Here is a 118,059-nt window from a genome sequence, read left to right as displayed (position 1 = left end):
AATGGAATGGTATCGAACACATCAAACTAATGGTTTCCATGTGGTAGATGCCATTCCATTCCAGCCATTATTTTGAGCCGTCCTCCCCTCAGTAGCCTCCTGTGCTACACAGGGAGATCAGTAGTGGGAGGTGCTCAATGCTACAGACACCTGCGATTGAGACTCGATTGCCCTACTTCCATCTTCAGACTTTCTCTCATTCACCCCACCAATTTTTAGGGGGGGGGGGGGGGCATTTCATTTGAATGCGTTTTCTTTTTCATTGAAACAAATATCTAACAAGTGGATGTTTTTAATGGCGAAAATAATTCTCACTTTGAAATAGCTTTGACAATTTCCAGTGCTCTCTGTATTTATTTGACTTTGTGCAACAAACAACCCAAATATAAAGCCTTAGATTCACAAAAGAAAGCTTATTTTATCTTCAGTCAACGTTCATGATGTAAGTTCAGTTAGACCATGAAAAACAAGGTGAATTTTCTACTCCGAAAAACAAACACGTAACATTAGCTGAAAGACACCGAGGGCTGGATCCAAGCCACCCTGCCGTAGCAATGTTTATACAATATCTTCGTTTACCCACTATGTTTAGGCCTACATACTACTGCATAAATATTGCCCTGTGCATTTGATTGAATCAAGCCCAAAGTCTCTAAGCGATTATTGAACTTAAATTAAAATGAAACATAATTGAGATATCTAATAAATGATCATAATGGTTATGAAGTGCTCTACGTGTCCCCAAACGGAATGCTTTTCTATGTAATGATTACCCATCTGTGGTCAAGGGCCTGTGACTGGCACTGGGAGATCTCTTTGGCAACAAAAACATCATGAATCACATTTACTTTGGAACCACTTGAGGACTACCAAACTCAAATGAAAAATCAAAGACATTAAGTGGCTTTCAGTTCACTCCATTATACCCAAGCATTTGTAACCTCAATGTCTGGCTCATCAGACCTGCATTCAAATACTATTCGAAATCAAATAGTTTGCTTTCAACAGTCTGGGTTTGCACTTTTGGGACATTTAAAATTATTTCAAATAGTATGTGAACCCAGGTCTGTTGCTTATACACACCCTTAGTAGAGGAAGGTGACACACCCCAAACTTCAGCTGTAACAAAGTGTTATGGAATGGCCAACACTTCCCATGGTGATCCAGCATTCATTGTCTGTGTTTCTGGGTAAAGAGAGATGTTTTCATCAAACCTTGAATGGGAGATTACTGACTACAGCAAATACTAACAGAACAAATTGTCTCTACTTGAAACAGCAGTGTTGCCTCTCTCAGTGCTGGTTTCTGTGCAGAGCAGTTTGTTGGCTCCAATGCTCTGTGGTGTGGTGGGGGGGGTCCACTTGTCTCATTCACCCCTGGTGTTCAAGTCCCCCATAGGCATAGAAAGAATGGGTTGTTACAAATCAGTCACCAAGGAAACAACGCCATGTCGCCAGTCCAGTCCCCATGGAAATTATCCATCGCTGGTACCGTACCAATATTTGGAAGCATCTTGTTTGAGAGCACAAGAGTTTAAGTGACATCAGGCGTGAGACTATCAGTTTATCAGTCTCAGAAACCCTTTATCAGTTTCAGGTGCATTTCACCTTAGAAGTTGGAGCAGAGATTGCTTCTCTACGGTCTCTGGTTGAAAATATGCATGTTGAGATGAATCCACTCAAAGAGATGCATGTTGGGAGTAAGTGCCCAACCCTTCCTATCTGCTAGCGATCTTTGAGTGGATGACTCAGAGAAACATGAGGAACCAAGCAAAAATTGTCCTTTTGGTGTTCAGATCCATGCCAGGGCAATACAGAAAGAGTAGGTTTTTTGTTTATTTATTTAACTGAAGGGTCTTCATCTTGTTGACTATGTGTGAGAGAGTAAGAGATGGGTATGTTAGTTGAGTGCATCTTACCACCCTGTTCCACAGCTTAAGAACAAATTAGAGTTCATTTAAATTGTGGTTTTACGTTTGAATACAATTTGGTTTAACACAACGGAATTAGAATTAGTTTGAGAGTGTATTTTAACCCTGGGAGGGGTAGAAACCAGTGTTGCCAACTTAAAGTCGCTATATTCAGTCAGTTTTCAGACCCCCACAGCAACTTTTATTTGTCAAAGTGCCTAGCGACAAATTAAGCTACTTTTCAGGCTGCCTTGGAGATGAGTTTTGATACCCTTTAGTGACTTTTCCCACTAAATAATTCCACAAACAAAAGTGAGAAAAGCTGCCTATGCAAAAGAAGTCACAGCAACACCGCACACACAGGTACAGAAGCATAAGGGGAGGGGGTGTGCAGCGGGAGAAGGGGAGAAAATGCCATGGTTACAGCAAAACATAATCTGCCGACAAATCAAGCAGCCAATAGGAATTCTCGCAAAAAAATTGTTGGCAACACTGGTAGACAGCATACAAGCCAGATTGGTGTCATTATAAAGCATGTGATTATGTTGAACTGTTTAAAACTGACCCCTCAAATGGCTGAATAAGAAAAATGCCATAATAAAACCATTAAATCTGACCCCCATAAAGCTGTTAAAAATCCCTGCTTCAGGTGTAGAGCGCCTTAATAGAATATGGGCATGTTAAGTGCTATGGGAAGCCGTCAAGAATGGGATGGATCGAGCAAGAGTGTGTGTGTGCGCACGTGGTAAGGAATCAGAAAGTAAGGATAGGAGGAGGCTGCAGCAGAGTCACTGGTAGGAAGGGTGTGGGGAGGAGCGGGATAAAAAGCGAGAGGAGGAAGGTCATGACTCTTCGTTGCCCGAGTCTTCCTCGTCAATTAAGCAGTTCCCCTCCTCTCCGGCCATCTGGCACCCAGCTTCTGCATCATCTTCGTCTTCCTCGTCATCCTCCTCAATGTCATCATCGTAGAGGTCGTCGTAAAGCAAGTCCGAGCTGCTGTCGTGGGAAGGCACTTTGGTCTGGATGCAGTACTCCGCCAGCGTGGTAGGGACCTTCACCCCATCCCGCTCCGCCTCCACTTTAGTGGACACTACCTGCTTCCTGAGAGAAAGAGAGTAAGATTCCAGGTAGAAAATGAAGTGATTGGCTGCACTGAATTTCCATGTTTAGTCATGTGTGTGTGTGAAGGAGTATATTGCAGTTTTTCATTGCGTGTTAAAAGAGAGAATTTTAGGTACCTGATGATCTCAGCATACTCTTTGTCCTTGCCCTTGCTGTCTCTCCACTTGCGGAACATAACAGAGGCATCGACATTGGCCGGGGAGAAGGTGTTGGGCTCGTTCAGCAGAGAGATCACACTCAGTAGGATGGTCCTGAATAGACATATTCATATACAAAAAGTACACAGGTAAGGTCACAGGTGAGTACATCTGGGCTGTGTTCACTAGGCATGTCAGGGGTACGTTCAGTTGATTAAACATTTAGCAAAGTTTTACAACAGTACGTACTGAGAGACATTCTCCTGAAATGTTGCGCACCATTCTTCAACTTTTAGGTATACGGTGCATTTGGAAAGTATTCAGACCCATTGACTTTTCCCACTTTGTTACAACCTCATTCTAAAATTGATTAAATAGGATTTTGCTCTGACATACACTGTCAACCTTATATAGACAGGTGTGTGCCTTTCCAAATCATGTCCAATCAATTGAATTTACCACCGGAGGACTCAAAGTTATTGAAACATTTCAAGGATGATCAATGGAAACGGGATGCTCCTGAGCTCAATTTCGAGTCTCATAGCAAAAGGTCTGAAAACTTAAGTAAATAAGATATTTCTGTTTTGTATTTTTAATCAATTTGCAAAAGTCTAAAAACCTGTTTTCGCTTTGTCATTATGGGGTATTGTGTGTAGATTGATGAGGACAATTTTAGAATAAGGCTGTAACGTGAAAAAGTCAAGAGCTCTGAATACTTTCCGAATGCACTGTATAGAGAGCAATAGTAATGGGCTCCCGAGTGGCGCAGCGGTCTAAGGCACTGCATCTCATTGCAAGAGGCATTACTATAGTACCTGGTTCGAATCCAGGCTCTCTCAAATCCGGCCATATTTGGGAGTCCCATAGGGCGGCGCACAATTCCGTCATCCGGAATAGGCCGTCATTGTAAATAAGAAATTGTTCTAAACTGACTTGCCTAGTTAAATAAAAATCAAATGGTGTATTTTTAAGGCACTAACGGAGGCTTTGGCTTGTTGGCCAAAATTGGAAATTGGGTTTGTCAAGGGTTTTTGGATAAATTACATTTTGAAGCATTTACACTGCATTCGGAATGTATTCATACAGAGTATTTTACCTGACATTCTGGGTGGGGTTCCATCTCTCAGAGGGTAGCTCTCCGCTCTGTGGGTCGTCAACAGGGGGGTGAAGGATGGAGATACACACTTCCCCATTCTGTAGACAAACAGCAAGTTACTCTCCACAGCAAGACCAACAATTACCCATAAACTCATAAAATCAAGACAAACATACAATGTGGTATACATCACCTCATATATGTTGGGGTGCCACATCTTTGTGAGGAAACGGAAAGTAGGTGGAGAGTAGGGGTAGTCAACTGGAAACTTCATGTGTGCCTGGGAAATGAAAGTCAGTGATGTGTGCGGGAAGGAATACTTTGGCTTTTTACAAATAGTGTGTCGCATATTGACACCCACTGGAGGGTTGTGGCAAGTTCTTCCTGGGTGACAGCTTAAGACTCAGTTGTAACAAAATATTGCAATGTTAATTTATATGGTCAAATAAACTATGGAAAGGCTACAAGCAGTATGCCAAGTTTGGGAAACACTGCTCTCTAGGCAGGGGTACAGGGATTGCCTACATATAACAAAAAAGTGTGTTTGTATATACTATAAGTAACGCTATTGTTTGGATTCTTGTTATTTTATTAATACTTTCTATACTCTAGACTAGTTAGCAATAGGTCCCAGATCACGTGTATTGCAGAAGAAATTCTCCCTCACCTTGAAGTATCCTCCCTCATAAAGTGTGTTGGGGGGTCCAAATATGGCCACCTCCCAGTTGTACAAGTCAGACTCTTCTACTGGTGTGATGCGGAAACCCTCCACTGGTTCCTCTTGGAGAGACTTCAGTTCAAGCATTAGTGCCTTCTGAGAGCTTGGCATCTGCTGCTGTGCCATGGTGACCCCAGTGGCAATGAAGACTGGCTGAAAACCGGACGACCCCGTTGGCACTCGCTCTTTGGAAGCTTTCCTAACAGCCAGTCAAATAAATCAGGACCAATTCAAATTGCTCGTCCCAACAACCAACAGCTGGTTGTCATACAGAGGGGCTGCAAGCATTACCCACCAGTGGTGGCACCACGTTTAGTTGGTATCTAGGTTAGCTAACGTTATCCATCCAACTGTGCAGCCTGCTCTCAAAACGTTAGCTAGCTAGCTACAGTAGCGAGGTAAACAAAGCGACAAACTGCTGCTAGCTCTGTTGACAGTTCTGTAGATAATGAGGAAGCTGCTTTTGGTAGAGACTAAAATACTCCTATACGGTTTAATGACGTGTCAAATGTTTTTAACGCCGCACATTCCTCAATCTGATCATATATGTTATGGTTGTATCCTGGATGGGAGGGGGGTGCCGTTTACAAATGATCCATCGAAACGTTCAAAATATAGCTTGCTAGCGTCTTTGATCTCCAACCAGTTTAACTTGTGTAATAATAAATTAGACGACAAAGGGTGTTTCTAAAATGTTTTCCATGTCATTCGTCCGTTCTCCGTCGATAGGTGTGCACGTTCAGCGGGTTGTTCTCCGTCATTTGTTTGTGTGCGCGAGCATAGCAAGCTTCTCCACTAGAGTCAAACTCAACGAACGTTTATGATTTAGTTTTAAAGCCGCCCGACAAGCAGAATCTCTTTAAAATAACTACAGTGATATAAATTAATCCACGTGTGTAGGAACTTCATTTTCTCTCTCTCTCGTTTCTCACTTCGCAGTTTGCTTTCAACAGATTCCAGTGCACTTGCTGTCTCGCGCCATACCTGTGTGAAGCTAGCCACTTCTTCTTCTTCGATAGGTTTAAGGGCGGTTGGCGTCCAATAAAATGTTGCATTACCGTCACCTACTAGACTGGAGTATAACTTCCTTATTTTGCTTTAAAAAAATAAGAATACAAAAATAAACACCCTACAGTCACTAAAAATCCACCACCCTACTCCACTATTTAAATATATGTAGTCCTACCTCAGACCACTTATCACACCCTGTAGACAGTCAAGTCTTGCACACTCAAATACCTCTCTGCAGCTGCCACCACAACCTCAATTGTCTGTGACTTATGTCCCACCCCTGCAGTACAGTGATAACCATTGCTATAAATGCAAAAAATCTAATCTTACTGAAACATATACTGTATCACTTGTTACTCACACCACTCCACTCCACTCCACTCCACTCCTCTCCCCCTACTTTCTGAACTGCCTCAGCATAGGACAACTTGTGCTCTACTCTAACCCTGGAAACCTCAATCTGCCTCCCTCGCATGGGACATTTATGATCCCCAACCCCATGGGCACCCCTACAATTAGCGCATACCACTACTTTCCCCAATGCTACACATTCCTTTGTCTCATGCCCTTCTGCACACTTCCACACCTCCCTCCCACACACTGCTGCCACATGCCCATACGCTTGACACCTGTAACAACGTAATGCTTTTGGCACAACATCTCGTAAGGGATAGCGTATATCTAACATCACTTTGTCGGGTAAAGACTCAACATCAAAACTCAAAAGGACAGACGACAACTATTCTGTTTCGCCACCCTGTCTGCGTCGCACCAAACGACAAGTATCACAAACACTGTGAATCTTCCCTTTCAGTTGGTCAACTTTCACATTTACCCCTACCCCAGTAATCACTCCTCTCAATGGCACCTTTTCACAGGACCACTTCCTGGTCACCAATTCCACGAGACTGAACTCTGTTTTCAGCCACCCTGAAACCACAAATGGATCAGCCAAAAGGGTCCACTTTTTAAAAAAATGTCACGCCTACGGTCACAGAGTCATCTTTATCCTGACCCTTGGTGCAAGCATCGAGCTCCGACAACTTCACCACATCTACCACTTTCGATATTTCGCCCCCTTTCACTTCCATTTCTCCTCCAGTCTTCGATCCGGCGTACAGCTCACTCTGCTTACACTTTCTACCATTCTTATTTAACAAAACATCTCCTTACTGTGCTGAAAGTGTGTGGTCAATCACAGTTTACAACATTTCTAAATCCTCCTACCTAACTCAGTACTTCTGAGAAAATAAAAAAGAGCCTTACTAACTTCTAATAGACCCTCCCCCATCCCCCAAATCCCTTCCAAACCTTCCCAACCTCAATGTCCCTATACTTCAATATTTCCCTCTCTAACATACTTACAACAATATAACAACACATGCTCCACTGTTTCATCGACCATACACTCCAGACACAAACCATTCTCATGCTTGCCAACCAGATGTAATGACGAGTTCAATGTACAATGTTCTTAGCGCAATCGAGCAAATACCACCTCTTCCTTCCTAATCTGAACTTTGAATCTTGGTCCACCAACCTTTCTTTGGAGGGCATATAAAGGCTCTGATCTTACATTTGGCCTCACCACTACCCAGTGGAACATTAATATAAATTATATCTTGTTTCAAAGCTCTTTTGCCTAACTGGTCTACAATTTCATTCCTTTCCACACCCGAATGTGCTGGGACCCAGCAGAATATCCATACTACACCCATTCTCTCAATTCTCCATAATTACATGAATACCTCCAATAGTAGGTCACTCCTATTAGATTTACCAGATTATAAACTATTCCATACAGACAGAGAATCTGAGCATACTATAATTCTAACAGGTTGTATGTCCTTCACCCACTGGAGGGCAACTACTATTGCCAACAGTTCAACTGAGTATACTGACAGTTCATCTAGTCTTCTACATATTTGCACATCAAATTCAGGAACACAAACGCCTGCTCCTCTGCACCCACTATCTGGGTCCTTGGATCCATCTATGAAAAACGGTAAACAAGCATAAATACTTTTACCAATGTAATTGTCAACCAGTTTTCCAATATCACTGACTTCTGACCAATCTTTCATTTTCTCTACCAAGGTTAGATCAAGAACCGGATCTGGGAGTAACCATGGATGAAAATCCCCTATCACCACAGAAGGGCCAACCTCCAACTCCCTCAAACCACTCATCAGCAAGCTTTCCAACTGTCCAACCAAAATATAGTTCATCAACGATTGTCTATTAGCACCCATTCATAACCAGAGACCGAGCACATAAGATTCAACACCTTCTTACACTTGGTTTCAACATTTATGTCATGATCTGTCCATGTACAGTTGAAGTCGGAGGTTTACATACACCTTAGTCAAATACATTTAAACTCAGTTTTTCACAATTCCTGACATTTAATCCTAGTAAAAATCCAATGTCTTAGGTCAGGTAGGATCACTACTTTATTTTAAGAATGTGGAATGCCAGAATTACAGCAGAGAGAATGATTTAGTTCAGCTTTTATTTCCTTCATCACATTCCCAGTGGGTCAGAAGTTTACATACACTCAATTAGTATTTGGTAGCATTGCCTTTAAATTGTTTAACTTGGGTCAAACATTTCGGGTAGCCTTCCACAAGCTTCCCACAAAAAGATGGGTGAAATTTGGCCCGTTCCTCCTGACAGAGCTGGTGTAATTGAGTCAGGTTTGTAGGCCTCATTGCTCAGACACGCATTTTCAGTTTTGTGATGGCCACTCCAATACCTTGACTTTGTTGTCCTTAAGCCATTTTGCCACAACTTTGGAAGTGTGCTTTGGGTCATTGTCCATTTGGAAGACCCATTTGCGACAAAGCTTTAACTTGTCAATTGTCAACCAGTCTTGAAATGTTGCTTCAATATATCCACATAATTTCCCTCCTCATGACACCATCTATTTTGTGAAGTGCACCAGTCCCTCATGCAGCAAAGCACCCCCACAACATGATGCTGCCACCCCAGGGCTTCACTGTTGGGATGGTGTTCTTTGGCTTGCAAGCCTCCCCCTTTTTCCTCCTAACATAACAATGGTCATTATGGCCAAATAGTTATATTTTTGTTTCATCAGACCAGAGGACATTTCTCCAAAAAGTATGATCTTTGTCCCTATGTGCAGTTGCAAACCGTAGTCTGGCTTTTTTAAATGGCGGTTTTGGATCAGTGGCTTCTTCCTTGCTGAGCGGCCTTTCAGGTTATGTCGATATAGGACTTGTTTTACTCTGGATGTAGATACTTTTGTACCTGTTTCCTCCAGCATCTTCACAAGGTCCTTTGCTGTTGTTGTGGGATTGATTTGCACTTTTCGCACCAAAGTACGTTCATCTCTAGGAGACAGAACGCGTTTCCTTCCTGAGCGGTATGATAGCTGCGTGGTCCCATGGTGTTTATACTTGCGTACTATTGCTTGTACAGATGAACGTGGTACCTTCAGGCATTTGGAAATTGCTCCCAAGATTAACCAGACTTGTGGAGGTCTACAATTTTTTTTCTGAGTTCTTGGCTGATTTCTTTTGATTTTCCCATGATGTCAAGCAAAGAGGCACTGAGTTTGAAGGTAGGCCTTGAAATACATCCACAGGTACACCTCCAATTGACTCAAATTATGTCAATTAGCCTAACAGAAGCTTCCAAAGCCATTACATAATTTTCTGGAATTCTCCAAGCTGTTTAAAGGCACAGTCAACTTAGTGTATGTAAACTTCTGACCCACTGAAATTGTGATGCAGTGAATTAATCTGTCTGTAAACAATTGTTGGAAAAATTACTTGTGTCGTGCACAAAGTAGATATCCTAACCGACTTGTCAAAACTATTTTTTGCTAACAAGAAATTTGTGGAGTGTTTGAAAAACAAGTTTTAATGACTCCAACCTAACTGTATGTAAACTTCCGACTTCAACTGTATATCACTCATTGAACCATGGACCCAAATATTTATACTTAGAAACCCTCCCCATAGGCTGTCCATACAGAAACAACTGTATATTATCAGAAACGTTCTTCTTCAAGAACAACAAGACTTCACCACTGACAATTTAAACCCCAGTCAATCGACCATCTTTCAACATCCACTATAGCTTGTTGAATAGATTTGATCACAAGATATTCCTTCCCCTCTTCCAAATAGCTCCATTATCAGCATATGGAAGCCCCAATACCCCTACCTACATTTGAAAACCCACTGTTCATCGTAATGTTGAACAAAATAGGACTCCATAGGCATCAGATAAAATGGATCCTATTTTAACTTTGATAGAGGGATTAAATACGGCCAAAACCCAGTTATATAATCTCCCACCAATACCAAGTCTTTCCATGTTAATCAGTAGGCCTTCTCTCCACTTAGTGTCATAAGCCTTTTCAATGTCAAAAAAGACCGTAGCCATTCCTTCTTTCATGACCACAGTTTTTTCCAACTTCATTGCTCACCTGCTTACATCTGGTTTACTAATGCATCCTTTACGGAATCCACAATTGACATCGACTAACTAAACCTCTATGTTCCAGGGAATATGACAATCTGTTGACTATCCTCTTTTCCATCAGTTTACACAAATTAGAGGTCAGTGCTATTGGTCTACAACTCTCAGCACATGAAGGAAGGGTCCTTACCAGGCTTTACATAAGGTAATTTTACTGCACGTTTCCTACCAGAAGGTATAACCCCCTCACTCCAAATCGTATTACATAATCCCAGGAGAACATGTATGACCTCATCAGGTAGATGCTTAAACATTACATAGCACACCTGATCATGACCTGGGGCTGTATATCCACAGTGTCACGCTCGTCGAAATGATCGGACCAAGGTGCAGCGTGGTGATCGTACATTTTTTCTTTATATCTTTAAATGTCGCCAACAAAAACGACCGTGAAGCTCCGTAAGGCTATACCTGCATCAAACAAAGACAACTACCCACAAATAAAAAAAGGGGGGGGGAAATGCCTAAGTATGATTCCCAATCAGAGACAACGATAGACAGCTGTCCCTGACTGAGAACCCTACCCGGCCAAAACATGGAAACAAAGAACATAGAGTTTCCCAGCCGAGTCACACCCTGACCAACCAAACATCGAGAATAAAAAGATCTCTACGGTCAGGGCGTGACACACAGCTTATTAAGGTTGAACGCATCTCATCTATGGTGAAAAACAGCATCCAAAGAAGAGTCAAAAGTATCCCTTTTCTTATACACATTAACACGAGCATTTAAAATCTCAAAGTAACCCCTCTATGTACCCTAACAAATGTCTTCCCCAACAAGTCAGATTTTTCTTTATCAGTTTCAGCAATTTTTGGACCAAAACCTGGAATTGGAGTCAAAATATGAACTTGCTTCTTTCAGTTATCTTCTTCAACATAGACTATACATCCCCCAGCTCAGTACCCCTGCCTATTGTAGAGCAGAACTGTCTCCATGCATTTCTCTTGACAGACTTAACGACCCTACGTACTAAAGCCCTCTTCCTTTAGAAATCAAGTAGATTCTCAGGAGTCATATTGCTATGCAACACTCTGTAAGCCCTATTTCTTTCTCAAATAGCTACAGCGCACTCTTCAGTCCACCAAGGAACTACCTTCCTTTTTTTCCACCCACTTCACTCACTGGCACATATAAATTTGCAGCACACAAAATCAGAGCTGTCACATAGGCCGCACAAAGACAGCTCTCCAACAGACTTTGAGGCAATGATCAACAAACTTTTCCCAGTCTGCTTTATGAAAAGCACCATCTTCTGAATGATACTCTATCTGGAATAGTAACATCAAAGTTAATGAAATCAGGAAATGATCACGTCCAACAGTCGAATCATTCATTACATTACATTCACACAAAGATACAATAGAGTTAGAAGCCAGTGAGAGGTCCAGGCAGGATGTAACCCCTCTAACAACACCGACTCTTGTACCACATCCATCGTTAAGACATACTAATGCTGGTTTCCATCATATCTTCCACAATAGTACTATCAGCATCTGTATGTGTGCTTCCCCATGTGTATTAAAGTTGCCATACCATATCTCTCTAGAGCCCAATTCTCCAGATATTTCATCAAACATTGCTACAGATAGTTGATGACTAGGGTTGTGAAAATGTTGTAACTTAATATTACTACCTGCACTGTAGATTCCCACCGCCACACATTCATATGAGACAGTTATATTATGATATTCAAGACCTTCCCTTAGCACACTCACCACCCTGTCCAATCTATCAGATCTGATTGATCAATAACCAGGAATAATCAAATCAAGATGTGGTCTAAGCCATGTATCTTGAAAACATATCACATCAGGTTTGATCGCTAAATCAATGACATATTTCTTAAAACTCCTGACCGTTAGTAATAAGGCTTCTGGCATTCCACTGAAGGATAACAAAAACCATAACTATAATTATCATCATACTGAGACATTCCATCATTAGTATTATTATTAGGCGTCAACATGTGAGAACAAGATTTCTGAACAGGTTGAGTATCCGTGTCTGGACCAACATAAGCAACATTTCCTACAGTAGGTCCACTTATTCCAGGAGAAGCCCTATTGTCTCCATCATTCCGCCTAATAGTTCCATCAATCTGCCTTGCAGCCTCTGCATAAGAGTCATTATGAGTGATTTTATATCTTTGGGCCTCTCTAGCCTTTTTCTGTACCTGGCATCCATCAAATGTGGCACTCTGTTCCCACCCCAATTACAACAGTTAAACCTTGACATTGTTCCCACATTCACTATAATCATGTGCCCCTCCCCACTTGGCACATCCTTTCTTTCCTTTGCACAGAGCCATTACATGTCCCATTCATTGGCATTTAAAACACCTTAATGGAGGTGGGCCAAACTCTCTTAACAATGAAAACCAGGAAGCCCATCTGTACTTTCTTACATAAAACCTTCTCAAACATTAACAGTACTGACAGGCTTTCTTTCCTACTGAACAGACGTTTGGATTCAACCATTATGCCCCCCTCTACATTTTCTTTGAAATAAACCTATGGACATAGATAGTGGAACCCCAGAAATCCCCCCCCTCCTCCTCAGTTTAGCCGAAGATCATTGACATGACTTGTGGTTTTCTTCCCATTGGGAGTTTTCATTTTCAGAATCTTAGGGTTTAGATGAGACAGACCCCCGTGGTCGCATCAAACACGAGTACAACTTGACACATCACTACATTGTTTTTTACTTCACGTTCTCAACACTAGAAGTGCCACTGCTGTTAGCAGCGTTTATAGCAGGGCCAATATTTTTCCTTTTCACTTTCATCCCCACCCACACCATCAGGACTATCATTAATGTCGACCACAGTCCTGTACAGCTGTTGCTAAAACCGCCTACCACAATATAATACGTTGGATTCTATTTCACTTCCTCGTTTGAAGTCGAATCCCTCGAATGCCGATCGCTTTGTCGTGGAACACTCATGCTTTGTAAAGCAGCTGCTTCGTCTTGATGTTCATCTTTGTTAGTAGTTTACCGAGCTTTTCCTTTTCAAACAAGCGCGCTCTTCCAGCCACCATCCACAGACACTTCCTCACCTGACAGCCTCTCACCCCTCCGAAGCTAGCCAAAACAAGGATTAGCCACAATAGTAGAATTTGCCTTTCCTCTTCAAAATAAAATGAAAGTGATTCAAACGGATACAAAAATAGTGGAATCGTGACATATTTGGACTAGATAATGCTCAACAAGGTCGGAATGTTGTTATATAAATGCAACGAAAGACAATAATTTAAAATGTTGAAATCGCACTGATTATGTATGAGATTATGTATTAGAACTGCATTGGGGGTTATACTTCTATGCACTATACACCCCTATCTCCTGTATATGGATCTCGGATCCATAAATTGGGGTATGAGGCTACTCGATGACACCCACAGATTACGATTCTGAAGAGTTTACACAAATATTAGCATCGTAGTTCATCATATTAGTGAACTCTAACTGTCAGATATCACCCCATTGTGCGTAATGACATTCATTTTGCAATGTACAGCCTTACCTATGGCCCTTGGGTACTCGGTTACATACTTTAAGATGGCAGGAGCAGTGGTTCCCTGTATGTCCCTGAACACCTCCAAAATAAAAGTAATGTGGTTTGATAAGAATGACCCTCTGAGGGTTTAGAGCTTGAGGTAGTCACCTCATACAAGCACTTGGGAGTATGGCTAGACGGTACATTGTCCTTCTCAGCAAATATCAAATCTGTAGGCTAAGGTTAAATCTAGACTTGGTTTCCTCTATCGTAATCGCTCCTCTTTCATCCCAGCTGCCAAACTAACCCTGATTCAGATGACCATCATACCCATGCTAGATTACGGAGACATAATTTATAGATCAGTAGGTAAGGGTGCTCTCGAGCGGCTAGATGTTCTTTACCATTCGGCCATCAGATTTGCCACCAATGCTCCTTATAGGACACATCACTGCACTCTATACTCCTCTGTAAACTGGTCATCTCTGTATTCCTGTTGCAAGACCCACTGGTTTACGTGTATTTATAAAACCCTCTTAGGCCTCACTCGCCCGTCTCTGAGAGATCTACTGCAGCCCTCATCCTCCACATACAAACACCCGTTCTTCCAGTCACATTCTGTTAAAGGTCCCCAAAGCACACATCCCTGGGTTGCTCCTCTTTTCAGTTCGCTGCAGCTAGCGACTGGAACGAGCTGCAACAAACACTCAAACTGGAGTTTTATCTCAATCTCTTCATTCAAAGACTCAATCCTGGACACTCTTACTGACAGCTGTGGCTGCTTTGCGTGATGTTTTGTTGTCTCTACCTTCCTGCCCTTTGTGCTGTTGTCTGGGCCCAATAATGTACCATGTTTTGTCCTGCTACCATGTTGTTGTCATGTTGTGTTGCTACCATGCTGTGTTGTCATGTGTTGCTGCCTTGCTATGTTGTTTTCTTAGATCTCTCTTTATGTAGTGTTATGTTGTCTCTCTTGTCGTGATGTGTGTTTTGTCCTATATTTATATGTCATTTATTTAAAAAATGTTTATTATTTATTTATTTATTATCCCAGCCCCCGTCTCCGCAGGAGTTATTTTGCCTTTTGGTAGGCCATCATTGTAAACAAGAATTTGTTCTTAATTGACTTGCCTAGGTAAATAAAGGTAAACATAAAATTAAAAATACGCTACATAACTCAACAATTAGCAAGTTTATTATCAACGTCACTACAAATCGCAATTTCTCCCATCTAGGGGCAAGCCCTGATAGCTCGCCGTGATCGTATAGTGGTTAGTACTCTGCGTTGTGGCCGCAGCAACCCCGGTTCGAATCCGGGTCACGGCATTGCGATACACAATGTCACGGCAAAAGGGCTCTGTTTTTAGATGTTTTTGAAAGCAACATAGTCTTCCCTACAAAAAAAAGAATCAAGTTATCGCATAGCTTTTGGCCCACAGCTAATTATCAGCAGACAAAACGCGAGGAGCCAAGTGAGTGCAGCGCGCCGTGCGTAAATTGAATATTCCGATTCGCCAGCAGCCGGCGCACAAAGCAAACTAATTCTGCCTTTTCTGCCTTTCTCAACTCAATGCACATGCAGCAGCAGAATGCTCATTGGTCTAACTTTACAGCGGGAAGAAATGCGCTAACTCAAACCGTCGTTATGGAGATGCTTTTTGTGTATGGAAACAGTGGGAAGGAGATTTCCACTGTTTAAAAATGTAGTGCATACCTGTATGTTAGTTTCTTAGCGTTGATACACGAGACAGAGAGCTCGTTTGGTCAGTTAATCTTCCCGAAGAGGAGACTAACTTCGAAGTTCGAACATTGGTGAGTGATGTGGGCACTTTTGGACTAACCTACTTGCTTGGCACCTCACCTTGCTTTGTAAAAACTACAGCCAGCACACTTGCAAGAAGGTTAACTTATATAATGTAGCCAGGTGAGGTGAGAGACAAAATTATTATTTAAATGTTTACAGCATTTTCCTCCCCTGGGTCCTCAACAATATCCCAGTGAATTCCTATTCCAAATTCAAGAGTTTTCATGACATGGTCTTTCACAACTGCCAGAACACTGCAGCTGGCAACATAACTGTAAAGCTATGACAGCTGTTGTTCTGTTGGCTCATCTATATTTATCATATTTGCTACACTGCAATGTGTGACATAGTGCCACCATCAGCAGTGTCAAGTTTCAGCACCAAAGCATGCAGCACACCCAGCCACAAGAGTAGGCTATCGTTCATCAACAAAAAGCACAGAGGAAGGCAAGGTGTAAGCAAGGGAGTTGTCTTGTAATGTGCCACCGGTTTATACATTTGTAAACAAAGCTACTGAAGGTCTATTTGGTTGCGCTGCCTTGGGGACAGCGCGCTCCAACATTAACCAAATGGAATGACCACCGCTCATTCCCTCACAGGGATTGCGCACACATGCCAGAGGTGAGAAGGAACCAGTTTGAGGCGATGACATCATGCCTGTACGAGTGCCTGCGCGAGGTCGGGCTTCAGCGTCACTACCCTTGTTTTACCGCCATGGGACTGAGACGCGCTGGACACCTGTCTTTGCTCACCATGGGCGACTACTCGAGCGTGGGGGTCCACAGCATGGGGGACCGTGCCCGGCTGTTCCATCTGGTACAGCTGGTCAAGTCTCTGGAGGAAGAGGAGGACCATGGGGGCCACGATGACGATAGAGTTGTGATAACAAGAAAGACTTTCATTTCAGGCAGCAAAGTCCCTGCATGCAGGCAGCTAGATTTTGATGGTGATGGTAGGTCGAGCGAGCCCAAACGCGGATGGCTCAGTGACTATGACAGTCACAGGGGGGCTGGTGTCCACCCCTTCCCGAGCCCGAACACAGGGGTTAAACCCCAACCACGCTGCGACCTCAGCAGAGGGTCACCCATACACAAAACTCAGATCAGTGGGACGCCGATGCGTAGCTGTCCTCACAAGCAGACTGTCAGACGGACCACAGTGCACAGGAGCAACAGCAAAGTGACCCAGCGTCAGGGCATCTGCATTTACAAGGAGGGGACGACCATCGGCAGCGGGCCAAGACCTGAGGTGCGCCGGGAGGCGGATGGGACATCCAGGAGGACGGATGGGACATCCAGGAGGACGGATGGGACATCCAGGAGGACGGATGGGACATCCAGGAGGACAGATGAGCCCACATACATGTACACATCGAGGAGAACTATTGGCTGCAACTATGGTCTGCCCCTGAGTAGCCCGGTGTCAACCAGAAAGTAAGTTGTATTATGTTTCAATTGTGTATAATGCTGTTGTTGTTAGTGTATGGGTCACTAGGCTGGTCGTCTCTGGTCTGCTGCTGTCTCTCCTTTCATCTGTTTTCCTACTTCTTTTCATTCTACAAATAACTGCCCCTCACACTTGGTTAGTTGGAAAAGGTAACTCTCTCTTATTAATTATACTGTTGTTCAAAATACCTGTAATTTGTGCTTGTGTGTGTGTGTGTGTTGTAGGGAGGCAGGTGAGCAGAGGATCAGTGTGTGTGTGAGGAAGAGGCCCCTGACCAATGCTGAGAACAGGAGAGGGGAGGCAGACGTGGTCACAGCCCATGATGGAGATTATGTGGTGGTCCATGAGAGCAAAGAGGCAGTGGACCTGACCCAGTACATACTCCAAGTAGGTACCAGGTCCAGTAGAGCCCTGCACAGGCATGAATTTAAAGTCGAGCTTCTACCCATGCTGGTGACGCTCAGGCCCTACCCTACCCAGGCCCGATTGCTTCTGCTAAATTTAAGGCCCGGCCCTGCCCGAAACCAGAAATAACTTCCCCTGTTAGTAAATCCATTAGCTGCTCCTCTTTCTCACTCACTCCCTGCGTGCAGCACACTCTGCATGCGCTCTGCTCATGGTGCTCTGACTCTGTGAGTATCCATAGCAACGGCTCCGCTTGGGCTGCTCTGTTCAATGAAGAGACATGAGAGAGCTGTTAGATACTTTTCGTCACTCTAAACTCCGACAAAACTCAATGAGAATTATAATTTTGGCGAAATAATCTCTCCAGTCTTAAATTTGACAGGGTTGAAGCACTTCTGACGCCACGTTATGATCTTAGTCAGATATGACTGTACTGCGCAGCAGAGCACGCGCAAATGGCTCATCTTCAACATTTTATTGATAAATTTAGTAATACCGAGCCCTACCCATAACCTGGTTATTGATGAAGAAACAGGCCCTACGTGGCCGTAACCCGATGTATAATGTCGGGCTCGGGTTGGGTAGCAGAACTCTAATGTACAGTACACTCAGGCTACATCACACAGTCACAGAGGACAGAGTCTAGCAAGACTTGAATATAGCAATGTATACAGTACAGACCGTGAATATACAGTATATAGGTACAATAAAGGAGACATTATGTATGTTTGTATATTATACAGATGTAGGATCTTAAATTTGGGCCAGTTTGTTACAGAAGAAAAATGATCCTGCAACAACAGGAAATGTGAATTACTATGTGGATAATAGTTCATTTACATTGATACATTTTTTGTTAGGGTAAGTCAAGTCTCAATTTCAGAAATTATAAACTTTAGAAGCCTTTTTAAAACGCAAATACACTACAAGCTTGCATTTCCTGCTGTGCAGGAAAATTCTCAGCAACAAAAGAGTGATCAAATTAAGATCCTATATCTGTATGTTTGGATGTACTGTATACAAGGCTAGGGTTTCACATTTTGGGGAATATTCAGAGGTGGAAACTTTCTGTGGGAATATATGGAAATTAACTGGAATATATGGGAATTAACGGAAATATATGCAAATTAATATGAATACCATTTAAATGTAGATGTATTTTGCATTGGATATATTTACCATATCATATGGAAACAGAAACATAAACCTTACCTTATCATAAGTAGAATTGCAAATGATTAAATCCTTCCAGTAGAAATTTAAAAAACAATTTAGTTACGGATTGAACTTTAATTTAACGAGTTGACTTTTCACATGGGATGATTTCACTGAACAACAAAAGAAAGGGAATATTGAATGATCCCCAATGATCCATGGCATCTCCCAAAAACATTTGCAACATAAATCTGTAAAATGATATTCTAGAAACTAAAGCATTTGGTTGTCTTCGTCTCAGGCTTTCATGTCTTCTCTCTGGACCTCCTCAATGTCAAAAAAAAGCCTCAGATTTGCCCGGAATGCCACCAATTTTTCAACCCTTGTATTGGTCAGCCTGTTGTGTGCTTTGGTGTGTGTGTTCCCAAACAAGCACCAGTTGAGCTCGGAGGCGGCTGATGTTGGTGGGATTTGGAGGATGATGGAGGCAACAGGGGAAAGAGCTTCAGATCAACAAAGTCCCTTCCACCAGGTGGCTGATGAGATTTGTTGGCACGACTGCCATATTGCATCTCCATCCCAAAGCCCTTGCTTGGAAGTGTACTTCGCCAGACTGCCAAGAACCTTGCCCTCATCCAGGCCAAGTGATGACACCATAGGCCTTGTTGATCTCTGCACCAGACAGGATGCTCTTGTCAGCATGCTTGGGGTCCAACATGTACGCTGTGGCGTGTATGGGCTTCAGGCAGAAGTCTTCAGGCTTTTTGATGTATTTCAGTTTTAGTCTATCCTAAACTGTTATAAGCTAACTTTTTTGATGAATTTAAGCAAAAATCCCTAAATTCCAGGGCTTAACTTCAATGGGAAATTTCCGTAAAGTTCCTGTAAAGTTTCCTACCCTTTGCAACCCAAGTTAAGGTACATAAATATAATTCATATAGCTTCAGGCCCCCTGTTCCTTGTAACACAGTGTTGATCTGTGTGTGTGTCTGCACTCTTCTCTGGTCCCCTCCACAGCACAGGTTTAATTATGATGAGGTGTTTGGGGAAGAGAGCTCCAATGTGGACGTGTACCTGAAAACAGCCTTTCCGCTGATACAGCATGTCCTCAACGGGTAAGGAACCTTGTGTTGTGTTCATTGGGTTCTAAACAAAAGAAAACGGGGAGGGACTCCGATAAGAAAAGTCTGTCGGTGTTAGCCATATTCCCCTGCTTGGCATCTGAACGCAAGGCGCTACAAAGAGTAGTGCGTACGCCCAGGACACAGGGTTCTCACAAACTGCTTGATGTTCTTAAAGTACTTGAATTTGGCACTCTGAAATTCAAGTACTGGAATACCTTAAAAAGCAGACATTTTCTCAGGTTGGTACTTGAAAAGTACTTGAATTAAAATGAGAGGAGAACAGATAATGTATTGGTCTTGCAAATTAATTTCCATGCAGACTACTGAGTTTTATTGCCTCACGTGTTTCGTGCTGTGGTTGCCAGGCGAGCTCGCTCATTCCACCCTCACTGCCACTCGGCCAGGTAGGTACAGAACTGACTGATTAGGCGCCGCCAAACATCACATCGATAGCTAAACTGCCGGGAAAATGTAGATTCAAACTTGACTTTTGTGCATATGGAACACTTATGGGCTCTTTTATTTCAGCTCATGAAACATGGGACCAACACAATACATGTTGCGTTTTATATTTTTGCTAAGCATAGTTTACTCACCTTTTTTTACCACTACATCACTGGACCCATCCAACCCACACCATGTAAGGTGCAAATAAATGCGTCAGACTGAGTGAATCGGCCCTGAAGAGCCACACGAAGGGGGAAAGACACAACGCTGCATCCTGCACTGGCGCCAGTTCTACATTAGGTGACTTTTTCTCTGCAACAACATCCAGAGCTTTTCATTCACAGGGCGCCGGCTATATTCCGCCTTATCAAGCGGCAGCCGTGCTCATGCCCTTTCTGGTGGCCGTTCCGTTTCCCTCACACAACCCACCCTGTCATTAAGCTGGAGTTGTGGAGTAATGTGAATAGGAAATGTGTGTTCACCAGTAGCATGTCTCGAAACTCTGCTATTCAAATGACAAAATCATCAGTACTGACTTACCGCCTATGTATGTAGTAAATAAATATTTTTCTTTCATGAGATTGTGGCGATATACTGCCATCTGTTGGCGACTAGAAACAATTGCATAATATGAACTAATACAAAATGAATGGTCCTTGAATATGACTTGCCGCTGTCTGTAAGAACCCTGAGTACACCACTGGGGCCGAGCTCCCTGCCGTCCAGCAACTCTATACCAGGCGGTGTTAGAGGAAGGCCCTAAAAATTGTCAAAGACTTCAGCCATCCAAGTCACAGACTGTTTTCTCTGCTACCACACGGCAAGTAGTACCTATGACCAAGTCTGGAACCAACAGGACCCTGAACAGCTTCTACCCCCAGGCTATAAGACTGCTAATAGTTAGTTAAATAGTTAAGCAATATCTACCTGTAATATCTGCACTGACCTTTTTTGCAATAATCTCTTTTGACTCATCACATACGCTGAGGTTACTGTTTATTATCGATCCCGTTGCCTAGTCCCTTTATTCTGACCTAGGTTTACAGTTGAAGTCGGAAGTTTACATACACGTAGGTTGTTGTTCTTGTTAACAAACTATAGTTTTGTTATAGCAAAAGTAGATATCCTAACCGACTATAGCAAGTCAGCTTGCACAATTCCAGAGTATTATGTCATGGCTTAAGAAGCTTCTGATAGGCTAATTTACATAATTTGAGTCAATTGGAGGTGTACCTGTGGATGTATATCAAGGCCTACCTTCAAACTCAGTGCCTCTTTGCTTGACATCATGGGAAAATCAAAAGAAATCAGCCAAGACCTCACAAAATAAATTGTAGACCTCCTCAAGTCTGGTTCATCCTTGGGAGCAATTTCCAAATGCCTGAAGGTACCCTGTTCATCTGTACAAACAATAGTACGCAAGTACGCAGAAGTATGTAAACTTCTGACCCACTGGGAAAGTGATGAACATTTATTGGATATTTCAAACTTTTTTAACAAATCAAAAACTGAAAAATTGGGCGTGCAAAATTATTCAGCCCCCTTAAGTTAATACTTTGTAGCGCCACCTTTTGCTGCGATTACAGCTGTAAGTCACTTGGGGTATGTCTCTATCAGTTTTGCACATCGAGAGACTGAATTTTTTTCCCATTCCTCCTTGCAAAACAGCTCGAGCTCAGTAAGGTTGGATGGAGAGCATTTGTGAACAGCAGTTTTCAGTTCTTTCCACAGATTCTCGATTGGATTCAGGTCGATTCAAAAGGTCGCAAAGTTCAAGGGGGCCGAATACTTTCGCAAGGCACTGTAAAAGCTGAAATAAATCATTCTCTCTAATATTATTCTGGCATTTGACATTCTTAAAATAATGTGGTGATCCTAACTGACCTAAGACGGAATTTTTACTAGGACTAAATGTCTGGAATTGTGAAAAACTGAGTTTAAATGTATTTGGCTGAGGTGTATGTAAACTTCAGACTTCAACTGTACATATCTATCTAAATTACCTCGTACCCCTGCGCATCGACTCAGTACTGATTGTGTTATTATTTGTCTATTTTTCTGTTTCTTCGACTATTTCTCTATTTTTTTCTCTCTGCATTGTTGGGAAGGGCCCCGTAAGTAAGAATTTCACTGTTAGTCTACACCTGTTGTTTACGAAGCATGTGACACATAAAATTAGATTTGATTTGTAATGGGATATTGTGTGACCTAGTTCTGTCTGTATGTACGTTGGCAGAGGCAAGGCCACTTGTTTTGCATACGGCCAGACGGGAGCAGGGAAGACACACACCATGCTGGGTTGTCCTCCTCAGAGACAGGGGCTATACGCTCTGGCTGCCAGGGACATATTTACCCAGCTGCACTCCACCCAGGACTGTGGCAACTCTGCACTCACATCCCACGTCTATGTCAATGTCAGCTTCTTTGAGATCTACTGTGGCCAGCTCTACGACTTGTTGGACCGTAGAAAACGGTGCGTGTGTGATTGTGTATGTACTCAAGTTCAGGACTGACTTATCTCGACCAGTAGTTGTGACTTTGTTTTCAGAAAATATTTCATAATGTAACACTCTAACTTGGACTCTGACTCGAACACTAGAGGCTTGGGACTCGACTCGCACTCGAGGTTTAGTAAATTGACTACATCACTGAACATAACCCTGCTCTCTGATTGGTCTATTCTCGAGGTCGACCAATTATGATTTTTCAACCTTATCCCAATATATATATATATATATATATATATATATATATATATATATATATATATATATATATATATATATATATATATATATATATATATATGTGTAATAATGACAATTACAACAATACTGAATGAACAATGAACACTTATTTTAACTTCATATAATACATAAATAAAATCTATTAAGTCTCAAATAAATAATGAAACATGCTCAATTTGGTTTAAATAATGCAAAAACACAGGGTTGGAGAAGAAAGTAAAAGTAGAATATGTGCCATTTAAAAAAGCTGATGTTTAAGTTCCTTGCTCAGAACATGAGAACATATGAAAAGCTGGTGGTTCAATATTCCCAGTTCTTCAATATTCCCAGTTAAGAAGTTTTAGGTTGTAGTTATTATAGGAATTATGATGCATCACTGAACATAACCCTGCTCTCTGATTGGTCCATTCTCGAGGTCGACCGATTATGATTTTTCAACCTGATCCCAATTAGGTTGAAAAAAAACAGACAAAACAAATGGAACATGAAAAATAGATCGATGATGGCTAGAAGACCGGTGACGTCGACCGCAGAACATCGACCGAACAAGGAGAGGAGCCGACTTCGGTAGACATTGGCGAAGTAGGCAGTGATTCGATGATAAATTAACAGGCACTGCATTGATTATATGCAACGCAGGACAAGCTAGTTAACCATCAACCATGTGTAGTTAACTAGTGATTATGTTAAGATTGATTGTTTTTTACCTGCTAGCTAGCAACTTACCTTCGCTCCTTGCTGCACTCACGTAACAGGTGGTCAGCCTGCCACGCAGTCTCCTCATGGAGTGCAATGTAATCGGCCATAATCGGCGTCCAAAAATGCAGATTACCGATTGTTATGAAAAATTGAAATCGGACCTAATTAATCGGCCATGCCGATTAATCGATCGACCTCTAGTCCCTTCACAATGACATGGTCATAACCATGCTCTCTGATTGGTTCCTTCATAATAACATTGAGCCAGTGAACCAGTTGAACCACAACCACTCAGTGAACCACTCAGCGAACCACAGAACCAGTGAACTACTCAGTGAACCACTCAGGAAATAAGTGAACCAGTAAACCTCTGATTGGTCTCTTTATAATGACATCTGTGTCTTCTCTATGCAGCTTGTTTGCAAGGGAGGATGGGCACCAAGTGGTTCAGATAGCAGGGCTAAGAGAGGTCAAAGTGGAGTCTGTCAACTCATTGCTAGAGGTGAGACTTGTATTCCTCTCTTCTCATTCTTCCTATTCTCGTCTGTTATACCTCCCTGTCTTGCTGTTTTGATTTATTTCCCTTCTTCATTCCATCCTCCTTTCATCGCTTCTACTGCCTCCACCCCTCCTCATTCATCCTCCCCACCTTCTCCTGCCTCCACCCCTCCTCATTCATCCTCCCCACCTTCTCCTGCCTCCACCCCTCCTCATTCATCCTCCCCACCTTCTCCTGCCTCCACCCCTCCTCATTCATCCTCCCCACCTTCTCCTGCCTCCACCCTTCCTCATTCATCCTCCCCACCTTCTCCTGCCTCCACCCCTCCTCATTCATCCTCCCCACCTTCTCCTGCCTCCACACCTCCTCATTCATCGTCCCCACCTTCTCCTGCCTCCACCCCTCCTCATTCATCCTCCCCACCTTTTCCTCTCTCCGCCTTCCAGGTGATCTTGTGGGGTACAGGGGAGCGCACCCAGGGGGTAAGTGGAGTCAACCCAGTGTCATCCCGCTCCCACGCTCTGCTCCAGATACAGCTCAGAGACTCTGGCCATCAGGCCACTGGCAGGTCAGTGTCACGTTATAATAACTTATAGGACAAAGTCACCAAATTAGTTCCAGGTAGCAAAACTAATTCCCATATTTTTGTTTTGAGAGTGATATATAGAAAATGATCAACCAGGTATATGGAGTTTGCACATTGCAATTCAGACACAGTTTATAATCTCAAATATAACACATATTCAGCAATATACCTGAGATTGAATGTGTTATTTTATGTATGATTAGCTACAGTACACAGTGTGTATTTGTTTGTGTGTGTGTGTGCGTGTGTGTGTGTGTGTGTGTGTGTGTGCGTGCGTGCGTGCGCAATTCAGTAGCTTTGTAGCATAGTTTATGTGACATTAAATTAAAAGTAATCGGACCAGATGTGTCCCACACTGTGTTGTGTAGGATGTCATTTGTGGATCTGGCTGGGAGTGAGAGAGCAGCAGACTCCAGAGACCCAGACAGACTGAGTCGCATGGAGGGGGCAGAGATCAACCAGAGTCTACTGGCAGTGAGCGCAACACACACACAACAGGATACAATACAATACTTTATTGTTCATTTTCACACACACATAAAACGGGATTGCTGTTAACATGTAGCCTATTTGTTTCAGCTGAAAGAATGTATCCGTTCTCTGGACCAAGAGCAGTCACACACACCGTTCAGACAGAGCAAGCTCACGCAGGTAAAGAATCTCACACACACATTGCAAACGTTCACGGGTTCAACTCTCAACAACACATCTGAGCAACTCCACACCAGGTTTGTGCTTCGACTGTGTTGTCCACAGGGAATGATATAATTTGGGTCAGTACCACTTTGTTCAAACTCTGTTTACCTTGTTGTCTGTATAGGTTTTGAAGGACTCCTTTGTTGGTGATTCAAAGACATGTATGATTGCAAATGTTTCCCCCAGTCACCTAGCAACCAAACACACACTCAATACGCTGAGATACGCTGACCGGTGAGTGTTGCGTATTACGTAGGTCATGTGAGAGCACACACTCCGACTCAACAGTTTTGACGTCATTGATTAATTGGCCTGTGATATATCATGTCCTATTGGCTCTACAGGGTGAAGGAGCTGAGGGGGGGAGGGGGGAGAAGACGGCCCACAGTCACCCCGTCCCCATCCCCGGAACATGATCAGACTAGCAGCATTGGTACTAGTGCCAGCAGGGGGAAAAGTCCCCTAAAAGGGGTGAAGTTGGGGGGACACAGGGAGGCCCCAAATGTGACTGGCACCGCTGTTAGGAGGTTAGCCCCAGGGGGAGCTCTGCTCTGCTCCACACCAAAGGGCCAGGGGGCGGGGGAGGGCTTTGGGAGGGGGAGAGAAGACCTCTGTTTGGAGCACACCACACCTGTGAGGGGCTCACTGGGCCGGGGGCTTTGGAGGCGCAGGAGGAGTGAGGGAGTGGGAGAGAGGGAGAGGAATAGCGAGAGGGAGGTGGAAAAGAAAGGGCACAGAAAGGAACGTGAGAAGACAGATGATTCCAACATGGAACAGGACCATGGGGTGGCTTGGGTGACGAGACAGCGAATGGGAGAGGGGAGGACAACCCTTTGTGAAATACCCAGAGAAGGAAGAGCCACTACAAGCCAGATGGCCATAGGTAAGAGGGCAGCTGCTGCTTCCTGTCTCAGAGGAGAAGAGAGGCAGAGGACTACTACGAGTAAAGGAGAGGGAGAGGGCAGGAGATGGATAGAGCAGGACCGAATTGTGGGGGAGAGGGAGAGAGAGAAGACGGCTGAGGGACAGAGAGAGTTGGGAGAGGTCAGGGAGAGAGATAGGAGGACTAGTACAGAATGGGAAAGGGAGAGAGAAACTGAGATGCCAAGGGAGCGGGAGAGCGAGAAGGAAAGAGAGAGGCATTTGAGAAGATACCACCAGCAGCTGCAGCAGATGCAGTGGCTCCAGCAGCCTCTGCCTGCCTCTCCGTCTGTCTGCCGCGGTGTGGAGGAGCTGCTGGCTGGGTACAGGGCCACTGCTGGGGCCGGGGGAGACCACCTCCCGCTCCGGGGGGAAGGGACCGCAGGGGTCACAGTGGAGGCAAAGGGGAGGGGACAGAGTCACCTCTCTAACAACACGTCTCAGAGCCACTGCCACAATGGCGATAATGATGATGATAATGAAGGAGATAATGATGGTAGTGGAGAGCACATCCTCAAGTGTCTCGTCCCCGGGGCTGGATCAGTGCTGTCTACCATCAGCAGGCTGGATGACAGAGGGACAGGAGGAGGAGGAGTGGAGAGAGGGAGTGGGGACGAATGGGGGTCACCCAAGGAGGAGGAGAGGAGAGGGAAATGGGCATGGCCAGAGTGTAGAGTGGTCGAGTCAGAAGAGGGCGGCAGGTGGACAGGGGCTGTGTTGCGTCTTGGGGAGGAGGAACGGTTAACATCTAGCCTCCGTGGGGCATTTGAGAGGAGGGGGTGGGCAGGGGAACACAAGGAGAGAGGAGAAGAGGACATGCTGCTGGGGGCTGAATGGAGCACAGAGGAGGAAGGAGAGGTTGCCGTTAATGACTTCACCCGCGGCTCCACAGACAGCAACAGTGACAACGACAGCTTTTACCGACACTGCAGCCACCACGCTCTGGCCGAGAGGCCCCTCTCTCCACCCCCGCCCCCAGCCAAGCTCAACGACCTGTCCCTGGAGTCCAAGCACATCAACCAGAGCTCCAGTGGCCTGTGCCTACACTTCCAAAATGTCCCCATTTGCCCCTGCCAGCAGGGAGTAACACTGAGCCCCAGAAAGAGGACAGCGCTACCAGGTGCTGAGCTGCTACGTCTTATAGACCCTGCCACCCCCCTTCTGTCCTTTGTGCAGACAGGGAGGGGAGCAGCGGTTGGCACCACAAGGCTTCCCCCTGAGAGCCAAAATAATTCTGGAGTTGTGGCTCAAATGCCCCCTTCTTCACCACCACAGTGTGTGTCCTCGGGCGATTCATCTAGATGCACCATGGATCCCCTCTCACTTTCCTTGCTTCAGGTAGACAGGCTGGCAGCCACAGACTCCTTCCTCTGCCAGCAGGTACAACACAGCACCTACTCCCCCTCCGTCCTGCCTAGGGAAGGTGGAAAGGGAAAAGGGGTGGTGGACGGTGGCCAGTCTCTAGTACCCACTCTAGTGATAGATGGGAAGAGTGGTGAAGGCCACATGGATCAGAGGAGATCCAAGATGGACGCTGCTCCTCTCTGGAGAATGGGTGAGTCACATACACAAGCTTGTGCAATGCAATCCCCCCCCCCCCCCCCCCCCACCGCATTGTTTACTTAATATCTCGGTAAATAATTGCCACCTACTCATTGACATTGTTCATTTGTGAGAATTGCGGTTTTGTTAGGGGATTGCGTGTAAAATAAAAAAGTAAAATGTTGCTCTAATTCTCTTGTGTTGTCTGTTCTGTCCAGCTATGACCAAACCATCTGCCCCTGTGGTCTCCTTGGTGTCTGTCCAAGACCAAAGAGGAATCCTGAAAACCCCAGCCCAGTTAGGGAGGGAGGTCCTAGGCTCCTGACTCTACCTGTCCCCCTGGCCCTTCTCCACACTTCCACTCACCACACAACCTCACTGTATCCAATACACACACAACCAAGTGCTCCCAAGGCCCAGTCCAGCCCAACACACAAACATCACACCCTTTGCCTTCCACCCATGTACCACAACATACACATAAGCCTCCCATCGCGACTAAACACACATTTCAGGATACACCCAACTCCTCCATCCCTAGTGTACAAATTCTCCAACAAATGAACAACCCTGTGCAATTTAACATTTTGCAGGACCAATCTCAGTTGCCCAGTTCAAACACTCCTCCTAATCGCCACACCCCATGCCATCTCAGCGGTTCAAGCAGTCCAGTCGTTGCAAACGGTCTGTTAAAGCACGTTGGACCCCCAGCCACCCTCTCCTTCTCTACTCGGGAAGCCCTGGAGCATGTCCAGTAAGTTCAAGTCTTTCTGTTATGTATCATGAACAATGTGTAGGTTTATGGTCCCTTACTCATCCTGGCTCTATCCCTTGCCATCTCTTCCTCTTTCCTTCTCTCTCTATCTCTCTCTTTCTCCCTTCGGTGTTTGTCAGGTGGTGTGTTGTCCAGACCCATTGGGAGCAGTTGAAGCAGATAGTCTATGTGTCGTAGAGAGGGAACATTGCTGTGCCAACAGCCTGACGTGGTGAGAACTCAGCACCTTGTATATACAAGTATTAAATATACTAGCTCGTAAATCATGGATTGAATTCATTAGATTCATTGCAATTACTATTATTGTTGCTGAATAGGACACTTGGTTTGAGAGTAGTGCTCTCCATGACTGTCTACCATTTGTTGATCCAACTTCCTTCCCTGTCTGTCTCACCGGTCCCTCTCTATTATTCAGGACTTTAGGGAGTCACGTTCATAAACTGGAGGAGATCATGGAGCAGAAGGCTGTGTGCGTTCGGAGCCTGAGATCTCTGCTACAGCCCTACCTCACCCAACTGAAAAATCCTTGTTGAAAACTATTAGTCATTTTCAATTCATGGAGTGAATTTCAATTCAGTTCTGTTTCTGAATTGAAAGCTGAATTTACCCCAAACCAGGCAAATAATTTGTGTGGGTGTGGAGTGAACTTGTGTGGAGTAAGCTGTATTTTGTTAAACAGTAGCCTACAGGAACAAACACTTATAGTCAGTACCTTCGTGATTAAGGCACTGTACTACTTTAGCCTTTATCACAAATAATGAGATTCCCATAGAGAATGATAGAGTCCTCTAGTGGCCAAAAAGCCATATTAGCATGGACAGCACCATTGAGGGCTTCCACCATTATAATGTAGTCAATTGGGTGGGACTTCCAACTTCATTGTCTAATGCCTTCTGGTGACCCTGTTGGAGTCATGTCCAACCGGGTAATCAGGAGGGATCAGCCAATTGTGAAGAAGAAAATGTGCTACATCAAAATGGAGATTGCCTCAATGGTGCTGCCCATGCTGTCACAGACGCTATAATGGCACAGATACAAAGATGAGTCCTCTATCTCTATGGGGATTCCCAACCTCTGTCATTTCAAGAATTTTGCTACGAGTAACTAACCATAAAAAGTTATGGAATCATTATAATGTTGTACTTTGGTAGTTTAGGTAGTCTATCCACGAGAAATTAATTATACATGGAAGATAAATCACTTTTTTTATGTGGTAGGCCTGTCCTCTGTGGTTGGTCTTTGAAATGCAGGCGCAAAGAAGATGTCTGCCAGTTGTTCATCTGTCTTGCCAGCAGATGGAGGTACTGTGTGTGAAAATCCTAGTTTTCAGAGTAGAAAATGTATTGCACAATTCACTCAAAAAGAAAAGTCACATGCTTCGTAAAACAACCGGTGTAGTCTAAAAGTGAAATGTTTACTTACATGTCCTTTTCCAACAATGCAGAGTTAAGATAAATATATACAAATGATATGACACAAGGCATAAATACACAGTGAATAACAAAAATCTTGAGTAAAAATAGCACGGCTATATACAGGGAGTACCAGTACTGAGTTGATGTGCAGGGGTATGAGGTAATTGAGATAGCTATGTACTTATAGGTAGGGGTAAAGTGAACTAGTCAACAAGATAGATAATAGACCGTGAGTATATGTTGAGTGTGAAAGTGTGTTGTGGTGTCAGTGTAAGTATGTGTGAGTGTCCAGTGTTTGTGCATAGAGTTAGTGCATAAAAGGATCAATGCAGGTAGTCCGGGTGAGACATTTTATTAGCTATTTAGCAGTCTTGTTTAGCAATCTTATGGCTTCTGGGTAGAAGCTGTTCAGGGTTCTGTTGGTTCTAGACTTACCACCAATGTTCCCTCTAATTTTTTTCGGCACAGCGAATTTCAAGTCTACTGAGAGCAAACTTTAACATTGTGAAAATTCTGTGCAACTTCCAGCATGCGTTTACTGTGAACACTGAGGCTGTACCCGCTTTATGTTACAGTTTAAACAGTGGCCATGTAGGCTACTTGATCATAATGTAGGCATACCAGAGTGACCTACAATCAAAAGCAATGGCATACCATAACATTTGAACGCGGAAATAGCTGTTCTCATTCAGCCTACAGTAGCAGCCAATGTGTGGTGTTCAATGCAGGCCTAAATTCCATGAAACCTTTGAAGAAAATATGCAGGGCTTGACATTAACCTGTTATCCACCTGTCCTTCCGGCAAGGAGTTCATTGGAAATGTTGTTGTGTTGTTTGATGCAAGAAACCACTTTACAAAATAAAATGTATTATTATTTCTATGCCATTATTACAGAGAATCAGACAAATGATGCTATCCTCTGCCTATTGGCTACTTAGTTTGTTCAAGCATGTCTCAAAATACAACACTGCCTTCTAGGAGAAAAAAATTATCACTCCCCTATTGCTGACTAAAATGATCTATAACTGGGCTAATAACTCACTAACTAGCAAAGGACATGAACAGAATGTGCACACTTGGCTACATGAAGCTCTCGTTTTGATCTCAAAACAAGCGCATCTATAGTACCAGTCATAAGTTTGGACACACCTACTCATTCAAATGTTTTTCTTTATTTTGACTATTTTCTACATTGTAGAATAATAGTGAAGACATCAAAACTATGAAATAAAACATATGGACCAAACAAATCAAAAATATATGTTATATTTGAGGATTCTTCAAAGTAGCCACCCTTTGCCTTCATGACATCTTTGCACACGCTTGTCATTCTCTCAACCAGCTTCAGGAGGTAGTCACCTGGAATGCATTTCAATTAACAGGTGTGCCTTGTTAAAAATTAATTTGTGGAATTTCTTTCCTTCATAATGCGTTTGAGTCAATCAGTTGTGTTGTGACAAGGTAGGGGTGGTACACAGAATATTGCCCTATTTGGTAAAGACCAAGTCCATATTATGGCAAGAACAGCTCAAATAAGCAAAGAGAAACAACAGTCCATCATTCATTTCAGACATGAAGGTCAGTTAATCTGGAACATTTCAAGAACTTTGAAAGTTTCCCCAAGTGCAGTCGCAAAAACCATAAAGTGCAATGATAAAACTGGCTCTCATGAGGACTGCCACAGGAAAGGAAGACCCAGAGTTACCTCTGCTGCAGAGGATAAGTTCATTAAAGTTACCAGCCTCAGAAATTGCAGCCCAAATAAATGCTTCACAGAGTTCAAGTAACTGGACACATCTCAACATCAACCCTTCAGAGGAGACTGTGAATCAGGCCTTCGTGGTCGAATTGCTGCAAAGAAACCACTACTAAAGGACACCAATAATAAGAAGAGACTTGCTTGAGCCAAGAAACACGAACAATGGACATTAGACCGGTGGAAATCTGTCCTTTAGTCTGATGAGTCCAGATTTGAGACCCAGAGAAGGTGAACAGATTATTTCAGCATGTGTAGTTCCCACACTATTTTGGTTACTACATGATTCCATTTGTTATTTCATAGTTGTGATGTCTTCATTATTATTCTACAATGTAGAAATAGTAAAAATAAAGAAAAACCCTTCAATGACTAGGTGTGTCCAAACTTTTGACTGGTACTGTACTTGAGACCACTCATGCTGTAAACACAATCCAGTTCCTTGCATTTGACGTAACAAGAGGTGATGCAGCTAGTCAAGATTCTCTCAATGGGCCAGCTTTAGAACCTTTTGAGGATCTGAAGGCCCTTGACAAATCTTTTCAGCCTCCTGAGGGGGAAGAGGCGTTGCCATGCCCTCTTCATGACTGTGTTAATGTGTGTGGCCTATGATAGTTCTTTAGTGATATTGACACTGAGGAACTTGAAGCTCTCGACCTGTTCGACCTTCCATTTCCTGTAGTCCACAATCAGCTCTTTTATCTTACTGACGTTGAGTGAGACGTTGTTGTCCTGGCACCACAATGCCAGGTCTTTGACCTCCTCCCTAAAGACTGCCTCATTGTCGACGGTGATCAGACCTACCTCTGTCTTGCGGTCAACAAACTTGATGATGTTGGAGTTGTGCGTGGCCACACAGTCATGGGTGAACAGGGAGTACAGGAGAGGACTAAGCATACACCCCTGAGGGGCTTCATGGCTGCTGCCAACACACTGACACTGACTCAACTCCAGCCACTTTAATAATGGGAATTGATGGGAAATGATGTAAATATATCACTAGCCACCTTAAACAATGCTACCTTATATAATGTTACTTACCCTACATTATTCATCTCATATGCATACGTGTAATACATGTATGTAATACATGTATCACTAGCCACTTTAACTATGCCACTTTGTTTACATACTCATCTCATATGTATATACTGTACTCGATACCATCTACTGTATCTTGCCTATGCTGCTCTGTACCATCACTCATTCATATATCCTTATGTACATATTCTTTATCCCCTTACACTGTGTACAAGACAGTAGTTTTGGAATTGTTAGTTAGATTACTTGTTATTACTGCATTGTCGGAACTAGAAGCACAAGCATTTCGCTACACTCGCATTAACATCTGCTAACCATGTGTATGTGACAAATAAAATTTGATTTGATTTGATGTTGATGGTAAGTATGGCGGATGTGTTGTTGCCTACCCTCACCGCCAGGGAGTGTCCCGTCAGGAAGTCCAGGATCCAGTTGCAGTGGTAGATGTTCAGTACCAGGGTCCTGAGCTTGGTGATGAGCTTGGAAGGGACTATGGTGTTAAATGCTGAGCTATAGTTAATAAACAGCATTCTTACAAAGGTATTCCTTTTGTCCAGGTGGGTGAGGCCAGTGTGGAGGGTAATAGAGACTGCGTCATCTGTGGATCTGTTGGGGGCGGTATGCGAATTGGAGTGGGTCCAGGGTGTCTGGGATGATGGTGTTGTAAATATTTTCTTATTTTTGAACTGCACTGTTGGTTAAGGGCTTGTAAGTATGCATTTCACGTTAAAGTCTACACTTGTTGTATTCAGCGCATGTGGCAAATAAAGTTTGATTTGATTTGACCAACCTTTCAAAGCATTTCATGGCTATAAATGTGATTTAGGCAGGTAACCTTGGCGTTATTGGGAGACTATGGTGGTCGGCTTGAAAAAGTAGGGTTTGCAGACCGGGTCAGGGATAGGTTGAAAATATCCGTGAAGACACTTGCCAGCTGGTCAGTGTATGATCTAAGTACATGTCCTGGTATTCTGTCTGGCCCCGCGGCCTTGCGAATGTTATCCTGTTTAAAGGTCTTACTCACATCGGCTATGGAGAGCGAGATCACACATTCGTCTGGAACAGCTGGTGCTCTCATACATGATTCAGTGTTGCTTGCCTCAAAGCTAGCATAGAAGGTATTTAGCTCATCTGGTAGGCTTGTGTCACTGGGCAGCTCGCGGCTGGGTTTCCCTTTGTAATCCATGATAGTTTGCAAGTACTGCCACATCTGTAGAACGTCAGAGCCGGCGTAGTAGAATTAAATCTTAGTCCTGTATTGACGCCTTGCCTGTAATCCATGGCATCTGGGTGGGGTATGTACAGTGTCTTCATACCCCTTTGCTTTTTCCACATTCTGTTGTCTTACAGCCTGAATTTAAAATGGATCAAATTTAGATGTTGTTGTCCCTGGCGTAACTACAATACCCCATAATGTCAAATTGGAATTATGTTTTTTTTTTATGTTTACAAATGAATGCAAAAATTAAAACCTGAAATGTCTTGAGGCAATAAGTATTCAAGGCTAAATAAATGAAATGTCTTAAGGCAATTATGGCAAGGCTAAATAAGTTTAGGAGTGAACATGTGCTTAACAAGTCACATAATAACTTCAACAATAGGACAGAGGGCATTGGCGGTCTATTTCCTCGTCGACAAAGGCTCATCGGGATGCCCCCTCCCCTGCCTCTCTATTGCAGCCGCCGCTCAGTAAAGACCATCCGAGCCCCTGATTTTGCATATAGCGATTTAGATTTTTCTTTCAATTATTGTTATACACATGTGTGGTCTACCTTAGTTGAATGCACTGATTGTAAGTTGCTCTGGGTTAGAGCACCTGCTAAATGACTAAATGTTTTATCTAAAATGTACACACAAAATAGTTTAATCACATTCTGTTTTTTTTTTGCTCTATATCTACATTCTAGACTGTAATACCTTCCCTTTCTTTAGACATTTTGGTAGATAAGGATGAACAGAAGATGATTCCCTTGAGCCGTCATAAGTAGCTTGCAGGTGGCATAATACCAACAAGAGCCATCCACATCAAATGCCAATGAGGCCAACCAACCACTGATTTATCAACAGCGCGTTCCGAGGTGGTGGGAGCGAGCACGCACACCAGCAGAGTGCGTAAAACAACCTGATCTGCTAGACCTGTTATGAGTGGCTGGTTCGGTTATTCGGGGTTGAACGACGGCGCGGTGTGTCACGTGACGGCATCTGCTGCTGGCTGAGTGAAGCGTGTTAGCAGGTAAAGAAAGAAAAAGGTTTGTTATGATAATCATAAACAAAACAAAAAAATACGGTGGATCCACTTTACTGTAGTGATACTCCGAAAATAGATAGACCGAGCCATCATTTCACGTTGCCAGTTAGCTTAGCCACTTCAGTGCTAAGTTAGCTCTAGCGTCTCCACATTGTGCTATCGTTTTCAAATGCTAAAAATGTATGCTAACTAGCATGCTAGCCAGATAACTCACGGGTCAAATAGCTAGCTACCTAGCTATGTCCACACTTCCTTTTAGCGGGTTACACTGTAGTATTGTATACAATTTGTAGATATAACGTTGCTAGTTACATGTTATTCTTTAATGTAATGTTATTAGTCCACGTGCGTGGAGTACAGTGTATGGGCGACTGTTCCTCAAAGAGCGACCATTATCATAAATCATTAGCTAGGGGTACTAGCTAACTGGCTAATATTAGCCGTTTACACAAAGAGCTCCGTCCAACATTGTTTATTTTGGTCTCTGACAGTGACTGCAAACCAAGTTATCTGCGGTAGCATACTTAGCTAGCTATCAAACGGGCGTTATGGGCTTAATCATGAGGTTAGCTACTATAGTTAGTAATTTAGTAAACATTTTAGCTAGCTAATGTTATCTATTTAACGATTAGAGCGAGGCAGACAGTTTGGTCTTTGCTCAAGCTTAATTTAGACATGTGAACAAAATATATTGGCAATGTTAAAGTTATAACTAGCTACGTTAGCGCGTCGTTAGCAAGCAAGCCAGCCAACGTTAAGTCATCGTCTTTACTGTGAATCATCAAAATAATAAAGCGCTCAACAAATCTAATTTTGGGATGCTCTTATTTCTGGAAATAGCTAGCGAACCTAGCTAACAAATCAATTTTTTTCTCGATTACAAGGACGCTTAGCTATTTAGTTCATTTGTGTACCCACCCCGATTAGAGAACACAGCTGTCACAACAACAATGGCAGCTGCTTTGTTAGCTAGACGAGAGCTAGCAAACCAGCTACGCACTATCATTAGATTATCAGAATCACACTTCATTTGTAAATTAGTTGGCTAGCTAGGCCATATATCCGCTTGGCATTCCGTTAATAGCGATGCCTAATTTAGCTAGCTGGCAAACGTTAGTAGTTTTTAGTAACTTCACGGGCACATGTCATGAACCATTGGCACGTCTGAACTTTTTTGGGCAATCCCAAATGGCTGCCCATGATTTGGACTAGGCTCTGTGGTTTGAATGCCTTGCTATAATGTTGAACGCTAGCTTCAAATCCACATTCGCCACTGTCAACAGAGCAACAAAACTATTTATAAATTGCCAGAACTTATAGCTGCCATTTAATTCAATTAAAATTGATTGTAGCCAGGTGTATGAGTGGTGCTTGTTTGACCATTACATCTGTGTTTGTGAGAATGTTTTTGAATGTGTGCATGAGAGATGTAAGTTGACACCAGAACAGCCCCCCCCCACGTCTAAATTTAAACATGAGGGGCGATGGACAGGGTTATAGTCTTACATGGCACAGGCAAAGTTGACGACAAAAGCAAGACTCTGCACAAGTAGTCCTGTGAGGTTGAAATGATTATGATGTCCATCTGACTGACTGCCTCCCCCCTCCGTTGATCTGTTTCAGATTTTTCTATTTTGTACATACATTGTTTTGTATATACTGTATATGATGACTTCAGTGGTCAGCAATCCAGCTCGAGGAACTCGAGACAGAGCGCTGCCCACCACCACACAAACCACACAGCCACAAAAACAGATACAGGTGAGTTTTATACACAATTTCAGAGTAGCAACACTGTACAGTGTACTTTTGGTTGCTGGCAGAGGTGACTGCTACTGGTACTAAGAAAATGTAGCCGCTTATAGCTCTGATGCAATGGATTTTTTAAAATGTTATTTGATTAACCCCTTACATTGGGAGCTCAGTGTGCAGATAAATCGTTTTTTCTAAGTGTTCTGGTATGTCTGCCTGCACTTCGTCAAATCAGTTATGCCCCCCCCCCCCCCCCTTCTTCTATGTTACTGGTACCATAAGTGCATCTTTTCACTTGAAAGATTATTTTTAGCTGACATGAAAGATAAAGGCCATATCGGCATATGTTTCAAACCATTTTGAAACAATTTATTATTGCCGTTTCTAAATGTTAAGACGCAGCATAAGAATTGTAGTTCACGTGGAGCCAGCCGTGGGTGAATGTAACCGCTGGAAACCCTACGTATGGATAATGTTTTTCGAGGGCTACATATACTCATATCTTGGCCAACTTGACTTAATGTCCCACCAAGCCTTTGTTATACCATACCCAGGGGTCGCAATATCTTTTCTCATGTTATTCCTGCCATCACAAGTACATATTTCAAATGTGCCTATCGCCTTTTAGTCTTATCACACACACACAACAAATGGAGGTCACCTGAGTGTAACTACTCTTTTTGAATGCAGGCCACAGCGGAACAGATTCGGCTTGCCCAGATGATCTACGACAAAAATGATGCCGACTTTGAGGATAAGGTCAAACAGGTGAGGACAGTGTGTGAAAGATGTTGTGAACATGGCATTTGTATAGCAGTCTGTATGATTTTTAAGTACAGTACCAATGCACACTCATCCCACACATGTCTGTTTGTGTCCTCTTTGTATTTGTGAGTGCGTTTGTCGGCACTGCTGAGTTGTTTTATGTGCACACGTGCCGATTAGGGCAGTGAACATTTAAATGAAATTTGGATCCTTAAAGTTAAGAATCCCTCACAAAATGAAAATCACAGTGCAGTTATCACAAAATATATTATTTTCTTGGTTAGTCTAACTACACGATAAAGGCCTGCGCAATGTTTTAATTTGAAATAAAACCAGAAGAGGTGAACTTCAGGATACTTTGGTGAATTTGCAAGGCATGCAAGACATTCCCAGATAGCCTGTGGTGCCCCATCTTTCCCTCGGGCTGGCTCGCCTGGGTCGCATTCATTACTCCCATTCTGTATCACGAAGTAAGCAAACTAAACGGCCGAGACCTACCTCACTCTGTCCAATTGAAACTCGTTTTAGTTCCAAACTGATGATTACAGTCCACGCTCTTTTAGCTAATGATGCGAGTTTGTTCAGTCTTCGGTTTGTTGCGGCTAGAATATCCTACCCTATTCATTGATTAGGCCCTGCTTTACTGAAGTTGCAAGCCAAGAAATTGAGAGATACGGCTATAGATGAGCCTAGTGCACGGTTCTTGCTCTCTGCCTGGTGGCCGGCCTGCCTATACTGTGCCCCACTTACTCCATCCCTGTCTAATTTGCTATGAAAGATGCAAGTGTTTGTTTGTGTATCTGGAAGTACAGCAACTAATTGGTCTGTCCCAAAAATACAATCTTAGGAGTCGATTCCTAGCAGAATCTAATGTTGACACTCAGAAATGTCCACACCGGGAGTCTCCTCCACTGTCAGGGCTGTTAACGGTTAGGAAAATGTGTCCGAGAAAGGCAAGCGATAGCAGCGAAGTCCTGTATGGCAATACTTTGAGAAGGAAATGGCAACTTTTGGAGGTGGAGTTGGGATACAGTAATGGTAGTACATGTGCAACGTTTAATCATCGGAAAGGAACTCGCCGTGAGACCCAACCCGTTGCCGACAGCTACGTTGTGAATTCAAGGGGGATTTTATTCATTTTCCTCTTTTGTACTTTTACCCCTTTTTCCTCCCCAATTTCGTGATATCTAATTGGAAGTCGGTCTTGTCCCATCGCTGCAATTCCCCTACGGACTCGGGAGAGGAAAAGGTCAAGAGTCACATGTCCTCGGAAACACGACCCTGCTAAGCCGCACTGCTCCTCCGCAGGCGCCCGAGGTCAGCCCGCAGGCGCCCGAGGTCAGCCCGCAGGCGCCCGAGGTCAGCCCGCAGGCGCCCGAGGTCAGCCCGCAGGCGCCCGAGGTCAGCCACAAGGAGTTGCTGGAGTGCGGCGTGACTAGGAAATCCCGGCTGCGATGCAGTGCCTTAAACTGCTGCGCCACTTGGAGGCCCATTTCCCGTAGTTTCAATGGAAACATTTGTAAATAATTATTAAATGGCAGTTTAAATGTAAAAAATAGTCTGCCTGAAGAAAGGGACCTAGTCAGTTGCACAACCTGAATGAATTCAACCAAAATGTGTCTTCCGTGTTTAGCCTCAACCCGTCTTAATCACTGTCCTCTACACCTGGGGAGAAGTTGTTGGGGGATTAACTTCCTTGCTCAAGGGCAGAACGGCAGATTTGTCCATCTTGCTGGCTCAGGGATTTGAACCAGCGACCTTTTGGTTACTGGCCAAATGCTCTTAACCGCTACATTACCTGTCGCCAAGTGCTGATCATATGTGTGTATTCCCACAGCTGATTGAGGTGACTGGGAAGACACAAGATGAGTGTATGGTGGCCCTCCATGACTGCAACGAGGATGTCAACAGAGCCATCAATTTCCTGCTGGAAAGCACCTCGGACACGGTGAGGTTCGCCGCAGGCGCTCACATGAATTCACATCCAATGACACTAACTCTAATTAAAGGGGCAATCTGCAGTTCAAACTTCCACAAAGCAAACACCCTGCTACTGTTTTGGTAAACGGCTGAGTGATGGGGCTGGAGAAGCGTAACCACTCTCAAATTTAGAGACTGTTATGGATGCTAGTACTGACCATGCATTAGATCCAAATGATAGTTTAACTCATGTTTTCAGCCTTTATAGAACAGCTCTCTCCAACCCTGCACTTGGAGAGCTGCTGTCCTGTAGGTCTTTGCTGCAACCCTAATCTAGCCTACCTGATTCTAATAATTAGCTGGTTGAATCAGGTTAGTTACAACTTAAGGTTGGATCGAAAACCTAGGCGAGGGTTGCTCTCCAAGGACAGGTTTGGAGTGCCCTGCTAAACAGTGTTTGATCACAATTACATTGTTTACAAACTATGACGTTAAACTAGCTTGTATTTTGGGTTCTTATAGAGTATGATAGTTGAACTATACATCATTAACTTACCTACAAAAATGATTTCCAATTGCAGGTAGACTCTTTAACGACTTTATTAGTCAGTCCCAAGTTTGCGCTCTCAAAGTATTCTCATAACCAAAATCTACAACCTATTTCTCATGTTTGCTTATTCAGGTTTGAGTGTTCTTATGTTTGCAATAAGGTCTCTTTGTCATTCAGACCTCCTGGGAGACAGTTGGGAAAAAGGCGCGAGGCCCCGGGAAGGAGGGAGGACCCTCTGAGACGAAGGACAACCGAGAGAAGAGGGATCGCGAGGCAAGCCGGGGCCGCGGGGGTCCCAACAGGAGGGGCCGTGGAACCAGCCGTAGCCGAGAAGGTGAGAGCCGGACTCCTAGGGCTATTAGTGACCATATTACCGCCACAACGACGGTCAAGAGTCGCGAATGTGGTCAAATTCAACGTAATCGTTGAGTCACGGTAACCATTGGTAACCAAACCGTCCTCTGTAAAGGAATGGCGCTGAGTAGCCTAACCAACTTGCTAATAGTAAAAATAGAAACCCTTGAATGAGTAGGTGTCCAAACTTTTGACGGGTACTGTAGATATTTCTGCCGAGGTGCACTTTTAAGTAGATAGTTGTTGGCTCAATGACTGGAAGTCTATGGGAACAGCTAGAGTAAATGAAGCCTTACAGAGTTGGCTGCGACTTCATCTTCCAGGTAAGGCGGATCAAATATTTCAGCAAGTAATATGACTAAACTCAAATGTACTGAGGGGGTAAAACACATTTTCTTCGAAAAAATGGGTATAATATGAATGAAGACATTGTAAACGGTAAAATTGTCACGCGTCACTAAGTGTATGGAGATGTATGCTCAATACAAAATTACAACTGGGAAGGTTCAAGACCCTCGGAGGGATGTATTGCAAAATGGTATACTGTGGACACCGGAGGGTTGGAGTTAAGATCACACTGAATGGTGGATTGGCCGCTGTGGGTGAAAATCTAGCAATTGGGCAATCATTATGCATGTGCTGTAGATGTGAATAAAATAGCTGTAAGTGGAAGTCTTGTTGTCCGACTAGTCAGAGGAGGGGTGGTGGTATGAGGGGGATTAGAAATGACGCAAACCATTTTATTTGCTAGAACCCAAAATCTGCCGTATTAAAGTAGCAATCCAATTTTTTACGTCGATCTTGTTTCAAACTCTAAGCCAAACGCAATGGTAGCCATTTGGACTAAACTGAATCAGATTATAGACGTCTGAGGTTGTCGTGAACCTTCAGGAGGGTAGCTCTCCGGGAACAGGGTTGGAGAGCCCTGGCATAGAGTTTGAGAGGAATAGGTCTATCGCACAGACAGGCAGCTCCTCAAACAGCTGGTTGATGCATAGAGAGACACTTATTTTACTTCAAGTCCAGTCATTGCGCAACATTGCTGTACGGAATCGCGTGCGACAAGTTTTGATGGCGTCTTAAAAGGAGGATCTCAGCTTTCCAGTCATAATATATTTATTTCTCAACTCCTAATGCGCAATGATTCACTTTACATGCGGAGTAGCCTACTGGCAACGCCGGACAGGCATCCTATATGCTATGACCAAGTTGGTGCATACGAATGCCATGCCCTGATAATGGCCCGTTAATAATGTGTGAAATGTTTTCCATTTATTAGTATAATATGTAAAGACAATATTAAATTGCGACTAGTCTGCTGGGCTAGAAGAATATTCTCACTTGGGAATGAGACAGGCTGCGTGTGCAGTCGAGGCCAGAAACTGAGCGAATGCCTTGGACTTCTTTTTCAAATCATCAATCATCAAATTGCATCATGCTGCCCATATTTTGAATTCCAAGACATTCTACGCTTTATCACTAAGGTTAAATAATTCTAAATTAAGTGTTTTAAGACCTGTTTCAAATCACTTTTTTTTTTACATCACATGTAATAGCTGCTCAATGTGCACACTCCCATGGCAATCATTTGAGAAATATCCCTTCTATTTTATCAGCTATATGTTCACTTGTATTCATATAACCAAAATCATATAATGGGAATTATAAGCATATCTTGTCTGCTATAAATGAACTAGACCTCAGCCTAGGCACCAGGTGTATGGATTTAGCTAAACGTGTTTGTTTATTAAAGGTCAATTACTGTGAGACAGGCAGTCCACTTTCATGACCGCCACAGCCCTAGGGACACCTACCATCCCCCTTTCAAAGGTACTTAAGTCTTTTGTCTTGCCCATTCATCCTCTGAATGGCACACATACACAATCTATTGTCTCAAGGTTAAAAAAATGAGTTTTTAACCCGTCTCCTCCCGTTCATATACACTGATTTCTGAAGTGGATTTAACAGGTTTCCTCAATAAAGGAGCACCGCGTTCAGCTAGTCTCTCATGGAAAGAGGTGTTCTTAATGTTCTGGAAACTGTTAAATCGCCTCTTTGTTTTGCGAGTGTGTTGACACATGTAATTTGTTTTTGGTGTGTTCCCCCCCCCCCCCCCCCCCCTTACCTTTCAGTGCGGTCAGAGGAGAATGTGTTTGAAATGGGTCCTGGAGATAGAGGGGCAGACCGTGGTCGCAGGGGTAGAGGTGTTGCTGGCAGAGGTGAGTGTTACTGGTACTAATAAAATAATGTAGCCACGTTCTCTAGCTTCGATGCAATGGGAACCCTGTGGTATCACGATGTGCTTGGTATCGTGACACTTGGCCTAATATCTCATCGTTAGTGAAACGCTAGGCTTGTGATGACCTCACTCTGAAAATAGGCACATTTCTTGCAGTTCTAGCATTGTTTCGGTGTGAAAAATGGCACCTTTGTGCGCCCTCACTAGTTTGTATCCATGCCTTACTTTGGAAAAAAAAGTTTGACAACATGCAAGAGATCAGTCTGCCTCATTCACTGCTATGGTCATTGATCTCCTGAAGAAGATATTCCTTTATTTCTGTGCCCTCAAATGTTAGAATATACTGGTTAAGTAGCTAGAGAACTGAACAACGTGTAAACAGATTATTAGCAGCTCGCGAGTCGACCTAGTTTTAGAATTGCCCGCGACATGGATTGAAAAATGTGGCCCGCCAATGTGTGATGGAAGGAGGAAATATGTAGCGCTGGTTATTTGGGACATATCTTGGGCTAGAAAAAAATCTGTTTTCATTGTGGCAATGGTGCAACCAAGACCGGCACCTTTCTTTAGGATACTACAGCGAAGCCTAGTTATTAGAACAATTTATTATTATTATTTTTTTAATTCTGTTTATTTATATAAAAATACCCAGAATAAAAAATAAATAAAATAAAAAAATACAATAAAAATAGCTCACACAGCAAAATATTTATGCGCATATACATCCAAAATGTTCCCAATGTAGAGTCCTGTGTGCCACACAATAAGATTCCACTACTATGCTGTACGCTACAATAGCCTCCACAATAACCCTCCCTGATCTTCGTTTTGCAAAACCCACTCTCTACTCTACGGGGCCCTTGTCTCCCCAAAATGGCATGTGATGTGGGCATTTTGTACGTCTAGTAGGGTGGGTGTAGAATTTTATTTGGCAATGTGTCTATTTGTGTCGTCCAGCTATTACCACAAGTGCCATACAACGTGTGAAATGTACTGTGTCCTGCAGCTGCTAGGGAGAGGGTGCCGGGGGTTGTTTTGGTTGGGACAGTCAAAGACAGACGTGCATACTGTGAGGGTGGGGTCAGGGGTGCCTATGACGGCAGTTGCTGTCTCTAGATGTGTTTCGTCATACGTTTTAACTTCAGCTGTCTAGGCTAAGCCCGCTCTCGTATCTTGATCTGAAGCCTGTCAAATTGTGTCGCTGTTGTCAAGCTAAAGTCTAAACGCTGATTTCTGATAAGCAAGTAACGTTAGGCTTTTAGTCTGTTCAAAATTCTCTACCGGTATAGACGTGGAAGTCGCCCGTTATTAACATGCCCCCCTCTAACCTATGCTTGTGTGTTTTTGAAGCAACATATCAGACGTGGGCGAAAAACCTGTCTGTTTTTTTTTTATTTTTTACCTCACATACTTCACGTGTGGTTATTAGACAGAGGTTTGTGTGTCTTGCAGCAGAGGTCAGACGTGTGTCTGTGTGTGTCCTTAGGGTCGGGGGGTCGTGGCAGAGGAAGAGCAGCTGGTGGGAGCCGGTTCTCCTCTCAGGGGATGGGGTGAGTTGGAAAAAACCTATACAGGAGAGCCCACCCGTTTGTCTCTCGCTGTTCATGTCTATTCAGCCCGGTATCCAGGAGGTCTTCAGTGTGTGGGTGGCTGTTTCACTGTATCGTAGCATTGCTGAATAATGTCGACTTAATGATAACACACAGACGAACCCCTAAACAACCCCTCTTCGCCTCCAGACTCTTCAACCCTGCTGACTACAATGCCAACTCGGGCGCGTCTCGCCAGGAAACCTGGGAAACTGAGGGGATCGACGATGGAACAGGTGAGACCTTTCTGGCACGCCAGTTGATTTTTAGATGGCCAACTGGGTTTCCCTGAGGTGTGAAATGAAGGCCCACTCCTTTACAAGTTGTTACAAGTTACATGTTTTAGAGCTTTAAAGTGTAGTAGTTAACAACAAGGGCTGTGTTCATTCGGGAAGAACACAGGAAAGGACTCCTACGTTTGTCCAATAAGAAACACTTTTTTTTATTTTCGTTGTGATGCGTTTTCTTTAGGAGGCGCCCTATTGAACACAACCCAGATTTTATTGTGCTGATTGAGCTCTGTTAGCCAGAGTAGGCCAGGCATGAAGGCGTGTCTAACTTATGTACCCCTACTGTCCCCTACCCGCGTAGGAGGAACATGGCGAGGCACCTTAGAAGACTGGGCTGCGGAAGACTGGAATGAGGATGTAAGTGTTTGCCACTTTTGGCTTTCTATTGCAGTGGATACACACACACACACACACACACACACACACACACAAAACAAAGGTTCTCTTCCTGATGTTTCTGTTTTTATCAACAGCTGTCTGAGACCAAAGTGTTCACTGCCTCTGCAAACCACATCACGCCTGGACACAAGTAAGGGCTCCAATCTAATGCTCACCACAGTAAAGCGCACTTTACACCCATGAAATACTCGAGTACCTCTGGCTCTCCCTGCTAGCACGAATTCTCACCACACAAACAAAAAAGTACATTGGCTGGGGTTGGTATGTGTTTCTCTGTACCGGCCTTACAAATGGTGGAGATGATGATGGTTACAAGCACATAGCTGAATCGTAATATGTAGACTACCTCAATCTCTGAATCTCCTTCTGTCCTATAAGTACATTATTTTTCCATTACATTCTCACTCTGCTCAACTTCTCATTGAGATATAAATGAGACGCATAATAAGTCAATTGAAGTGATATCTAATCGTGACAAAGCAGTATCTGGGTACAACACAACACTTTGCATTCAGTGTCCCATTGTAAACTGCTGGTTGTTTTATCCCCCCCTCTGTAGTGTGGACTTAGGCTTGCTGCTGCCCAAGACGGGCGGCGTGGAGGCTGAGCTGGGTGGCATGGAGCCCCCCGCCGCCGAGGGCCTCGGGGGTCAGAGCCTGGTATTCACCAACTCCCATCACAATGGCACTCGCACCGCCACACACAGCTACGCCAGTGCCGCCGCCAACAGCTACGCCCCCGCCGCCCTGGTGAGGCAGCCAGCCGAACGCATGCCCGTAACATGGTTGCACGCATTCATATTCTTATACATACACACTAGTATTATGCTCTCAAGTGAATTTAGATGCCTGGAAATGCTTTCAGACTCACATTATCAATTCCCCCCCCCCACGACAGTCCTCAGTCCTAGGCTCTGGTTTTGGGACTCTGAGTGGGCCCAAGCCGGCCCCGGATGAGGTCAGGATACCAGAGCAGCTCAACGGGCCCCGGCTCGCCCCGCTGCCCAATCAGCAGCTGGTCACAGCGGGCAACGGCAGTGTCGCCAAAGAATCCGGTCCACCTGCAGTTGAAGTCCCCTCGCCCATTTCCGCCAGCGAATTCAAGGCCCCAAGAGTGGAGCATGGCCCAGTTCCAACCTCTCAACTTAAGACACACGCAGGTACTATCACACGGAAATCAAGTTTCAAGTGTGGGTACGTCATTGTCTGTCTATCGGCTTGTCGAATAGGAGATGGTGGTTACAAGCACATAGCTGAAACTTAATGTGGATTACCGCTGACTGAATCTCCTGTCCTCAAATTGCATTTTTTTCCCCCCAGTACATTATCACTCTGTTCAACTTCTCTTTCTACCCCCCCCCCCCAGTGACACAGTGGGTAGGAGAAGCATCAGGGTACACCAAGAACCTTAAGTCAGAGTTCTGTTGTAAAAGCTGCCGCACATATCCGGGCCCTATTAATTCCTTAGTCCTATCCCCTGGGTCCTAACTCCAGATCTGATGAGTCTGTAAGCAGTGTAGTGGTGGTGGAGCAAACATTGAAGGAGAAGGGAGGCAGTTTCGGACCAGCAGCCATACTGGCATAAGTTTTTCATGCATGTATTTACTGTACTCCCAATACCACCATAAACCCTTCTGTCGGTTTCTCTCGGTCTTCTCCAGTGGATCTGAAGATGCAGCCGGAACCATCCCCGGTCCTCAGCAAACTGGCCCAGCGGCAGCAGCAGGCCCAGCAGAGCTCTCTGCCCCAGGCAGAGCCTCTGTCTCTTCCCCCCTCAGTCCCCACTCCCCCAGGCCACGGCCACTACGACGCCGGGCCCCCGCCTCCCAGAGACGGGCCTTCCCCCGGGGTCAAGCTGGCTCTCGACCACCAGGCCCCCATGGCTGAACCCCCACAGAGGCAGATCAAGACCCAAAGACGCAGAGTACCACCTCCCTCCAAGGTTAGGAAACGTGTGTGTGTGTGTGTGTGTGTGTGTGGGAATAGAGGCTGCCTGCTCACTCAGAGGGTACATACAAGGAGTGTTTGTTTCTCTATTTGTAAACATCTACAAGTAGTGAGTAACTTTGCATGCTCTTACACATTGGGCCTGAAATGTCAGTGTGCTCATTAATCACACTGAATAGCGTATGTACATTGATGTGATTTCATGTGTGAATGTCCCTCACCCTCTTTCATTACGTCTCTCGCTTTCTCTCCTCAGATCCCCTCGTCTGCGGTGGAGATGCCAGGCTCGGCAGACGTGTCTGGTCTCAACGTGCAGTTTGGGGCTCTGGACTTTGGCTCGGAGCCCAGTGTGACTGACATGGGCCAACAGGCCGAGCCTGCCAGGGAGCCGGCCTCCACAGCCGTACCTCAACCCCAGATTAGCTTGTTCTCAAAACCTGGACCTGTCAGGTGTGTTTCAAATAAATACAAAATAATTAGCTTAATTAGTCTCACTGTTGTGTGAGCGTAGAGGCCAAGGTGAACTTGTTTCACACTAGCTCTTCCCTCTGTTGCAGTGAGCCCCTGGGCAGCTTGCCATCCATGCCTCCTGTGTCGGACCCCAGTTTCCCCTCCCCGTCTCTGGGCTTGCCCAGTGCCACGCCTTCCCCCTCCCTGGGTCTCCCCAGCGCCGCTCCGCCCTCCTCCAACCCCTCGTCTAGCAGAGTGGACAGTGGCCCTCCGCGGAGCTTGCCCTCGCACCTGGGCTACTCCCAGAGCAAAGACGCCCCCCTCACCGTGAGTAACCAACACTATAGACACGGTCTCCGACTTGATTAAGACAGCTCCTCCTGTCACTCGTAAACCTGGAGATAATGATGGTTACAAGCACATATCTGATTATTATGTGGAATACCTCAATGACTGAATCTCCTATGGTCAATGGACATTTTCAAGACTCTTAAGTGTGATTTTAAGATTACTAGAGCTTTAATGTAACAGCACGATATGCCCAAGAACACCCTTTCAAAAGGCTTGTGGCCACTGATACAGGACATATCATTGTTAGGGAAATCAGATGGTCCTCTGAGTGTCAATGTCTTCTTTCACAGAATGGCTATTGTGGCATGAGGACACAGGGCCCACAGGACTGTAAGTACCCATGAGAATTTGTGGTTGACAAAAACAGAAACCCCTTTGAACAAAAGGGTTTTCTTAGTTCATGTTATAAGACAACAACAAAAAACGAGTCCAGCGTGCTTGCTTATCTGTCGGTTTCTCTCCTCTTCTTTCTCAGCAACGACATTGGCCTCTCGTACCCAAAAGCCAGAGTCACCCCCCATGAGCAGTGAAAGTGGCCCCGTCCACCATGTTCCCTCCCCGGCCCCCATGCCCTCCCACTCCGCCCCCCTGCCATCCCTCAGCAGGTAAGCCCAAAACTCACTCCCCTAGTCATTCTCATGATAATATTTACAAGTACATAGCTGAGTCTTAATATATGGACTACCTCAATGACTGAATCTCCCGTGTTGACTCGGTAGAATTGAAGTCCTTGTTATCGGTTGGTTCAACCCTTTTTAACCCTCTCAGTCCTGAGACCCCAGGAAACGTTGTCCTTTCATTTATCTGCATGTCCAGCCCTTATATTTAGCCTCACAATGAAGTGTTTTACCCTTTTATTTTCAGGACAACCAGGGCTACAAGTAGACCACACAATTTGACATAAACAGTGGCTTTCATGAGATTTATTGACTAATGTCAATTGGAAAAAATAAGATCCACCAAACCAACCTGATTTAAAAATGAATTTATATGAATGCTGTAAGTACAGATTGTTTGTTGGGAAATGAATATCCAACTAATCAGTGACAACTGTTTGGTGTTTGTGACACCAACTGTGAGCTTATTACAGTGTTATGAACACTGGCCTGGGATTTCCTGTGATCTGTCTAGAAGAAGTCCTTACCTTCTAATGACTCTTGTATAGCTTGTGAGGGTCATCGGGCAAAGCATGTTTGTGAGAGTCTCGGTTTTGAGCTCAAACCATTTGGACTTAACAGCCTTTAAAAAAGAATAATAATTTAAGACCCGGGCCCCTCCGGGGTCCACCATTGTCTCAAACAGTGCTCTAGTATTAATCTCACAAACTAATGGTGTCTACGGCTGCTGAAGAAATGGACAAATCCAAACACACAATGTCTAACTGCAGTCTAAGCCTACCAAGCTATATGGGATTGCTTTATAAAGGTCACACCAAGAATAATTTAACTACTTGATTTTTAATTAAGAAATCTACAAGTATTAAAAATATATATAAATATATATTTGATTAACATTTTTGTTTGGACTTACTGCCATTAGCTCATACAAACTCATTGAATAAGATTCACGACGTGGAACAGAGTTGCCCCCCACCCTTTACAGTGTCTGTATGAGATTTGAGAGACCAGGAAACTACACATCAAAAGTTTTAGAACACCTACTCATTCAATGGGTTTTCTTTATTTTTACTATTTTCTACATTATAGAATAAGAGTGAAGACAAACTATGAAATAAAAAATATGGAATCATGTAGTAACCAAAAAAGTGTTAAACAAATCAAAATATATTTCAAATCAAAATCTAATTTTATTGGTCACATACACATGGTTAGCGGATGTTATTGTGAGTGTAGAAAAGTACTTGTGCTTCTAGTTCTGACAGTGCAGCAATATCTAACATGTAATCTACCTAATGCACACATATCTAAGTAAAGGAATGGAATAAGAATATATACATAAAAATATATGGATGAGCAATGACAGAGCGGCAGAGGCAAGATGCAATAGATGGTATGAAATACAGTGTATATATACACGACCGTTCAACAGTTTGGGGTCACTTAGAAATGTCCTTGTTTTTGAAAGACAAGCAACATGTGTCAATTTTAAAATAACATCAACTTGATCAGAAATACAGTGTAGACATTAATGTTGTAAATTACTATTGTAGCTGGAAACTGCTTTTTTATTTTACAGTATATCTACAAAGGCGTCCGGAGGCCCATTATCAGCAACCATCACTCCTTTGTCCCAATGGCACATTGTTAGCTAATCCAAGTTTATCATTTTAAAAGGCTAAATGATCATTGGAAAATGCTTTTGCAATTATGTTAGCACAGCTGAAAACTGTTCTGCTGTTTTAAAGAAGCAATAAAACGGTCCTTTATACTAGTTGAGTATCTGGAGCATCAGCATTTGTGGGTTCGATTACAGGCTCAAAATGGCCAGAAACAAAGTCCTTTCTTCTGAAACTCGTCAGTCTATTCTTGTTCTCAGAAATGAAGGCTATTCCATGCGAGAAATTGCCAAGAAACTGAAGATCTTGTACAACGCTGGGTACTACTCCCTTTACAGAACAGCACAAACTGGCTCTAACCAGAATAGAAAGAGTGGGAGCGCAACTGAGCAAGAGGACAAGTACATTAGTGTCTAGTTTGAGAAACCGACGTGTCACAAGTCCTCAACTGGTGGCTTCATTAAATAGTACCTGCAAAACACCATTCTCAACGTAAACAGGGGACTCCGGGATGCTGGCTTTCTAGGCAGAGTTGCAAAGAAAAAGCCATATCTCAGACTGGCAGGCAAAAGAACAATCTTAATCTTTTCTTTTTATTTGCCAGTCTGAGATGTCATTTGGTCAAATTTGAGATTTTTGGTTCTGACCTGCGTGTGGTGAAGGGGTGATCTCTGCATGTGTAAATCCCACCGTACAGCATGGAGGTGTGGGGGTGTTTTGCTGGTGACACTCCTAGACACACTTAACCAGCATGGCTACCACAGCATTCTGCAGCGATACGCCATCCCATCTGGTTTGGGTTTAGTGGGGCTATCATTTGTTTTTCAAAAGGACAATGGCCCAACACATTGTCCAGGCTGTGTAAGGGCTATTTTACCATGAAGGAAAGTTGCATCAGATGACCTGGCCTCCACAATCCTCTGACTTCAACCAAATTGGGATGAGTCGGGCCGCAGAGTGAAGGAAAAAGCAGCCAACAAGTGCTCAGCATATGTAGGAACTTCTTCAAGACTGTTGGAAAAGCATTCCAGGTGAAGCTGGTTGAGAGAATGCAAAGAGTGTGCACAGCTGTCATCAAGGCAAAGGGTGTCTGTTTTGAAGAATCTCAAATATAAAATCTATTTTGATTTGTTTAACACTTTTTTGGGGGGGGGGGGGGTTACTATGATTCCATGTGTTAATTCATAGTTTTGATGTCTTCACTATTATTAGTAAAGAAAAAATAGTAAAAATAAAGAAAAGCCCTTATGAGTAGGTGTGTCAAAGCTTTTGACCGGTGGTTTATGTGGATTTTTTAATTTTATTTTTTTATGGGTGTAACCTTTCTTCTTTTGGCACTAAACAGTCTCCATTATACTTCAATTCATATATGTTTTTTAAACTGGTACCGGGGGACCTTCAGATGAGGCCTATGGGTTCCTAAAACAAAACCAACATGCGTGAGTCACCTTTCCACAAAGTGGTCATATTAGTGTGCAGCCCAAACTGTTCGGACGCTACAGACAAGTTGGCAGGTCGGCTGTGCCGACTTCAGACGAGTCCCAAGACGCTAGTGTGGGTCGTAGAGCAAAACGAAGAACACGTGTTCGTGAGAATCATCTTTACATAGAGGGGGTCATAGGTTTGTAGAACAAACCGTTCGGACACTACAGATTTTGTGAGGAGGCCGATTTTTCGTTATATCTCATAGTCAAACACCGCTCTAGCTCTGCCACAGTGCGACGTCGGCGGATGCGGTGGATTGAGACGAATCAAATGCAAATATATATCTCTAGCTTAAATTTTTTGGGGGGGGATTCTAGGGGGTTAAAAGGGGTTTAGAGGTCAAATGCACTTGCTTTACGGTGGGACTCATTGGGTTAACGTTACCTGTTTTCTCTGCTGCTCTCTCTCCAGTCATGTGACCAGTACATACTCATCAGGATCTGCCCTCTCCACTAGCTCCTCCCTCACGGTAAGCACCACTTCTTCTTGGGCTAACGTAAAACACTTCCTAGACGGTGTGTGTCTATGGTTGTTGATCGCCGAGGGACTGATCTTAAATAAGCACAGACGCTGGAGAGGAAAAGGGCAACCGATTTTAAAGCTAATCTTCTGTCAGGCTAACTCTCTTCCCCCACCCTACCATACAGATGACCAGTGAGGAGAACAGCAGTCTCCACGCCTTCTCCTCCTCGGGCCCTTCGATCAACGCCGCTGTTAGCAGCTCCAATGGCATGATGCACGGCCCCGGAGGACTTGGTCTGACTGGCAACGCCGCCCTCTCACCCGCTGGGCGCACCGCCCAACCTCTGCTGACCACCACCTCGGGTGAGTCCAGGAGAACCCTGCCGTCACACATAGGTTTGTTACGGTCACTTAATGGTTCTCCTCCAGGGTTTCCCAAACTCTGTCCCTGGAACCCCAAGGTGTGCACATTTAGTTTTTGGCCCTAGCACTACTCAGCTGATTATAATAACCAACTAATCAAGTGTGGATCATATGAATTGGCTGTGTGGTGTTAGATAAAAAAACAAACCGGGCACCCTTTGGGATCCCGGGGACAGAGTTTGGGGAGACCCTGTCCTACTCCCTCTGCTTATTTGACCGTTGTGACCAGTGTAATTTTTGACTCCTCTTCCTCTCTCATTCTGATGTTCCACAGGCAAACCCCCCCCTAACCTGGCCCAAGGAGTGCCCCCTCTGTTGGCCAATCAGTACATTATGGGCCCTGGAGGCCTGCTTCCTGCATACCCGGTAACTACGCTACCACTCTTTTTCCTCTTGTGCGCCTTTGCGCTGTTTTTTTTTTTCTTCATGAATTCCCATTTCGCTCTCGTCTTTCTCTCTAGCCCGCCATTGGTTCTTGCTTAGCGAGTTGTGGTTGACTATTTCAGTTGAGATGTATCAACGGACCTGTTTTCATTTGGTCTTTGTCCTGCTCTAAAGCAGATCTATGGCTATGAGGACCTGCAGATGCTTCAGTCTCGTCTGCCTATGGTGAGTGACCTTTCACACATGGAACATCCCTTGTGTCGATGAAGAGCAATGCAGCACACATTTCTGTTTGCCCAGATGGACTCTCGTATGGTCTCTGGTTTAGATGTAGTTTTAATAGACCAGGCATAAATAAATGTTAATGATTAATATTGTCTGTTGTGCCCGTCTTAATATGGAGATGATGATGGTTGTTACAAGCACATAGCTGAATCCTAATATGTGGACCACCTCAATGACAATCTCCCATCTCCTGTGTGGAATCTGATTTATTTGGTGATATTAGTTTTCTCTCCTTCCGTCTCTCGTTTAAGCTAGTGTGTTTCTCCTTCCCTCTGTAGGACTACTATGGAGTCACATTCCCTGGTACAACGGCAACGATGCCTGGCAGAGATGGGCTAGCCAACAATCCATACTCAGGTAACGCTTGTTGCACACTCATTTACAAATGCACAAATCTCTTGAGGCCAGAACCATTTCTTGTATGGTCACCATAATATGGAGATGATGATGGTTACAAGCACATAGCTGAATGTTAATATGTGGACCACCTCAATGACTGAATCTCCCATCTCCTCTGACTAATGAATTGAACAAATGGCTGATTCAGCCCCATCCCGCGATGGAACGATTCATACTTCCTATTTAAGAATACATTTAATTTGTATATCGCTTTTCGTGAGTTCTCAACTCTACTGTGGGGGACAAACGTTAGACAATAAAAATAACATGCATTTGGAATGAAATGGCAGAAGTGGGATGGGTGCTAAATACACTGGGACTAGTACTGTGAAAAATAGTCTGTAGAGGTGATTTTTATGGCCAGTATTTTTTTTAAGTTCCCAATGATGGAGGTGCATGGTCAGGGAGAGCGTTCCATAAGCGAGAGGCAAGGTCGCAGAAGGCTGGTTTGGAGGCGACTTAGCCTAATAGCCAGAAGCGTGTCTGTTCTACGAAGTGAATATGTTCCCAAATGAATGTGCACTGAACTGACACGCGTGATTGGTTAATGACCATCCGATGTTAAGATGGGAGTTAAATGTTATAATGTGCTCACCTCGGACAGCGGTGTGTACCCTCCTGTAGCGGCTGGCGAAGTCATTCAAAGCCTGTGCTTTATTGCTCAGGGTGGCACTTTCCAGTGCTACTGTTTTTGCAATGTAATGTTATTAAAACAAAATCAGACAACCCCATAGTAGAATAGTTGACCTATTTACCTAGTCGGCTTGTGTGTTCTATCCTAGCTAAATATTCCTTGCGAGAGCCATTGGACAAGTGGTCAAGTCAACCATTCTTAATGGGATCACGGGAAAACAGTTTTGAGAGCAACGTTGCTTAAAAACAATATAAACAAAAAAATATATGTATATTAAAGTGAATAATGATTTATGTTTATAATAACAATCAGGATGTAGTGTCCAATGGGGTAAATACAGATGGACGAACCCCATGCTTCAGCCTATGTACATTTTATAGCCATGATGCTACAGGTGATAATGCTTATTGCTCATAGCACATTTGATATTATAGATCACGCATAGGCTATGTGCACATGGTCCAATATGTTACAATGAATTAAGTGAATTAAGTTAAGTTTTACATGTTATTGGGCACATTTCTAGAGGTGGAAATTATATTTTAGGTGGTGTCGGCATTAATTTATTTTCATTTTTGGAGTAGAATGTCCCTTTATAAAACCATTTTTAAAAATTCACCAGAACCGAGCTGCTCAGTCCTACATAAAAATGATCCTGGGGATCCCCTAACCAAGGGATTGGTTAAACTCGCAGTACATGTACAAAATTATCCTCTTTCCCTAATATTATGCTCATGACGTTATTACATGAAAGTTGAGGTTTACTTAGCCCCAGACAATAGATTTGGGATCTGGGATTTTCAGTCGGGGGGGGGGACTGTGAACCAAGGAGGCGAGCGTTGGAACGTTACTTCACAAGGATGTTCCGGGTATAAGTGAGTGCGCTGTTATACAGATTGACCATGTCTTCAAGGGCCCGCTCATTACAGTCAGACTCAAAAGGTGGGCTGGATGTGTTCCTGAAAGAGGAATGGGTTGAGTTTCCTCAGGTCGCGGAATTGAATGGTGCCCTTTAGTTGGTGGAGAGGAGTTGGAGCGGTCAGTGTGTCGCCAACCTTGCGGTCAGAGACGCCTCGCTCGATGACAGCCAAGTCAGTGACATCGCCAGTGATGATAATAAGGTCTGTTTTGTGTGTTGTCCACGGTTGTGGGTGGGAGCATTTACCTGTTGCACAAAGTTCAGCCAGTCCAGCAGGTTAAGTCAGCAGCCACAGAGCACTTGTGTGAGTCAACGTGGATGTTAGTCTTCCAAATGTGTGTTGGCGAGGGTGTGGCATAGAGGTTAATCTATTGAACAAAAATACAAATGCAACGTGCAACAAGTGTTGGGCCAATGTTTCATGAGCTGAAATTTCCTTACATACACATATTTTATTTTGCTCATTGTGCACGCATTTGTTTGTGCACACATACATCCCTGTTAGTGAGCATTTATCCTTTGTCATGATAATCCATCTACCTGACAGGTGTGGCGTATCAAGAAGTTGATTAAACAGCATGATCGTTACACAGGTGCTGGAGACAATACATTTTTTTTTTTAAGGCCTCTCTAAAATGTGCATAGTTTTGTCACACAACACAATGCCAGAGATGTCTCAAGTTGTGAGGGAGTGTGCAATTTGCATGCTGACTACAGGATTGTCCAACGGAGCTGTTGCCAGAGAATTGTAATGTTCATTTCTCTACCATAAGCCGCCTCCGCTATTTTAGAGAATTTGTCAGTACATCAACTAATCAAATCAAATCTTATTGATCACAAACACATGGTTAACAGATGTTAATGCGAGTGTAGCGAAATGCTTCTGCTTCTAGTTCTGACAGTGCAGTAATATCTAACAATTCCCAACAACTACACACATCTAAAGAGATGGATTAAGAATATATATATATATACATGCATACATGCATGCATGCATATATATATATATATATATATATATATATATATATATATATATATATATATATATATATATATATATATATATATATATATATATATATATATTATATATATATATATATATATATTATATATATATATATAATATATATATATATATATATTATATATATATTATATATATATATATAATATACTGCTCACAAAAATAAAGGGAACACTTAAACAACACAATGTAACTCCATATAACCTTCTAGCTGTGGCAAGAAGGTTTGCTGTGTCTGTCAGCGTAGTGTCCAGAGCATGGAGGCGCTACCAGGAGACAGGCCAGTACATCAGGAGACGTGGAGGAGGCCGTAGGAGGGCAACAACCCAGCAGCAGGACCGCTACCTCCGCCTTTGCAAGGAGGAGCCCTGCAAAATGACCTCCAGCAGGCCACAAATGTGCATGTGTCTGCTCAAACGGTCAGAAACAGACTCCATGGGGGTGGTATGAGGGCCCGACGTCCTGCACGGTGTTGGGCTGTAAGCACAACCCCCACCTGTGGACGTTTGGCATTTTCCAGAGAACACCAAGATTGGCAAATTCGCCACTGGCGCCCTGTGCTCTTCACAGATGAGGGCAGGTTCACACTGAGCACATGTGACAGACTGGAGACGCCGTGGAGAACGTTCTGCTGCCTGCAACATCCTCCAGCATGACCGGTTTGGCGGTGGGTCAGTCATGGTGTGGGGTGGCGTTTCTTTGGGGGGCCGCACAGCCCTCCATGTGCTCGCCAGAGGTAGCCTGACTGCCATTAGGTACCGGGATGAGATCCTCAGACCCCTTGTGAGACCATATGCTGGTGCGGTTGGCCCTAGGTTCCTCCTAATGCATGACAATGCTAGACCTCATGTGGCTGAAGTGTGTCAGCAGTTCCTGCAAGAGGAAGGCATTGATGCTATGGACTGGCCCACCCGTTCCCCAGACCTGAATCAAATTGAGCACATCTGGGACGTCATGTCTCACTCCCACCACCAACGACACGTTGCAACACAGACTGTCCAGGAGTTGGCGGATGCTTTAGTCCAAGTCTGGGAGGAGATCCCTCAGGAGACCATCCGCCACTTCATCAGGAGCATGCCCAGGCGTTGTAGGGAGGTCATACAGGCACGTGGAAGCCACACACACTACTGAGCCTCATTTTGACTTGTTTTAAGGACATTACATCAAAGTTGGATCAGCCTGTAGTGTGGTTTTCCACTTTAATTTTGAGTTTGACTCCAAATCCAGACCTCCATGGGTTGGTAAAATTTGATTTCCATTGATAGTTTTTGTGATTTTGTTGTCAGCACATTCAACTATGTAAAGATGTAATAATATTTCATTCATTCAGATCTAGGATGTGTTGTTTTAATGTTCCCTTTATTTTTTTGAGCAGTGTATATATTATTTAACTAGGCAAGTCCGTTAAGAACAGTCTTATTTTCAATGACGGCCTAGGAACAGTGGGTTAAATTGTCAGCTCGGGGATTCGAACTTGCAACCTGTCGGTTACTCGTCCACCGCTCTGACCACTAGGCTACCCTGCTGTGTGTGTGCCTGTGGAGGGAAGGGATTGTGTGTGTGTGTGTGAGAGAGATGGCCCAGCGGCATAGGCAAGGTGCAATAGATGGTATAAGGTACAGTATATACATATGAGATGAGTAATGTAAGCTACTTTAAACAATGCCACTTTAATAATGTTAAAGTGACTAGGGTTCCATTTATTAAAGTGGTCAAGTCTGTATGTAGGCAGCAGCCTCTCTGTGTTAGTGATGGCTGTTTAACAGTCTGGAGATAGAAGCTGTTTTTCAGTCTCAGCTTTGATGCACCTGTACTGACCTCGCCTTCTGGATGGTAGGGGAGTGAACAGGCCGTGGCTTGGGTGGGTGGTGTCCTTGATCATCTTTTTGGCCTTCCTGTGAAATCGGGTGCTGCAGATGTCTTGGAGGCCAGGTAGTTTGCCTCCTGTGATGCGATGTGCAAACTGCACCATCTCCGGCCTCACAACCGCAGACCGTGTGTAACCACGCCAGCCCAGGACCTCCACATCCAGCTTCTTTGCCTGCAGGATCATCTGAGGTGTGCTGAGGAGTATTTCTGTCTGTAATAAAGACTTGATTGGCTGGGCTTGGATTCTCAGTTGGTGGGCTTAGCTTCCAAGTCTGTCCACCCATGGCTGTGCCCCTGCACAGTAAGGTGAAATCCATAGATTAGAGCCTAATGAATTTATTTCAATAGACTGATTTCCTTCTATGAACTAACTCTGTAAAATCTTTGAAATTGTTGCGTTTTATATTTATGATTATAGTTAAGAAAACTGAGGTAGGAGGTGCTTTTCTTGGGGAGGCAGTAAACAAGAATAGGATTTTGGTTGTTTACATTTGAAAACCAAGGCACTCAATAGCCTGAACGAGCAGCAATCTGTGGGTTTAAAATATGGCTGTGCACTTTTTTCAATGCGTTTGTATCCAGGTGGAGCTGCTACATTCTTTCAGTGAGGCAAATCATATCATTGTCATGTACTCATACAGAAGAGGAGACTTGTTTTATGTATTGTAGAGTGTAAAACGTGTTGAGGCATTGGTGGAAATGGAGTAATTGCATTTTGGTTGGTCCGCTGTGCTCTGAATGGACTGGAGTGGGTGACGTCAATAGCCTGCAGAACTGGCAAGTAAAATGTATTGTCCAACTCCGTTGTGCTTGTACTACTCGCATTGCGAGTGCACACACTAGACTTTTAATTTGCTGATCAGTTTCCTGCCACCTCGTTGTCTTTGCGGTCTGCATGTTTTTCGGAAGATCTGATATTGCATAAGGCTGTTGAGCTACTTGCACAGGGTTGTTTATAAAATAATAAAAAATCTAAAACTTCTGAGGAATGTGGAGGAAAGTTGCTGCCTTTTCTTAGTCTTTGGTCCGGCCTTCTATCCAGGAGATAAGAGAAGTGGCTAGTATTCGAATCCAAACATTTAGCTAGTTGATTGGATACGAAGGCTAGTTTTTAATGTTTTCGGTTTAGAAAACTAGATTTTTGTATTCCGTACTCGATTAGCTTTCAAATAAAGTAAAAGTTAAAAATAATACTACACATCAACAAAAACATTTTTTATAGATAAATTCCCAGGAACATAAACCCATTTTGGCTCTCATTCCCTCCTATGCATTTGCCTTTTTTTCATATCGATCACCATCTCTCCTCTCTCTTGCTTAGGTGAAGCGACCAAGTTTGGCCGAGGGGATTCGTCATCCCCGGCTCCCCCCACCAGCCTTTCACAGGGCCCCTCCTCGCAGCCCCCCCAAGCTCAGAGCCAAGGTCAGGGCCAGCAGAACCAGAACCAGGCCTTCCTCAACCCCCCTCTGCCCCCGGGCTACGGCTACACCGGCCTGCCCTACTACGCTGGCATGCCCGGGGTGCCCAACGCCTTCCAGTACGGCCCCACCGTCTTTGTGCCTCCGGCCTCAGCCAAGCAGCCCAACATGGGCCTGGGGAACCCCTCCAGCCAGTACCACCAACAGCATCAGCCCAGCTACGGCCAGCACACGTATGGAACAGGTATGTATGAGAGGATGACCTGAAATCAGACCGTGTGTGTCTGTTGTGTGCGTGGCTGAGAGGGAGATCTTGCTTAGCGAGCATGCCGTCCCCCCCGCCCCCCCCTCTCTGCCGGATATAGTCGCTGTTCACATGCTATTCTAGCCAGTTACCTTATTGCTTCTCTCTCTCGGTTCTTCTCCCCCTTCCTCCTCTGCTGTCTTTTTTTATTTATTTATTTATTTTTTACTCTCCCCCTCCACTTCACTCGGTCCTCCTGGTCCTCTTCCATTCCTCTCTCAGCTTTTGACGACCTGTCTCAGGGCCACGCGGGGGAGTACAGTAAGGGAGGGTACGGAGGCTCTGCCCAGTCACAGGCCAAATCAGCTGGCAGCGGCCCAGGGAAAGGTACACTCAATGAACTCGGCTGCCCCAGGACGCACCCCCTCCCCCTCCCCGCCTCCTTCACTGTTATCCGCCGTGATTTACTACTACTGTTCTGAAACACCTTCCTCACTACTAAGAAATACTACCTCACTCACTACTAACTCTTGAAATGGTGAACCCCCTCACTAGAAATGTTGAACATTGCCTACTGGCGCCGTGCCACCTCACAGGGTCAAACTGACATGTTTGATGTGTCCTCTTGCTCACAGCTCCAGGTTTGTCCGGCTCGGGCAGCAGTGGAGGGGTGCCTGAAATGGGTGCTTCAATGTACAGCAAGACACAGGTGAGTCAGTCCCCACCTGGTGTTTAGTTGTTGGGCGTTTCAGCTAAGTCATGTCTGAGGATAACGAATAGACTTGAATTTAAACGGCTGGTTGGATTAATTGTGGTTAATGACAAAGCTGTCTGATCGAGGTGCACACAACCTCAGTACCACAGGATTGAAACATAAGGATAGGTTCAGGATTATACTCAGTCATGACATAATATAATGGTCTTCTGCCCCCTCACCCCCCCCCCCCCCCCCCCCCCCCAGGCTTTTGATAAGCAGGGCTTCCACACGGGAACCCCCCCTCCCTTCAGCCTGCCGTCTGCCCTAGGGGGCACAGGCCCCCTGAACCCCGGCGGTGCCCCCAGTTACGCCCCAGCCCCCTTCCTCCACATCCTGCCTGCCCACCAGCAGCCCCACTCCCAGATGCTGCACCATCACCTCGCCCAAGATGGACAGGTAACACCGAAGACTTGTATTCTCCACTTGCTGTTAATGAACACCATATGCATGGTCTCCTGGGGAGCTGTACCACGCCTCCATGGCTCAACTAGCACTCCTGTAGACTAGTCTTTAAATAATTGGATGGTGAAACTTGCATCCAGCCAACCAGAAAAGCAAGGTCAACACAATTCAGGCATTCTTGAAAGTCAAGATAATCCTTGTCCTGCAAGGAGCACTATTTTTATCGTTGTAAAATTGATTTAGCAAGCAGTAGGCATTTAGAATTGAATGTGGAGTGGAGCTTTATAGTTAAATGATGACATCACGTGCCCCACATATATTTGTCAATCATTTACTCAAAACAGTTCCCAGCATTTTCTCGCAGTGAAGTTGGACCAAATGAAACATCCACCTGTCGGGCGGATAAAAAGGTTCATCTTGTAGAATGTTTATCCTATAGCTGCCGTTAACTTTACACATGTTTTAGCCGAATAAACGTGGGTCAATTGAAACCCGCCCTATTGACGGGTGTATGTGTGCGCCCTCTCGCCCCCCCTGCAGGGTGGTCCGGGTCAGCGCAACCAGTCCAGCAGCATGCAGCAGAAGAGCCAGGGCAACAAGTCCAGCTATGGCAGCCCTTACTGGGCCAACTGAAGGGCACTGTGGTGGCACCTAGGGGAGCCTGTCCTACTCATCCTTAAGGCTCTGTGTGTGAAGCTAAACACAAACACACTGCCCAAACATAACCCTCCTTCTCCAACTTCCCTCACCCCCAAAAGTCCTTACATTTTCTTTCTTTTCCCTTTTTCAAATTGGTTGTACATGTAAGATATTTATGTATGTATTTATATATATAAATATATATATACTGTATATGTAATAGTAGAACAAGAATTGTGGTGGATGCATTTTTATTTTTGAAGGACGTTTTTGTTCACTTTTTCAAAACTGCAGGAAGACGTTACAGCAAAATCTGAACTCCTATAGAGAAATGGAAAGAGCTTTACCACTGATGAAATGAGGACATCTCAGATGGAGGGTTTTCACATTAACAAACTGCATTTGTCTCCTTTTTTATACACATCTGAGTGACCCAGCTAATCCCACTTATTTTGACGCTCTTTTAAAACTCCATTTCAATTTTGTAGCTGTAGATCTCTTTTCTGTTTCTGGTGGGGGGGGCTCTGGGGAGGGGGGGCGCCTCTGTGCCCTCCCAGCATCGATCCCCCTCAAAGACTTGCCCATTCAAATTTTATATTTTAATGTAATTTTAACCATCGTTTACCTCTAAATAAAAGTTCTGCGCTGTAACTTTGTCTTGCGCAGAAGTTCTTTGTCTGTAAGGGACTATTGTCAAGGCAGGCTGGTCTTGGATGTTGTCATAAATGTGTGTGTGTCGTGTTGTCCCTTTTTTTATTTTTTTAACCAGAGCTCGAATTGACCAGATACACCACGACACCTTACTCAAGCATCGTCCATACCACTGAACCAGCACAGATGTCACTTGCAGAAGGGCGGACACTAGTGAGCGGACCGCTAACTTGGCAGCCATTTAATTTCACATTGGCTTAACATGCACAATACGCATTCTCACAAACCCTAGCAAGATCTCTGGAGATGCTCAAGTTGTACCCTTTACAGCTGCATCTCTAATCGCAAAATAATATCAACTCAGCAATTTCAACCATTTTACAGAGTCCATAGAAGGAAATCAGTCAATTTTAAATACATTAATTGGGCTCTAATCTATGGATTTCACATACTGGGCAGGGGTGCAACTGTGCCCCTCGCCTGTACCCACTGGCTAGGCCTGGCTCCCCAATCAGAATTTTTTTCTCCACAAAAGGGCCTTTAGGTAGCCTAGTGGTTAGAACATTGGGCCAGTACGCCGAAAGGTTGCTGGATCGAATCCCCGAGCTGACAAGGTAAAAAATATGTTGTTCTGCCCCTGAACAAGGCAGTTAACCCACTGTTCCCCGGTAGGCCGTCATTGTCAATAAGAATTTGTTATTAACTGACTTGCCTAGTTAAATAAAGGTTAAACAAAAAATATATAGTAATATTAGACAAATGCTACTCAGTTTCATCAGCTGTCTGGGTGGCTGGTCACAGACGAGATCCTGCAGGTGAAGAAGCCGGATGTGGAGGTCCTGGGCTGGCATGGTTACATGTGGTCTGCGGTTGTAGATTGGTTGGATGTACTGCCAAACTATCTAAAACGAAGTTGGTGGGTTATGGTGGAGAAATTAACATTTTAAATTGTCAAGCAAAACTGAGCATTCCTGCAGTCAGCATGACAATTGCACGCTCCCTCAATTTGAGACATCTGTGGTGTGACAAAACGACACATTTTAGTGGCCTTTTTATTGTACCCAACACAAGGTGCACCTGTGTAATGATAATGCTGTTTAATCAGCTTCTTGACATGCCACACCTGTCAGGTAGGTGGATGGATTATCTTGGCAAAGGCGAAATGCTCGCTAACGGATGTAAACACATTTGAGAGAGATCAGCTTTTTGTGCGTATGGAACATTTCTGGGATCTTTTATTTCAGCTCATGAAACATGGGACCAGCACTTTACATGTTTTTATTATTTTTTTAATCAGTGTAGAAAGAACGGTCAACTGCGTACGCAACCTTAATCTTAACAATTGCTGCTTGAACGTTGGCTGCTATGTTTATATTATACATAATGCCAGTAATATAGGTTTGTACTTTACAAACTACGTTATATTGTAGGCTGTGATACATTGTGTGTAAGCATATGCCTATAATGCCTTCAAAATATTCATGCCCCTTGACTTATTGCACATTTTGGTACAGCATGAATTCAAAATTGATTAAATATTACATTCTCAGCCATCTACACACTATCCCATAATGAAAACAATAAATGAAAATGTATTGTAAATTAAATACAGCGACATTCACACCCCCGAGTCAATACATTGTAGAAGCATCTTTGGTAGCGATTGCGGAGTCTTTCTGGGTAAGTCGCTAAGAGCTTTACACACCTGGATTGTGCAACATTTTCCCATTTTCCTTTTCAAAATTCTTCGAGCGCTGTCAAATTGGATATTAGTCATTCCTAGACAACCGTTTTCAGGTCTTGACATTAGATTTAAGTATATTTAAATCGAGACTGTAACTTGGCCACTCAGGAACATTCACTGTCTTGATAAGCAATTTGGGTGTAGATTTGGCCTTGTTTATGGTTATGTCCTGCTGAAAGGTGAATTAATCTAAGTGTCTGGTGTAAAGCAGACTGAACCAGGTTTTCCTCTAGAATTTTGTCTGTGCTTTGCTCCATTTTCTTTTGTCTTAACTCCCTAGTCCTTAGCGATTTATAAGCATACCAATAACATACTGTCCACAATGTCTATACATCTCATAACTTTCAGAATGCACTGTTTCAGACCACTTGACTTTTTCCACATTGTAAATTACAGCCTTATTCTAAAATTATTTGTAAAAAATGTCTTCATTAATCTACACACAATACCCCACAATGACAAATAATTATTGTTTTAGTTATGTTTGCAAATGTGTATATATATATAAAAAAAAAACTTAAACATCACATTTACATAAGTGTTCAGACCCTTTACTCAGAATTTTGTTGAAGCACCTTTGGCAGTGATTTACAGCCTAGATTCTTCTTGGGTATGACGCTACAAGCTTGGCACACCTGTATTCAGGGAGTTTCTCCCATTCTCTGCAGATCCTCTCAAGCTCAGTCAGGTTGGATGGGGATCGTCACTGCGCAGCTATTTTCAGGTCTCTCCGGTGATGCGTGTTCAGCTCCGTCCTGTAGCCACTTCTGCGTTGTCTTGGCTGTGTGCTTAGGGTCGTTCTCCTGTTGGAAGGTGAACCTTCTCCCCAGCCTGAGGTCCTGAGCGCTCTGGAGCAGATTTTCATAATGGATCTCTCTGTGCTTTGCTCTGTTCATCTTTCCCTTGATCTAAACTAGTCTCACAGTCCCTGCCGCTGAAAAACACACCCACTGCCTCATGATGCTGCCACCACCATGTTTCACCGTAGGGAGGGTGCCAGGTTTACTCCAGACGTGATGCTTCGCATTCAGGCCAAAGAGTTCAGTCTTGGGTTCATCAGACCAGAGAATCTTGTTTGTCATGGTCTGAGAGGACTTTAGGTACATTTGACAAGCTCCAAGTCGTGCTTTTTACTGAGTGGCTTCATTCTGGCCACTATACCATAAAGGCCTGATTGGTGGAGTGCTGCAGAGATGGTTGTCCTTCTGGAAGATTGCCCAATCTCCACAGAGGAACTCTGGAGCTCTGTCAGAGTGACCTTCGGGTTCTTGTTCACCTCCATGACCAAGGCCCGTCTCCCCCGATTACTTAGTTTGGCCTGGCGACCAGCTCTAGGAAGAGTCTTGGTGGTTCCAAACTTCTTCCATTTAAGAATGATGGAGGACACTGTGTTCTTGGGGAACTTCAATGCTGCAGAAATGTTTTGGTACCCTTCCCCAGATCTGTGCCTCGACACAATCCTGTCTCAAAGGTCTACGGACAATTCTTTCGACCTCATGGCTTGGTTTTTGCTCTGACATGCACTCTCAAGTGGGGGACCTTCTATATAGATAGGTGTGTTCTTTTCTAAGTCATGTCAAATCAATTGAATTTACCACAGGTGGACTCCAAGTTGTAGAAACATCTCAAGAATGATCAATGGAAACCAGATGCACCTGAGCTCAATTTCGAGTCTGAATACTTATGTAAATAAGATTATTTCTGTTAAACTATTTTCGCTTTGTCATTATGGTTTATGGTGTGTAGATTGACAAAATAGTTTTATCCATTTTAGAATAAGGCTGTAACGTAACAATGTGGAAAGAGTCGAGGGGTGTGAACACTTTCCAAATGCACTGTGTATACAGTTGAAGTCGGAAGTTTACATACACTTAGGTTGGAGACATTAAAACTCATTTTTCAACCACTCCACAAATTTCTTGTTAATTAACAAACTTATAGTTTTGGCAAGTTGGTTAGGACATCTACTTTGTGCATGACACAAGTGATTTTTCCAACAATTGTTTATAGACAGATTATTTCACATATAATTCACAGTATCACAATTCCAGTGGGTCAGAAGTTTACATACACTAAGTTGACTGTGTCTTTAAACAGCTTGGAAAATTACGTTATTACTTTAGAAGTTTCTGATAGGCTAATTGACATCATTTGAGTCAATTGGAGGTGTACCTGTGGATGTATTGGAAGGCCTACCCTCACTCACTGCCTCTTTGCTTGAAATCACGGGAAAATCAAAAGAAATCGGCCAAGACTTCAGACATGTTCTTTTAGGCGTTCAGGCGCCTTCAGGCGTTTGGCTTTTTTATGGCGGTTTTGGAGCAGTGGCTTCTTCCTTGCTGAGCGGCCATCCATGGATATGGATACTTTGTACCTGTTTCCTCCAGCATCTTCACAAGGTCCTTTGCTGTTGTTCTGGGATTGATTTGCACTTTTCGCACCAAAGTACGTTCATCTCTAGGAGACAGAACGTGTCTCCTTCCTGAGTGCTATGATGGCTGCGTGGTGTTTATACTTCCGTACTATTGTTTGTACAGATGAACATGGTACCTTCAGGCGTTTGGAAATTGCTCCCAATGATTGTTTTTTCTTTGGTCTTGGCTGATTTCTTTGGATTTTCAACTGATGTCAAGCAAAGAGGCACTGAGTTTGAAGGTAGGCCTTGAAATACATCCACAGGTACACCTCCAATTGACTCAAATGACATCAATTAGCCTATCAGAAGCTTCTAAAGCCATGACATAATTTTCTGGAATTTTCCAAGCTGTTTAAAGGCAAAGTCAACTTAGTGTATGTAAACTTCTGACCCACTGGAATTGTGATACTGTGAAATAATCTGTCTGTAAACAATTGTTGGAAAAAATCACTTGTGTCATGCACAAAGTAGATGTCCTAACCGACTTGCAAAAACTATAGTTTGTTAACAAGAAATGTGTGGAGTGTTTGAAAAACGAGTTTTAATGACTTCAACCTAAGTGTATGTAAACTTCCAACTTCAACTGTATGTACTCCGGACTCTGACATTGCTTGTCCTAATATTTCTATTTTTCTTAATTTAATTATTTTACTTTTAGATTTGTATGTATTATTAGATATTACTGCACTGTTGGAGCGACAGTATTTCGCCACATCTGCAATAACATCTGCTAAATGTGTATGCGACCAATAACATCTGCTAAATATGTGTATTCAACCAATAAAATTTGATTTGATGCAGCCACCACTATGCTTGAAAATATGGAGAGTGGTACTCGGTGATGTATTTGATTTGCCCCAAACATAACACTTTGTGTTCAGGAAAAAAAGTGAATGGCTTTGGCACTTTTTTTTTGCAGTGTGTGTGTGTGTGTACACACTTTAGTGCCTTTTGTACAGGCTTCCTTTTTTTTATGTTGTTGATCCATCCTCAGTTTTCTCATATCACAGCCGTTGAACTCTAACTGTTTTAAAGTCACCATTGGCCTCATGGGGAAATCCCTGAGCGGTTTTCTTCCTCTCCGGCAACTGAGTTAGGAAGGATGCCTGTATCTTTGACTGGGTGTATTATTACCCCATCCAAAGTGTAAGAACTGCCATTCTTTTTGAGGCATTGGAAAACATCCCTGGTCTTTGTGGTTGAATCTGTTTGAAATTCACTACTTGGCTGAGGAACCTTACAGAGAATTGTATATGTAGGTTACAGAGATGAGGTAGTCATTCAGAAATCATGTTCAACACTTATTGCACCCGGTGAGTCCATGCAACTTATTCTACATCCTTACTTGTTAAGCAAATGTTTACTTCTTAATTTATTTAGGCTTGCCATAGCAAAGGGGTTGAATACGTATAGACTCAAGTCATTTCCGCTTTTCATTTGTATTTAATTTGTAATTTAATTTATTTATTATTTTTGAACATAATTCCACTTTGACATTATGGGGTATTGTGTGTGTGTGTGTGTGGGCCAGTGACAATTTTTTAAAATTCAGGCTGGAGCTAAATGTGGAAAAAGTCAAGGGTGTAAATATTTCTGAATTCAGGCCTACTGTAGTTTTGATTTGATTTGACTACCAAAAATACCTTCTCTGTAATGTGGTTGTTCTCCACTGGAGGGCGCAAAGTGGTCTTGGAATTAGGACTTCTATTAGGTGCCTGTTTTAAGCCAGATCCTGATTCTGTACGCTTATAATAAAATGTGCACTTGAACCCTTCTAGTCATAAAGCATTAGAATGGTGTAATTATTGGTATGACTAGAGGGAGTTTCCACCTGATATTCACCATAGTCAACTTAAAATTGCTCAACAAAATTGGAACATTAAACATGCTGATTCTAATGCTACTGATAATCTGTTGTACTCATTATAAAGCTGAGCTTCTATAAGATACAGTATCATTACCTTTGAGGTAACATCTATTATAACCACGTAACATTTCCTGTTGTTGGATATACCCATTAAATATAACTCAATGTCTTATGGAATGTATATGGGTCATTCCACCAATCCGGTGCCTTTTGAGATGTGGAACCGAACTTAATTTCACCCAATTTTAACATTGTCATCAACTTAATAAAGAACATGTTTTCCCTTCTCAAGATGTTGAATTAATATAATATTTTTGAAGTGCCAAATAAAGTTACAGGCACTCTAACAGGGTGGTTGATGCTATCTGGGATCTCTGGGACGCCGCCACACTAACCCTTACCTTAACCATGTTACATTTCAACTTCAGTGGGGTAGGGACATCCCAAAGATTACGGATAACAAGGACAGTGACAGGATTGATGATTTCATCTTAAATCAGCTATAAATCCCTTTGTGACAAAGGAAATGGATACTTACAGTGCATTTGGAAAGTATTCAGACCCTTTGACTTTTTCCACATTTTGTTACGTTTCAGCCTTATTCTAAAATGGATACACTTTTTTTTCCATCAATCTACACACAATACCCCATAATGACAAAGTGAAAACAGGTTTTTAGAAATGTTTTGCTAATTTATAAAAAATAAAAAAAATACCTTTATTTACATAAGTATTCAGACCTTTTACTCAGTACTTTGTTGAAGCACCTTTGACAGCAATTACAGCCTCGTCGTCTTGAGTATGACGCTACAAGCTTGGCACACCTGTATTTGGGGAGTTTCTATCATTCTTCTCTGCAGATCCTCTCAAGCTCTGTCAGGTTGGATAGGGAGCGTCGCTGCACAGCTGATTGGGTTCAAGTCCGGGCTCTGGCTGGGCCACTCAAAGACATTCAGAGAAAATGGATAAAATCAATTACATACATTTTAGAATAAGGCTGTAACGTAACAAACTGTGGAAAAAGTCAAGGGGTCTGAATACATTCCGAATGCACTGTATGTGTGCAACAGGGAGGGGGAACATTTCTAGCCTGTCTATCTATGGATAACAGGGATGATGTGTTATGCTCGATCAGTTCTCCACCAGAAAATGGCCAACGAGTATAATCAGCTCACCTGCTTTTACACTGATTTGACTATTAGATGTTCAATGTTTATTTTTGAATAATACACTGCTCAAAAAAATAAAGGGAACACTAAAATAACACATCCTAGATCTGAATGAATGAAATATTCTTATTAAATACTTTTTTCTTTACATAGTTGAATGTGCTGACAACAAAATCACACAAACTATCAATGGAAATCAAATTTATCAACCCATGGAGGTCTGGATTTGGAGTCGCACTCAAAATTAAAGTGGAAAACCACACTACAGGCTGATCCAACTTTGATGTAATGTCCTTAAAACAAGTCAAAATGAGGCTCAGTAGTGTGTGTGGCCTCCACGTGCCTGTTTGACCTCCCTACAACGCCTGGGCATGCTCTTGATGAGGTGGCGGATGGTCTGAGGGATCTCCTCCCAGACCTGGACTAAAGAATCCGCCAACTCCTGGACAGTCTGTTGGTGGATGGAGCGAGACATGATGTCCCAGATGTGCTCAATTGGATTCAGGTCTGGGGAACGGGCGGGCCAGTCCATAGCATCAATGCCTTCCTCTTGCAGGAACTGCTGACACACTCCAGCCACATGAGGTCTAGCATGGTCTTGCATTAGGAGGAACCCAGGGCCAACCGCACCAGCATATGGTCTCACAAGGGGTCTGAGGATCTCATCTCGGTACCTAATGGCAGTGAGGCTACCTCTGGCGAGCACATGGAGGGCTGTGCGGCCCCCCAAAGAAACGCCACCCCACACCATGACTGACCCACCGCCAAACCAGTCATGCTGAAGGATGTTGCAGGCAGCAGAACGTTCTCCACGGCGTCTCCAGACTCTGTCACGTCTGTCACATGTGCTCAGTGTGAACCTGCTTTCATCTGTGAAGAGCACAGGGCGTCAGTGGCGAATTTGCCAATCTTGGTGTTCTCTGGCAAATGCCAAACGTCCTGCACTGTGTTGGGCTGTAAGCACAACCCCCACCTGTGGACGTCGGGCCCTCATACCACCCCCATGGAGTCTGTTTCTGACCGTTTGAGAAGACACATGCACATTTGTGGCCTGCTGGAGGTAATTTTGCATGGCTCTGGCAGTGCTCCTCCTTGCACAAAGGCGGAGGTAGCTGTCCTGCTGCTGGGTTGTTGCCCTCCTACGGCCTCCTCCACGTCTCCTGATGTACTGGCCTGTCTCCTGGTAGCACCTCCAAGCTCTGGACACTACGCTGACAGACACAGCAAACCTTCTTGCCACAGCTCGCATTGATGTGCCATCCTGGATGAGCTGCACTACCTGAGCCACTTGTGTGGGTTGTAGACTCCGTCTCATGCTACCACTAGAGTGAAAGCACCCCCAGCATTCAAAAGTGACCAAAACATCAGCCAGGAAGCATAGGAACTGAGAAGTGGTCTGTGGTCACCACCTGCAGAACCACTCCTTTATTGGGGGTGTCTTGCTAATTGCCTATAATTTCCACCTGTTGTCCATTCCATTTGCACAACAGCATGTGAAATTTATTGTCAATCAGTGTTGCTTCCTAAGTGGACAGTTTGATTTCACAGAAGTGTGATTGACTTGGAGTTACATTGCGTTGTTTAAGTGTTCCGTTTATTTTTTTGAGCAGTGTATAAATATATATAAAACATATTTAAACAAGAGTTCAGTTCACGTAACACTGTCAGATTTTGTCTTTAAATTAATCACTAATCACATTAAATAAATAATCTTCAGAACTGACTTTGTCAAAGCAACAAAATAACTAGGGCTTTAAAAAACGGATTTATTGAATTCTCCATGACTGTGTTTACACAGGCAGCACAATTCAGATGTTTTTACACTAATTGGGCTTTTGACTAATCCGATCTTTTTACATCAGATATTTTTCAGAGCTGATCTGATTGGCCAAAAGACCAATTAGTGAAACAAATATCAGAATTAGGCTGCCTGTGTAAACGCAGCCCATGTGGTCTATAATAAGGGCACCTCATTGAATATAACAGAGTCTTAAAATTCTATATTGGTGCACAATTTCTACCTAAAGTATTAAATGGATGCAAAAGACACTCATTTCGTGGAATGACCCCTACTATTGTCTTACCATGTACAAGTACCCTAATTATGTGTAGGTGCAGACAGTGTTCTCTAAACTATATGATAGAAAGTAGTAGTACTGTATGTATCCATATATACAGTGGGGCAAAAAAAGTATTTAGTCAGCCACCAATTGTGCAAGTTCTCCCACTTAAAAAGATGAGAGGCCTGTAATTTTCATCATAGGTACACTTCAACTATGACAGACAAAATGAGAAAAAAAATCCAGAAAATCACATTGTAGGATTTTTAATGAATTTATTTGCAAATTATGGTGGAAAATAAGTATTTGGTCAATAACAAAAGTTTATCTCAATACTTTGTTATATACCCTTTGTTGGCAATGACAGAGGTCAAACGTTTTCTGTAAGTCTTCACAAGGTTTTCACACACTGTTGCTGGTATTTTGTCCCATTCCTCCATGCAGATCTCCTCTAGAGCAGTGATGTTTTGGGGCTGTTGCTGGGCAACATGGACTTTCAACTCCCTCCAAAGATTTTCTATGGGGTTGAGATCTGGAGACTGGCTAGGCCACTCCAGGACCTTGAAATGCTTCTTACGAAGCCACTCCTTCGTTGCCCGGGCGGTGTGTTTGGGATCATTGTCATGCTGAAAGACCCAGCCACGTTTCATCTTCAATGCCCTTGCTGATGGAAGGAGGTTTTCACTCAAAATCTCACGATACATGGCCCCATTCATTCTTTCCTTTACACGGATCAGTCGTCCTGGTCCCTTTGCAGAAAAACAGCCCCAAAGCATGTTTCCACCCCCATGCTTCACAGTAGGTATGGTGTTCTTTGGATGCAACTCAGCATTCTTTGTCCTCCAAACACGATGAGTTGAGTTTTTATCAAAAAGTTATATTTTGGTTTCATCTGACCATATGACATTCTCCCAATCTTCTTCTGGATCATCCAAATGCTCTCTAGCAAACTTCAGACGGGCCTGGACATGTACTGGCTTAAGCAGGGGGACACGTCTGGCACTGCAGGATTTGAGTCCCTGGTGGCGTAGTGTGTTACTGATGGTAGGCTTTGTTACTTTGGTCCCAGCTCTCTGCAGGTCATTCACTAGGTCCCCCCATGTGGTTCTGGGATTTTTGCTCACCGTTCTTGTGATCATTTTGACCCCACGGGGTGAGATCTTGCGTGGAGCCCCAGATCGAGGGAGATTATCAGTGGTCTTGTATGTCTTCCATTTCCTAATAATTGCTCCCACAGTTGATTTCGTCAAACCAAGTTGCTTACCTATTGCAGATTCAGTCTTCCCAGCCTGGTGCAGGTCTACAATTAATACAGGTAACGAGTGGAGGACAGAGGAGCCGCTTAAATAAGTTACAGGTCTGTGAGAGCCAGAAATCTTGCTTGTTTGTAGGTGACCAAATACTTATTTTCCACCATAATTTGCAAATAAATTCATAAAAAATCCTACAATGTGATTTTCTGGATTTTCTTTCTCATTTTGTCTGTCATAGTTGAAGTGTACCTATGATGAAAATTACAGGCCTCTCTCATCTTTTTAAGTGGGAGAACTTGCACAATTTGTGGCTGACTAAATACTTTTTTGCCCCACTGTATATATTATATTTCAACAAAACAAAGAAGAATCTTGTGGCCCACAATGTAGAGCTCCGTATTCCGAGACAGGGCGAGGGAGGGTGAGTGGCTGGTGCCATTGTGCTCAAATACAGAAGTCTACACAGCTCTTGGGTCAGAGGTCAAAGTCAAATCTCGCTTTCTGGAAGCCAACCCAGAGAGAGAGAGAGTGGGGAAGGAGAGTGCAAGCAAGAGGAAAGAAGAAAGAAAGGTCCGGATGGAGAGAGAGAGGTAGCGTGAGACGGACCGTTTTAATAGTCCTTTCTATTAAAACGCTATCTCCATCCCTGATTTGTCTTGGTCATTATGAATGTGTATAATCTTGGCCACTTGGTAATTAACTCATGCTTCTGGTTTCCAGCAGGACTCTGCTTCTCTAGTCTGATCCACTACCAACCTCACTGCTGCACTCTCGTTTCACGTCACCAATCAATCACTGAATCTGTGTAGCGAAACAGAAAGTCATGGTAATACGAGGCTACTGCCTCTCAGGAATGACTCACTCGGCCCTGTATGCTGCTGTAGTAGGAGGACCAATGTTTGATCTGTTGTGCAATAGATAGCCCCTGCATAGCAATACGATTGGCCCTCACCCGCATTTGTATTTTTGAGGTGGCACTTTTTTTTTTAAATCTTCAAAATTGTACAGGTGGATAAAGCTGAGGAGGCCTATTCCCGACAGGGAAAGCCCAATAATGGGCCCCAACTAAAGACCCCCAAGCCTCCCTTATGTGAAGATAATATATTTAGGTTATATAGGCTGTTATAACTCCCTTGCCTCATACTTCATGTTTCTATCCAGCTCAACTAGTACCGTGTCACACAATGGTTCAAAATAGGCTAATAGTGGCGTCTCAATGGTGGACGTAGGCTCAACCTTGAACATTTCAATGAACTCGAGCAGGAATGTACGCAGGAATGCCGATGTTTGTTGTCACTCGCTACTGCTCTCTCAGATGCTGTCGACAAAGATGTTTTGTGGGGTTCACACGGTTCATTCCCAAATAGGGGGCTGGATTTGGCCCCACAGCAGTGAGGCCGCACAGAGAATGGGGGGGGGGGGGGGGGGGGGGTCGTGAGCTGGGTAGTTGATTTCGTTCTCAAATCATTGCTTGTTTTTTCTCCTTTCAATGCTTTAGATTACAAGTCCGTCTCTGCACTGAATGCTTGCGGTCATGGGGTGTTTTTGGTTCCTTTCATCTCATTTTGGAGGACCGTGAGATATTCTTGTCCCCCGCTTGTTGTTAGATTTGACAGCGGGGTCCATTCACCAAGAAATTGGCTGCAATTAGAGCAATTATGCTGATTTGCTACTTGTGTTTGAGGCGGAACACAGATTTTCTGTGTGCACTGTCCCTGGCTTGCTGCGGAGTTACTCCAAGCCACTGCTATGAAAACAAAAAACCTAGCAATCAGTAGGCCTCAAATTGGCCTACAAATAACGCCAACCTCAATAATGACACCATTAGCCTAGTACCGTGACAAATGTTGGTGGATTGTAGTCTACTGTGCAACATCTTTAACGAAGCGGAACACTGATGAGAGAGGTGGCAGCAATAATTAGTTATTACTTGCTTGGGATATTCATGATAACAATCTACACTGGGGATTTTCACCATTTCCATCTTGTCTTTTAAGCTATAGGCCTAATAATCCCAGCCCAGTGGGTAAAATGTTGTTTTCCCTATTTTGTGCGCAGAAATCATTTGTAACAATTTAAATAGTTAGGCCTACAAAGTAACAAAGTCTGTCACATTGTTCCAAATCACACTAAACCCGCCTGCAATATTCTGACATATCAAGCATTTAGCAAATAACAATAGCCTTTAGAGGGCCTATTCAAACAGGCAAATACTGTCTCTCAGTCATAGATACAGTATCTGATAGACCATCTTGAGATCTAACTGGGTGTGCCTTTAAGACCCAGCAGAGCTCTGGTAGCACCAAGGGCTATGCTGCATTTGTAACCAAGTGGAAAGTGGGATTTACAACATATGACTCGAATACGTTCATTTGAACGGCCCTCCAATTGGTTATTACTAGTGGGGAAACTCGTATATCATCCCTGAGCTCAGACTTCTCCCACACATGCTGACCTCACCTACTAAGGAAATTACCTCGATAACAGCATTTTCGGCAGTTAAACGTAACAAAACATTATTTATACAAAGTAATCTATTAATATGGTTTGTTAACTATATAATGTGTTACTACCCAGAGCACTGTATATAAGCATGGTAATTGTACTTTTAGTTCATAGTTGACGCAGTTTGTTGGCCATAGCCCATCGGCGTTTCTCAACGAGTTCAAAACACATGAAAGTATCCAACTGGTTTTTACGAATTCAATTGGTACATTTCCATCTCCCACTTGGTTACGAACGCAGCATTAGCCGTTCTTACTCTTCAGAGTGTCGCTCGTTTTTTTTCGCCACTGTAAAGGGAGAATGAGAACCAACATCCGAGGTCTGGGTGAAAGGAATTAACCCAGGGCACTGTATTCAGACCATAGATTCAGCCATATTATCCTCACTGCTGCTACGGAGAAATAGGCAAACTTCGAACTCTCCATGCACGCGGAGAACACAGAACAGGACCGTCTAACGGGCTTTTGAGGCATTTTCGGTCTCCGTTTTTTTCTTTCCTTGCGTGTAGTCTATGTGGAGCGAACAGTTATACGATAATCTTGCTTGCACTGCCTGCGGCGAGAAGAGAAGTTTGGTTGTTTGCCTAGTCGGAAGGAGGACACACGGGTGGCTCTGGGGGGGGGAAAGTAGTGGAAGATGGTTTGGAACGCCGCTTTGAGAATAGTATTGATGTGCATCCTGGCGCTCTTGCTCGGTTTTACGTCTGTCCCGTGCAAAGCTCGGATTTACACCAACCATTGGGCTGTACGGATAAACGGGGGACACGACATCGCTGATCGGATAGCGGGCAAATATGGCTATAAGAATATGGGACAGGTATGTTTGTGGTTCTTCTCAAAAAGTTGTATATATTTTTCAAATAACTTCCAAAATGACTTTCAAAATCAAATCCTGCACTAGTGTTTTTGTTTGATAAATGAAACGTATTTTGATATTGATATTGAACCGTGGTGTTTCGTCACTCGGATTGAAGTTCAATTGTCAAGGTTAGCCACCGGGCCCGGGGACACAGTGGAGAGTCCTCCCACAGGGCCAGTCCGAACGCGCTACCTTCATTCTTATGTGCCTTGATTAAAACTTGAAACTTGAACCCCGGATAGTATCTGGTGTGTGGTTGTGTGTGGCGGGGATCAGCCTATCACAACCGGGACAGACAATGACTGAATGAAGGGGGAGTGTAGTCATTAGGCTCCACAGCGGTGGAATAACAGGTGCCTCCCCCCACACGCAACAGTTACTGCCGAGTATTTCATGGTTCAAAGTAAAAAGGGTCTGCCTGATAAAATCACATTTCAAATCAAATGTTTGGAATTGTATTCGTCACATGCTTCGTAAACAACATGTGTGGACTAGCGGTGAAATGCTTATGGCCCTTCCCAACAATGCAGAGAGAAAGAAAATCGGGATAAACAAGAAAAAGTTAAACGCTTCGTAATAGAAACGCAATGAGTAACGATAACTTCGCTATACACTAGGTACCCGTACTGAGTTGATGTGCAGGGATACGAGATAGGTAGATATACTACATGACCAAAAGTATGTGGACAGTCTTTCAAATTAGTGTATTCTGCTATTTCAGCCAAACCCGTTGCTGATAGGTGTATAAAATCTAGCACACAGCCATGCACACTCCATAGACAATCATTGGCAGTAGAATGGTCCGTGTACTGAAGAGCTCAGTGACTTTCAACGTGGCACCGTCATAGGATGCCTCCTGTCCAACCGTGTGTCTGTCCTCAGTTGCAACACTATGGAAGCAACGTCAGAGCAATAACTGTTTGTCGGGTGCTTAATGAAATGGGTTTCCATGGCCAAGCAGCCGCACACAAGCCTAACATCACCATGCACAATGCCAAGCATCAGCTGAAGTGGTGTAAAGCTCGCCGCCATTGGACTCTGGAGCGGTGGAAACGTGTTCTCTGGAGTGATGAATCAATACTTCCTCATCTGGCAGTCCGATGGACGAATCTGGGTTTGGCGGATGCCAGGAGAACTCTACCTGCCCCAATGCATAGGGGCAACTGTAAAGGTTGGTGGAGGAGGAATAATGCTCTGGGTCTGGTTCGGGCTAGGCCACTTAGTTCCAGTGAAGGGAAATATTAAGGCTACAGCACATTCTAGATTATTCTGTGCTTCCAACTTTGTGGCAACAGTTTGGGGAAGGCTCTTTCCTGTTTCAGCATGTCAATGCCCCGTGCACAAAGCGAGGTCCATACTGAAATGGATGGTGAGATTGGTGTGAAAGAACTTGACTGGTCTGCAAAGAGCCCTGACCTCAACCCCATCGAACACCTTTGGGATGAATTGGAACGCTGACTGCGAGCCAGGCCTAATCGCCCAACATCAATGCCCGATCTCACTAATGCTCTTGTGGCTGAATGGAAGCAAGTCCCAGCAGCAATGTTCCAACATCTAGTAGAAAGCCTTCCCAGAAGAGTGGAGGCTGTTATAGCAGTAAGGGCAGGAACCTACTCCATATTAATGCCCATGTTTTTGGAATGACATGTTCAACGAGCATGTGTCCGTATACTTATGGTCATGTTGTGTATGTAAATATAACTAGGAATAAAACTGACAGATAGTAAACCTCATCAGTACATCGCCTGGTATAGAGTTCCTGGGTGGCAGAGACCCCGGCTGTACGCACTACCCACTGTAGTGCCTTGCGGTCGGTCGGATGCCAAGCAGTTGCCATACCAAGCCAGTCAAGATGCTCTCGATGGTGCAGCTGTAGAAATTTCAGGATCTGAGGGCCCATGCCAAGCCTCCCGAGGGGGAAGAGGTGTTGCTGTGCCTTCACCACTCTGTTGGTGTGTTTCAGACCATGATAGATCCTTAGTGACGTGGAACACTGAGGAACTGGAAGCTCTCAAACCGCTCCGCTATAGCCCCGTCCATGTGAATGGGGGCGTGCTCTGCTCTCCGTTTCCTGTAGTCCACCATCAGCTCCTTTGTCTTGCTGACGTTGAGGGAGAGGTTGTTGTCCTGGCACCACTCTGCCAGGTCTCTGACCTCCCTATAGGCTGTGTCATCAGTGATCAGGCCTACCACCGTTGTGTCATCTGCGAACTTAACGAGGCTGTTGGAGTCGTGCACGGCCGTGCAGTCGTGGGTGGACAGGGAGTACAGGAGAGGACTAAGCAAGCACCCCTGAGGGGTCGTATGCGAATCGGGGTGGGTCCAGGGTGTCTGGGATGATGCTGTTGTTGTGAGCCATGACCAGCCTTTCAAAGCATTTCATGGTTACAGATGTGCTACGGGGCGATAGTCATTTATACAGGTCGCCTTGGCGTTCTTGGGCACAGGGACTATGCTGGTCTGCTTGAAATATAATGATATTACAGACTGGGTCAGGGATAGGTTGAAAATGTCAGTGAAGACACTTACAAGCTGGTCAGCGTCAGCGCGTGCTCTATCCACGATGAAAGCCATACTATGTATTCTGACAGGTTGAAAAGGAGTATTGTAGACCAGTAGGGTCATCCAGCTCTCAAACCCCTGCCACCCTTTCTCCCTAGTTATATAGTGGCAATTTACCCCCTCCCCCTCTCCTTTACGAGAATTGCAATGGGTACAGGTATTTTTATTTGATGAATATGATAAACAGTTTTTGCTTTGTCATTCTGGGATATTGTGTGTAGGTCGATGAGGGGAAGAATAAACAATTGAATCAATTTTAGAATAAGGCTTTAATGTAACAATGTGGGGAAAGTCAAGCGGTCTGACTACTTTCCGGATGCACTGTATGCTACCTGCTGTTGCCTTGTGTCTTCCACGTTCTGACAGTGACGCGGTCAAAGCCTGACCTCTGGGTCTATGAGAAATTCCACTGTAACACTTTGTAAAAGTTACCTTTTTTTTTGTTTTCACTTTCAAATGTATGCCAAGCTAAAATGATTGTTTAACAAACCATACAACTACACTACTCTTTCCATGACATGGGCTGACCAGGTGAATCCAGGTGAAAGCTATGATCCCTTGATGATGTGACCTGTTAAATCCACTTCAATCAGTGTAGATGAATGGGAGGAGACATGTTAAAGAAGGATTTTTAAACCTTGAGCCATTTGAGACATGGGTTGTATTTGTGTGCCATTGAGTGTTTTGGGCAAGACAAAATATTGAAGTGCCTTTGTACAGGGTATGGTAGTAGGTGCCAGGCGCATCGGTTTGTGTAAAGAACTGCAACGCTGCTGTGTGTATCGAGTGGTCCACCACCCAAAGGACATCCAGCCAACTTGACTCAACTGTGGGAAGCATTGGACTCAATATCGGCCAGCATCCCTGTGGAATGCTTTCAACACCTTGTAGAGTCCATGCCCTGACGATTTGAGGCTGTTCTGAGGGCAAAAGTGTTGGTATAACTCAATATTAGGAAGGTGTTCTTAATGTTTGGTATATTCTGTGTATATGCAAAAGTCTACTTTTAACAATTGCCACAGAGCATTTTACTAAAACACATTTACATTAGGAACAGTGCCGATGTCAAGTTCGGAAACAGAATGACAGTAAAAATCTCCCTCAGTATTTTGTGAACACGTTTTCTGAAAAACTTTGTTAAATATCTACTACAAAATTACGTTTCAAAGATGTCTGCTGAAAGAATGGGGTGTCAGCGATGATACCTTGAGTTTGAAAAATCTATTTTGGGGTATTGAACTACAGTAAGCGAAGTGGATCAACACCTGGTAACAGAATTGCATCATGGGTCCTTGATCTGCATTAAACAGAAATGCATATGAATGTCATTCTCTTCATGGTGATGTGTCTGAAGAGGTACACAAAACATCCTCCATTGCAGTTGGCTATATTCTATCAAGCTCCGCCCCCAAGCAAGACCAAATTTGTTTGGTCCAGACCGGACCAAATCTGTACCAATTGTAGACGTCTATGTTTCACATGTTTGGACAGCCCAGTCCGGTAGAGTATATTACATCATACTGTACTCTACTGTACTAAACTCTACTGTGCTGTATTTAACAATACTTTACTGTTCTCTACTGACTATGATTTCACATTGTGGCCAATTCAATTGCAGTCATCCTGTTACAGATTTTTGGATTTGGTAACAGAGTGACGCGTTTTTAATCACTTAATAATTCCTAAACAAAATGATCAGTAAAAACACAGACTTTGTCTCTGTCTGTCTTGTTTAGGAGGTTTGTGTTTCCCGTCAAACTCGGTTGCCGTTTTTGACTTAAGGGACAAATAAATAAATGTTTGATATTTCTGTCTCATTTACATTCATGATGCCACCTCCTGATGTCTTTTTGGTACATAACCCGTGAACGCATCTGAAATTCCAACCTAATTCACACCAGTTCGGATGCAACCAGTGTGTTTACTGTAGACTGATGGCTTGTGTTTTCCTCGGCAGATTGGCGACCTGAAGGACCACTATCACTTCTTTCACAGCAGGACCATCAAAAGGTCGACGCTGTCCAGTCGCGGTGGCCACAGCTTCATCTCGATGGAGCCCAAGGTAAGCCCGTCGCCGCCTCAGTGTTCGTGGGCCCCCCAGACGGGTCATTGACACCCGCCTGCATTATTGACGAGTCTCAGAACACCGGCGTTGGTCTTGCCCTGATGATGCGTACAGTCCAGGGCACAATTGTAGCTCAGCACACCGAGCTACACAAAAGTCGACCAACCATAGCGCCACTGAGCATAGTTGTCTTCAACGTGAGATGTATTATACTCGCTTGAAACATTGGCCGTTTTGAACATATTCCACAATACTCCCCTCGGGGCAGGAGGCAGTTTGGCATTGACAGGCGTCACAGAGGGGGAGAGAGAGAGAGCAGTGTTCTCTTTGCCTGTCTTCTTCCTCTGGTTTCTCTTCTGTGTGAGGGGTTGACAGGAAGGAGATGTGTAAATGATGTCAGCTGGCCCTGCAGTCTGAGCTGGGAGTCTGTCTGTTCAGGGATCAGTGTCCTATCATTCTGATGCCAGTCTCATTTTGGGCAGGACTCTATCACGGGTGCTCTGGACTCAGTCTGTGTAGTCGGTTATTTAACTAATCACATTGTTCTGCTTAGTTGTGTAATGCCAGTCATCTCTGTGTTTGTGTGAGAGTCCGATGGGTGTAGCAGGCACGCCTTGTTTGTTTGTGTGTGTGTGTGTGTGTGTGCGTGGTCTACCTGTTGGCACGCATGTCTCCGTGGCTTGGAGAAGAGGTCCTTGAGTGTGACCTCACCCTGGGGACCTTTTACCCCATTGAAAAAAATATATATAATATCTGCTTTTATTTAGCAGACGCTCTTATCCAAAGCGACTTACAGTAGTGAGTGGATGCATTTTCGAACCCACAACCCTGGCATTGCACGCGCCATGCTCTAACAACTGAGAAATACGAGACTTCCTCAAAGTAATCACTGATTTATAACAGATTTGGATAGGCAAGGACCTCATCACTTCTACCTATACGTTCATGTCAGATCAGTGATCCCTTCAAGGAAACGAGAAACGAAGGAAGTATGCATTACAAACCTCTGACTTCAACTGGCACTCCTGCTGTACGGCTGGCCCTTTTGGATCCTGGTTGCCCTTGGTTACTGACCCAGTCAGTGAGAGAGGCAGAGACTGCGATAGAGAGAGCCACCTGCAAACCCTTAAGGGGCAAAGCAGAAGCAGTCGTATTTCAAAAGCCCCCAGTCCAGTTCACCATCTGAAGGAAGAGGGAGAGTTCAGATCCGGTTCCTCTCCCTCTTAGTGCACTCTCAAGTCAGTGGCGGAGCTAATGGATGACTGTCTGCTGGGGTCAGACCTCCTGTCCAGGTGACTGTCTGAGGACCGTTGCATAAGGCTTACCACTCGTCATGCACGAACACACGGACGTAGGCAGGCAGACGGAGAGACAGACACACACACACACTGATGGCTCTGCTGTTCTGAGCTCAGTGAGGTGTGGAAACAGTTACTTTGAACCTGATGTTAATGACAGAGTAAAATGAGCAGAGACTTGTGCCTGCTGTCTTCGCACCAGTCTGATCGCCCCGCCATCACTGTTACACTTGTATATTTTTTTTCTTCTATCCTTTTTAGACTTCACAACTACATCCTAGGTGTCCCCCCCCCCCCCCCCCCCCCCCCCTATGTCTTTCTGCCTGTGTTTTTGTTGGTCTACCCCATCGCTCGCTTTTCTCCATTTTTATTTTGCTTTTCCCCTCCGCTCTCTGGAGAGACTGACAGATATTTCCCTCTGATATGAGTGTCTACTTCACTTCCCTTGTGCAAAGGTGAGATGCAGCAGTCAGTTATGTAGCTACATATCAAGTATAGGGCTCTAATCTGGCCAGGTTTGAGATTTCCTTGTCCATTGTCCATTTTCTTCTAGAAATAGAAAAAAAAATCCTACCAAATGCTCCCAAACTTCTGAGATGAGCCAAGGAATTCTGTGAAATAAATCCACTAGATTTGAGAGATTTGATGTGACCTGTGATGTGTGCGCACTTGTCTGTCTGCCAGTGTTTTACTTTGTTCATGTATTTCTCCACACATATTCCTCCATCTCCCATTGTCAACTCAAAACATGCTTGCCCGTAATCCCTTAGTGTTCCTGTTCAGTGATTTGTTGTTTGATATTGTTTTCACTCACTTTCCAATGGTATGCCCTCTGCTTTAGGTGGAGTGGATTCAGCAGCAGGTGGTGAAGAGGCGGATCAAGAGGGATTACAAGGCGGCCCCTCGCCCTCTCTCCAGCCCCGCCCAGACTAGCCCCGCCCAGTCCATCTTCTTCAACGACGCCAAGTGGAACAGTATGTGGTACATCGTGAGTATGCAGATCAGGCCAAACCCCAGGACTCAGGGTCAAGGGTCACTGGACTCACCACCACCCTGACCCACTTAATGGAGGCTCCACAGGCTGTGTGTGAGAGTGAATCTTGGGTGTAGTGCGGCTAAGGGTGTAGCGTGGCTAATGTCTAGACATCTTCTCACACCTTTTCTAATGACACCGAGAGGATTTAAATGCATACAGCAGTGTGAGATGACTCCGTCTAGGACTGCACAAGCTATGCAGCTCTACACAGACAAATACTTCACTCACTCGTGGCTGCTAGTCACATCCACGTACAAATCATGGCTCCCTTACGTTTTGTGCAGTTGGTCAACACTCTGGTCTTTTTCTCTTCTTCTGGGTTCTGTCAATGGTTAACTTGGCAAAGATAATGCCAGTACTTTGACTTTAGAGCTTCCACTTATCTGTCCAGTTTCATAATCGGTTATAGTCAGTCATGAGTGTTTCCTGTTTAGGTATCAGATTTACTAGACTTTTGTCCATGTTCACGTCTGTTGACGTTTGTTCACCTGGACTTTAGTCTACAACTGACTTTCTCCATCCATCTCTGGACCTATTTAAAAACGGTTCAAACGCTTCCATTCCTTCCTCTCCTCCTTGGACTAATAACTGATCTAGCATGATTGGACAAGTTAAAGCAAGAATTCCAGTTCATAGCTTTCACCAGTCCAAAAAATGTCAGATCAATAACTACTTTAAAGAACGGAGGAGGGAAAGTTGCATTTTCAAAGGATTCGAACAGGGCCTATGTCTATGGAATCAATCAATCAACCAACCAATCAAATGTATTTATAAGGCCCTGTTTACATCAGCAGGGGTCACAAAGTGCCATACAGAAACTCAGTCTAAAACCTCAAACGGCAAGCAATGCAGAAACCTAGAGGGCAACCAGGCTCTGAGGGGTGGCCAGTCCTCTTCTGGCTGTGCCGGATGGAGATTATAAGAGCACATGGCCATTTGAAGCCAGATTGTTCTTCAAGATGTTAAAACGTTCATAGATGACCAGCAGGGTCAAATAATAATCAGTGTTTGTAGAGGGTGCAACAGGTCAGTACCTCAGAAGTTAACCAGATAAGACAGACTGACCCTAGCCCCCCGGCACATAGACTATAGATGATACCCCCAGACAGGACCAATCAGGCAGGAAATAACCCCATCCACTTTGCCAAAGCACAGCCCCCACAGCACTAGAGGAATATCATCAACTTACTACCCTGAGACGAGGCTGTGTAGGTCTCCTCCGCCGCACGAGCCCGAGGAATCACAAAACTGGACAGGAAGATCATGTCTGTGACTCAACCCACTCAAGTGACGCACCCTTCCTAGGGACGGAATGGAAGAGCACTATTAAGTCAGTGACAGCCCCTTAATAGGGTTAGAGGCAGAGAATCCCAGTGGAAAGAGGGGAGCCGGACAGGCAGAGAAGGCAAGGGCGATTCGTTGCTCCAGTGCCTTGCCGTTCACCTTTGCATCCCTGGGCCAGGCTACACTCAATCATAGGACCTACTGAGAGACAAGTCTTCAGTAAAGACTCTACATTTATCTCTCACTTGGATAGGCACACCATTCCATAAAAAATGAGCTCTATAGGAGAAAGTCCTGCCTCCAGCTGTTTGCGTAGAAATTCTAGGGACAATAAGGAGGCCTGCGTCTTGTGAACATAGCGTATGTGTAGGTATGTATGGCAGGACCAAATCGGAGCGATGGGTAGGAGCAAGCCCATGTAGTGCTTTGTAGGTTAGCAGTCAAACCTAGAAATCAGCCCTACTCTTAACAGGAAGCCAGTGTAGGGAGGCTAGCACTGGAGTAATATGATCAAATTGTTTGGTTCTAGTCAGGATTCTAGCAGCCGTGTTTAGCACTAACTGAAGTTTATTTAGTGCTTTAGCTGGAGAGTAGACCATTGCAGTAGTCTAATCTAGAAGTGAAAAGGGCATGGATTAGCTTAAATGCATCATTTTTGGACAAAAGGTTGCTGATTTTTGCAAGGTTACGAAGAGAAATCAGGGTCCAGAGTAACGCCAAGGTCCTTCAGTTTTATTTGAGACGACTGTACAACCATCAAGATTGTCAGATTCAACAGCAGTTCTCTTTGTTTTTTGGGACCTATAATTAGCATCTTTGTTTTGTCTGAGTTTAAAGTAAAACATTTGCCGCCATCCACTTCCTTATGTCTGAAACACAGGCTTCCAGGGTAGGCAATTTTGGGGCTTCACCATGTTCCATCGAAATGTACATGTGTATCATCCGCATAGCAGTGAAAGTTGACATTATGTTTCCGAATGACATCACCAAGAGGTAGAATATATATAGTGAAAACAATGGTGGTCCTAAAACAGAACCTAGAGGAACGCCAAAACTTACAATTGATTTGTCAGAGGACAAAACATCCACAGAGACAAACCAATATCTTTCTGACAGATAAGATCTAAACCAGGCAAGAACTTGTCCGTGTAGTCCAATTGGGGTTTCTAATTTCGGCAAAATAATATGGTGGTCGATGGTGCCACTAAGGCCTAGGAGCATGAGGACAGATGCAGAGCCTTGGTCTGACGCCATTTAAAAGGTAATTTACCACCTTCACGTGTGCAGTCTGTGCTATGATGGGGTCTAAAACCAGACAGAAGCATTTCGCATACATAATTTTTTAAAAATTTTATTTAGTTTTTTTAAAAGTTTTTTTTCAGGTCAAGGTGTGGCTTTTTACTTCCAGTGAGTTTGGTACACATCCGGTGGATAGGTAGACATTTATTATGTTCAACACAGGAGTGCCAAGCACAGGATTGTAAGTGAATGTTATAGCTCCTTCATTACTTTAGTTGGAATAGGGTCCAGTATGCAGCTTGAGAGTTTAGAGGCCATGACTGTTTTCATGTATGTGTCAAGAGATACAGGATGAAATAACTTGTCTCCATTGATCCTAGGTCCTGGCAGTTCTGTGCAGACTCAGGACCACTGAGCTTTGGAGAAATACGCAGATTCAAAGAGGAGTCCGTAATTAGCTTTTTAACGATCATAAACTTTTCATTGAAGAGGTTCATGAATGTATTACTGCTGAAGTGAATGCCATCCTCTGTCTAATGCTGCTTTTTAGTTAGATGTGGACAGTATCAAAAATAAATGTTGGATTTTTCTTATTCTCCTCAATTAGGTTGGAAAAATAGGATGATGGAGCAGCAGTGAGGGCTCTTCGATACTGCACGGTCCTGTCTTTCCAAGCTAGTTGGAAGACTTCCTGTTTGGTGGAGCGTCATTTCCGTTCCAATTTTCTGGAAGCTTGCTTCAGGGCTTGGGTATTTTCTGTGTACCAGGGAGCTAGTTTCTTGTGACAAATGTTTTTTGTTTTTAGGGGTGCGACTGCATCTACGGTATTATGCAGTTAGGTGGTTAACCGATTTGTCTACCCCAACGTCCTTGGGTAGATGGAGTCTGGAAGGGAATCTCTGGGTTGTCCGAGAATTTTATAGCACGTCTTTTGATCCAGGGTATGACTATGGCAATGAATAGGTCCGGAGACATGTTGGACAAACCCCACTGAGTTGATGATGGCTCCGAAAGCCTTTGAGAGTGGGTCTGTGGACTTTTCCATGTGAATGTTATGGTCACCAAAAATGTGAAAATTATCTGGCATGACTACAAGGTCCGATAGGAATTCAGGGAACTCATTGAGGAACGCTGTGTATGGCCCAGGAGGCCTGTAAACAGTATCTATAAGAAGTGATTGAGTTGGCTGCATAGATTTCATGACTCAAAGCTCAAAAGACAAAAACGCAGTAATATGTTTTGTTTAAGTTGAAATTTGCTGTCGTAAATGTTAGCAACTCCTCCGCCGTTGCGAGATTTGCCGGGGATATGGTCACTAGTGTAACCAGGAGGAGAGACTTCATTTAACACAGTAAATTCGTCACTCTTGAGCCATGTTTCAGTCATGCCAATCACATCAAGATTACAAATTAGTTAATTGACTATAACTGCCTTGGAAGTGAGGGATCTAACATTAAGTAACCCTATTTTAAGATGTGAGATATCGCAATCTCTTTCAATGATGGCGGGAATGGAGGAGGTCTTTATTCCAGAGAGATTGCTAAGGCGAACACTGCCATGTTTTGTTTTGCTCAACCTAGATTGAGGCACAGACACTGTCTCAATGGGGATAGCTGAGTTGACTGTGCTAGTGGCAGACTCCACTAACCTGGCAGGCTGGCTATCTCATTGTGGAGCTAGAGGAGTTAGAGCCTTGTCTAGATTGTCATAGATAAGAGCACGCCTCCAGCTAGGATGGAGTCCGTCACTCCTCAGCATTCCAGTTGTGAGACTCTGCTGTAGAGCTCATCACTCCCCCTTAACTGGGAGGAAGCCAAAGACAATTACTTGGTGCCGACACATCTTTCTAGCTAATTTACACGCTGAAGCTATGTTGCGCTTGGTGAACTCTGACTGTTTCATCCTAACATCGTTGGTGCTGACATGGATAACAATGTCCCTATACTCTCTATACTCGCCAGTTTTATCCTTAGGCAGCACCATATTCAGATTTGCCTTTACGTCGAGAGATGATTCTTTTTTAGTCTAATATTGTGGGTAATGGAGTCGCCAATGACTAGGGTTTTCAATTTGTCAGAGCTAATAGTGGAATGCTTCGACAGCTCAGACCCCATAACAGGTGGAGGAGAGGCCGGTTGAAAGATTCTGTCGGCTGAATGAGCGACACCGGTTGAGAATACCGGCAGCATTTCCTTCCAGAAACCGTGAGAAAATTGTCCGGCTGCGGGGACCGTGCGAGGGGATTTGTACTATCTGTACTTACTGGTGGCACAGACACGGTTTCATCCTTCCCTACACTGAAATGACCCTTGCTCAACGATTGCATCTGAAGCTGTGCTTGCAACACGGCTATCCTCACCGTAAGGCGATCCTTTGACCGGTAGATTATGAGTACAGCAACTGCAATTGGAAGGCATCATGTTAATGTTACTACTTAGCTTCGACTGGTGGAGGTCCTGACGAACCACGTCCAGATAAAGCTTTCCGGGGTGAAAAGGGTTGAATGAAAAAAGTAGAGCGAGGAGAAAAGTTAGACGTTGGTAAATCTATCTAGTAAAATGTTAAATGTTTGGCAGATAGCCAATTAGCAACAAGCAGCACAACAGCACGGAGACACACTGTTGCCACAACACAGATGTGGCTCTTTGTTCTAGAATTATAATGACCACATAAGTGGGTTGCTAGTTTTGTTTCAGCACTATTCCAGTGACGTGTGTGTGTGTGTGTGTGTGTGTGTGTGTGTGTGTGCGTTCCAGCACTGTAACGATGACATCCATAACTGCCAGTCAGACATGAACATAGTGGGGGCGTGGAAGAGGGGCTACACCGGGAAAGACGTGGTGGTCACCATCCTGGATGACGGCATAGAGAGGAACCACCCCGACCTCATTCAGAACTACGTGAGTGTGTACTGTATGTTTGTGGGTGCATGTACAGCGAGTGTACAGAACATTAGGAGCGCCTGCTCTTTCCCAGACATAGACCAGGTGATTCCAGGTGACAGCTATGATCCGTTATTGATTTCAACTGTTAAATACAAATCAGTGTAGACAAAAGGGAGGAGACCTGTTAAAGAATAATTTTTAAGCCTCGAGACAATTGAGTCATGGATTGTGTGTGTGCCATTCAGAAGACGTGTTAACTGCAACGCAGCTGGCGTTTTCACGCTCAACATTTCCCAGTGTGTTCCAAGAATGGTCCACCACCCAAAGGACATCCATTCAACTTGACTGTGGGAAGCATCCCTGTGGAATGCTTTCGACACCTTGTAGTGAAGGTGTTCCTAATGTTTTTACACTCAGTGTATGTGTGTGTGGGGGTTTTGGAATGGGGTGTGTGTGTGGGGGTGTTAGAATGGGGTGGGGGTTTTGGAATGGGGTGTGTGTGTGGGGGTTTTGGAATGGGGTGGGGGTTTTGTAACGGGGTGTGTGAGGCGGTTTTTGGAATGGGGTGGGGTTTTTGGAATGGGGGGTGTGTGTGTGGGGGGGTTTTGGAATGGGGGGTGTGTGTGTGGGGGTTTTGGAATGGGGGGTGTGTGCGTGGGGGTTTTGGAATGGGGGGTGTGTGCGTGGGGGTTTTGGAATGGGGTTTGGAATGGGATGGGGGTTTTGGAATGGTGTGTGTGGGGGGATTTTGTAATGGGGGGTGTGTGTGTGGGGGGGTTTTGGAATGGGGTGGGGGTTTTGGAATGGAGTGTGTGGGGGGGTTTTGGAATGGGGTTTGGAATGGGGTGGGGGTTTTGGAATGGGGTGTGGGGGGATTTTGGAATGGGGGGGTGTGTGTGTGTGGGGGGGTTGTAATGGGGTGGGGGTTTTGGAATGGGGTGTGTGGGGGGGGTTTGGAATGGGGTGTGTGGGGGGGGTTTGGAATGGGGTTTGGAATGGGGTGGGGGTTTTGGAATGGGGTGTGTTGGGGGGGGGGGGTTTGGAATGGGGTGTGTGCGTTTTGCATATTCAGCCATTGGCTGATTTCTGCTGCTCGGCCATAAGAACACCATGATGGTGAAGGTATTTCCTCTGTTTCCAGGACAATCAGGCCAGTTATGATGTCAACGGGAATGACATGGACCCCATGCCCCGTTACGATGCCAGCAACGAGAACAAGTAAGATACCGTGTCACAGCATCGCTCTCCACTGTGTGTGTGTGTGTGCGCTCGCTATCTGTATAGTTCTGTAGTGGTGTGTTTATGGTGTGTGTGGAGAACTCTCCTCTGCCTGGGAGCCCTGTGTCCTGCGCCAGTTTGGCTGTCAGAGTGTTTTTGGACCCTCTAGCCAAAATGCCTTGGCAAACCCTCAGTGCTCTGTTGTAGATTGTTTTCTTAAAGAGACAGGAGGTTTAATAGCCCACTGCTTTCTAGACAGATCAGGGCCTGCAATGGCTCACTCCCTCGCTCTCTCTGTCCCCCTCTGACTGGGGTTTGTTGAGAAGTCTGTCACAATAATGGGTACGTTCCAATGTCCATACTAGCATACCGCTTAGAATGCAGGGCCCAACTCATTGCTTTATTCTAGGCAGTATGCTGCTCAAGGGGATACTGGAACACAGCCGTTAGTGTGTACCTGCTACCTAAAGCTTACACACTACACGCTTTTCAGACAGATTCTGTATCTTTGCACTGTCCCAATATCCAGTCTCCGATATCATACGAACATACAGGGGAACATGGAGGGGAACACCATTTTGTAAGAGGTTTTATGAAAGCTCCCCACTAACTGCTGATGCACTCCAGACGTCCCTCTCCGATACGTTTGCGAGTACACTATTGTGGTGGTAGGAGTTCCAATTTGCCCCAGCTTTATTTTATGACATGGTACTGATTTGAAGAACGAGGACTCGCCACTTCTGATCCAGACCAACCAAAGAGACCAGAATGGATTGGTTACAGTCCACCCTACCATCCCTTTCTTTTAAACCAGCAGTTTCACAGATGTTCAAAGTAAACGGACACTAAACTTGCATCCGCTGTGTGGTGTGTTACCTTTGTGTGTGTGTATTTTTTTTTTCCAGAGGAGAACAAGCTGTTCTTTCCGCTTATTTCCTGTGTGAGGAACGTATCCGCTGCTGAGTTTGAACATTTCCATGTGATAGAATTTCTGCTATAATGTAGAAGTCCACTTCTGTGGGCTGAACCAAGGAATCACCTTCAGGATTGACCCAGTCAGTGTGTTATTCACATTGAACTTTAGTCATCCTACAGACGGTGTGGTTCAGAGTGATGCGGAGCAGGCATGGAACAGAGATGGGCTGAGAGCAGACGACACGAGCACACACTCCACACACGTACGCAGAGGAGACGCAGGCAACAGGCAGAACATGGAGCCGTGGGATGTCAAACGGAGCTAAAGGATTTGAATGTTCCCTACTATTTGTCTGCTATAGGGGAAGAGCTGTGTTGTGGAGGGAGGTTCTAGCCAGGTGATGGAATACAGTACAGTGGAAACCATAAGCTAACGAGGGAGTGTGCGTCTGCCTGCCACGGGTTAGATGCTGGGGTTGCCATGACAGCAGTCAGTGGCGACTCTGGGCCGCTCGGTCCAGATGTTCTCGGCATGAGGGCTGGTCGTGCCGAGAGAGTTTGCCTCTTCCTCCTCCTAAAAGACACTCTTGTTTGTTTGCTCTGGTCACTGACCCTGGCCGATTGTCACTTACAGCCTGTGGCGGAATGTTACCCTTGTTTGTTGAGGGCTCGGGGACATGCAAAACATTTGTCTCGTTCACATTGTGAAAATATTTGAGGGCTGTATGTAACCCAGTGCAGCTGCTGCTGCCTCTGACAGCAGGGCCATGTTCGTTACGCACCAAACTGAAGAAAACGGACTATAATACGCTTTCCATTGCATGCCCTTCTGGACAAGACTCAGCCCCTGCTACTGGCCATGAGTAGGCCTGTTCCTCCAGGCCGTAGTTTGAACAAAGTCTAACTCCACTTAGTTCTCCAGCCATGCGCCTTTTACCGGGAACGTGCAGGGTGTCCGATGCTATCCCGACTGTTTGTGCGTTCCTCAGTATATCTGTTTACATATTTGTGTGAGTTTTATAAATGTGCGCTTGTGGGAGTGTGGAAATGTGTTTCTGTGTTTATGTGCGTAAAGTAAAGTGTCCCTGCTCTCTCTCCAGGCATGGAACACGCTGTGCTGGAGAAGTTGCTGCATCTGCTAACAACTCCCATTGCACCGTGGGAATTGCCTACAACGCACGGATAGGGGGTGAGCATTGGGTTTACGCTATGTATCTGTGGTTGAGTGTGTGATCTAAACTGTGTGCGCCAAATGTACTGTTTTTTTCATTTTGTGTGTGTGTGTGTCAGGGGTGCGGATGCTGGACGGTGATGTGACAGACATGGTGGAGGCCAAGTCTCTGAGTCTGCAGCCGCAGCACATTGACATCTACAGCGCCAGTTGGGGTCCTGATGACGACGGCAAGACCGTGGACGGCCCCGCCTCGCTGGCAAGGCAGGCCTTCGAGAACGGCATCCGCATGGTGCATCTCACACACACAGTAGACATGCACATTAAGTATACACACTTATACCCACGATCAAAACACCAATTCGTTCTCAGAAGAAGACTGGTGCAAAGAATACACATTGACTTGGACAAACGCATGCAGTAACTCGGCGGCCAGAGTGTAATCAATGCCTCGGGGGCACTTCTCGACATTTGTATTAAAGCGCTTGGTCTGATTAGCGTATTCATGTGCTGTATCCATATTCATGAGTGTTTTTGTAGAGGTGGCTCAAAGGAAGAGCTTAGCCCAGGGGTTAAGTGGAGGGGAGTTGACTTCACAAGGTCGCTTGTGATGATGTCAGAGTGCCCTCTCCATGCTGAGTCAGACGTGCTGCTTACATTTTGATTCTAGAGAAAGTCAAACGATGGTTAGATTTTGGTGGTGGGTTACGTTCACTGAGTATTCAAAACATTAGGAACACCCCCTTTGCCCTCAGAACAGCGTCGATTCGTCGGGGACTCTACAAGGTGACGAAAGCGTTCCACAGGGATGCTGGCCCATATTGAGTCCAATGCTTTCCTATAGTTGTCAAGTTGGCTGGATGTCCTTTGGGTGAGGGACCATTCTTGATACACAGGGGGAAACTGTTGAAGTGTGGAAAAACCCAGCGGTTCTTGACACTCAAACCGGTGTGCCTGGCACCTACTACCATACCCCGGTACCTACTACCATACCCCCATACCCCAAAGGCACTTACATTTTGTATCTAGCCCAGTCACCCTCTGAATGGCACACATACACAATCCATGTTTCAATTGTCTCGAGGCTTAAAAATCTTTCTTTACTCTGTCTCCTCCCTTTCATCTACACTGATTTGAAGTGAATTTAACAAAGTGACATCAATAAGGGCGGCAGGTAGCCTAGCGGTTAAGAGTGTTGGGCCGATGACTGAAAGGTCGCTGGTTTGAATCCCAGAGCCAACTGGAAAAATCTGTTGATGTGCCCTTGAGCAAGGCACTTAAACCCTAATTGATCCTGTAAATTGCTCTGGATAAGGGCGTCTGTTAAAATGTAAAGAGATCATAGCACTCACCTGGTCAGTTTATGTCATGGAAAGAGCAGGCGTTCTTAATGTTTTGTATTCTCAGTGTATGTCTTTGTTGTGCGTGGAAGCTACAAAGTCTATTGTACTATTATGATAGATGGTTGGAGGTGTGTGTGTGGCAGCACCGTGGCAGGTTGGCCTACAGAAAAGGGGATGTGACAGGCTAGTGAGCAGGGAGACTGTGTAACCAATTGGAAGGGTGGAGAAAATGTTAGCCCCCGTATGTTTGAGATATTACTGACCGGTTAGGGAGAGGTGTGTGTTGCTGTTGTTAGGGTGCAGGTCCCCCAGACCCAGCCCCCACGTTTTTTGGTTGTCTTTTTCATTTTTTGTTCTGTCTTTGTCGGTCTCCCTCTTGCTTCAATAAGTCATCATCTCCCTACCTGCTTTTTCACTCTCTCGCTCTCTTTGTCACACACCCTCTGTATCTCTCCCCTCCTTTCTCGCACAGCTTCTCTTTCTCGCACTCTCCTTTTTTCCCTCCCTCCCTCCCTCCCTCCCTCCCTCCCTCCCTCCCTCCCTCCCTCCCTCCCTCCCTCCCTCCCTCCCTCCCTCCCTCCCTCTCTTCAAAGCTGGTCCCAGTTTTCCATCAGCATTTCATCCTGTCTGATTCTCTCTTCACTCAGAGGGGCTTCTATCTCTTATCACAAGCTGACAGAGGCCTGTGAAGTGCTTTCCTCCACCTTTTATCCCCTCTGTCTGTGTGTGGATGTGTTTGAGTGACAGTCAGAGCTCACAGAGCAGTAGGCTCCCTCCAGTTTCTCTGCCAATCATACACCAATAAAAACCCCATATAAATAGAATTTTGGCATTTTGGCATCATTGACTTTATTTGATTGGGGATGCCCGCTCAAGTAATTGTATTTCTATGTAAATATCTCTGTTTACTGAAGCTGTGTGATAGTGCTGCTCCAGTAAGTAATTTGGGCTAATGTAATTAATGTGCTCATTCCCCTGCCACTGCTGTGTGCACCTGCTATTACCATTACAGCATCAATGGGCGGAAGAACCGTTGTTCCCACGGGCAGGAAATCCCGCCTCTGATCTAATTGACAATGGTTTGATTTCCTGCCAGGGAAGGAAGGGGCGTGGCTCCATCTTTGTGTGGGCGTCAGGGAACGGCGGGCGGAGCCGGGACCACTGCTCCTGTGACGGCTACACCAACAGCATCTACACTATCTCCATCTCCAGCACCGCCGAGAGCGGACGCAAGCCCTGGTACCTGGAGGAGTGCTCCTCCACCCTAACCACCACCTACAGTAGCGGAGAGAACTACGACCGCAAGATAGTAAGTGTGTGTGTGTGTGAGACTGACCCTCCATTCTTACCACAACATACAGCAGCAGAGGGATAAGCAAACTACGACTGTCTGATAGTTGAGGTGTGTGTGTGTGTGTGTGTGAGAGCGCTCTTGTGGCCCACACTCTGGAAGACCTTCAGTCCGTCCTTGTATCGGCTGTGAGGGTCTATAGCAGGATGGGATTGTATCAACACCACCAAGACAGAGCTAGCTCTCCACCCACCATGCCTGTCTTCACCAGTGAACACAAATCACTGGAGATAGTCCCGTCATTCAAATACCTGGGCAGCAGCGTCGACCTCTATTCTAAACAGGATCAAGCATCAGCTGCCTTTGGGAAAATCAGACGCAGGGTCTTCCAAAACGGGGATCTCCACCTCCACACAAGTGGCCGTCTATCAAGCCGTCTGCATCCCCACTCTTCTTTACAGCTGTGAAGTCTGAGTCACTTAGTCGCCACAACAAGCGGCTCGAGCGATTCCACATAAGATGCCTGCAGCGCATCCTGGGAATCACCTGGCTTTGACCAACTGCAAAAGTATGGAGGCCACGGTCACTCAAACACCGACTGCTGGCTTGGGCATGTCATTAGAATGTCTTGTGGAGCGCTTGTTTGCGGAAGATCCTGTACGGCCGGCGGTCTGTAGGGGGGAAGATGTAGCGCTACAAGGACCAGCTGAAGAAGTGCACCATCAACCCCACAGACCTGGAGGATGCCGCTGCCCACCGTTCCACCTGGCGGCAGCTCTGCCAGAGCGGTGTTCAGAGGAGGAGAGGAGCACAAAGAAACAGTCAAAACAGCTCAGGAGACACAACCATTACCTGCCCTCGCCAACACGGACTGCGCATGCCCTGCCTGCGATAAAGTTTGTGGATCTCGGATTGGACTCGCCCGGCACCCAAAAACTTCACTGTGAACTCAGAAGTGGAAGTTGTCATGGGATATGATGGACTAACGTAACGTGTGTGAGAGCGAGAGAGAGCACTAATGTGCTAATGCTGCTTTGTCATTTAGGCTGACTAGATGGTTGTTTTTAAAGCACATGGCTTTTGAACCCAAGGCTGGGTGAATGAGGTCAGTGTGTCGGGGTCAAGCTGTGTGTCCTGGGCTAACCCCCTCCTACTCTCCACCGATGGCATTGGGGCAGACAGTCAGACAGTGACTGTTGTCCCAGCTTGTCTGGCAGTGTTTTGCCACATTCCCAATAGAGGTTCTAGAGACCAAGCAGAGAAAGAGGGAGAGAGAGCAGTCCCTAAGAACCAGCCAGGCCAGCGCTGCCCTCCAGACTCACGCAGAATAATGACCAGCACCTCAACACACACGGTCATGCACACAACGTCCTACTCCAGGGCCCGTATTTGTAAAGCATATCAGGGTAGGAGTGCTGATCTAGGATCAGGTCCCCCCCTGTGCATATACATCTTATTTATTATGATCTAAAAGGCAAATCGATCCTAAATCAGCACTCCTACTCTGAGACGCTTAATGAATACAGTCCCAGATCCTCTACCAGCAGGACCCAGCTTTCTCAATCAGGCCTCCCTCCATCACTGTGACCCAGATACAAGCTGGTTTCCCCATTCTAAGCCCTTTGATGTCTTCAGTCCAACAACCAGGATATGTTGGCGTCTATAGATGGTCTTCCAGCTCTGAAGTGACCGGACGGTTGGTCAGCAAGGGATCCCTTTGATGGCTTTTATTGTGACTGACTGGATTTGGTGCAAAACGCTAAGCTCTCTCCCGCCCTTGATATACTAAGTCCATGCAATGGGAACAGATGTTTTTTTTGTTTTTTTGCACCTGCAATTTTTATTTGTTTTATTTGATTACTGTTATATTATAATAATTACCTCCTTTTTGTCTCCCCAATTTCGGGATTACGATGTCTCATCGATGCGACTCCCGAACGGGCTCGGAAGAGGCGAAAGTAGAGTCGTGTCATACACCGTTTTGCCAAAACGCACGTCTTAACACCCGCCCGCTTACCTTTGTCTGTACACTATGCCTCGAATCTATGCTATCGTGCCCAGAAACCTGCTCCTTTTACTCTCTGTTCCGAATGTGCTAGATGGCCAGTTCGTATAGCATTTAGCCGTACCCTTATCCTACTTCTCCTCTGTTCCTCTGGTGATGTAGAGGTTAATCCAAGTCCTGCAGTGCCTAGCTCCACTCCCACCCTCAGGTGCTCTCATTTGTTGACTTCCGTAACCGTAAAAGCCTTGGTTTCATGCATGTTAACATTAGAAGCCTACTCCCTAAGTTTGTTTTACTCACTGCTTTAGCACACTCTGCCAACCCGGATGTCTGAATCCTGGCTTAGGAAAACCACCATAAACCCTGAAATCGCTATTTCTAACTATAACATTTACTGCCAAGATAGAACTGCCAAAGAGGGTGGTGTTGCAATCTACTGCAAAGAGAGCCTGCAGAGATGTGTATTACAATACAATTCTGTACCCAAAGAATTTGAGCTTCTACTTCTAAAAATTCACTTGCCGCTTGCTATAGACCTTCTTCTGCCCCCAGCTGTGCTCTCGATACCATATGTGAATTGATTGCCCCCCCCCCATCTATCCTCTGAGCTCGTGCTACTAAGTGACCTAAACTGGGACATGCTTAACACCCCGGTCATCCTACAATCCAAGCTTGATGCCCTCAATCTCACACAAATTATCAATGAACCTACCAGGTACTACTCCAAATCTGTAAACACAGGCACCCTCATAGATGTCATCCTAACTAACTCGCCCTCCAAATAAACCTCTGTTTTCAATCAAGATCTCAGCGATCACTGCCTCATTGCCTGCATCCGTGATGGGTCTACGACCACCACTGTCAAACGCTCCCTAAAACATTTTTAAGAGCAGGCCTTTCTAATCGACCTGGCCCGGGATATCCTGGAATGACATTGACCTCATCCCGTCAGTAGATGATGCTTGGCTATTCTTTAAAAGTGCTTTCCTCACCATTTTAAATAAGCATGCACCATTCAAAACATTTAGAACTAGGAATAGATATAGTCCTTGGTTCACTCCAGACCTATCTGCCCTTGACCAGCACAAAAACATCCTGTGGCGTTCTGTATTAGCATCGAACAGCCCCCGTGACATGCAACTTTTCAGGGAAGTTAGGAACAAATATACACAGGCAGTTAGGAAAGCTAAGGCTAGCTTTTTGAAACAGAAATTTGCATCCTGTAGTACTAACTCAAAAAAGTTCAGGGACACTGTAAGGTCCATGGAGAATAAGAGCACCTCCTCCCAGCTGCCCACTGCTCTGTGGCTAGGAAACACTGTCACCACCGATAAATCCACTATAATTGAGAATTTCAATAAGCATTTCTCTACGGCTGGCCATGCTTTCCACCTGGCTACCCCTACCCCGGTCAACTGCCCGGCACCCTCCACAGCAATCCGCCAAAGTCCCCACCATTTCTGCTTCATCCAAATCCAGATAGCTGTTGTTCTGAAAGAGCTGCAAAATCTGGACCCCTAGAAATCAGCAGGGCTAGACAATCTGGACCCTCCTTCTAAAATGATCTGCCGAAATTGTTGCAACCCCTATTAATAGCCTGTTCAACCTCTTTCGTATCGTCTGAGATTCTCAAAGATTGGAAAGCTGCCGCGGTCATCCCCCTCTTCAAAGGGGGCGACACTCTAGACCCAAACTGCTACAGACCTATATCTATCCTACCCTGTCTTTCTAAGGTCTTCGAAAGCAGAGTTAACAGATTACCGACCATTTTGAATCCCACTGTACCTTCTCCGCTATGCAATCTGGTTTCAGAGCTAGTCATGGGTGCACCTCAGCCACGCTCAAGGTTCTAAACGACATCATAACCGCCATCGATAATAGACCAAGTAAAGCCCCCCTTGTGCAGCCGTATTCATCGACCTGGCCAAGGCTTTCGACTCTGTCAATCACCACATTCTTATTGGCTGACTCGACAGCCTTGGTTTCTCAAACGATTGCCTCGCCTGGTTTTCCAACTACTTCTCAGACATAGTTCAGTATGTCAAATCGGAGGGCCTATTGTCCAGACCTCTGGCAGTCTATGGGTGTGCCACAGGGTTCAATCCTCAGGCCAACTCTCTTCTCTGTATACATCAATGATGTTGCTCTTGCTGCTGGTGATTCTCTGATACACCTCTACGCAGACGACACCATTCTGTATACTTCTGGCCCCTCTTTGGACACTGTGTCAACTAACCTCCAGACGAGCTTCAATGCCTCACAACTCTCCTTCCATGTCCTCCAACTGCTCTTAAATGCAAGTAAAACTAAATGCATGCTATTCAACCGATCACTGCCCGCACCTGCTCGCCCGTCCAGCATCACTACTCTGGATGGCTCTGACTTAGAATACGTGGACAACTACAAATACCTAGGTGTCTGGTTAGACTGTAAACTCTCCTTCCAGACTAATTTTAAGCATCTCCAATCCAAAATTTAATCTAGAATCGGTTTCCTATATCGTAACAAAGCACCCTTCACTCATGCTGCCAAACATACCCTCGTAAAACTGACCAGCCTACCGATCCTCGACTTCGGTGATGTCATTATAAAATAGCCTCCAACACTCTACTCAACAAACTGGATGCAGTCTATCACAGTGCCATCTGTTTTTTTCACCAAAGCCCCATACACTACCCACCATTGCGGCCTGTACGCTCTCGTTGGTTGGCCCTCGCTTCATACTCGTTGCCAAACCCACTGGCTACAGGTTATCTACAAGTCTCTGCTAGGTAAAGCCCCGCCTTATCTCAGCTCACTGGTCACCATAGCGGCCATAGCAGCACACACTCGTAGCACACACTCGTAGCACGCACTCCAGCAGGTATATCTCACTGGTCAAGCTAATTCCTCCTTTGGTCGTCTTTCCTTCCAGTTCTCTGCTGCCAATGACTGGAACAAACGGCTAAATTCTCTGAAGCTGGAGACTCATATCTCCCTCACTAGCTGTAATACTGTATTTATTTATTTATTTATTTATTTATTTATTTATTTATCTTGCTCTTTTGCACCCCAGTATCTCTACTTGCACATTAATCTTCTGCACATCTACCATTCCAGTGTTTAAATGCTATATTGTAATTACTGCGCCACCATGGCCTATTTATTGCCCTAACTCCCTTATCTTACCTCATTTGCACTTTGTTTTCTTTTGTTCTACTGTATATTTTACTATGTTTTGTTTATTCCATGTGTAACTATTGTTGTATGTGTCGAATTGCTATGCTTTATCTTGGCCAGGTCGCAGTTGCAAATGAGAACTTGTTCTCAACTGGCCTACCTGGTTAAATAAAGGTGATATAAAAAATGACCCAGAAGCCAGCTGCACCAATGTGTTGGAAGAAACACTGTTCAACTGACAACCGAAGTCAGCTTGCAGGCGCCTGGCCTGCCACAAGGAGTCGCTAGAACTCGACGAGCCAAGTAAAGCCCCCCCCACCCCCTCCAGCCAAACCCTCCCATAACCTGTACGACGCTGGGCCAATTCTGTGATAACCCAATGAGACTCCCGGTCACGGCCGGTAATGACACCCCAGGCTGTAGTGACGCCGCAACACACTTAGATTGCTGCGCCATTCAGGAGGCACCTGCAAAAAAAATATTTCCCTGCTTTCCACTCCCTGTGGTCCTCTGGCTGGGAAATTATTTCCTGGGTACCTTCGGGAACAGCAGGGTTATGTGTGTGTGTGTGTGTGTGTCATCTCTAGCATGGCAGCGTATCAAAGCTGGAATGTGTGCAGTCTCAGGTGTGCCTCAATCTCCCCCTGATCCACAGGACTTAACCCTGCCTCCCCTCTCTTTCCATCCCCTTTTCTCCCTCCCGCTGTAGATCACCACAGATCTGCGGCAGCGCTGCACAGACAGCCACACAGGGACCTCTGCGTCTGCTCCTATGGCAGCTGGGATCATCGCACTGGCCCTGGAGGCTAAGTAAGCTCATTAACCTTAACTCAGGGGTTCACACGACTCTGCCTGTGCACTGCAGTTAGTTCAGTTCACCCAGCCAGTCAGTCAATCAATCCCACTGCTCACATTGCTTATCACAATTCTCTCCCGTTGTTTTCCCGCTCTTTCTTTCTCTGCTGCACCCCCTCCACCCTCTCGCTCTCCCACTCACTCACTCACTCACCCGCACACACACACTCGTCAAGCGGATCAGATTGGCCACAACTCTTTGAGCGCGGCTGATGGTATCAGCGGTTATCTGGTATAGGAAAGCGAGCTGGCCGACTTTGATAAACATATTTTCGAGAGGGGCTGAGAGCAGGTCTGCTCTGTCATTTGAAAGCCAGCTTATCTTCCCCCCCCCCCCGCCTCATATTTCACCCGTATGTTTATACCATAATTACACTTCAGTCAGAACATGAGAGGAGACTCTCCGACATCAGCAGGGTTTGATGTCGGATCTGTGGGGACCAAACGAGCTGTGGGAACAGTTTGTGTGTGTGTGCGTTAGTTATCCGGCAGCGTTCAAATGATTTTAGATGGCCTAGTTATTGCACAACATTAATGACAATGAAACATTTATAGAATGTGAATTATGGATGGAGTGGTGAACATTGGTTGGTTTGGTCAATCAGAGTTTTCACGGATGGTAATTGGAGTTGGGACACCTTTTTGCTTTTCCCTTCAGAAGACATACCACCTTAAACCTGTGAGTCTGTTTCTAGTCTCTTGTCCTTGTGGAATTGATATGCCGTGACTGACGCCCATGCTGACAGCTTCTCAATTAGTTTTTTGGAAAACGTGAATCGAGTGAGTGTTGGACAGCGAGCAGGAGAAGGGATGACTCCTGGGAAGTGAAACACTAGTGTTCAAGAGGTTGATGGCAGCGGTTAGCCGTGAAGGTTCTATTCCATGATAAATTCCTTAGGAGGCAGTACACAATGTCACTTTTTTTTATTTGAGGGTATTTTCATACATATCTGTTTTTGCCGTTTTAGAAATGAAAGCACTTTGTCTCGTCTGGCCATTTTGAAGAAGTCAGTATTTGGACAAATTCACCTAGTGTATTAAGTAGTGTAGTATTTGGTCCCATATTCCTTGCACAAAAAGCTTGTGACGATACAAACTCGTTGGATGCATTTGCGGTTTGTGTTTTGGATGATATTTTTGCCCAATAGGAAACTGAATGGTGAAAAATGTCTGGCGCCATGTTGGAGTCACTTTTATTGTAAATAAGAGTATATATTTCTGAACACTGCTACTTTCATGTGGATGCTACCATGATTATGTATAATTAGGAATTAATTGTGAGTAATGATGAGTTAGAAGGTTAGAGGTGCAAAGATCATTACCCCCCCCCCAAAAAAATGCTAACCTCTCCTATTATTGGTAATGATGTTTTGTTGTAGCGTCTGAATGACATCTCACCATTATTCATGATTCATTCATGATTTTTATCATTTAGATGTTTTCAGAAACATTTATCTACTCAGTAGGGGGGGGGGGGGGACTAGATGCATAAATTGCTTTCATTTCTAAACGGTAAAACGGATATGTATGAAAATATCCTCAATACATTCTGTACTGTTGTTGCCACATATGAAACATTGATCTCAAGTCCAAAATGCTGGAATATAAAGCCACATTTAAAATGTTAGCTTTACTGTCAAAATACGGAAAATATGGAGGGGAGCGTATATACAGTGGGGTCTGAAATTGACACCTTATTGGCAGGGGCGGCAGCGTAGCCTAGTGGTTAGAGCGTTAGACTAGTAACCGGAAGGTTGCAAGTTCAAATCCCTGAGCTGACACGGTACAAATTTGTCGTTCTGCCCCTGAACACACCGTGTCCGTCATTGAAAATAAGAATTTGTTCTTAACTGACTTGCCTAGTCAAATAAAGGTGGGGAAAAAAATTCATGTCACCCAACAAATGTAAATGCCTGGAGTTAGCGACACAGCATTGACACTTGGATTGGAACTGGTGTTTTTGGTCAGATGACATGAAAAATAGAGCTCTTTGGCCTCTCACACCAGTGGTGGGTTTGACAATTCCTATACAGAAAATAAGGTTTTAAGATGTTGTTTCCACTGGTCCTGGAGCAGTTAAGGTCAACGGCCTCATGAACTTTCATGAACTGCAGTACAAGGACATTTTATCCAAAAACCTGGTTGCCTCTGCCAGGAGGCTGAAACTTGAAACTGGATCTTCCAGCAACTTTATTATTATTTAACTAGGCAAGTCAATTAAGAACAAATTCTTATTTACAATGCCTACCAAGAGGCCTCCTGCGTGGACAGGGACTGGGATAAAAAAAATTATATATATATATGACAAAACACAACAACATAGCAAGGCAGCAACACATTACAACACAGCATGGTAGCAACACAACATGGTAGCTGCACAAAACACATGGTAGCAGTGCAAACATAACTGGGCACAGACAACAGCACAAAGGGCAAGAAGGTAGAGACAACAATACATCCATCACACACAACAGCCACAACTGTCAGTAAAAGTGTCCATGATTGAGTCTTTGAATCAAGAGATTGAGATAAACTGTCCAGTTTGAGTGTTTGTTGCAGCTTGTTTCAGTCGTTAGCTGCAGCGAACTGAAAAGAGGAGCGACCCAGGAATGTGTGTGCTTTCGGGACCTTTAACAGAATGTGACTGGAACAACGGGTGTTGTATGTGGAGGATGAGGGCTGCAGTAACCCTAGACACACATCAAAATCCACAAAGAAATGGTTAATTGGCCACAAAATCAACATTTTGCAGTGGCCATCTCAGTCTCCAGACTTGAAACCTTGTGGTTTTTAAAATGTAACCTTTATTTAACTAGGCAAGTCAGTTGAGAACAAATTCTAATTTACAATGACGACCTACACCGGCCAAACCCGGACGACGCTGGGCCAATTGTGCTCCGCCCTGTGGGACTCCCAATTACGGCCGGTTGTGAGGGCCGTCCATAAGCATGGACGAAGGATATCAACAATCTGGAAGGATTCTGTATGGAGGAATGGTCTAAGATCCCAATGTGTTCTCCAACTCATCCAATATTTTAGTTAAAGGCCCAGTGTCTATCTTCACAAGGTGAGGTATCGGAAGGGGGTGTCAATAATTTTGACCCCTACCTTTTTTGAGATAATTTTTTTGTATTACTTGTTAAACAAAATATCTTTCTCTGAGCAATTGTATTGGTATAATATAATGTCCCAAACATGTTAAACTTTTATAATATACCGTAGTATTTGAATTATTTATTCTATACAGTCATTTTTGCTCATCTTTATCAAGGGTGTCAATAATTTCAGACCCCACTCTATATCCTTGCTGAGTAGTTTCTTGTCTAGGAAAACCTTCAGCCTCGGAATGTTCCGAAATGCTGTGCTCAGCGGATGAGGGAGAGATGAGAGCGGGAGAAAATAATGGAGCATCTGGACAGCATATGAAGGGATTCCCAAGAAACTTGGTGACCTACTTATATATATTTTTTTTAAAGCACCATTTTTACATCAAAGGACACATGGATGCCATCTTGTAATGGTTATCACGTGAGATTGGAGCTGGGAGGGAGGTGGATGGATGGGCATACTGTATCTGCTATACCTAACTCTCCCGCTCTCGTTCTGTTACACGCAAACACCCATGCACCATATGTACGTTACATGCACACCCACACACAATGTTAAGTCTGTGCATATTGTTGGTTACCTGTATGTTTCTGTGGTGTTTTGTGATTTCTCCTCCAGTCCTCTGTTGTCGTGGAGGGATGTTCAGCACATCATTGTCAAGACGTCTCGAGCTGGCCACCTCAACGCCCCTGACTGGAAGACCAACGCTGCTGGATACAACGGTGCTTAACACTGCTCGCCTCCTCTCCTTCCTCAGCTACTCACCCCATTTTCCGCTCTCTCTTTCGTACCCTTCACTTTACTCTGAGCCCAGTCACTCACCATAAACCATCCCACCGCCTGCCAACTACCTGTCAGGGATTCCATGCGGAGTACTTCGTTTCATAAGTGTGTGTGTGTTTGTGGAGTGTGAGTGTGTGAGATTGAGACTGCAGTCCTGGAGTTTCTCCAAGCGGCTGTTTCAAAGAGGATTGGGAAAACGAGTGAGAGAGAAAAGGGAGGAGGTGGGGAGTTCACCCAGAGGAAATGGAGAGCGGAGGTTTAAAGAGAGGGAGGGATGGGGAAATACTATTTGATTGGCTGTGTGGATTGGGTTAACTGACTGATGTTTTGCTGTGATACTGCTTTGGTTTGGAAATCTGTTTTGATTGGTTGTTCTAAGGCGGTGCTCACCAACCGGTCGATCGTGAAGGCATTCCTAGTCGATCACCAAATATTTCTGTAAAAAAAAAACAATGATAAAGCCTTGCGTTCCTATGTTTTTATTTGATTTGTGCTGTTGGTGGTAGGTGCAGTTGATTCAGCAGCCCTGGAACCAGGAAGGCAAAGTGTTCCCATTTTTAAGCATTTCATGTGTCTGAAGGTAGAACTCTGCCTACCCGGCAGGGCCAGAGAGCAAATCAAGTGCACCTATAGGACTTCCGCTGGCCAATCCGAAACCTCATTGCTACAGAACTGTTTTTAATAGGTTCATTAATGTTGCGTAGGCCTACGTTTTTTAAGTCATGTAAAAAAATATATATTTGTGTGTGTATTTATTTCTGAGCGGTAGATCTTGGCTTGCATTTTGACTCAAAGTGCTCTTGACTCAGACAAGGTTAGTGACCACTGTTCTAAGGCATGAATAAAAATTGGTGGAGAAAGTATCCACGCCCTTGCACAATTATTACTTAACACATTTTTTGCCGGAAGTATATATCCATTCCTCTGGGACAAATGACTCAAGCTCTGTCATAAAAAAAGCGGTGGATACTTATCTCATGAAAACATTTCAGGTTGTTATACATTTTTGTAAACTGTCTCGATTTAGTTTTTGGTGGGATAGGATGTTTAGATCAGGGATTTTTTTTTTTTTTTTAACTATTCAGACTAAGGCAACACATTTGTGCTTTTCGGGGCGGATCCTTCTTACAGACACTAGAAATGTATATGGTTCTGTGAAATGTATTGAAGCGATGTGTGGTTTTGAACAATTATGATTGGCTGTGTGGATTGACTGACGGTAGGTGTGTCTTGCAGTCAGCCACCTGTATGGCTTTGGCCTGATGGACGCGGAGGCAATGGTGAAGGAGGCGGAGCGATGGAAGCAGGTCCCCGCCCAGCACATCTGTGTGGAGAGTGCCGACCGCCAGATCAGGTACGACACAGCCAACACCTCCCTAGTGTACCTGTCCTTACCCAATCAACCAACCAATCAAATGTAATCTGTTCAGAGCTATTGAGAAATACATTATATTTAACAGCAATCAAGGGTTGTGTTCATGTGTGTGTTTCTGTCCAAAAGCTCTTCATGCACCCACATGTATGGGATTTCTGAAAGCTCCTCCTGCACACTGAGCGGAGCCAGCCAAGTATTAAAACGCATGCATGAACACACACTAGGGCTGTGACGTTTAAATTAATTTGGGATTGTTAACGTTTAGAAAGAATCCCTAGCCGAAAACATTATTTTTTTTTTTACAATTAAAATCACAGTGCAGTTACCACAAAACTACCAACCGCTCCCGATCATCCATCATCATCATCAAGACAAAAAAAATAAAAAATTAACTAATGCAACAATGCGGTAGTAGGAGGCAATATGCATCTTTCAAATTATTATTGTCGTTAACAGTTGGAAAAATGGCAGAGTGAGACAGGGAAGCGACAGCAGCAACGTCCTGTATGGCAATACTTTAAGTTAAATGAGAAGGTGGTGAAATGCAAACTTTGAGAGGTGGAAGTGAGCTACAGTGACAGAACAAGTGCAACGCTGAAAGGGAGGCACCTTGAGACCCAACCCGTTGCTGGCAGCAGTGTAATGAGGGACGGGGTGAGAATCACAGCGCTGATTACTGATTGCTGTTGATATGCAGCCATTGTCAATCGTAGAGGATGTATGCCTCAATTACCTAATGGCATATCTAGAACCAGACTACAAGATGCCATGTCAAAAAACCGTGATGGCCCTGATGGAGAAATTGTACAATCAATGATTGATTGCTCTGCAAGTACAAAGCAAGAGCTCTCCAACACTGTATGTGGCGTTAACAACGGTTGTTTAACATCTATGAACATGCTGGCATACATCACTGCAACGAACCATCACATTGATGAGGAGTGGGACATGTAGTCACATATATTGAGAACTGAGAACATGGAGGAGAGGCCCTCTAAAAACTACCCCCTAGTGGTCATATGTGGGACCATATCTGAATTGTGAATCATGTCATTTTATGCTTTTTTTTTTTAGAGAGAAAATTATTGTTTAAAAGTTTAGATTTTTTTTTACATTTGTCACCTCCCTAAAATGCACACACAACACACACACAATCATCGAAGGGCTTGGAATCGGTTCAGCGAGAAGAACATAAAACTGGAGAACACAATTATTTGAGGAACAGAACCTGAACCGAAAACTAAAGTGATCTATACTCTTCCGGAACAGAACCGTTATTTTAAAAGGATGGGAACAGGTTAATAACTTTCTTTTACATTCCGGGATTTTTTTTTTTCCAGTCCCACAAAAATCGCAACAAAAAGCCTATGCAAAGCTCTCACTCAGAAACGTAGTCTAGCATCTGCCTGCTCGCTGGAAATCTTAGCCAGTGAGTGTGTGCGAGGGCTACCTGCCCCTCCCCTCTGAAGCATAGGTTACAAGAGTAATTCAGAAATTAGGGAGAGATGTTTAATTAGAGAAGAGTGGATTTACTTTTTCAATGCTAGTTAAGGATACTATAGTTGGATTTTTTGGGATTCACGTTGGATTTATTAACTATAAAAAGGTAAGACGTGTTTTTAATTCTAGGTCTGCTCAGCACACACAGCGAACCTTTGCTCTGGTCCAACTTTAAACCAACTCGGAAGTTCAAAGACATTCAAAGTTCCTCTATAGAAGCCGCTCCTCCATATGTATAATTCTGTGGGCCTAATTCAGATAATGCATGTCATAACAAGATGACCAGTGCTTCAAGGCAAGCTTCCTCCAGCCTCTCTCCTCACCCTCAAAATGTCAGTTGCATCTTGCGCCTTGCACTTTGACTGGCAGCACAGTGTGTGTTTTTGTCTTTCATTAGGATTAAACCCTGCTGTTATGGCAAAATACTATTTTCTCTTAACGACTTTACTATACAGATTAAATCGCTTACCCGCTCCACAGCAAACTGCTCTAGCCGCACTGATTGGTGAACTTAATGTCGAGCAATATTTTTATTTTTTATTTTTTTTAAACGATTTTAAGTTTTAAAAAGGAACAGAAAGGAACGATATAAACCTGTACTTTTTCTTGGTTTGAGCCGGTTCAGAACTTTAATTTGCTGGTCGTAACAAAAAAATGAATTTTTTTATAAATGTTTTGAATTAGATAAACCCTGCAATCATCCTTACATTCCCTTACAATTTGATCTGCTTGTTTTTTTTTGTTGTGCTTTTTTTTTCTCCCTTTGCAGCTGGATGTTTAATTGGGCTCCTGTTGAACACATTAAAGAGCCAATCACAGTTTAGTTTACTGGCTTTGAATGGAACCAATCTGCCTCATGCTAGTTCCCCAGTCGAGCTCCCTATCTCTCAGCCCCATGCTGGCCAGACCATAGGAATCTTATGGGAAGACCATTTTGGCTATGTGTGTTTGAGAGTGTGTGTGTGTAGTATGTATGTGAGTTGAGGACCGCCGGCTGTGGCCCCTCAGGTTTTTCGGGAAGAACGGAGGGTGCTTTTGGCAGTGCAGTTTGTTTTTGCTCTGGAGCTGTTCTCCTGTCGTCATCTTCCAGCCACAGGTCTCTGCACTGAGACACCCCTTGGCTGGCCCCTCCATTGCGTTTGGTAATGTCTGGGCCTTCTCCTCCTTAGAGCATTGGAGAAAAAAACATGTAGAATCTGTAGCCCGCCAGGGAAGTCGTAATCTGGATTTGTCTCCTCCTCCCAGCCCCCCCACCCAAGCCACTAGCGTACCTCATGCCCCCGCAATTACAGTTTTAAAGCATGAGATTGGCTATAAAACTGTTTTTTCTCTCCCTCTCTGCCCCCATGGCAATCTGTGTAGAATTACAGGAAATAGATTTAAAATGCAACATTTTCTCTTGGCGTCATGGCAAAATGTGTAGAATAGCAAGAGATTTAGCTATTAAACGGTTCATTTATCTCTCAGCCCCATGGCAATATGTGTAGAATTGTAGAAGGTTACCTTGCTCAGGCCCCCTTGAAACTGCGGTACACCACTGCCCCAAGCACGCTTGCATGCAGATCTACACCCCAACACATTTACTCACACACACACACACTAGCGTGGATTCTGGTGTAGTGTTTAGCAGCAAACACGGGGTGTCACCCACCCCCACTGCCATCCTCTGGCTTGGTCATCTGACCACTGCTGTCTGTTCTTTAATGGCCCATATGCTGCGGACCCAGCTGTGAATTCTATTAAAATCAGACTAATTAAATGAAGTAATATTAACTAGACTAGAGCCTCCTGAAAGTAAATATTTGAACATTGATTGATTGTGTGCGCTCAATAACCCAGTGTTGAGATGAATCAATACTCCATGACAGCTGGGTAGCACCAGGCTCGTTTACTCTGAGTTCCACTTCCTATCTTGTCAGATTTAGATTCTGATTGGGTGACTGCTCTGACACTGACATCTGATTGGTTGCTTCCCTCTGCCTGCAGGACGATCCGCCCAGAGCACCTAGTGCGCTCCGTGTACAAGGCCACCGGCTGCATCGACAACTTCAACCACCATGTCATCTACCTGGAGCATGTGGTTGTACGCATCACCATCACGCACCCACGCCGTGGCGACCTGTCTATCAACCTCACGTCGCCCTCGGGAACCAAGTCCCAGCTGCTCGCCAACAGGTGAACCTCCCCTTCAGTACTATTCCGCTCCCTCTCGCACTCTACACACCAGTGTTTCCTCCTGGCACTAACACAACTGATTCGACCAATCATTAAGCCGCTGATTAGTTGAAGCCGTTGATTAGTTGAACCAGGTGTGTTCGTACTGGACCGGAATTTTAAAAAAAAGCCTGCCTGCTCCTGTGGCTTCCCAGGACCAGGAAGGAAGAAACATTTCTACTTCTGTGTCTTTCCAGTGTGTTGTCTGAATGTGGTCGAACCATGTGGTCCCTGTGTGCTTTCCTCTAGGTTGTTTGACCACTCCATGGAGGGTTTTAAGAACTGGGAGTTTATGACCACTCACTGCTGGGGGGAGAAGGCGTCTGGGGACTGGATCCTGGAGATCCATGACTCCCCCTCGCAGCTCCGCAGCCAGAAAGTCCCAGGTACAGTAGACTAGAGAAGCCACCCTGTCTAAAGGAGTGACCGTACCAAAGGAAAACATGCTTTAAAAAAGGGTCAATCTGCTGTTGCTGCATCCATTTTTAGACTTAGAAATGAATGAAATGTGCCCATTGATTTGTGAAGAATATAACATAATTGCCTCATGAGCTTAGTTCAACTGTCGTACCACATCAGAACCCCAAATATGAGCTTGTTTCCCTCCAATGTTTGTAAACAATGTAAATGTAAACAAACACTATATGGTTAAAACTGTCATTTTTGATGTCATGGATGGTCAGGCCTTGCATCCATAGCTCTGTCTTTAGAATTTGAGAGTGGTTACATTTTGGTTGGTGGTTACACAACCCCCCCAGGCAAGCTGAAGGAGTGGTCTCTGGTGCTTTATGGCACCTCTGTGCACCCGTACTCCTCCATGCGCAGCGACAAGCCCCGCTCGGCCGAGCCCCCTGCAGACGAAGAGTTCACTGAGGAGTACAACGGTGAGTGGGGAAGATGGCGGAGGGAGGAACTGTAAGGAAAAAGAGATGGAGGACAGAATACCAGAATCCTGTTATAAGGGAGAGTAGGATAAGGGGGGAGCAAACAGAGGAGAGACTAAGTGGGAAGGAAAAAGGATCCAGGGCCAGGCACTTACACCAAATGAACCTATGCAGAATAAACATTTGATTCTCTCTACCTCTGTTCTCTCTACCGCTCTGAGTGTTCTCTGACTCTCTGTTTGCTACCTCTTTATTGTTCATCTCTCGCACTACCTTGAGCCGCTTCCCTTTGCAGATCTCTGTACGTTTTTCTGTTTTCTCCCTACCTCTCGCTCTGCTCTCTCCTTTACTTTCTACCCATCTGTTCTTTCTGTCTCTGCTCTCTCCTTCACTTGCTACCCCTTTCTGTTATCTCCCTCTTCTCTGTTCTCTTTCTCTCTCTCTCTTGCTGTTCTCTTTACCTCTGTGGGTTCCCTCTCTTGTAAAATACTAATAATAATTTGGTGGGTGCTTATACACTGAGTACAAAACATGCTCTATCCATGACTTAGACTGACCAGGTGAATCCAGGTGAGAGCTATGATCCCTTATTGATCCAGGTGAGAGCTATGATCCCTATGATCCCTTATTGCCTTTGAACGGGGGTATGGTAGTAAGTGCCACCGGTTTGTGTCAAGAACTGCAATGCTGCTGGGTTTTCACGCTCAACAGTTGTGTGTGTGTGTGTGTCAAGAATGGTCCACCCCCCCCCAAAGGACATCCAGCCAGCTTGACACAACTGTGGGAAGCATTGGAGAAACCTCCGGAGAGTGGGGTCACAGCCAGGCTCCGCTATCGTCAACGGCGACTCTGGAGCAGTTAGGGATGCACAACCTTTTGGTTACTGACCCCACACTCTAACCTCTAGACTACCTGCTGCCCAATGTGAGCATATTTGAGGTTACAGTGAGGCAGCTGATACTCATTAGCCTGTTTGATAAGCCACAGCACACAGCCATGGCAACAGAACATAAACGCCCCCAACTTTTATGCGCTCGTTAGACATAACATTCTCCTGCCTTCAGCACAACAAGGAACACCTTACACACTCACTGGATGGAATACCAGTCACCTCCCTTTTAGTCTGTTTTTGTCTCATTCATAAAGTCTCCACCCTTGTAACATGAGAAACTACAGTACCCATCATGCTCTGTTTAACAAATCCTCTTTACCAGGGCTCTGTGACAGTGAGTGCAACGAGAACGGCTGTGAAGGTCCCGGACCTCACCAGTGCATCAACTGCCTCCATTACTTCCTCAAGTTCAAGAACAACACCAGGTTAGCATATCCGTGTTCTGGCTTCCTCCTGCAGGCCAACAGCTGGGTCATGTTCATTAGACACCAACTGAAGAAAACAGACTGAAACGGGGAGGGACTTCCGCTCTTGTCCCCATTTAAAAACAGCTTTAAAACAGTTTTTGGGGGGGCCCTCTGAATTCACCAACATCGGATAACATGTTCATGATTTAGGCCATGGTCATTGGTCGGACTGCAGTATTCCGAATGTTTCACCTCCCTTCTCTCACTCATTTGCACTGATTTGAAGTGGGTGGTTACCCCGATCATTGACACACAGTGAGAACTGTCGTGACGAGGGTGGTGTTCAGTACGGCGTACCGTAAACGCAGCGTTTTGTGAAACTAACATCTATGTGAGGAGGAGGGAGGTTGAGTGGTGTGATCGTGGGAGGTGGGGATTGTAATTACCTGTTGTCGTCTTTGCGAGCAGCCGAACACTGTGCACTAATAAACAAGAAGCCTGCAGGTACCTGGAAGACAGCCTGTGAGGGCTTGGCTGCTCTGTTTTGTTCTGTAAAACGCCATCATTAGCCCTCCTAAGAACACAGTGTTTCCCCACTACTTCCAACCCCGGAGTGCTGGAGTGGGGGTTTGGGAACGGAGGGGGTGGGGTGGGGTCGTTTTAATGCTCATAATTATATCCCTATGTTTCTCTTTGATGACCTCGCCAAACTGGTGTGGGTGGGGTTGGCGGGGGAGGGTAAGCCAACGTGGGAGAGAAATTTTGGAGCACATGGTTTCACCTTTTTGTTTTTTTTGTTGTTTTTTTTAACAGTGTGAGAGCGAAGGCTGCAAAGGAGGTTTATGGAGTCATCTCTGCAGATGTGCGTTAAAAGAATGCACCTGTTCACCGTACTGAAACGCACACTCCCAACGCACACACTCGCACTCTCAAATCCAGCCATATAAGCCGACACGCGCACAAACGTATGATGTGTTTAACTTCAGGCCGTGAACTTTGTCTGCTCCCCCAGGGGGAGAGGGGTTGTTATTCTGGAATCGTGTGGATTGAGGATTTATCACAGTGGTCAGAGTGCAAAAATCCAGCCTCGCACTCAGTTTATTTTCTCCAGCCTGTTCCCGTAAGCCGATAACCGCAATGATAACGACGCATATTTCTCCTCTATCTGTCCTCCCCTCCCTCAATCCGTATCTTCCCTCTCTCTCCTCTCCTCCCTCTCTCCGCCGCAGGACGTGCGTGTCGGAGTGCCCCTCCGGGTTTTTCCGCGACGACAGGAAGCGCTGTAAGAAGTGTTCGTCTCTGTGTGAGACATGTGTTGGTAGTCGTAGCGACCAGTGCTCCACCTGCAGGCCGGGCTTCCACCTTAACGAGGGTTCCAACACCTGCGTGGCCAGCTGTGTGGACGGCTTCTATCTGGACCACGGCAAGTCCAGGTCTCCACACACACACACACAATTCTAATATAGGCCTCGAAGTCTGAAGAACTTCCAGTTTTCTTTTCTCCCTGGTAGGCGGTGATTGATTTGATTGAACCAGCCCCAGAGAAGAGAGGAAGTATGAAAACCAGCAGAGCTGAAAACTTTTAGGCCCAGATTTGAACTCCCTCACTCACCTCTGACCCCCACACCAATCCTCCTAACACTCCCAATGCCTCTTTGGTCCCTATGTGACCAGACGTTGTCTTCTCTCGTGTTACAGATTCCAACATGTGCAGGAGATGCAACGAAATCTGCAAGAAGTGCATCACGTCTAATATCTGCACAGAATGCAAACCAGGGATGAGGTACGCCAAGCCAAACCCACTTTCCAACATCCCCTCCCTCACCCGCTGCTGGTTTCTAGTAGTAGTCGAATCACCAAACAGTCCAGTGATCCATTTTGACATGTCTCGTAGAGTTTTTGGTGGCTTTTGATCATCTTGATTACCGTTCCAGTTAGATCGAGGGCAAAACACTTTGAAGCCTCTCAGAACGGTGTGGTCTTTGAACCCAGCCTGACTCGGGTTGCTTCTGCTAGTGTTCAGTGCTGTCTGAGACAGAGGTGGTAACGTGTGCAGTAATCCTTCCGAATGCCGCAAGACCACAGACAGTCACTCCTCTTCACCATTCACAGGAAAGAGGGAGGACAGAAACCCAAATCCTTTCTGGGAAATGGAACTAATATAACCCAGTCCAGCTGTTTTTCAGCTCAGTGCACCACAGAAACATGTCCTCACAGCAACTTTTCAGAATGAGGTTTAGAACCTGCTGTTCTTGAACAGACTTTTCTGAACAATCCTCTCTAGCTGTTCCAAGTATTTTAACTATTCCACAGCTAGCACACCTGATTCAACTTGTCAACTAATCATCAAGCCCTTGAAAAGGCGAATCAGGTGAGTTAGTTCAGGGCTACAGCAAAATGTTTTGAAACGTGTGGGGGGGTCCCAGAGGAGGGATTTAAAAACAACTGGACTATGTATAGTGTCTGATTTTGTTTATCATGTCAGACTAATGTAGGAGAAAGAGAGACTGGTTGCTAGAGCGGTGCGTTGTGTGATTGTGTAATTCAGTGTATTGCTCTCTCCAGTCTTCAGGGGAATAGATGTCAGATGACCTGTGACCCTGGGACCTACTATAATGGCCACAGGAGGACCTGCGTGCCGTGCCACCAAGTGTGTGCCACCTGTGCAGGTGACGCTCCTTTCACAAAGTAAAGATGGGGCCTACTACTACTCAGTTGCCCAAAGTAAATTTCTATATTTTTCCCCAAAGTGAAGTCTCTGCACTGCTCACCGTCTCTCTGCAGGCACGGGGATGGAGGCGTGTATCAAGTGTGCAGAGAGCTACTTAATGGAGGAGTGGCGTTGTGTGTCCACCTGCAGCGTGGGATACTACATGGCAGAGCAGACCTTGGACAATGGCGACGTCAACAAGTCCTGCAGGAAGTGAGTCGGATTGACGCGCACAAATTCCACACCTTCCACTTCCTCCTCTCTTTTGACACCACCTCCCTACAAACCTGGCATGTTTATCCTGGCATGTTTAACTGAATCAAACCGGGCCTCTAATCTTCCAAACATCTGTCCTATATCTATGGTCCCTTAAACCGGCTGTTTCCTCCTTTAATCCTCTACCTCTACTCACAGGCTTTGTGGAAAGTGTGCCTTCTATTGCCCAAACTTTAGCTCTAGCCCCCCTCCCCCAGGTGTGACCACAGCTGCTACTCCTGCACAGGGCCCGGCGAGACGAACTGCAGCACCTGTGTGAACGGCTATAACCTAGAGGCAGGAGTGTGTGTGGTCAGCACCATCTGCAAAGATGGTGAGTACTAGAAACCCCTCTAATGTATGTCATAGACTCTCTTATTTCAGGAGCTCCTTCTAGCGGTGGCTGGTCACTGCGCAGGTCGCAGCTTCCTTAGACTTCCGTAGACTTTCTTAGCTCTCCCCTCTTATCTAGGTTTCTTCCTATCTGCCCCTCACCCCCTCATCTGTCACATTCTCTCCTGATCGCTCTTTTCCATATTCTCTCCTCCTTTTTTAGTAGGCCCTTTTTTTTTGTCGCCATCTTTTGCTCGTGTATTCTCTCCTACCTAATCTATCCCAATCTCACTTCTTTTTTTTTTTTGTCTAAATTGTGCACGTTTTTAAAATGTTTTTTGGCATCCCGGTGACGCAGCTAACCTTTTCAGCCCTAGCCTAACAGGGCCCATTTGCCTGCGAGACATGATGGTGTTTGTGAGTCGTGACCCTATAGTTGAAAAGAAAGCCCCGCCCCTATTTTTTTTACCATTATTGCGTCTGAACGCGTGGGCAACGGCGTTAAGGCCAATCCATTTCTTTGCCTTCCGCTTTTATGGGTTTATTGGTGGTTCGTAAAACGACTCTACCGACTGTACTGGAGTGTTTTTGTACTGTAGTTGATAAAACAGGATGTGTGGCATCTCGATGGTCAAGAACTTTCTTAAGATGTTCTGATTTGTATTCAAAGTGTCATCCCCAGTCTGTCCATGACCCACTGAGACCAAGAGAAAGTGTTTTATTGACTATCTGGTAATGAACCACTTCAGCTTGTAACCAACTCAAGACTCTCTTTGTTTTTGAGCGCACTAAAAGTTTAAATGTCCATTATTTCAAATTGAGGTTACAACAGACTGGCGACCCACTTTTTGTGTGCAAAGTCATCTCTGATGAAAAATCACTTGAAAATTGTCCCTGTTTGAAACTGATTGAAATGTTTTTCTATTTTCCCAAAATGTCTTCTTTTTTTTTTTTTTTACTTTCTGACATGGATCCAATCATTGACGCTGGACTGCCATCTTTCCCCTCCAATGAACATCACATCTCTGATGGATCAAAATCTGTCACCTGACCCCTCTCCTGACCAATCCCACGGTTCTGCGTGTCGTCATCCCCATCTCTTCTTCCTGGTCTGTGGAAAGCAAATGAAGAGTCTTGGGCGGAAGGCAGTTTCTGCGTGCTCGTAAAAAAGAACAATCTGTGCCAGAGGAAAGTGCTGCAGCAACTGTGCTGTAGAACATGCTCGCTAAAAGGGTGACTGGACATCCCGCGAAGGGGATGTGGGGGGGGGGGGGGGCGGCACCCCTCTGCCCCAGCCTTGCTCACTCAGTTACATAATTTATAAGAAAATATGTGCCTCTTAAGGGACTACGTCGGAGGTGTGATGACAGAACTACAACAAACCTACCTTTTTCCTGTTCTGGGACATGTGGTCAGGGCGACAGTAGCAACTGGGCCTTACTAAAAAAAAAATGAAAACAAATAATGTGTCGGTATTTTGTGACCAAAGCATCGATGCCAAAATAATTGTACCCTTTTCCAGTGTAGGTTGCAGGAGGAACCTTGTGAATCTGTTTCCCTTCGTGTTCCCCTCCCTCGTCAAGATTAACGATGCACAGGTGAAAGCTGATGAACGTACCAACTTTCGGCTGTGTGTTTGTAAATAAACTTAAAAGCTCACTCAATAATGTGAAAACTGTCTGGGTTAAGTTTGCTATCTGCCAAGTGAGGATAGATGCGCACATGAACGCACGCGCACGCACACAGCAGGATTGTGCAAACACTTGAATTGATAGTTGCGAAAGTCATGTCCCCATTCTACATGCAGCCATTGTGTGCCACAGGAAATAGAGGTTGCTAAACTGTCATCTATGTTTCAGGTAGTGTGTGCGTGCAAGATATATTTTTTTTACAGGTACCTTTGACTCACTTCGGTTCAGACAAATCATTCCACACTACATTACATCAAATCGGGGTCATGTTTATTAGGCACAAAACGTAAGAAAACTGACTTAAACAGGTAGGGACTACCTGATCTCGTCCAATAGGAAACACTTGTTTTTTTTTGGTACACTTTGTTTTCATTGCGTGCCCTAATGAACAAGACCCATATCTTACTGCTACATGAGACTATGGGGCCATTGCACTTTCACAAACAGCAGCACTATCAGGGCTTTATTCCACAACATTGCACGGTTATGTCATTGCATTCAAGCAGAGTTGGTACTGTATTGACCTTGATCATGTAACAATTTTGATATGATAGATGTTTTCGGTGGACTTCATTTAAATGTTATTGTATCCTTGCGAGCTGCCACACATTCAAGACATGTCCATGACACTTTAGCAAACGGCATGCGTTTCATCAAGGTCATGCTCATTAGGCACCAAACGGAAGAGAACAGATTGCATGACGTATTGAAATGTTTTCTGTTGCGTGCTCTGATGAACACGACTCAGGTTGTAAGCGCCCTCTGAGAGTCCATGACAATGGTTGGTGCTGCAAAATGTAACCACGGTCTGTCTCTGTCACAAACAGGCTATGGGACTCAACTTTGTAGTGGTTGAGAAAGACCTGTTGATACATCCTGTTCTAGAATGAATACTGAGGTGGATACAGCACTGTATTCCAATAAAGATTCTTAATTATGGGTTTGTACCTTTTTTGAACAATTACTGTAGTTGTATTGATGATTTATCTTTTGATTTGAAATAAAAATTGATTGATCCCTTTGGATGAACAAAAATGTATTCTTGGTCATTGTTGAAGATTACTTAGATTTGATTAGTTGATATCAGAGTACTAGGTTGTTTTTATTGGACACCAGTGTCAATGTTATTTATATATTAATGGAACAGACCTAGTCTGGGATTTTTATTTTTTTTATTTTTTTATTCAAATGGTTGATCTGTTAATCTTTTGTCGTTTTTTTTCTGCTAGGCTCCGTTGGTCATTTATGGTCGTTGTGAACGTAATCATTTCCCCACTTCATTTAGGTCATGTTTATTAGACACAAAATTGAAAAATAACTAGCTGAAACAGAGGGTCAACCTGGACTTGTTTTTATAAGAAATGCACATTTGAGTTTTACATGATGAAAAGTTCTAAAACGTTTTCTGTCGTGAGGCCTAATGAACACAACACTGGTTGTATGATAAACCTCCCAGCCTTTTCCTTACTCAACATTATGTTCCTGTCAGTTACAGGGTGTATCTAATATAATTGTATTTGGTCCCATTAGCAGACATTTTTATCCGAATAGACTTTTG

At 44.5% G+C, this 118,059-nt stretch overlaps 4 protein-coding genes and 2 non-coding genes across 29 annotated transcripts; 5 read left to right on the top strand and 1 right to left on the bottom strand.

The window, feature by feature from the left end:
• Window positions 1-326: 326 nt before the first annotated feature.
• On the bottom strand, window positions 327-6,403 carry LOC110535790 (ubiquitin-conjugating enzyme E2 R2). The gene is made up of 5 exons (XM_090190333.1): window positions 4,932-6,403; window positions 4,458-4,544; window positions 4,265-4,362; window positions 3,148-3,282; window positions 327-3,010 (listed from the first exon to the last, which is right to left on the bottom strand). The coding sequence occupies exons 1-5, from the start codon at window positions 5,106-5,108 to the stop codon at window positions 2,752-2,754; spliced, it is 756 nt and encodes a 251-aa protein (XP_090046459.1). The 5' UTR covers window positions 5,109-6,403; the 3' UTR covers window positions 327-2,751.
• Window positions 6,404-15,255: 8,852 nt separating this feature from the next.
• Window positions 15,256-15,327, top strand: trnah-gug (transfer RNA histidin (anticodon GUG)). The gene has a single exon. It is a non-coding gene; the product is annotated as a tRNA-His (tRNA).
• An 854-nt stretch (window positions 15,328-16,181) lies between these two features.
• LOC110535034 (uncharacterized) lies at window positions 16,182-28,534 on the top strand. Its single transcript, XM_036935615.2, has 11 exons — window positions 16,182-17,238; window positions 17,476-17,638; window positions 19,829-19,926; window positions 22,619-22,855; window positions 24,243-24,330; window positions 24,774-24,895; window positions 25,282-25,387; window positions 25,493-25,564; window positions 25,734-25,843; window positions 25,954-28,085; window positions 28,291-28,534. The coding sequence occupies exons 1-11, from the start codon at window positions 16,418-16,420 to the stop codon at window positions 28,395-28,397; spliced, it is 4,056 nt and encodes a 1,351-aa protein (XP_036791510.2). The 5' UTR covers window positions 16,182-16,417; the 3' UTR covers window positions 28,398-28,534.
• A 6,631-nt stretch (window positions 28,535-35,165) lies between these two features.
• On the top strand, window positions 35,166-62,151 carry LOC110535789 (ubiquitin-associated protein 2). Of its 22 annotated transcripts, none has more exons than XM_036935610.2 (27): window positions 35,166-35,293; window positions 36,932-37,069; window positions 37,751-37,828; window positions 39,663-39,773; window positions 40,473-40,629; window positions 42,782-42,868; window positions 44,375-44,438; window positions 44,628-44,713; window positions 45,069-45,124; window positions 45,241-45,296; window positions 45,726-45,915; window positions 46,064-46,325; window positions 46,827-47,107; window positions 47,369-47,562; window positions 47,670-47,889; window positions 48,204-48,243; window positions 48,389-48,518; window positions 52,046-52,103; window positions 52,282-52,459; window positions 52,794-52,885; window positions 53,081-53,128; window positions 53,467-53,545; window positions 59,361-59,702; window positions 59,985-60,089; window positions 60,338-60,411; window positions 60,664-60,855; window positions 61,402-62,151. In XM_036935610.2, exons 2-27 carry the CDS (start codon window positions 36,974-36,976, stop codon window positions 61,492-61,494), a joined length of 3,369 nt encoding a protein of 1,122 aa, XP_036791505.2. In that variant the 5' UTR covers window positions 35,166-35,293; window positions 36,932-36,973; the 3' UTR covers window positions 61,495-62,151. The 22 variants fall into 22 exon arrangements, with proteins under 22 accessions (XP_036791505.2, XP_036791506.2, XP_036791504.2 ...); XM_036935611.2 differs by having other exon boundaries at window positions 53,078-53,128; window positions 60,344-60,411; XM_036935609.2 differs by having other exon boundaries at window positions 53,078-53,128.
• LOC118937482 (small nucleolar RNA SNORD121A) lies at window positions 47,956-48,031 on the top strand. The gene has a single exon (XR_005034821.1). It is a non-coding gene; the product is annotated as a small nucleolar RNA SNORD121A (small nucleolar RNA).
• A 13,229-nt stretch (window positions 62,152-75,380) lies between the features above and the next one.
• LOC110535788 (proprotein convertase subtilisin/kexin type 5) lies at window positions 75,381-117,536 on the top strand. 3 transcript variants are annotated; one of them, XM_036935601.2, is made up of 21 exons: window positions 75,381-75,981; window positions 80,543-80,647; window positions 82,790-82,936; window positions 88,264-88,407; window positions 89,534-89,610; window positions 91,626-91,714; window positions 91,816-91,988; window positions 94,136-94,348; window positions 100,204-100,304; window positions 104,076-104,179; window positions 105,477-105,594; window positions 109,102-109,290; window positions 109,579-109,715; window positions 110,088-110,213; window positions 111,428-111,530; window positions 112,742-112,935; window positions 113,211-113,295; window positions 114,078-114,181; window positions 114,297-114,435; window positions 114,696-114,811; window positions 115,932-117,536. In XM_036935601.2, the coding sequence occupies exons 1-21, from the start codon at window positions 75,802-75,804 to the stop codon at window positions 116,045-116,047; spliced, it is 2,760 nt and encodes a 919-aa protein (XP_036791496.1). In that variant the 5' UTR covers window positions 75,381-75,801; the 3' UTR covers window positions 116,048-117,536. The 3 variants fall into 3 exon arrangements, 2 of the variants coding, with proteins under 2 accessions (XP_036791496.1, XP_090046443.1); XR_016484514.1 differs by having other exon boundaries at window positions 75,402-75,981; window positions 112,742-112,945; XM_090190317.1 differs by lacking the exons at window positions 75,381-75,981; window positions 80,543-80,647; window positions 82,790-82,936; ... (4 more) ...; window positions 94,136-94,348; window positions 100,204-100,304 and adding an exon at window positions 102,615-103,795.
• The last annotated feature ends 523 nt before the right edge of the window (window positions 117,537-118,059 follow it).

The sequence above is a fragment of the Oncorhynchus mykiss genome, chromosome 11, assembly GCF_057628025.1.
Source record: "Oncorhynchus mykiss isolate SJ-2025 chromosome 11, ASM5762802v1, whole genome shotgun sequence".
Classification (NCBI taxonomy): domain Eukaryota; kingdom Metazoa; phylum Chordata; class Actinopteri; order Salmoniformes; family Salmonidae; genus Oncorhynchus; species Oncorhynchus mykiss.
Note: the sequence above shows the minus strand (reverse complement) of the source record. Positions and strands in the feature narration are given on the sequence as shown.

Bases quoted from the DNA above. Each gene is read 5' to 3' on its own strand.
- LOC110535788 (XM_036935601.2), top strand. From the start codon at position 75,802: ATGGTTTGGAACGCCGCTTTGAGAATAGTATTGATGTGCATCCTGGCG. The intron at 80,648-82,789 runs GTAAGCCCGTCG...CCTCTGCTTTAG, and splicing joins TCATCTCGATGGAGCCCAAG to GTGGAGTGGATTCAGCAGCA. The intron at 112,936-113,210 runs GCAAGTCCAGGT...CTCGTGTTACAG, and splicing joins CGGCTTCTATCTGGACCACG to ATTCCAACATGTGCAGGAGA.
- LOC110535790 (XM_090190333.1), bottom strand. From the start codon at position 5,108: ATGGCACAGCAGCAGATGCCAAGCTCTCAGAAGGCACTAATGCTTGAA. The intron at 4,545-4,931 runs GTGAGGGAGAAT...TTCATTTCCCAG, and splicing joins ATGAGGGAGGATACTTCAAG to GCACACATGAAGTTTCCAGT. The intron at 4,363-4,457 runs GTGATGTATACC...GTTTGTCTACAG, and splicing joins GGCACCCCAACATATATGAG to AATGGGGAAGTGTGTATCTC.
- LOC110535034 (XM_036935615.2), top strand. From the start codon at position 16,418: ATGCCAGAGGTGAGAAGGAACCAGTTTGAGGCGATGACATCATGCCTG. The intron at 17,639-19,828 runs GTAGGTACCAGG...TCCCCTCCACAG, and splicing joins TGACCCAGTACATACTCCAA to CACAGGTTTAATTATGATGA. The intron at 22,856-24,242 runs GTGCGTGTGTGA...TTCTCTATGCAG, and splicing joins TTGTTGGACCGTAGAAAACG to CTTGTTTGCAAGGGAGGATG.
- LOC110535789 (XM_036935604.2), top strand. From the start codon at position 36,974: ATGATGACTTCAGTGGTCAGCAATCCAGCTCGAGGAACTCGAGACAGA. The intron at 37,829-39,662 runs GTGAGGACAGTG...GTATTCCCACAG, and splicing joins TTGAGGATAAGGTCAAACAG to CTGATTGAGGTGACTGGGAA. The intron at 48,244-48,388 runs GTAAGTACCCAT...CTTCTTTCTCAG, and splicing joins GACACAGGGCCCACAGGACT to CAACGACATTGGCCTCTCGT.